At 42.8% G+C, this 144,179-nt stretch overlaps 3 protein-coding genes and 1 pseudogene across 3 annotated transcripts; 1 reads left to right on the forward strand and 3 right to left on the reverse strand.

Annotated features, from left to right (window-relative positions):
• Positions 1-2,239: 2,239 nt before the first annotated feature.
• LOC111964345 (alpha-1A adrenergic receptor-like) lies at positions 2,240-26,529 on the forward strand. The gene is made up of 2 exons (XM_023988212.2): positions 2,240-3,699; positions 24,616-26,529. The coding sequence occupies exons 1-2, from the start codon at positions 2,748-2,750 to the stop codon at positions 25,224-25,226; spliced, it is 1,563 nt and encodes a 520-aa protein (XP_023843980.1). The 5' UTR covers positions 2,240-2,747; the 3' UTR covers positions 25,227-26,529.
• A 14,698-nt stretch (positions 26,530-41,227) lies between these two features.
• On the reverse strand, positions 41,228-42,626 carry LOC111968050 (5-hydroxytryptamine receptor 4 pseudogene; annotated as a pseudogene).
• A 15,002-nt stretch (positions 42,627-57,628) lies between these two features.
• On the reverse strand, positions 57,629-85,597 carry LOC111973650 (atrial natriuretic peptide receptor 1). The gene is made up of 25 exons (XM_024001050.2): positions 85,360-85,597; positions 85,009-85,130; positions 84,814-84,903; positions 84,546-84,691; positions 84,279-84,409; positions 83,997-84,143; positions 83,722-83,876; positions 83,086-83,221; positions 82,438-82,535; positions 80,768-80,906; positions 78,862-78,940; positions 77,576-77,672; positions 76,646-76,740; positions 76,186-76,285; positions 75,253-75,324; positions 74,902-75,067; positions 74,456-74,608; positions 74,146-74,335; positions 70,170-70,313; positions 69,688-69,811; positions 61,195-61,263; positions 60,470-60,644; positions 60,126-60,224; positions 59,520-59,611; positions 57,629-58,827 (listed from the first exon to the last, which is right to left on the reverse strand). Exons 1-25 carry the CDS (start codon positions 85,544-85,546, stop codon positions 58,780-58,782), a joined length of 3,054 nt encoding a protein of 1,017 aa, XP_023856818.1. The 5' UTR covers positions 85,547-85,597; the 3' UTR covers positions 57,629-58,779.
• A 4,541-nt stretch (positions 85,598-90,138) lies between these two features.
• Positions 90,139-118,917, reverse strand: LOC111964352 (spermine oxidase). The gene is made up of 7 exons (XM_023988224.2): positions 118,834-118,917; positions 109,217-109,451; positions 107,893-108,119; positions 99,711-99,884; positions 97,591-98,341; positions 92,378-92,538; positions 90,139-90,717 (listed from the first exon to the last, which is right to left on the reverse strand). Exons 2-7 carry the CDS (start codon positions 109,422-109,424, stop codon positions 90,568-90,570), a joined length of 1,671 nt encoding a protein of 556 aa, XP_023843992.1. The 5' UTR covers positions 109,425-109,451; positions 118,834-118,917; the 3' UTR covers positions 90,139-90,567.
• Between the last annotated feature and the right edge of the window lie 25,262 nt (positions 118,918-144,179).

Below are 144,179 nucleotides of genomic sequence, written 5' to 3' on the forward strand. Positions count from 1 at the left end.
GGGTTGATGAGGTGGCGTGGCTATAACAGGTATTACTTAGTGAATAGTTACTGGCCATGCAATTGTCATATGGGTGAGAAGGGGGGTATAATCATGCACATTGTCATTTGCACACACAAAATATCACACCCCCTTCTCACCCATACGACACAATGAATCCGAAAGGAATGAAAAGGGAAATATTTGACGACTTGTTTTGAGGATTAACCCTGGATGTGCAGCCTAAGGAGTGATTATTTGGAATCAGATATTATTAAACTATGTCCAGTGATGATACAAATGAGATGTAGGCCTGTGCTCATTCAGCTCCTCTCTAAACTTCACATGCTTGTCATTACGTCCCATGCAATACGCATAGAAATATATCATTCAAACCTCTTTTTAAGGCAATATCACGGCTAGCCTATACTCCTCTGCCACTCATCCTGCTCTATGCTTTTGTGTGTTTTTCTCCATTTAGGTATCTTTTGAAATGCAACCGCAAAAAAAGAGGGAGTGCAGATTGAAGCGCAGCATGTGTGTTGCCCCTTGTGAGTCCGGCAGCGACTCCTCATTCTGCCTCGCACCATTTTCCCAGAGCTTGTGTCCCCTCCGCTGCTCCCCCCCTGAGCTCCCTGGTGACTCGTAACGACCAATCGCCCCCTCCGTTTCTCCTTGGGGGACGGCAGCAGCTGCACAGAGTCACTGGGGACTTAGAACTTTACAGCTAGGACCCATAAGGCCAATTTCACTCAAGCCAACAGCTCTGGGTTGGGGCCATGACTGACAGTGTTTTTGTTGCAGTGGTCATTTCAACTCACTTGTGGTTTTGATTTTGCTATGTTTCAAACATCTCTGGCAAAAAAATGAAATAATACAAACACATTTAGCATTATGTACCAGAGTTACAAAATGCACAATTAAGTGTCTATTCCATTCTATTATATTGTATACACTACAAGGCCAAAAGAATGTGGAACCCCCTTCAAATTAGTGGATTCAAATATTTCAGCCACACCCGTTGCTGACAGGTGTATGAAAAAAGGGGACACAGCCATGCAATCTCCAAAGAAAAACATTGGCAGTAGAATGGCCCGTACTGAAGAGCTCAGTGACTTTCAGCGTGGCACCATCATAGGATGCTACCTTTCCAACAAGTCAGTTCCTCAAATTTCTGCCCTGCTAGAGCTGCCCCGGTCAACTCTAAGCGCTGTTATTGTGAAGTGAAAACGTATAGCGTAGAAATCGTCTGTCCCAGGTTGCAACACTCACTACCGAGTTCCAAACTGCCTCTGGAAGCAACGTCAGCACAAGAACTGTTCGTCRGGAGCTTCATGAAATGGGTTTCCATGGCCGAGCAGCCTTAGATCACCATGCGCAATGCCAAGCGTCGGCTGGAGGGGTGTAAAGCTTGCAGCCATTGGACTCTAGAGCAGTGGAAACGCGTTCTCTGGAGTGATGAATCACGCTTCCCCATCTGGCAGTACGACGGACGAATCTGGGTTTGGCGGATGCCAGGGGAACGCTACCTGCCCCAATGTATAGTGCCAACTGTAAAGTTTGGTGGAAGAGGAATAGTGGTCTGGGGCTGTTTTTCATGGTTCAGGCTAGGCCTCTTAGTTCCAGTGAATGGAAATCTTAACGCTGCAGCATACAATGACATTCTAGACGATTATGTGCTTCTAACTTTGTGGCAACAGTTTGGGGAAGGCCCTTTCCTGTTTCAGCATGACAAAGACCCCGTGCACAAAGCAAGGTCCATACAGAAATGGTTTGTTGAAATCAGTGTGAAATAACTTGACTGTTCTGCACAGAGCCCTGACTTCAACCCCATCGAACACCTTTGGGATGAATTGGAATGCCGACTGCGAGCCAGGCCTAATCTCCCAACATCAGTGCCGACCTCGCTAATGCTCTGTGCCTGAATGGAAGCAAGTCCTAGCAGCAGAGTGGAGGCTGTTATAGCAGCAAAGGGCAGACCAACTCCATATTAATGCCCATGTTTTTGAATGAGATGTAGTGTATTATATTCTACTGAAGGGTTTAGTTTGCATGTAGTCTGGCTTCAGGTTGTATATGTCAGTGATGTAATACTGAAGTAGTCTAAACATCAACTGAATATTAGGCTATGGGTCAAATCTATACACTGTTGGCTACATTGGAATGCCTGTTGAGTGTGTAGAGACGGGCGCGACTCCCTCTTGTGGCGTCGCAGTTATTATGCGACGCCTCACTTAATCCACTTGCTAAGGAGGAGCGCAGGGCTCAGATGCTGGGGTCCTAGGCAGGCTGCGACTCTGTGGTTTGGTTTGGACTTCTCACTAAAAGAATGCCGCCAGTGGAATAGAATCGGACCATCCGGTGCTATTGAGCTACAAAAATATATTTACTGATACTTCATTTGAGATTTTCTGACATTTTTACTACCTCAAAGAACTCCAAGAAAATCCATGGCTGGAGCAGTCTTCAGTTTAAAAAAAAAGAAGGAATAGTTGATCCTGCATTTTCAGACAGAGGGATGGTGCTGTTATTGCGCATCAGTTTTATTTTTGTTGGGGGAAAAAATACGCATTTAATAGATGAACCAATCGAGATACCCCTGGAGCTTTTTATAAATTGAAGACAATTCACATGTGTGAGAAGAATGTTCCATTTCATCTCGTTTTCTTTTGATATTGGAAACAAACAACACTGAACAAAAACATTATGAACACCACTTTGTTTTGCCTTGGAATCCAACTATAAAGTTTTCTTTATGGAGTTTCAAAATGACATATTCTAATTTGATGAACGAAAGCAATGATGGAATATATTTTGAAAAAGCTCTCAACGAATCTTTCCTGGAGCAAATGTTATTCACAGACAACAGCACCAACTCCACCCGCTGCACCAACATCACACTGGACCCCCAGGTCATTGCAGTCGGGGTCTTTCTATCCATGTTCATATTGGTGGCTATCGTTGGGAACATTTTGGTTATCCTCTCGGTGCTGTGCAATAGACACTTACAGACCGTAACGAACTTCTTTATAGTCAACCTGGCCATAGCGGACTTGCTATTGAGCATTATTGTGCTTCCTTTCTCCGCGTCTTTGGAAGTGCTGGGATGCTGGGTGTTCGGCCGGGTCTTCTGCAACATCTGGGCAGCGGTGGATGTTCTCTGCTGCACCGCGTCCATCCTCAGCCTCTGTGTCATCTCCATAGACAGGTACATCGGGGTCAAACACTGCCTCAAATACCCCACCATCATGACGGAGAAGAAAGCCGCCGTCATTCTGGTGTTGGTCTGGGTCTCCTCCATGGTCATTTCCATAGGACCGCTGCTGGGATGGAAGGAACCGCCGCCGACGGACGAGAGCGTCTGCAGCATCACGGAAGAACCGGGCTATGCCCTCTTCTCCTCGCTCTTTTCCTTCTACCTCCCGCTTATGGTCATCCTAGTGATGTATTTCAGGGTCTACGTGGTGGCCAGGAGGACTACCAAGAGTTTAGAAGCGGGGGTCAAACGGGAAAGAAATAAGTCGATAGAAGTGGTGCTTAGGATACACTGTCGGAGCATGCTGGAGGATACTTCCAAGAGTAAAAACCACCCGTTCCGGAGTTCGCTGTCCGTGCGCTTGATGAAGTTCTCCCGGGAGAAGAAGGCTGCCAAAACGCTGGCGATTGTCGTCGGGATGTTCATCCTGTGTTGGCTACCGTTTTTCTTTGTTTTACCGCTGGGTAAGTGTTGGTTTGATTATCAACATTTCAATTGCAATTTATTGAGGCTATTGGTTCTGTGTTTTTTTTTTATACCATATGTAAAATATGTGTCCCAGAATTTGTAAATATGTGTTTGCGCTCGCGTGTGTATTCAGTAGGATTCTCTGTAATGATTGACGAGTGTGCACTTCACTGCGGTCAGGATGTAGCCTATCCAACGGTGTCCATATTACTCAAATACGATTCAATTACTTTAAAGTTATATCTTGTTCACTGTGATTATGTTTACATATTGGAGTGCACTATTTAGAATATGAAACGTTAAACAAGGATGTTTAAAATTCCTCCAAGTGCATAATTATTATGAGAAGGTTGCGGGCAGCGTGCAAACTGCCAATGCAATACACTCTTTTGATATCTGGAATTGTGAGGTTTTGGTTTTTATTTGTTGCCCCTATTGTAAATGTACGGACATGACCACTATTGTCTCTGGAAGATAAACGTAGCAGACTGAGCAAATTTACAATTACTCACAATTACGCACGACATATGCTCTGTAATACCGTACTTAAACCAATCATGAACAGTTCATCAAACATAACTACAAGTCCGAAATTCCATATGCCTATATACATGTGCAATTCATCGATTTATTGTTTGCAGTCCATAGACATAAAATATCCTTCAACGGCGTCATCAGTTGCGCCCTACTGTTTTGTAGCAGTATGTTGAAGAGCAAAAACAAGCCATTGTAATTCTGTCCTGACATAAAAGTGCACTCAAGAAAAACTATTTTATTTTTCATAGTGATTAAGGAGTCACATTAAAATATACAATATGCCTCACCAACATTAGACAACTATACAGAAAAAGTAAAATTGCTTAAATAAGTAAATGAAATCAATGATGATGAACTGATAGCTGACACAGACATGGTGGCGTGGCAGGAAGATTGGCATGTCATGAACCAAGCGGTTGTGAGGACACGTTGAATCATAATTACTGTATAAATGAACGTGCGCCATTTAATAAACTAAATTGAAAACATGTCATGTTAAAAGCAGTGTGTAATCAGTTGCACAGCCCTTGTTAGTTAAGATTCCCAAAGTAGTCTTTTCTAGTTGAATGAAGGTATGAGTTGAGCAAACGTCATTTTAAATTGACCGAATGTTTGACAAAGTTTTCTCAAGTTGGAGCTTGGTTTGGACCAACTACATTTTTTGTTGTTCAGGTAACACTTGAACAGAAAACTTGAGTAAACAGAAAAAAGGCTGTGTAACCAGTTACTTAATAATAATTAACAACAGCTCAATAGAAAAGGGAGTCGAAAGGGAGTAGAAGGTGTAAAAACACAACACATAGATACACAACACAATACATGATACAGATAATCAAACAGCAATAAAAAACAATGTGTAACAGTAAGTGCTAGAACCTTTGGCTGATGATGATTTGAGAAACAAACAGGTGACTGCTCACAGAGCAGCAGACGGTCAATAAAAGGCGAATGAATAGAAAGGTGCTTTAATGGTGAAATGGGGTCGGGTGTAGAGACTAGAGGGATAACAGGAGGGAATCAAATGCCACTAATTATGTCAGGTAATAGGTTTTAGAAGGAACGTCAATGGGAAAGACTGGGGCATAGCGGAGCCATTAAGGGTAACATCCCACTGGGCAAAAACTAGTTGAATCAACATTGTTTCCACGTAATTTCAACCCCACAAAATGATGTGATGACATTGAATCAACATGGAAAACTGATTGGATCAACTTAGGAGCATTTCATCTTTTTTTTCACCCAAATTTGTACCGAAATCCAATGACATGGTGACATTTTTTGTTGAATTCACATTAGTTGAGAACTGAGTGGCACAGTGGTATAAAGGCACTGCGTCTCAATGCAAGAGGTGTCACTACAGTCCCTGGTTCAAATCCAGGCTGTATCACATCTGGCCGCGATTAGGAGTCCCGGTCGAAGCTGCGCACAATTGGCCCAGAGTCGACTGGGGTAGGCCGTCATTGTAAATACAAATGTGTTCTTAACTGACTGGCCTAATTAAATGAAGGTACAAATTTAACAATTACATTTAAAAAAAATCTATACTAGATGTTGATCTGGCGTCTCTGCCCAGTGTGATGTCAAATAAGAAAGACACACACATTGTACACACCAATGGCGGTCAGTGCCATGTAAGATGAGGTAGGACACACCTTTCTTTTCATGAGCATGGCCTTATTTCTCTTACAGCATATTGGATGGCTGTCATTCACATTCCATTCACCCAGTTCAATGTAACATTGATAGGTTTAGGTTACTACATGATACTCAAATTTTCCCTATACCCATCATGAGGTTGCTCCAACCTAGCCTAGGAATGAAAGTTTACAACGTAGGTGCACACTGGTTGAGAGAACATTTTAAGGTGACAGAAAGTGACACATGGACAGACAGTGACACATTCAATACTGCGTTGCACACTTGCCTGCATCTAGCTGATCTAGGGTGTAATCATTAGTCCAACAGTTGCAAACATAGAGTTTCTATTGGACAAATTCAGGAAAGTTTGTCCTTGTTTCGTTCTGTTTGCTTCTGTTTAAGAAACGTTTTCAACTGAATTCTGCTGACTGAATACACCCCTGATCACACGTAAACACACTTCCCTTTCATAGCAGCCACGTTGTATTCCTTCTCGCATCTCTGCGCTCTCCTCTTCTTACCTTTTCACTTCGCGTGTGGACTTCAATCCACAACACACTGGCAAAGTCTAAGACATTAAAATGCCTAAAAGCATCTAGACATTATCTCACATATCTTTTAGACTAACATTTAGTTTTCAACGTCGGAAATTTGTATGAACCTTGCTGTCTGTCTATGACATTTGCAACATTGTTTCAATATTCTCGATCTCCAGCTGTCCCATAGTAATGAACGTGTCAGGAGTCAGGACGAGACAGACAGGCAGGCAGCGTTTCTCAGCCAGTCAAAATCATGAATCAGCCGGCATAGTTTTTATGGATATACAGTGCATTCGGAAAGTATTCAGACCACACTTTTTCCACATTTTGTAATGCCTTATTCTAAAATTGATTAAATAGTGTTTTCCCCTCATCAATCTACACACATGGGGAGCGTCGCTGCCCATCCAATAAAAGTAACAAGTAGTTAAAGAGCAGTTGTCGGTGATCAGGCCTACCGCTGTTGTGTCATCGGCAAACTTAATGATGGTGTTGGAGTCTTGCCTGGCCGTGCAGTCATGAGTGAACAGGGAGTACAGGAGGGGGCTGAGCATGCACCTCTGAGGGGCCCACGTGTTGAGGATCAGCGTGGCGGATGTGTTGTTACCTACCCTTATCAACTGGGGGCGGCCCGTCAGGAAGTCCAGGATCCAGTTGCAGAGGGAGGTGTTTAGTCCCAGGGTCCTTTGCTTATTGATGAGCTTTGAGCGCACTATGGTGTTGAACGCTGAGCTGTAGTCAATGAATAGAATTCTCACGTAGGTGTTCCTTTTGTCCATGTGGGAAAGGGCAGTGTAGAGTGCAATTCAATAGAGACTGCATCATCTGTGGATCTGTTGGGGCGGTATGCAAATTGGAGTGGGTCTAGGGTTTCTGGGATAATGGTGTTGATGTGAGCCATGTCCAGCCTTTCAAAGCACTTCATGGCTACAGACGTAGGTGCTACGGGTCGGAAGTCATTTAGGCAGGTTACCTTAGTGTTCTTTGGCACAGGCACTGTGGTGGTCTGCTTAAAACATGTTGGTATTACAGACTCGGACAGGGAGAGGTTGAAAATGTCAGTGAAGACACTTGCTAGTTGGTCAGCACATGCTCTGAGTACACATTCTGGTAATCCGTCTGGCCCTGCGGCCTTGTCTTAAGGTCTTACTCACAGCGGCTGCGGAGAGCGTTATCACACAGTCTTCCGGTACAGCTGGTGCTTTCATGCATGTTTCAGTGTTATTTGCCTCGAAGCGAGGATAGAAGTAGTTTAGCTTGTCCGGTAGGCTCGTGTCACTGGACAGCTCTCGGCTGTGCTTCCATTTGTAGTCTGTAATGGTTTGCAGGCCCTGCCACATCCGACGAGCGTCAGAGCCGATGGAGTACGACTCGATCTTAGCCCTGTATTGACGCTTTGCCTGTTTGATGGTTCGTCGGAGGGCATAGTGGGATTTCTTATAAGCTTCCGGGTTAGAGTCCCGCTCCTTTAAAGCGGAAGCTCTAGCCTTTATGTCATTCGTTCTCTGATCCTTTGATTGGGTGGAAAACATGTCAGTTCATGCTGCAAGAGCTCTGATAGGTTAGAGGATGTCCTCCGGAAGTTGTCATAATTACTGTGTAAGTCTATGGAAGGTGGTGAGAACCATGAGCCTCCTAGGTTTTGAATTGAAGTCAATGTACCCAGAAGAGGCCAGAAACTAGCTGTCCTCCGGCTACACCATGGTGCTACTGTACTGAGTGCAGTTGAGGCTACTGTACAGCTGCATTGCAAAACAGTGTATTTTCATAAATTATTTGATGTGTTCCACCCAGCGCTCAATTTTTTGGCCTCAGTTCTAAACTTTTAACAACTGAACAATAGAACAAACGGACTGTGCCCCCAAGACAGACAAAAGATTTTAGAGACGGGTCATTTTAATAGCAATATTCTGGCAAGCATTGCTTTTGGAACAATGGAGGAGTTTAGTCAGGCACCATATAGTTTAGAGAGGGAGGCATCTTTTAGAGGACAGCTACTAACTTTGCAATGGGGCTTTCTTTAATGGGAAATCCTTTTCGCACCACAGGTGTTAGGTTTAGCCAGAAAAGTGTGTTTAAAACCATTTGGAATTTCCGTGTCAATGGACCATTGTTTGTAACATTCTTCTCATGTAGAGCAAGCCACCACAGCCTTGTTTTGTATAAGCCTACACATAACATACTATGCCTACTAATCAACTTGAGTTCCTTAGATTTCAATTCCTCCAATCCCCGGAATGTTATTGTGCATACTTTGCTGTTGGTTGGCTGATAGCATCTGTTGGCTCGGCCCCCAGCCAGCACGCTCTGCTACTTGTGCCAGGCTAGCTGTGCCCCCCCCAGCACCAGCCTTCCAACCTCCCAGCCTCTCAGTCCTCTAGCCCTCCAACTTCCAGTCCCTCAGTCCCCAGCTCCCCAACCCTGATTCGATTACTTTTAAGTTATATATCTCTTTCCCTGTGCTTATGTTTACGTATTCCAAGAGCACTATTTAGAAAGTGAAATACTAAACAAGGATGTTTAAATTTCATCGGCACCAAAGAGAGTCTATTAAGAGAGATGGGTAACTCTAATTGCGGTATTCAGGCCGCTGACCCCAGGAACTAAACGGTCCACTGCCATTAGGACGGCTGTAATTGAGCTTCATTAGAGTGGGGGGTTTGCCCCCCCCCCCCTTCCTCACACACCCAACAGCCAGGATGGGGGGAAGAAAAAGGATGAGGGGGAAGGGAGGAGGTAAAGATGGCACCATTCCACACGTACAATACCCCTCTCGTTCTTTTGTTCTCGCCCCCCCTTCTCTCTCAAAACCTGCCTTTCCTCTCTGCCTTTCCTCTCCATGTCTCTGAGCTAGCCTTTGCATGCAATGGCTTGGTAGAATGAAGTGAGAAACAGGGCTTGGTAACCTCTTGATAGTGCACAGAGCGAGGAAGGCAACGACCAAGACAGGGCGCAACAATAAATCCACAATAAGCAACCACTGAAGGCATTGTCATYATCTTAGGCTAAAGAAATGTGGCTCTGATGATGCTCGTGACTCAATTTCTGTGGCTCCAGTCCCCATGACACATCTATTTGTGTTGGAACACAAGCTTTTAGCATTTGTCCGAACACACAAACGCACACGCAAACGCAAACGCAAACGCACACGTACACACRTACAAACACACACACACACACACAGCCTTAAATAGTTACCAAAATCTTTCAAATGTCATCATCTCACCACTCAAATGTAGAGCGACCCTCCAATTCTAGGAATGCAGAGCAGTTCAAAAGAGATAATGTTTAACACTTCTTCTACGAGCCTTATCGCTGTAGGAATGTCAGCGTTAATGTGGTGGAGAAACTGCGACAGACTGACAGCAAGAGAAAAAAATGTAATACAGTCAGCCCAACGTTTGACCTTTTCCTATAAACCAAATGTCAGTGCTGTCCATAGGTCTAATCTAAAACTGAGGAAATATCAACTGTGTGTGCTGTTAAAGTCGAGGAACAAAACAAACAAGACATTTTGAGGCCAAATGTTTCTACCTTAAGGAGATAAACTAGTCATATACTATATGCAGTATCCAATGTGTACAGTGGTCCAAAAACCTTGATAAAGGATACACATGACAAACATTAGTAATACAACTCTAACCATATTCTGTAGATATCCAAACTCAATACTTTTACAAACTGAACAGACACGTTGTACGTAATCTGAAACTGCGGTTACGTATCGGTTCTGATTGTTACAAAGGCATCTGATGATGGCCTCAGCACCACTATCAAAATGTTATTGAGGACACTGATGTTGTAAGGAAGGAGGCCTTTGACTCCAAGCAAAACGAGACTACTGTAGGGATTCGTCCCAAATGACACCGCATTTCCTACATAGTGCACTACTTTGACCAGAGACATATGGGTCAAACGTAGTACGCTATATAGGGAATAGGGTGCAATTTGGGACACACCCCATGACTAATATGTTGTTGTGCTTTTTCCCCATGATGCCACTGAGAATATCCCCATACCCGTGTTGGGGGAGAGGCGGGAGGGGGCAAGGGAAGCTCTGCTTTGCCAAAGRAAATAATTAGCTCAGGAAAAACAGGCCTGCCCGATATTATCTTTGAGGGGATTTATTTTATTTCACATTCTTGATAGGTCTTGAGAATACTTTGGCCAATAGCGAGAGGGGCTTTGCCATTTGTTTCTCTCATCATCTATTTGAAAGAAGACAGATTGTGAGGGCTTGTCCAATTTAGCAGGTTGTGTCCACCAATAGACTACCTCTGTAAGCATAGTTTTACCCTTCCCCCTTGGCTATATACTGTATATAGTGATCAATGTTGGTCTAATTTTCCATGGTTTTTCCTTTTCCCCAATGTTGGTCCAATTTTCAACCTGCTGTAGGCCTATCAGATACAAAAACAATTATTCTTACATACATTTTTTTTGTACAGCCAAATTTTTTGTACGGATACACTTAGAGGATATCTGTCCGTTTGTACAGAGAAGGATGCTTCCTAGCACTTCTAAACACTTTTGCAATCAAGTCCTTTCTCTGTTGCACCGATCCGTTCACTCTGATTCATAATGGGCCACTATTGCCAGAAACCATCCGAGTGAAAAGAGAATGTTGAATCAGGGTGTGTCCTACTATGTCCTCCTGTGCTTTTCTCAGCCACATCTCTATAGGACATCCAAAGTCATTAGTCTGGACCAGGCATCTTATAACTCACCTTTAACACAACCTAAGGCAGACTTAAAGGGATCCTTCATCCATATGACGAAATAACACGTTGGTTTCCGTACCCTATTTAAGCGGTCTATGGACATGGAGTGCTGTGTTACCTTGTTCATAGGCTACTTACAGGGGTAAGAAAAACAATGTCATGTTTTGGGGGGGTTGAACTATACCTGTAATGCTCTCTTGAAAACGTATACCCTATAAAGGCTTACAAGAAAGTGTAAGTAAATACAGGAAGTTAGTGAGATATACATGGCAGGAGGCTCAATCAAGCTAGTCGTCTTGACTACTTTCTTATGTCATTCTCGTTGGTACAAAAAGTTTTAAAAAGTGTTGATAGGGGATAGAATGCGGTTGGACCATCAGATAATTGGCATATATATTACTCTTACTGAGTTTCCACGTGGGTGAGGATGTTGGAAATGTAACCAAAGCCTATTGGATGATAACTTTTTACTTTTTACTAGGACAGAGAAAGGTATACCTGAATTTATTCGACTTAACATAGGTACAGCAAATACGCTTTGACTTTGAAAAGGCTTTTGATAAAGTGTAGACATTGTTATTGTTCTAAATGACTATTGTAGCTGGAAATGTACAATTCTTTATGGAATATCTACATAGGCGTACAAAGGCCCATTATCAGCAACCATCACTCCTGTGTTCCAATGGCACGTTCTGTTAGCTAATYCAAGTTTATCAATTTAAAAGGCTAATTGATCATTAGAAAACCCTTTTACAATTATGTTAGCACAGCTGAAAATAGTTGTCCTGATTAAAGAAGCAATAAAACTGGCCTTCTTTAGACTATTTGAGTATCTGGAGCATCAGCATTTGTGGGTTCGATTACAGGCTCAAAATGACCAGAAACAAATAACTTTCTTCTGAAACTCGTCAGTCTATTCTTGTTCTGAGAAATGAAGGCTTTTCCATGAGAGAAATTGCCAAGAAACTGAAAATCTTGTACAACACTGTGTACTACTCCCTTCCCAGAACAGCGCAAACTGGCTCTAACCAGAATAGAAAGAGGAGTGGGAGGCCCCGGTGCACAACTGAGCAAGAGGACAAGTACATTAGAGTGTCTAGTATGAGAAACAGACGCCTCACAAGTCCTCAACTGGCAGCTTCATTAAATAGTACCTGCAAAACACCAGTCACAACGTCAATAGTGAAGAGGTGACTTCGGGATGCTGGCCTTCTAGGCAGAGTTGCAAAGAAAAAGCCATATCTCAGACTGGCCAATAAAAAGAAAACGTTAAGMTTGGCAAAAGAATACACATACTGGACAGAGGTAGATTGGAAAAAAGTGTTATGGACAGACAAATCTAAGTTTGAGGTGTTCGGATCACAAAGAAGAACATTCATGAGACGCAGAAAAAATTAAGATGCTAAAGGAGTTTCTTGACACCATCTGTCAAGCATGGTGGAGGCAATGTGATGGTCTGGGTGTGCTTTGGTGGTGGTAAAGTGGGAGATGTGTACAGGGTAAAGGGGATCTTGAAGAAGGAAGGCTATCACTCCATTTTGCAACGCCATGCCATACCCTGTRGACGGTGCTTAATTGGAGCCAATTTCCACCTACAGKACAATGACCCAAAGCACAGCTCCAAACTATGCAATAACTATTTAGGGAAGATGCAGTCAGCTGGTATTCTGTCTATAATGGAGTGGCCAGCACAGTCACCGGATCTCAAACTATTGAGCTGTTGTGGGAGCAGCTTGACCTTATGGTATGTAAGAAGTGCCCATCAAGCCAATCTAACTTGTGGGAGGTGCTTCAGTAAGCATGGGGTGAAATCACTTCAGATTACCTCAACAAATTGACAACTAGAATGCCAAATGTCTGCAAGGCTGCAATTGCTGCAAATGGAGGATTATTTGACGAAARCAAAGTTTGAAGGACACAATTATTCTTTCAATTAAAAATCATTATTTATAATCTTGACAACATCTTGACGATATTTCCTATTAATTTTGTGCAACTCATTTCATGCATGTTTTCATGGAAAACAAGGACATTTCTAAGTGACCCCAAACTTTTGAATGGTGGTGTAAATGCCTGGAACATTTCAATTTCGGATAATCTCTTATAAAATGGGTTAAAATCATGTATAGTAACCCTAGGTGTAAAATTGTAAATAATGGCTATTTCTCATAAAGTTTAAAACTGTCAAGAGGAGTAAAACAAGGTTGTCCACTATTGGCATATTTATTTTTTATGGCCATCGAAATGTTAGCTATTACAATCAGATCCAACAATAATATCAACGGATTTAGAAATACAGGGCTTAAAAACAAAGGTATCATTGTATGCTGATGGTTCATGTACTCTTTTAAATACACAATTTGGATCCCTCCACAGCCTCATTGAGGATCTATTTAATTGTTCTAACTTCTCTGGATTACCAAATTATGAGAAGTGTTATGTATTATTATGTATTGGATCACAAAAAAATACAACTTTTACATTGCCATGTAGTTTACCAATAAAATGGTCTGATGGTGATGTGGATATACCCGGTATACATATCCCAAAATAAATAAATWATCTCACTCCAATACATTTTAATAGAAAGTTAGCAAAAATAGATAAGATATTGCTACCATGGAAAGGTAAATACCTTTATATGTGTGTAAAAATCACCCTGATTAACTTTTTAGTCATATCCCAGTTTACCTATTTGCTTATGGTCTTGCCTAAAACTAGCAGTTTTTTAAAATAATATGAGAAATAAATATTCAATTTTATTTGGAATGGCAAGCCAGACAAAATTATTTATATAATGAATATGAATTCGGAGGGCAGAAATGATAAAATATTACAGAATTAGACCTCTCACTAAAGGCTTCAGTCATACCAAAGTTATACTTAAAACCCAAACTGGTTCTCTAGCAAATTAGTAAGAATGTCTCACCCTATGTTCAAGAAAGGCCTTTTTCCCTTTATTCAGATTACAACCTCTCACTCTCAGTTATTTGGAAAGGAATTTATCTCCCAAATATTGCTATTTTTAAACAAGACATAGAAAGTTGGTTGCAATTTCAATTTAATCCACCAGAAAAGACAGAACAAATACTACAACAAATATTGTGGTTAAACTCAAATATACTAATTGAAAAAAAAGTTATAAAAAAAAAGATACATAATCTTCATAAATTCTATCATAAATAGGACTGGTGGAGTTATGTCCGGACGACTGTGTGATCATGCTCTTCGTAGCCGATGTGAGTAAGACCTTTAAAACCTCTACAGGATCGGTCCCCCTGCGGGATGGTTGAGCTAACGTAGGCTAATGTGATTAGCATGAGGTTGTAGATAACAAGAACATTTCCCAGGACATAGACCTATCTGATATGGGCAGAAAGCTTAAATTCTTGTTAATCTAACTGCACTGTCCAATTTACAGTAGCTATTACAGTGAAAGAATACCATGCTATTGTTTGAGGAGAGTGCACAGTTATGAACTTGAAAATGTATTAAACAGGTCAACATTCACAAGGCCGCAGGGCCAGACGCATTAACAGGATGTGTACTCCGAGCATGCGCTGACCAACTGGCAAGAGTCTTCACTGACATTTTCAACCTCTCCCTGTCTGAGTCTGGAATACCTACATGTTTCAAGCAGACCACCACAGTCCCTGTGCGCAAAAACACTAAGGTAACCTAGCTAAATGACTACCGACCCGTAGCACTCACATCTGTAGCCATGAAGTGCTTTGAAAGGCTGGTCATGGCCCACATCAACACCATTATCCCAGTAACCCTAGACCCACTCCAATTTGCATACCGCCCCAACAGATCCACAGATGAATTCATCTCTATTGCACTCCACACTGCCCTTTGCCACCTGGACAAAAGGAACACCTATGTGAGAATTCTATTCATTGACTACATCTCAGCGTTCAACACCATAGCTAAGGACCCTGGGACTAAACATCTCCCTCTGGCACATGGTGTATGAACTGATACACAAAACGACGCCGGATTCAAAACTTAGAATTGTTCAATTTAAATTATTGTACAAAATTCTTGCAACCAATAGAATGTTATTTATATGGGGATACAATCTTCCCAGCTCTGCAGATTTTGCTGCGAAGAGGCAGAATCATTAGATCATTTGTTTTAGTACTGTCCATACGTAGCTTGTTTTTTGGTCACAGGATGAGGAATGGCTGAAGAATTGCAACATTTACCTGGAGCTAACCCTGCAGATAGCACTACTGGGCTTTCTGAAAAGTCATAGTCAATCGATCAATAACATAGGAATACTTTTAACAAAATAAAATATTTTCAATTTACATTCTCTAGAGAAATGAGAATAGAAAGGTTCAGAACTTTTTGTGAAACATCACAGCACAGTTGAAAAATATATGGCAAATATAAATCCAATATGGATGGTGTTAAGAGATAGATGGTAGGGGTTGAATGGAGCTGAAGGTTGGGACAACTAATAACAACAAGATAACTAATATAAAACATACTGTGCCCGTAAAACGTATATAGGTTAAGAACTTTTTTGAAAGAGCACAGTTTGAAAGATATGGCAAATAGAAATCAAACCGGATGGACATCAGAMATAGAATGGGAGAGGTTGAGGGTAGAGGAAGGAAAGGTGTAAAAACAAACAAAGTAGAACTATTGTAAAATAGACTTTATCCATAAAATGTATATAGTATGTATAAGCTGGAAATACATGTCTAAGCGTTGTTGTTCACTAGGGGTGGTAGGGTTGGAAGGTAATAAAGGAAATATATATTTTTTTAAAGATGTAAATATATGTATGTACTGTATATGTATATATATGCATGAATGTATGTGTAAATGTATGTATGTATGTATGTATGTATATGTATTTATATGTATGTATGTATGTGTAAATGTATGTATGTATGTGTAAATGTATGTATGTATGTATGTATGTATGTATGTATGTATGTATGTATGTATGTATGTATGTATGTATGTATGTATGTATGTATGTATATTTGCAAAAAAATATATTGGGGATTGGAAGTGATGCAGACAATTACATTGATGGAAGCTACAATCTATCYGCAATATTAAAGCTGATCTACCCCCTAAAAAAAAAACAGCATTGTATTCAAAGTATCTAAGTATCATATGGCCCAGCCAGATCCATCAGCCAGACCTGTAGGTGACTCACCCCTAGTGAGTGGCGCCTGTCAAAGCTTGCACAACACTCACACAACACTCATTACACTGTTGCACAGTCCTTTGTAGCCCTCTCCACTCAAGGTTTCAATTACAAAGCATAGATTCATAGAAAAATGACCTTTACCTTGAGTGTCGTCTTCAATAAAGCAATCCTCTCCCCCAACACTACACCACAGTTGATTGACAGGTCAATAATTTGCATATTAGAACTGTCTGACATGCAGAATAGTATCCGGTAACACTTAACTTAAAGCCTGCCGTTATAATGATTTATAACTTTTTATAAGCATGTACTGTATGAGCCATTATAAGTCTTACAATGCATTATAACTGTATCATAATGCATTATATCTGCTGCTTCTAAGTATTACAGAGATTCTCCTGGAAGTAGGAATATTACAGTCAAAAGTTTGGACACACCTAGAAACCAGATATTGTCACGTTCGTTTGTTAAATGAGTGGACCAAGGCACAGCGTGCATAGAGTTCCACATGTTTATTAGATAAAACTCACAGAAAACAATAAAGCCCAAAACGAAACGTGAAACTAATGTAGTGCTCGCAGGCAACTAGACACAGACAAGATCCCACAAAARCCCAGTGGGAAAAGGCTGCCTAAATATGATCCCCAATCAGAGACAACGATAGACAGCTGCCTCTGATTGGGAACCATACCAGGCCAACATAGAAATGAAAAAACTAGACTACCCACCCTAGTCACACCCTGACCTAACCAAAATAGAGAATAAAAAGGATCTCTAAGGTCAGGGCGTGACAAATATTGTACAATCCAGGTGTGCAAAGCTCTACCAAAGCTGATTCTAATATGTATTGACTCAGGGGTGTGAATACTTATGTAAATGAGATATTTCTATATTTCATTTTGAATAAATGTGCTAAAATTTCKAAAAACTTGTTTTCACTTTGTCATTACGGGGTATTGTGTGTAGATGGGCAAAAAAATTATAATATTTAATCAATTTTGAATTCAGATTGTAAGACAAAATGTGCAATTAATCAAGGAGTATGACTACTTTCTGAAGGCACTGTAGGGCTGGGACTCTGTGAACTCTTTTAAACTGTCACGACTGAACTTTTCAAAACCATATCCTCACAAAAGACTAAAACAAAACATCCTATCGACAGAGAAGCTCCCCATAAAAGAGACTCCACGATCTCCTAAAAGCAGCTAAAGTACTATAAAGTAGTTCATCATCTCCCGCTGCTGATGTGGTCATGGCAACAGCGGCGATGTGTCAAGGCAACAAGCCAAATCAACCCAGGCACTTCCTAAGTAGCATATGACTTGTGACTACAATCGGAAGTCATCGCTCAAAGTTGTCATTTTGCCAATTAGAATCAATACACAACTACTTTTTCCATGATGCGTTGTGTCTGATAGTTCATTTTAATGCTGTGTTGATGTGTTGAACCAGTCACCAGTGAAGCCTTTAGGGAAGAACAGGAACAAAGGGACATAAAGCTCTCCTTCTGGCAGATGTAAATTGGCGTGACTCATTCTTGAAACACGATTCCTAGCTCCACACCAGATGAAAGTCAATCTCAAACTGGGCAGATGAGGGCAGACTAGGGGAAGGAGGGTATAGAGTTGTTTATATGATATACATACCCCCTGCGGCAAAGTTAGAAGTGTGTGCATGTGAGTGTGAATAATGCATCTGTGTGTGCCGTATACACAACAGACCTGGGTCTGAAATTGTTTCAAATACTTTTGAACGTTCTCTTGAATCTGCCTGGAGTGCCAGATGGGCACACTTTAGGGAMTATTTCATTGGTTCCGTTGCGCCAGGCAAGCTCAATAACAGCAAGTAATAGATTTGAAAGATTTGAAATAGTCTTCGAACTCTTGTATATTTCCCCAAAACGGCTGTACTGTATACAGCTGTACTGTATATTCCCCAAAACGGCTGTACTGTATACAACACACTGAGAGTTTTATCTTTGTTTCATCATCAGCCTTCTACATAAAGTACACAACACTAACAACGAGGAAAAACACAGCAAGCCTCAAACAATGAACCACCAGTTAGTTTCACATCTGTCTACATCACCCACCTAATGATACCGTGGCTTCCTGTGGGGCCCCTGTAGGGCCCTCTCTAACAACAGTACAGTAGTAGCCTAATGGGCCTCATACATCCAACAACAGTACAGTAGTCTATAATGGTGTCATCAGTCAGATCCCACACAGGGGGTCACAAGGGGTCTTCTGGTTCTTTCAAGGAATATTTATTGTACAGTAATGCCCCAAACATCCTGCTCGGTGGCGGTGGATTCCTCCTAGCAACAGTAGCACACCAATTACCCATTGCACACAAGCACATGCAAACACACCAATTACCCATTGCACACACACACACACACACACACACACCCATCTTGTCCAATGGAACGCGCTTTCATCTCAGAGACCTGATTACCCCCAAATTAGCGCCATACTGGCCAAGAGAGGGGGCCTGTTGTGACCCTATGTCAGGTTGTTAAAGCTACTCCAGTGGGTGACGATGGGTGATAATAACCTCTCCTCTCCTCCCTCACTGCGCTACCTCCCTTCCTCTCTACTTGCAAGTGTCCCTCTCTTTCGTTATTTATCGCTTTGCTACTGATATAGTGCCTGTGAAGCCGGAGCAACTCTGACAATTTCACACTTGCGTCTGAGGGTGTGTGTTTTCCTCACAAGGATAGTAAAACAAGGAACACTTGGACAACATTTCACCAGTCCCCACAAGTAAAAAGGCTATTTTAGGCTTAGGGGTTAGGTTTAGGGTTATATTTAGGGTTAGAGTCGGGGGTAAAAGTAACGCGGTATGGTCCGGTACAGCGTCCCGGCAAAATAAATAGTGTGGGTACGCCGTACTGGTAAAACACAATTTAACAATGGCGCCGGAGAAGAAGGCTGACGTTTTACGTGTCCCCGACCGATTGTGTTTTTTTGTTTGTTTATTTGCGTTGTTTGTAACTTCTTTTGTAACTTATTTTGTACATAATTTTGCTGCTACTTATAACCGAAAATAACTTCTGGACATCAGGACTGCGATAACTCACCATGGATTGGCAGAATCCTTTTTGTCCTTTAACGGGTCTGATGAGTAGGACGCGAATGATATACTGCTTTCTTGGRAACAGGCCCAGATCCCCGTGATTTACGTGAAGAGGAGGCGGAGAAAAAGGGGCCAGAGGGCGGGCTGCCTTCTGAGAATTTGTAGGCGATCGCTTAAACCCCCACTTCCTTCCATTCTGCTAGCAAACGCGCAATCTTTGGAGACTAAAATCGATGACCTACACGGAAGATTAAACTACCAAAGTGACATTCAAAACTGTAATATGTTATACTTCACGGAGTCGTGGCTGAACGAMAACAATATCAACATACCAGTGGGCTGATTATATGCTGTACCGGCAGGATAGAACAGYGGCTTCTGGTAAGACAAGGGGTGGCGGACTATGTATTTTTGTAAATAACAGCTTGTGCACGATATCTAAGGAAGTCTCAAGCTATTGCTCGCCTGAGGTAGAGTATCTCATGATAAGCTGTAGATCACACTATCTACCTAGAGAGTTTTCATCTTTATTTTTCGTAGCTGTTTACATACCACCACCAGTCAGAAGCTGGCACTAAGACAGCATTGAATGAGTTGTATTCCGCCMTAAGCAAACAAGAAAACGCTCACCCAGAGGCGGCACTCCTAGTAGCCAGGGACTTTAATGCAGGGAAATTGAAATCCGTTTTACCAAATTTCTATCAACATGTTAAATGTGCAACCAGAGAGGAAAAAAACTCTGGACTACCTTTACTCCACACACAGAGATGCATACAAAGCTCTCCCTCACCCTCCATTTGGCAAATTTGACTATAATTCAATACTCCTGATTCCTGCTTACAAGCTAAAATTTAAGCATGAAGCACCAGTGACAAGATCAATAAAAAAAAGTGGTCAGATGAAGCAGATGCTAAGCTACAGACTGTTTTGCTAGCACAGACTGGAATATGTTCCGGGATTCTTCCGATTGCATTGTGGAGTACACCACATCAGTCATTGGCTTCATCAATAAGTGCATTGATGACGTCGTCCCCACAGTGACCACACGTACATGTCCCAACCAAAAGCCATGGATTACAGGCAACATCTGCACTGAGCTAGAGGCTAGAGCTGTCACTTTCAAGGAGCGGGTCTCTATCCCAGAAGCTTATAAGAAATTCCGCTATGCCCTCGGACGAACCATCAAACAGGCAAAGCGTCTATACAGGACTAAGATCGAATTGTACTACACCGGCTCTGACGCTCGTCGAATGTGGCAGGGCTTGCAAACCATTACAGACTACAAAGGAATCACATCCGAGAGCTGCTCAGTGACACAAGACTACCAGACGAGCTAAACTACTTATATGCTCACTTCGAGGCAAATAACTCTGAAACATGCATGAAAGCACCAGCTGTTGCGGAAGGCTGTGTGATCACGCTCTTCGCAGCCGATGTCAGTAAGACCTTCAAACAGGTCAAAATTCACAAGGCCGCTGGGCCAGACGGATTACCAGGAAGTGTACTGCGAGCATGTGCTGACCAACTGGCAAGTGTCTTCACAGACATTTTCAGCCTCTCCCTGTCCGAGTCTGTAATACCTACATGTTTTAAGCAGACCACCATAGTGCCTGTGCACAAGAACACTAAGGTAACCTGCCTAAATGACTATGCTAACTGGTTGCATCACTGCCTGGTATGGCAACTGCTCGGCTTCCGACCGCAAGGCACTACAGAGGGACGTGCGAACATCTTACTACATCACTGGGGCCAAGCTTCCTGCCATCCAGAACCTATATACCAGGCGGTGTCAGAGGAAGGCCCTAAAAATTGTCAAAGACTCAAGCCATCCTAGTCATAGACTGTTCTCTCTGCTACTGCACGGCAAGTGGTACCGGAGCACCAAGTCTAGGTCCAAGAGGCTTCAAAACAGCATCTACCCCCAAGCCATAAGACTCCTGAACATCTAATTAAATGGCTACCCAGATATTTGCATTGACCCCCCCCCTCCCCCCTGTATTTTACGTCGCTGCTACACTCTGTTGTTATCATCTATGCAAAGTCACTTTAATAATTCTACCTACATGTACATAGTACCTCAACTAACCGGTGCCCCTGCACATTGACTCTGTACTTGTACCCTCCTGTATATAGTCTCGCTATTGTTATTTTACTGCTGCTCTTTAATTACTTGTTACTTTTATTTCTTATTCTTATCTGTATTTTTTTTTAACTGCATTGTTGGTTAGGGGCTCGTGAGTAAGCATTTCACTGTAAGGTCACAATAATGAAATCAAAATGACAAGAAAACCGTAGGCTATTACGCCAATGTACTTGGAACGTGGTTTGACGGGAACACTGAAATTTCGCCAAGGCAGGGACGAGTGGCCGAGACCAAGGCGAGCGCGGAGAGCAGTGGACTGTAAATTCTGGCCTAATGACAATCGCCAAATGTCATTACACYTCTTGGTGTTTTGTGTAGCCGATGTCTCTTTCCATTAACCACTGTTTATGAGGCTGGAAATATGTTGCGAGTGGATGATCGTGCATGGGTAGCCTAGTAAAGGAGCCATTTGAAGTGATTATTTGACAATCATATGAAACCACGACTGGTTGTGTTTATGCCACAATAAAAGGTAATACATGTTGACGAGGCCCACAGAGATCCTTTTGAATTAATAGGGATTCTATATGAAATTATATGATTCGGAGTATTAAAAAAAAAAMATGCAAGTGTGTGCACATATAGGAGGTCCCATTCCGCAAAGAAATAAATTCAACTTTCACCCCTGGTTAGGGTTAGAACTAGGGTTAGGGGTTAGGTTTAGAGTTAGGAGTTAAGGTTAGGGGTTTGGGGTTAAGGTTTAAAGGACATTTTAACCCCCGCAACATCAACATATGTTAAAATGGGGCGTTTCTATGTTTTGTAGTAAAAAAAGATAGAGGGAGACAAGTGTTTCCATATGTTGATGTTGGGGTGGTGCTGGAGATGACGAATAGGAAATAAAAAAAATTGAAATTTCCCTTTAAGGTTAAGCGTTAGAGTTTGGTTCAGGGTTAGGGGTTAGGGAAAATTGGACTTTGAATGGGAATCAATTGTTTGGTSCCCACAAGGATTGTAAAAACAAACGTGTGTGTGTGTGTGTGTGTCCGTGTGTGCGTGTGTGCCACGTCAGCTCCAATCTAAACTAAACTGCCCACAGGTCCCTAAGGAGAGGGCTCAAGCCAGGGCAAGGAGAGATGAGGGAAAGGAGGGCTGGTCAACACCGTGGCGGAGATGAGATGAGATTAGGGATGTGGGGGCTGTACAAAGCATTCCTCTCCACTGAAACATCACTACCAAGAGAGTTTTCATCTATATTCTTCGTAGCTGTCTATTTAACACCACAAACCGATGCTGGCACCAAGACMGCAGTCAACCAGCTGTATAAGGCCAAAAGTAAACAAGAAAATGCAGTTCCAGAAGCGGCGTTCCTAGTAGCCGGGGACTTTAATGCAGGAAAACTTTAATCTGTTTTACCTCATTTCTACCAGCATGTTACATGTGCAACCAGAGGGAAACAATCTAGACCACCTTGACTCCACACACAGAGATGCATACAAAGCTCCCCCCACCATTTGGCAAATCTGACCATAATTATATCCTCCTGATTCCTGCTTAGAAGGGAAAACTAAAGCAGGAAGTACCAGTGACCCGCCCAATACGGAAGTGGTCAGATGACACGGATCCTACAGGACTGTTTTGCTAGCACAGACTGGAATATGTTCCGAGATTTATCCAATGGTGAGATTTATCTGGCTTCATCAATAAGTGCATAGATAATGTCATCCCCACAGTGACCATATGTACGTATGCCAACCAGAAGCCATGGATTACAAGCAACATCTGCACCGAGCTAAAGGCTAGAATTGTCGCTTTCAAGGAGCAGGACACTAATCCGGACGCCTGTAAGAGMTCTTGCTATGCCCTCTGACAAACCATCAAACAGGCAAAGCGTCAATACAGGACTAAGATTGTATCCTACTACACCAGCTCTGATGCATGTCGGATGTGGCAGGTCTTGCAACCTATTACGGATTACAAAGGGAAACCCAGCCGCAAACTGCCCAGTGACACGAGCCTACCAGACGAGCTAAATGCCTTCTATGCTAGCTTCGAGGCAAGCAACATTGAAGCATGCATGACAGTACCAGCTGTTCCAGACAACTGTGTGATCACGCTCTCCGTAGCCATTGTGAGTAAGACCTTTAAACAGATCAAGGGGCGTGTACTCAGAGCATACCCGGACCAACTGGCAAGTGTCGTCACAGACATTTTCAACCTCTCCCTGACCTAGTCTGTAATACCAACATGTTTCAAGCAGACAATACGGATTAGTGTCCCGCTCCTTGAAAGTGGCAGCTCTAGCCTTTAGCTCAGTGTAGATTTTGCCTGTAAACCATGGCTTCTGTTTGGGATATGTACGTACGGTCACTATGGGGGACGACGTTGTCGATGCACTTATTAATGAAGTCAGTGATTTATGTGGTAAACTGTTTAATCMCGGAACATATTCCACTCTGTGCTAGCTAAACAGTCTTCCAGCTTAGCATCCACTTCATTGTAAGCAGAAATCAGGAGGATAGAGTTATGGTCAGCTTTGCCAAATGGAGGACGATGGAGAGCTTTGTATGCATTTCTGTGTGTGGAATAAAGGTAATCTAGAGCATTTCCCCTCWAGTAGCACAGGTGACATGCTGGGGAAAATTAGGTAAAACAGTTTTTCAGATTCCCTGCATTAAAATCACTGGCCCTATACAGCTGTTTATGGCCCTATACAGCTGTTTATGGCCCTATACAGCTTGTTGAGTGCAGTCCTTGTGCCAGTATTGGTTTGAGGTAGTAAATAGACAGCTACGACAAATATAGACGAAAACTCACAAGGTAAATCGTTTGGTCTGCAGCTTATTATGAAGTATTCTCACTCAAGTGAGCAAAACCTAGAGACTTTCTTAACATTAGAGATTGCGCACCAGCTGTTGTTAACAAAGAAACACACACCTCCCCCTTAACCTTACCCTAAGAAGCTGCCGTTCGGTCTTGACGATGCATAGAAAAACCAGCTAGATGTCTCATTTCAGGCCAATTCTTGTCTTACACACAAAAAGTCAAAGTTTAAAAATGAAGAGAGATGAAAATGTCTAGCACATAAGTTATCTTAAAGATTATCACAGATCCTAACGCCTCTCTCCTCTGTCCCCTCCCAGGTTCCTTCTTCCCGGCACTGAAGCCATCTGACATGGTCTTTAAGGTCATCTTCTGGCTGGGCTACTTCAACAGCTGCATTAACCCTGTCATCTACCCGTGCTCCAGCAAAGAGTTCCAGCGCGCCTTCACCCGCCTCCTCCGCTGCCAGTGCCACCGCCGCCGCCGGGTCCTGCGGCGCTTCTACAACCAGCGCTGGCGCACGGCCGTCAAGGGCCACCACCACCAGGGCATAGGTGGCAGGGAAATGGATACGATGGGTGTCGGCAATGCCAGGGTGACAGACTGCCGACCGGGTTACACCATCAACCACGAGTCGTGCGGGAGCTCGCACTACCACAAGGGTACTAAAGGACCTTCGCTGAGTTTTAAAGGGTGGAGCCTGTTCCCGCCGCTACAAAAGTCATCGTTCCAGCTCAAAGAGAAGATGAACAATCTGTCCAATAAGATTAAGGGAGGTCCGGGCGGGAAGGGAGGCGTCACGGCCCCCGCCCTGGCGAGGACTGAGATAGACACGGTTTCCATGGGGATTTACAACGAGGTCGCCGAGCAGAGCTGCTATCAGATCTATGACCTCACAGAGTGCTACGGCCTGAAGGAGACAGACATCTAGATTCTTGAGGGACAGACAAAGGGATTGGCTAATATGGATGGCTACTGTCATTCAATTGCTTAACCTTCTTCAATGACATTTGCAGTGACGCTGCAAGTGAAAGCGCTTGATGGTTGCCATTGGGGTGTCAACATGGGGAATAACCAATATAATTCGGCCTTAAAACACCTAGATGGGATTTGCCGTTGCAAACCAGAAAGAGGTAAAAGGAAAAGGAAAGTGCTCTTTTCCACTTGCGCCATGGAATGGAATGCGGAAATTCCACAAAATGTAAGATCGGAACATGGGGTTATCACGGGAACATTTGACCAGCAAACAAACAGGACTGAAAGAACATTTGTCTGCAGAGAGTTGTTTGGACATCGATCAAAGGGTTGAGTTCATTTTGTCTGGAAATGGCGCACTTTGATCCAAGCACAAATTGCTCCAAAATATGATACCAAACCTTAATGATTGTATCGTGTTTGTTTCATTTTGTTGGATGGAGATTGAAGTGAAGTGGAATGAAACATTATTTCTTGGAGCTGCGTTAAAAAGATAAACGCAGAACAATAAGTGGGTATGGAAAAGTCACTTTCTGGACAGGTGGCAAGATGTCAAACTGACTTCTCAATGACAGGCTGGGCTCATCAGCAGCCGGTCACTGTGTCCTTTGAGCATTCTCACTCTCAACTCCAAACAGCTCAACCCCTACAACCAGCAGCAACACGGAGACACTATGAACCTCCATTCTACCATATAACCTACAGACAAACACCCCTTTTCTAGGGTATCAGACCATCCAGCTCAACTTAACACAATGCAGCTGGGAACAGATGTGTGTTGTCTGAACAGAGCAAACACATAGAACAAAGTGAAAGCCACTGACTTGAATGACGAAACCATTGCACAGGACAATTTCGGGATGATATGGGTAAACATAGGGTAGTGTATTGGTAATTATAATTGCAGCTGATTATTTTGCTAAGTGAATGAGTGGAGTGAACTGTGATGAACTGACATGAGCAGACCTCTGTGAAACAGCATTATAAAAGTGATGGGTCACGTTCAGACTGAAAACAATGTTTGGACCAGTTGAGTAAGTATCGTGGTGTATGTACCTTAACTGCATTCAGAGCCAGAGAGAAGAGAGGTCATTTATCTTTTGAAAGGACAAGGGATTGACAGAATCAAAGCCTGGAACCCATTGATTACACTATCTGTCTGTTMTTTGCATTGCCAAAAAGACACTTTTGTTTGTATTTACTGATGGTTCAATGACGTCTGTCAATGTCAAGCAAAATAAAAATGGAAAAAAAGACCACTTTTTTTTATTTTATGTCAGTTCTGGAGGGTGGCCATGGTCGGTGCAGGGTTTTGTTCCAGCCTAACGATTCAACTGAGGAACTAGCGAAACCTTAAACCTTAACTGACTGTATCAGGTACATTGTACGGTAGCTAGGTTTGGACAAACTACACAAGACCAGTAGTGGCGAATCTTGGTGGGGCAAAAAAAACWATGTGGGATGCATGCCAGCCAAGCCACTAACAACACATCACAACACTAAACAATACATGAATTGCACTATAACAGTGACAAACGGTGCCCACAAACTGTTAGGGCCTACATAAAGCTGTCCCAACGGCAGAGTCCCAACACCTTACCACCTCTACACCTGGCTTTCAGCGGAGCCTTGTCTGGCAGCGAAACAGATCATTCAGCCTCATTTACTGCCTTTTAAAAAAACATATGATATGGCTGACTTGCTTAAACAAATGTGGTTTTTACTGACAATTGAGATGTGTAAACTATGGCATAAGGGGACGACAAGCGGATAAGAGGCAGTCAGTGATTTCCATTAAGACATTAATGAGCGAGCAACGACGGACGTAGTCAATATAACTATTTGTTCAGCACYTTTGAAATGTACAGCGACAGAATTCAGAACATGGGCCGTTCTTACTGTGTACTCCCTGTACAACAAGTCAGAACTGTAGGATAAATAAATGGGGCATATAAACAGACAATGAAAGCTCTTACAATATTTGATGATTACATTTCACTAAAAACAGGTTATGGCTACATGTGTACCACCAAGTTAGAACAGTAGGCAAAATTAAGAGGTGAAAATAAACCAAAATTATTAGGGCGAGGCACATTGAACGCCGTTTGGGTCTTTGCGTGTCAAAAAAGATACATGTCATAACACTATTTGACACATTAAATAAGCTTTAATTTGACACGTCAAACAACACAATTCTATTATAGAATGTTGTATGTGCTGAATTTGCATGTTCAAGCCAAACGCCACCACTACTATCAGTAGCACTGTCAAAGCTGTATAAAAAAAAGTACGATGTGTTTACAATACAGCGTTGGTGAAAATAGACCAAATTATTACTACTAACAGCTTACTACACATCATGCACTTAATATTACTTTCTTAGCTACAGTATACATATCTCCCTTGCATATTACATAATTTATGCAGCAGCATACAATACATTTTTGGACTCACCTTGTGAAGGTGGCGCGGCCGTCCTTTGTGGACAAATTTTGTAAACAAAGTCTGGCATTCTCTGGATTAATGGTGGGAACTCGGAGGGAAAAAACACACAACTACTACATTGAATAGCAGGCTAACGTTAGTGTTTGCTTTGCAATGCTTGCAGTTAGCCTCTGATTCCTTCCAAACGACCCATTGTTGAATTTGCGATTTCCAACTTGTAGGGTAATCTTTATGTCCAATGGCCGATGATACGTTTGATCTATAATTTCTCTTCATTTTTTTCTCTTCATATGACAAGGATTAAAAAGGATTTGCCAGTAGATTGTCGACTTGACTCATGATGATGACTGCTAACTAAGACATTAATAAAAGTAAGATGCTGACATGATCAGTACTATCAAAGCTATTGTACATATAACGTGAGTTGACGTAATTGTATCTGTGGCCAATGACCTTGAGCATTCTTGGAAGGACACTTGTAATGTAACTCTATGGCAGGACCCAAAGGGCTGAAATGTCGGATGTCTACACTTACTAAGGACTTAAACTTGCCGATGACGTACTGTCCCTGTGAGTGACAGAACACTGAGCCAATCACGGCGCAGGGCTCCTATTTTCTGCTGGCTTGCCCCACCACAAGCACTGAGCTAGGCTGAAGCCCCTGCATTCTGGAGCTGCCTTACTCCAGAAAACAAAAAGGAGACCATGTGTGTATGCAGCTTTATTAGCTGAATGATATATATATATTTTTTTTTATTATTTGCAAACTGATATGTGACACGTATGAATGCCAAAATAACATGCCTTAACAGGCAAGCCCCCAAAAATGTGGGGCTCAAAACATGTGGGGCTCTGCCCCACCTGTCCTGAATGACGGGTCGCCACTGTACATCAAATATGCATTTKATCTATTATTGTACTGTACCTGTCATTCCCAGCAGGTGTCACTATTGGCAGCTGCTATTTACCATTTACTGTAATGCCCTACCAGCTGCAATCCCTCACAATCACAATTCACTTCAAATTTCCATGATCACATCAAAGATGGCTTCTCTGACACCATTTGAGTAACAGTAGCACTACCAGAGTAGTATAGCTACCACAGATGAGGGCATAAAAGATGGTTCTATACATTAAGAACACCTTCCTAATACAGAGTTGGTTGTCTAGGTCTTAATTGAAAGGAAAAACCAAAAACCTGCAGACACTAGGACCTCCATGGAATGAGTTTGACAGCCCTGATCTACACTGATCGATGTAGATTTAATAAGTGACATCAATAAGGCATCATATCCTTCACCTGTATACACCTGGTCAGTSTCTGTGATGGATAGAGCAGGTGTTCATAATGTTTTGCACACTCAGTGTATTTTTTCCCCCATAAATATTAAGATAAACATAAATTATAGGTTTGTGTCCCAAACGGCACCCTATTCCTTATATAGTGCACTACTTTTGACCAGTGCCCCATGGGGCTTAATGGGGGATAGGGTGCCATTTGGGATGCCGCCTTAAGTACTGTATGAGTCAGCCGCTGTGTGAGGGGCCCAGCCAAAATCTCTGCCGAGCTGACAATAACAAAATGGCCATACAAGCAATTACTCCGGACAGAGACTTCATCTAAGAGGACGTAGAGAGGGAGAAAGAGAGACAGAGAGAGAGGCAGAAGAGAGCGAGAGAGAGTTTCAAGGTTCATTGTCATGTGCACAAGAACAGTGAAATGCCTTTCTTGCTTTCCCAACAATGAAGTAATCGATATCAGTAGTACTATTTAAAAAAGTAAAGCAGAACAAAAAAKAAGAACATGAGAAAGTAAGTGAGCTATATAAATGGTCAGTTCCAGGGTCAGTGCCAATACCATATATACAATGTGCAGGAATACTGGAGTCGTAGGGGCAGATAAGTATAAGGGTAAGGTATATGATAAACAGAGTAGCAGCAGCATACAGTATATGATGATTGTATGTGTGTGTGTGTAGAGTCAGTATGAATGTGTGACGTGTTATGTGTATGAGAGCAAATTAAATGTGTGTGTGTGTGTGGAACGTGTTGACACGGAGTGAGTGTAGTGAGTGAGTGAGTGAGTGAGTGGAGTGAGTGAGATGAAGTGAGTGAGTGAGTGAGTGAGTGAGTGAGTGAGAGAGAGTTGAGTGAGTGAGTGACGTGAGAGTGATGAGTGTAGTGATGAGTGAGTGAGTGAGTGAGTGAGTGAGTGAGTGAGTGAGTGAGTGAGTGAGTGAGTGAGTGAGTGAGTGAGTGAGTGAGTGAGTGAGTGAAAACTTAGGGATAGAAGCTGTTCAGGATCATTTGGTGTCAGACTTGTTACTCCAGTATCGCTCCGGTATCTCAATTCACTTTTTTATTTTATTATTTTGAGGGGAGGGAACTCAGTCGAGGTCTCGACTTACTGTTGCGAGTTAGAATAATAGAACAAGGTGCAATTTAGACATTTGGTCGTGCATCAGCAGTTTTTTTCTTGTTATGTCAGGCACCGATAGTCAGTCAATTAGCCCACGGCTATAGATGTAGGTACCCAGACCAGCAAGCAACTGCAGCCCCTCATTATGAGTTCCAATTGTTTGTGGCCCCCATCCCCTTCAAAGTTGCCCATCCCTGATCTATGGCTTCGGTGGCTGGAGTCTTTAACAATTAGCTTGGTGGCTAATGCTAGAGTTAGCTAGCTGGCTAATGTTAGCTTGGCTCAGGGTTAGGGGTTAAGATTAGGAGTAAGGTTAAAGGGTTAAATAAGTAACTTTCTGTCCATACCAAACGTAACATATCATAATCATTTGAGTGTCCCGGATTAACGTTAACTACGTTACGTCTAGTGTATGAGACCAGGTTGGATATTGAGGTCCTGGATTGCAGGAAACTCGGCCCCAGTGATGTACTGGGCAGTCCAAGGGTGATGCAGTTGCCATACCAACCAGTGATGCAGCCATTCAAGATTCTCTCAATGCTGCAGAGAGAGAGGGGGGCAGAGAGAGAGTGTGTTTGTGCGTGTGTGCGTACGCAGACTACTTGCTGCGCGTGGGGGGGAGTCAGTCGGCATCTCAACTTACTGTTGGTATAGCATACTGTGGGTATCATAAGTATTCACCCCCCTTGGATTGTTTCACATTGTTGCATGACCAAGATTGAAACAGATTTATCGTGATTTTCTTCATTGACATACACACAATACTCCTTAATGTGAAAGTGAAAAGATAATTATACGATGTTAACAAATTAATACAAATTAAATAACTAAAATATAGTTATTGCAGAAGTATTCTCCCCTTTTGTTTAGGCAAGCCTAAATTAGATCAGGAGTCAATTTGGCTTAACAAATCACAGAATAAGTTACATTGACTCACTCTGTGTGAAATAATAGAGTTTGACATGAGTTTTGAATGACTACCCCTTCCTCTGTCCCCCAAACATACATCATCTGTAAGGTCCCTCAGTCAGTATGGAATTTCAAGCACAGATTCAACTACAAAGACCAGGGAGCTTTTCGAAAGCCTCAAGAAGGGCAGTGATTGGTATATGGGTAACAATAACAAATCAGACATTGAATATCTCTTATCTCTTAGTTAATCTTAGTTAATAATTATGCTGTGGATAATGCATTAAACCACCCAGACACAATAAACAGCCGTCCTTCTGAACTGAGTTGCAGGATAGGAGGGAAACTGCTCAGGGATGTCACCATAAGGCCAATGGTGATGTTAAAACAGCTACAGAGTTCAATGGCTGTGAAGGGAGAAAACTGAGGATGTATCAACAACATTGTAGTTACACCACAAGAATGATCTAAATGACAGAGTGAAAATAACAATAAAAATACACCGAATATAAATATTCCAAAACATGCATCCTATATGCAAACAAGGCACTAAAGTAATACAGCAACAAACAAAAAAACATGGCAAAGAAATACACTTTTCAACCTAAATGTAAAGCCTTATGTTCTGGGCAGATTCAACACAACACATCACTGAGTAACTGCCTCCAAGCATGGTGGTAGGTGCATCATGGTATGGGTATTGTTATGATATGGGGAGGTTAGTGTTAGGACAAAGGCAAACACACTATCCAGGTTACACTTCCACACTCCATTCTCCCAGGGGGCAGCAGCAATCTTGTCTAAATGCTGAGCCTGCTTGATAAGCAYATCAGGTGCTTCCAATTAAGGTGATCTGTCAGAGTGTTTTTGAGTTTTGGCATACCTTTGGTATTTTTATTTTTTGTCATCATCTGAAAAAATAATCATACGCCTGAACTGTCTGACCAAGAGGTCAAGACGGAGCTGGCCCTAAACTCTGTAAATTGCAACACAGTCCTCAAATAGTGATTTCTCACATAAATGCACACATTCATTCAGGTTACAGACCATGCAACTAGGCCTAGGACCCCTAGACAAAGCGAGTGCAACAATATCCGTAGGCTAGTWATGGGTTTCGTAACAGTTTGGTTGACATCGACAAAGACTGGGGAGTGTAGGATGAAAAGAAACGGGATGGAGCTAAGCACAGGATAAATCCTAGCGGAAGACCTGCTTCAATCTGGTTTACACCAGACACTGGGAGAGGAATTCACCTTTCATCAGGACAATAACCTACAACACAAGGCCAAATCTACACTGGAGTTGCATATCACAAAGACAGTGAACGTTTTTAGGCCCCGATTCCGACCTGAGTTAAGCACGCGTAAATTGAACGTTAATTCCCTTTTTTTGCACTTTTCTCTATGTGTATTCTGACCTTGAACTTACTGTAAGCATGAGAATAACATGATATTCACCTGCTATTCGTTCTGGRTGGAGATCTAAGAAATGAAGGTGTGGTGGAGGTATGTCTACAGATATTCTCACCTTGACTTAAAATCATCATAATTCCACTACCTTTACGCGAGAGGAAACCATGAATAAGGTCCCATGAATCTACCGGTACCAAGTAGAAAAATCATCTACTTAATTTTTTCCTGATAGAAATAGCAGCATTCTCCATGCACTGTAATTTACAACTTGAGAACAACTATTGATAAGAGCTAGGTAAATGAGTTATCCATTTGGATAAGGGAATTGTAAATATCAATTATACTTGTTTTAGATCTATTTTACCTTAACATCTCTGGAGACAAATGTGAAACCAGTCATATGGCAGCACACTGAAGCATGTCAACATACTGTATCAACTTTCCCACAGTACGGTTTATGAAATGCTGTGCCATTAGGTCGAATTTAAATTGTACAGCCTTTGCCCATTCCTGCATGTTAAGTCTCGAATGTGTTAATTATAGGCTACCCCGACATTCTCAGTTTCCTATTTCTATCATGTTAAATATTAGCCACTATCTGTACTGACCGTCAGTAGGCCTAATAATCACACRTATTCAACTGCCAATTTACTGTTAATTCCCTTCAGTTGGTATAGCCTGCATTATCATTCCATTTAATGACATTGTTTCATTTACCTTCATTTGTTTCCTCTGTATACACTGTCACGGACATGTGGTTGTTGCTGAGGATCCTTAGTAACAGTTCTTAAAATAAAATAAAAAGAAATGTAGGCTAATTAAATTGTTATGGAGATGAGCGCAGACTAAACTGCAACAGTTTAAACCTGACACATGGCCCAATAATTGTCTGTCATCACACTGTTCCATGGTTAGTGCAGGCAATAGAGGAGAGTATAGCCTACTATTGTTCGCTATTCTCCATATTATAATTCTATGTACACTAATCTTCCTTCATTACCATGGGTTAATATATTTTCTGCGTAAAAAGCTTACCATACATACTTCTCTAACTCCAAAATGTGCCTAAATAATCTACATCGGAGTATTTTTTAATCTACCTGTTGGTGTTGAAACGGARACGAATATGCATATATTTAGATGTCTTACTTTCATTGAGCCCTATCGTCTGAGCCCGTTGTCTTGATGTATTCGAGTCTATCAACCAAATTCAAATTAAAGGTACACTGTTTTTAAAGGGATGGCTTAAGATAAATGTACTGAAAACCCTGTTGAATGAAAACTCCATGAGAAAATGTGTTGGCCAGCAAATGGGAGGGTTTTCAGTGGTTGAATTATATTTATTCAGAGCGAGCAAGGGAACCACACCTGCAAAGCCCGTTACGCACCTTCATAAGGTAAGTCTGAATACAAGGTTCTTCTATATGGAATTGTTTTAAGAAGGTCATACCAAGGATCATTTTGCTCTTTGATTTTGAAATGTAAGACCCCTTGAAGTATTAAAAAAAATATCAACAAATTATTTGATGAAAAAGTATTTTTGGCCTTACTGCTATTAGCCCATACAAACGCATTGAATAACAGATTCACTACATGGAACAACAGATAGTCCCAAAAAATATCAAAAGGAAGTGTGTTCTGAAGTGCCTCTCCTAAATCTGAGAGATGTAAGAAAGATCAGGAAACATATATATATATATATATATATATATATACAGTATATACACACTACCAGTCAAAAGTTTTAGAACACCTACTCATTCAAGGTTTTTTCTTTGTTTTTACTATTTTCTACATTGTGGAATAATAGTGAAGACATCAAAATAACCCATACGGAATCATGTAGTAACCAAAAAAAGTGTTTAACAAAGCAAAATATATTTGAAATTTGAGATTCTTCAAAGTAGCCACCCTTTGCCTTGATGACAGCTTTGCACACTCTTGGCATTCTCTCAACCAGCTTCACCTAAAATGCTTTTCCAACAGTCTTGAAGAAGTTCCCACATATGCTGAGCACTTGTTGGCTGCTTTTCCTTCACTTTTCTGTCCAACTCATCCCAAACCATCTCAATTGGGTTGAGGTCAGGTGATAGTGGAGGCCAGGTCATCTGATGCAACACTCCATCACTCTCCTTCTTGGTCAAATAGTCCTTACACAGTCTGCAGTTCTTTGGACCACTGCTTTGGAAAAAGTTGAACATCCACCTGAGTTAGCAAACATTTTGAACAAAGCAAAACAAAACCTAGCTCTGTCAAAGCTCTAGAGTTCCACTTTTAAACATCAAAACAAAAAGCTTATTAGTAGCAAGTAACATTAACACTTATTTGGGGTAGGGTGCAGTATTTTCACGTCCGGATTACAAAGTGTGCCCAGATTAAACTGCCTGCTACGCAGGCCCAGATGCTAGGATATGCATATTATTAGTAGATTTGGATAGAAAACACTCTGACGTTTCTAAAACTGTTTGAATGATGTCTGTGAGTATAACAGAACTCATATGGCAGGCAAAAACCTGAGAAAGAATCCAACCAGGAAGTGGTACATCTGAGGTTTGTAGTTTTTCAACTCTTTGCTTATCCAAGATACAGTGGAAATGGGGTCATATTGCACTTCCTAAGGCTTCCACTAGATGTCAACAGTCTTTAGAACCKTGTTTKAKGCTTCTACTGTGAAGTGGRGGCGAATGAGAKGGGAATGAGTCAGAMRTCTGYCAGAGAGCCACGAGCTGACCAGGCGCRTTCACGTSAGAGAGTTAGCTTGCGTTCCATTGCATTTCTGAARACAAAGGAATTCTCCGGTTGGAACATTATTGAAGATTTATGTTAAAAACATCCTAAAGATTGATTCTATACTTCGTTTGACATGTTTCTATGGACTGTAATATAACTTTTTGTACTTTTCGTCCGTACTTTCCGCTGGACTTGCACACGCGTCGTGAGTTTAGATTGTGTACTGAATGTGCGAACAACAAGGAGGAATTTGGACATAAATGATGGACATTATCGAACAAAACAAACATTTATTGTGGAACTGGGATTCCTGGGAGTGCATTCTGATGAAGATCATCAAAGGTAAGTGAATATTTATAATGCTATTTCTGACTTCTGTTGACTCCAACATGGCGGATATCTCTTTGGGTTGATTTGTCGTCTGAGCGCCCTACTCAGATTATTGCATGGTTTGCTTTTTCCGTAAAGTGTTTTTGAAATCTGACACAGCGGTTGCATTAAGGAGAAGTGGATCTAAAATTCCATGCATAACAGTTGTATCTTTTATCAATGTTTATTATGAGTATTTCTGCAAATTGATGTGGGTCTCTGCAAAATCACCGGATGTTTTGGAACTACTGAACATAACGCGCCAATGTAAACTCTGATTTTTGGATATAAATATGAACTTTACCGAACAAAACCTACATGTATTGTGTAACATGAAGTCCTATGAGTGTCATCTGATGAAGATCATCAAAGGTTAGCGATTCATTTTATCTATATTTCTGCTTTTTGTGACTCCTCTCTTTGGCTGGAAAAATGGCTGTGTTTTTCTGTGACTTGGCTCTGACCTAACATAATCGTTTGGTGTGCTTTCGTCGTAAAGCCTTTTTGAAATCGGACACTGTGCCTGGATTTACAACAAGTATATCTTTAAAATGGTGTAAAATACATGTCTGTTTGAGAAATTTTTATTATGAGATTTCTGTTGTTTTGAATTTGGCGCCCTGCAGTTTCACTGGCTGTTGACGAGGTGAGATGTACGATTTACACATGACTTTACTGACAAACTTAACTGGTGCAACACAGCTGTAGGATGGTAACCTACTGTTATAACATAAACTATTACCCAGTCTCTGAGGTTCATCCCCCATCAGAGCTTGTTTTGATGTTTCTTGCAGACTAAAACAGCCATAACAAATAATGCTCTCTGAGCTGTGAGAACACATCTGCCAGACTCATCAAACAGCCTATATAACCTTTTGCAGGGAGAGGTTTAATTTTCCTTTTCCTCTTCCAAATCACCAATCCCATGCAGGGAGAACTGTTGTTATCACAATAATCATCCAAGCAAGGGCAGTTTGGGAAGTCCAGGAGGACACGTGTTTTAACGCCTCTCAAAGGCTTCCCGCTGTGATGGAATAGGGTAGGGTCCTTTTTAGGGCAATTTATAGGAAGAAACGTTCGAATAATGGAACGGTTTGATCATTTTCTAGTGAGAAGGTAAACCATATGGATTCTGTATAGGTAAACATGGGAAATGTGTATTCCTCTTCTTCTCGTCTCCCTCACACAAGCCAGATCTCAAGACTCTTTGGCACAGATGAAGGATTGAGAAGCAAATCTGAAATATGTGTGTGTGGTGTGCCTGTGTGCGTGCATGTGTGTGTGCATGGGTTCTTCCCGTTGCACCTCCAGATGACTAATCCACCTGAGGTGTGTGTGAGATGTGAATCTCTCTGGGCGTAAACAGAAAGCACTCAGCATGACAAAGCTATGCTTCAAGTCACAATCTGTTATCCTATCTGTCTCTCCACTCCTCCTGGTTCTGCCATAAATATATATCTTGTCAAATTCAACTAAATGTTCCCAAAAGGATATCACTCAGTATTCTGCTTGAAGGATATATTTTTTCTTGGCTGTTTTCAATGTTGGGACGGATCTGATTTAGTTGTGATTCATCTGGTCTCAAAAATAAAGTGGAGACTCACTTTGTTAGAATAGAGAGTGGAGAGAACGTTTGGGAGATGTGTTTTTGGACAAAGTACATAGAAGTACACAGGTGGAATTTCCTTTCTCATCTYGTTCTATTCCCTCTTTTCATTCTTCACATAGTTTTTCACTTACACCCTCTCCTTCTCTTACTTGTTCTCTCCTTGTCCCCTGTCCTCTCTCTCTCCTCTTCTCCCACTCTCCTTCTCTCTCCTTGGCATGGACCTGAAAGCCACCCTCCCCCTTATTATTCTTATTTGGCACGGCCAGACTGGCTGGTGCCAGTGCTTGACCCTGTCTGTCCAGTCACAGGCAGTAATCATTTCATAAGCACCATTTAATCAAAACATAACCATATTTCAGATTCTATTTTCGCCCCGGCTATTGCCTCGAACAAATATGTCCTGAGAGGCAATCTAAACCCAAGTGTTTATACCATATGTGTGTGTGTGTGTGTGTGTGTGTGTGCGCATACTGCTTTATTAAGGCAATCAATTTGAAACTAGTTAGTAATGGGTCTCCACTTGGCAGGGGACACATCACACATTCATGGCCAAGTCATATAGAGACCATCCTCTTATTATAAACGAGTTGAGCCAAATTACTTCTGTGTGCTTCCCTCTTCTCTAATCAACACGATAGTCGGTAGTGAGAAGAACTCTCTGCAAACAGAGTGTGGACAGTATCCTCATTATAAGGTRACTATATAAGATTATAAAAACTTTCATCAGAGTTGTGTACAATGTTATTATAGTAAACGAAAACTGAAACGAAAACCAATCATGAAAAAAATATTTTGTAAACTGAAATAAAATAATTAACCGACGTGTTTGAAAAACTAAAACTATACTGAAACTATTATCTTTGACTCCAAAATAAACTTTTTTTATTTTATTTTTTATTTCACCTTTATTTAACCAGGTAAGCCAATTGAGAACAAGTTCTTATTTACAACTGCARCCTGCCCAAGATAAAGCAAAGCAGTGCGACAAAAACAACAACACAGAGTGACATGGAATAAACAAGCGTACAGTCAATAACACAATAGAAAAAAAGYCTATATACAGTGTGTGCAAATGGCGTAAGGAGGTAAGGCAATAAATACGCCATAGTAGCGAAGTAATTACAATTCAGAAAAGCAACACTGGAGTGATAGATGTGCAGATGATGATGTGCAAGTAGAAATACTGGTGTGCANCAACTTAAGCAATTTTTGCAATTCGTTCCAGTCATTGGCAGCAGAGAACTGGAAGGAAAGGTGGCCAAAGGGGATGTTGGCTTTGGGAATGACCTGTGAGATATACCTGCTGGAGCGCGTGCTACGGGTGGGTGTTGTTATCGTGACCAGTGAGCTGAGATAAGGCGGAGCTTTACCTAGCAAAGACTTATAGATGACCAAGAGCCAGTGGGTCTGGCGACGAATATGTAGCGAGGGCCAGCCGACGAGAGCATACAGGTCGCAGTGGTGGGTGGTATATGGGGCTTTGGTGACAAAATGGATGGCACTGTGATAGACTACATCCAGTTTACTGAGTAGAGTGTTGGAGGCTATTTTGTAAATGACATCGCAGAAGTCGAGGATCGGTAGGATAGTCAGTTTTACGAGGATATGTTTGGCTGTGTGAGTGAAGGAGGCTTTCTTGCGAAATAGGAAGCCGATTCTAGATTTCATTTTGGATTGGAGATGTTTAATATGAGTCTGGAAGGAGAGTTTACAGTCTAGCCAGACACCTAGGTATTTGTAGTTCTCCGCATATTCCAAGTCAGAACCGTCCAGAGTAGTGATGCTAGAAGGGCGGACGGGTGTGGGCAGCGATTGGTTGAAAAGCATGCATTTAGTTTTACTAGTGTTTAAGAGCAGTTGGAGGCCACGGAAGGAGTGTTGTATGGCATTGAAGCTCGTTTGGAGGTTTGTTAACTCAGTGTCCAAGGAAGGGCCAGATGTATACCGAATGGTGTCGTCTGCGTAGAGGTGGATCAGTGATTCACCCGCAGCAAGAGCAACATTGTTGATATATACAGAGAAAAGGGTCGGCCCGAGATTTGAACCCTGTGGTACCCCATAGAGACTGCCAGAGGTCCGGACAACAGGCCCTCCGATTTGACACGCTGAACTCTATTTGAGAAGTAGTTAGTGAACCAGGCGAGGCAGTAATTTGAGAAACCAAGGCTGTTGAGTCTGCCGATAAGAATACGGTGATTGACAGAGTCGAAAGCCTTTGCCAGGTCGATGAAGACGGCTGCACAGTACTGTCTGTTATCGATGGCGGTTATGATATCGTTTAATACCTTGAGCATGGCTGAGGTGCACCCGTGACCAGCTCGGAAACCGGATTGCACAGCGGAGAAGGTACGGTGGGATTYGAAATGGTCAGTGATCTGTTTATTAACTTGGCTTTCGAATACTTTAGAAAGGCAGGGCAGGATGTATATAGATCTGTAACAGTTTGGGTCTCGAGTGTCACCTCCTTTGAAGAGGGGGATAACCGYGGCAGCTTTCCAATCTTTAGGGATGTCAGACGATACAAAAGAGAGATTGAACAGACTGGTAATAGGGGTTGCAATAATGGCGGCGGATAATTTTTGAAAGAGAGGGTCCAGATTGTCTAGCCCATTTGATTTAAAATAAAATAAAACCCAGCATGAATTATGTTTARTTTTAGTTTCATTAAACTATGGCCAAAAATYGAATGGGGTTTTCAAGCTTTTGGGGAATTTTCAAGCAACTGAATCTGGCAGGTTAATGTGGCCAGGAGATGGCGATGTTTCAAAAAGGCCTAGCTTGTGCATCACTGTCACTAGCGATCACTTGCTAAAAGATCAAAAAACATCTAGGTGGCTAACTTTAATTATTCTTATATGAAAACCACCATATTYTTTTGCACCAGTCTCGGCGCTATTCCTTTCAAATCCAAGTCACATTAAGATGAATCCCAAATGTGCGAAGAGTCTGGTGAACCAACATGTCAAATTTGGCCTTCGTTAGCCAATATAGAAACTCCCGGCGCATTGGCTTAATCAGCTGAATCTGCCAACCAATCTTCTCCCACAACACTTTCCCCCTAGCCATCCCCGGTACGCTAGCACAAGCACAAAGCCATGCCTCACAGTCGTGTGATTTGATGATGACAAATACTTTACTCAAGGTCAATCCCATAGAATTCTATGGTCAKCCCCACTAAGGCTAACTTTGAATCGTTGATGTACCAGGCTTATATGCGCTGTGMGCAATAGCCTGGGGACAAGGTTACATTAAGATTGACTTTATAATTTAAACTTAGCCTAACCTTAGCACTCAAGAACCCAAGGACATACACCCATAGGGTTCTAATTTGAACAATGKACCACAGAGAGGCCTACATGTACAACTGTACAGACTCTGTGCCTACAAGTTGATAATCACTGCGTTCAATACGGAAACTTCAGAAATTCTWCTTTCATATCAGCCCAAAATTATTTTACAAATACATTTTAACACAGATTCCCACTGAGGTTTTTTGAGCTAATGGAAACTTGGGAGGGAACCAAAAAAACTGTCGGCCCAAAGCTGTGTTACACAAAAAAAACTACTGTGGAAATCTGTGGTAAAACTAAGTGTATCTTTTTAATTTGTAAAGTTATTTTGGGATGATAATCAAGTTGAGCGTTCAATCAAGGATCAATTGTTTCTAGATAGAGCATTTCACGCTTGACCAAATCACCTCAGCTAACTGAAACTAAACTGAATTAAAAATTAAAAATTAAAAAACAAATAGAAATAAAAKAAAAATATAAAAAACTACAATAACCTTGGTTGTGTACATCATTATACACCATATATTAATAATGACGTCAATCATCATAGAAATCACCCAAACACTTAATTGAGTGACCAATTCAGACAAGCAGACATGGCAATTTATTTTGGATTGTTAAGGTTTTCAGAAAGGCAAAAGAACAACCAGACATTGTATTTATTTACAAACTAGAACAACATTTGCTGAAGAGTATTCACTTCTTTCTTTCTTAAATGTATTTTCTTTCTCTCTTTTTTTATGTATAACTGCTACCAAAATACAATGTTTATTGGCCTGTCATTTGAGTGTTTTGCAGTTCAATCTTGTGTTTATTTCAGTTTTGTCCCTCAGAAATGCACAGATTGTTTTAAATGTCAATTCCTTCATCAGTCAGTGGCTTAATTCTCTCTAATATAACAATAACAACTTAATCCCTTAAATTGTCCTCTACCTGTACACAATTAGCTGTTAATGAAGTATTTTAAAAGTCTCCAGTCTCCTATTGGTTGTCTGTGTGTCCCGTTGCCCTCTTTCTTGGCGTGTGATAGGTCGATGCCACGTCCAGGTGTGTGTGTGTTGCAATTCTAGTCTCCTATTGGTTGACCTTGCGTTCGTTGCTCTCTTTTGATAAGTCCATACCCGGCGAGGAGCTCGACAGACATATCCGACATCCCATAATCATCATAAACGCCCTACGGAAGGATCTATTGAAGAACCCATACAAGAAYGGGTTAAGCGACGAGTTAACATACCCCAGCCACAGGAAAAACTCCCACACCTCCACCGCTGTGCTGTAGTCGATGAAGGGATCCACGATGTTGACGGTGAAGAAGGGAAGCCAGAAGAGKAGAAAGACCCCCATGATGATCCCCAGGGTCTTAGCTGCCTTCCTCTCCCTCCTCATGGCGTTGCGRTGCCTYTGCTTCTTGCTGGAGTCCTTGCCCACCCCGGCMGAAAACTGGCTCTCCATGGCGCTGATCTGCATGGCCTGCCGCTTGGCCGCCTTGTAGATCTTCCAGTAGGCYGCYAGCATGAYGCCCATGGGCAGGTAGAAGGCCACCAGGGAGGCCATGACGGCGTAGACGCGGTTGACCAGGAAGACGCAGGCGTCCTCGGGCGGCATGGGCACCATGTTCACCCCGGCCTTGTGGAGGCCCAGCATGATGGGGCCGAAGGAGATGAGTAACGGGACGGCCCAACAGACCACGATCAGGAAGGCTACCCGGCCCTGGGACATTTTCAGGTGGTAGACCAAGGGGTTACACACGGCATAGTAGCGGTCGAAGGCAATGCAGCTGAGGTGGAATATGGATGCGGTGCACAGCATGACGTCCAGGCTGGAGTGGACCCGGCAGAAGAGGGCGCCGAAGAKCCAGCAGCCCTCCACGGTGCGCACCATGCTGTAGGGCATGACCACCAACCCCACCAGGCAGTCGGCCACCGCCAAGGACATGACGAACGAGTTGGTGGGCGACTGCAGCTGCTTGTAGTAAGCGATGGCCAAGACCACCAGGAAGTTGCCCACCACTGTGCACAAGATGCCCGCCGTAAAGAAGGCGTACAGGATCACCCGAGATGCCTGGTGCCTCGACGACGTAGCGCAGAAGTCCTCCAGGTCGCCATGGAGAGAAGAAAGGTTGGCATCACCATCCAGATCCTCGGGCCATCCCAAACTGGTATTATCCATGGCTTGGTCTTGTTCTGTCAAAATACACACAACATCCATGATGTGAACGTTTTGGCATGATATAGCAGTAGGGTGAGACATTTCCAAAACAGAACATATTGCCCCTGTGAGCATTCTGTATGCTCAAACAATCTTACCAATACAAACAAACCACCCAGAATTATGTTGGTTCTGCTTAATCCATCCMTCTCCAAGGCACTTTATCGTTAGTTAAACCTTAAATGGTGTGTTTTTAGCCTGGCAGAAGAAGCTGATAGTTCTGGTGCCGGGTTCGGGTTCCTATCTAGACGGCAATCTCCTTGGTGGTTTATCTGAGGAAAACCAGATGCTCTCTCCTCCTCTCTCTCTCTCTCTCTCTCTCTCTCTCTCATCTCTCTCTCTCTCTCTCTCTCTCTCTCATCTTCTCTTCTCTCTCTCTCTCTCTCTCTCTCTCCTTCTCTTCTCTCTCCTCTGTCTCTCTGTCTCTCTCTCTCTCTCTCTCTCTCTCTCCTCTCTCTCTTCCCTTCTCTCTCTCTCTCTCCCTCTCTCTCTCTCGTTTATCTACAAGCCTCGGCCAGCACAAAGGAAATGACAAGTGAACAATGTTGCAAATCTTATCAGAAACGATCAAACAGCACAAGACACCTCCCCAGTAAACATGCTCCACACTGGCATGATTAGCCCCATGTATTGGCCAACATTTGGCCAATGCGCCCTTTGCTATTTAACAGGGATTTATTAGATTTTTTCATTTAAAAATTATACACTTAATTAAATGCATCAATTCAGTGGGTCATTTTCCGCAAAAACACTAGAGCGTCAAAGTGCGAGGCACATCGTCTCTTCTATGTTGGTGCCCTGGCTCCACGGTGTGAACAGAGTATGAGCGAGGCCATGCACATGGACAGATACTGTGTTGAACAGTCACACACAGAGCAGCGAAGTCTTGCATCTGCATGCATCTCAATATCTGCCAGTACCTGCTCATAGGCACAAGTCATTTGCTGAGCGTTACCTTTAAGTTTTCTATTATAAAGTAGCCTTAAGTTTTTTATAAGTGAGATTGACGATTCATCATTTTTTTATGTATCCATCACAACAACAGAACACTTAAAACTGGAAACAACACTCCAAAAAGGAACCTGTTGGCAAACAACAACCTAAAATTATTCTAAAGGACCCCTGCCTTTAGCTGGACGCTTTGAGTGTGGAGCTAGCCCCTGTTGGCTGGTGTGGGCTGGCCCCTGGCGTGGGGCTGGGGCCCGTTTGCGTGTGGGCTGGCCCCTGTGCTGTGTGGGCTGGTGTGGGCTGGTGGCCCTGTTGGCTGGTGATGGGCTGGCCCCATGTTCGGTCTGGTGCTGGGCTGGCCCCTGTCTGGCTGGATGTGGGCTAGGCCCTGTTGGGCCTGGTGTTGGCTGGCCCCTGTTTGGGGCTGTGGCTTGCCCTGTGGTGGTGTGCTGCCCCTGTTGGGCTGGTTGTGGGGCTCGGCACCTTGTTGGGCTGGTGTGGGCTGGCCCCTGTGGTGGTTGGGCTAGGCTGTTGGGCGGTGTGGGCGCCCTGTTGCTGGTGGCGCTGCCCCGTTGGCTGGTGGCCCTGGGCGTGCGCTCTCCTGTTGGGCTGGTCTGTGCGGCTAGCACCTCGTTGGCTCGGTCGTGCGGCATCCGTGGGCCCTTGTTGGGCTGTGTCGGCTGGCCCTCGATTGGGCTGTCGTGGGCTGCCCCTCGTCTGGCTGCGCTTGTGCGGTCGGCCCCCTGATCTCGGCGCTGGCTGTTGGGCTAGCCCCCTGTTGGGCTCGGTGTGACGGCTGGGCCCCCTGTTGCGATGTGTGGAGGCTTGCCAGTTGGGCTGTGTGGGCTGGACATGTCATGGCGCTGGTGTGCGGCCTGGCCCTAGTTGGGCTGGGTGCTGGAGTGCACCTGCGGGCTGGTGTGGGCTGGCCCCTGTTGGGCTGGTGTGGGCTGGCCCCTGTTGGGCTGGTGTGGGCTGGCCCCTGTTGGGCTGGTGTGGGCTTGGTGTGTGCTAGCCCGTGCTCACCTTGCTCAACTACCCACATGGGGCCAATGGGGTCATGTTTGCTGGGATGATGCCTATGTGGGACTCGGAGGCGGCAATTTTGGAAAACTGTCAAGCACAATGCAAAAGAAAGCACTTTGTTTGACCTTCCCTGGGCTCTCTTTTCCCCAGTGGAACCTTCAAGAATATTCCCCTGTGGATACAGCTGTCATCAGTTCTGTTGGAATGGAACTGTCCGCAGGAAACATAATCACACACTGTGACAGATAGTCAGGCATAACGTTTTACACCATTCAACTGAACCCTTTGGGTGACCCATTTAACCGTGGCACAAAGCAGTATACTCCTTTCTCTCCTGAACGTAACTGATGCTTGCAGGGTGTTCTGGTGATTTCCTATCTGGCAGGTTGGTAGAGTAGGTTGTTCGTKGTCAAGTACGGTGTCCATATTAGAATAGCATCTGTCCACAAACTGTCCTAACATGTCCACTATACTCCTGAGAAGGGCTGATTGAAAGCAGGGTTAGCACTGCTTTGCTGTTGCAGTGATAATGTCTAATCTGTTAGACATTATCATGCACAGTGAACGTAATATTACTCAGATGGGCGTTTGGTACGCAACTCATCGAGTGACTGCGGTAGGAAAGCAGCAGCAGGAGATGTTCATTGTTTGGGAGACTAAAGCAGAGCGAAACGGTTCTGGTTCAGTAAGAATTGCTTTTTAATTAACACCAAAGGGACTGTCGTGCTRTAGTGAGGGGAAAGGGAAGGGGGCCGAGTGAAGCAATATCCCCTGCTCCTGTCAGTCATACTGACATGCCAAAACAAAGGCCTTCGTCATCATCATCATCATCATCTTTATCACGGTCACGGTACTTGTGAATATTGTTGCCACTACTACCATCATTATCATCAACAGCGCTGTCATTCCTATTCTGGCCATCTTAGTCGTCATCGTTGTCATCGTTCTCAGGAGCAGAATTCACGCTTTTACCAGAGACCAAATAGCAAGAAGGAACACCATTCCTCTCATCTTATGACAGTTGACCTGATTCGATCAGATAGTTCTCACCTTTCCTTATTTATACTTAAACCAATACTGCATTTGTAAATCAAGCAACTCCACATAACCTACTTATATCGGCCCTGCAATGAAACAGAATCGAATCAAAGTTCTCGGCCTGACACAGAATGTCTCGTCTCAAATGTTACCATATTCCCTATATAGTGCACGAATTTTACTAGGGCCCCACACCACTATAAAGAGTACGCAGACAGAGAATGTCTGTGGGACAATTAATGGAACAAGCAGTTCGATTTGGATTGTCCCAGACTCCACATTTACAGAAAGTTCTATCTCAATCAGTAAATCAGTGGGTCAAATCAACTAGGCTTCTCTGAAAAGAATCTCCACTAAACTCGATATGTTGTCTCTTTCCAGTGCATGATGGTTTTGGGAGCTTTGGAAGTTGGTTCAATGGATCAAGGGCCACGATGGATCTCGGTCGATGTGATTACAGAAATATGTTATGTTCTCCCAACTTCACAGACAGACAGACTCCACACAGTGCGCACAAACACACACACACACACACGCACACACACACACACTCACACACACACATCACCCCACACACAAACACCTTCAAAAACAAAGTATGAGTACAAACTAAAATAATAACTCTACCCAGTGCACATAGGGTTGCTTGTTGCTTCTGGTCTTCTAAGAAGGGGGGCGTGTGAACTGACACAGACAGACAGAACACGGCGCCCACTACTGAGTGGTCAAGAGAGGGGGGCAGAACACATCAGAACAGTAGCAGGGAATGTGTGTGGGTGTTTGTGTTTGTGCAAGTCTTTCTGAGGTTGGAAGAACGTGTGTGTATGAGAGAGAGAGCCTGTCATCCTCAACTCGATCTCATCGTTTCGATGTATTATAGATGAACATCTATTTTTGACTCGTTCATTTTGTGTGGTTACAGGATAAGAACAGAAACTGAGTCATTGAACACTGGTCACTTTAATAATGTTTACCCACTGTTTTACCCACTTTATATGTATATACTGTATTCTAGTCATGGCTCATCCTATATAACTACTGCTGTACACCTTTTCTATTCATATACTGTCCATACTGTCCATACACACCATTATATACATATACACAAATAAATATATATATATATATTCTGCACTCTTACATTGCTCAATCTGACATGTCTTTCTTTTTTGGGGGGGGGGGTGATTTATGTGTATAGTTTTTTAATTGTTTTATTTTATTACTGAACTGTTGGAGCGAGAAACACGAGCATTTCACTGCACCTGCGACAACCTCTGCACATCTCTGCGCGCGGCCAATAAACTTAGATTTGTCTTGATTCTAAACAACTCAAAGAGTTAAGTTGACAGTAGGTATTAATTCTGAGTGGTTAAAAGGCTAGGGCTATTAGTAGCAAGTATTCTCGCGGCTTGCTAGAGCATTGTGAACTGCGGTGGTAACCAACGCTCTTCGGCTCCGAACATCACGAGTTGGTGCCCAGTGCTGGGTAATCTTTCTTTTTTTTGTGYTGAAGAAGGCATATATCGACGTTCTCAGGACCTTTCCAGACTCCAAAATCGCTGTCTATTTCTGGCGATCGGGCTGGTCTTCCTGTCTATCGAGTGTTGTGTCCCTATATCTGCATCATTTGAGAAACACTGCAGAGAGGATTTGATGCAATGTTGCTAACAACCACCAACATTAAACGTTTAATTTCCATGATCAGAGGAGTGCAACAGTTAGTCTATATAAAACCCATAATAGCCTGAAGCTCATTGAAATCCATTGGAGTGGACAGCACATAGCTCCCCACTCTAATCCCTCCGGGGTGAGAAGCCGACTTTGGATGTCCTCTATTTGTTTAGCTTCTACCTCTTATCTAATCATTACTAAGGACTGACACTGATCGTTTCCTGCTCATCGCTTTTAATCTCTCCACACATTCAAAAGCAGAGGGATTGTATGTTGGGATTGTTCATTAGGGTGCAGCGTTTCAAAAGATTGTGCAACGGAAAACGTATCTTCCCATTTCAGCCTATTATTGCACTTTTGAGTCATGTTATTTTTGTACGAGCACTCCTATGGCATTATCTAAAGTAAGCAGATTCACTTCACTTTCTATTGGAAGTGAGGGGCTGTTCCAAATTGTCTAGCGGTATATTTATCATTACTGTAAATCCATCATTTATCATTTTGAGAGTATCTCTTGATATCTTTGTCAGAAGGGTAGCATGTGAGTTTAGTAATAATTGCAAATGATTCATTCAAATGAATCATAATTTGACTCCTGGCCGGTTTTTATGAGTTTTATTACATTCAGTGCTGACAGATTCATCACAGATTAAAAATGATAGATGTTCACCAGGGGTCAATTCACATGGATGGCTGTGGATTGTGTAATTATTTGTGGAAATGTGGAAACTGATATTGATATAAACTGGGACTGGACTAAATTTACAATATAGAAAAAAATATTGTCACTGCTCAAAAACTGCATGTTATGCCACAGTGAGAAGAAGACAGTGAACCTAAGCAAGACAATGGCAAAGCACACATAACACAACATGTCTACCCAATGTGACATGGTTTAACCAATGTGAAAAATTGTGTACAAAAAAGCTAGTGATATTGTTATCGAATGTATAATAAAGCTGTCAACTATAACTTTGCACATTCATCCAAATTTGTTTGAATTTGCCTGATTTAACCAGCCGACTAATTTCCATCCGCACTCCTAATTGAGTAAAATTATTCAAGATACCATCTGTAGTCAATAGAGATGAATTCCAATTCATCCAACTCTTGATTTGAAAACATTTTATCCACAAAAGAATGCCTGGCACAAACACCTTTTTGGAAAAGCGTGAAAGCACATGAAGGAAAGAGAGTACTCACCTGTGATTGAAACGGTTGGTCGTCCGTCCTCATTTCACCATACTGCACATCACAGGACAACAGGAGTCTGGTTCCTTTCTTATCTCTCATCTCTCGTCATGATGAAGGGACGAGGAGATGCGGAGGTGTGTATCGCTCTAATGAAAGGCACCAATCAAGGTAAACTAAGACAGTCCCCTGTCATCATACACAAAAGGGTGGATGGGTAACAAAAGGGAGGTGGTCGGGGGGAAAGGCAGGGTTGGGCATTGTGATGCTAATACTGACACTTGTCTCTCACTTTCATCCCTCTGTTAAAGACACCTTTGCTACATCCCTGACTCTATCAGCTTGATTCTACCAGAGGATGGGAACGACTCACATACTGTGCAAGACTACTACCCACAAKACTATATTAGCCCGCAGAGATAAAGCCAAGGCATTAGCTCTGGGAGCCAATGCAAGGCTTCAGGTCTCAGGCAAGGTTACTCTTCACTTGAGTGTGGTTCCAAACCACCCTGTTACATGTGCATAAGTGCATAGTGGGTGACTACCTGAGTATCTGATAGGTACCTACCATCCCTGCTGTCCTCCCACCACTAGACAAGGGCTGTGTTCCAAAATAGCACCATAATACCTATATAGTGCACTACCTTTGACTATGGCCCGGGTCAAAAGCAGTGCACTATTTAGGCAACAGGGTGCCTTTGGTACGCAGCCTGGATCTCATGCTCTTCTTTCATCTCCCCAGTAACGCATTAAAGTGGAGCCAATTTCCCCACCCCTATTCAACATACCTGGGTTCTCTAGCTCAGCCAGGGATGGGGACCGCTTTCTGTCTCAAGTGTAGCATGGTGGATGTATTTGAATGAATTAACCATGCTGGGAGTTTTTTAATTAAGCTGGGATAAAAGGCCTTGTTCGCTTGCCCAACTAGTGTTTTTTCAGACCAGTCATTCATATGTGTAATGAGAGTGTTTCCCTCTGCAGCGGAGAGGAGAGGAAAGGTGAGGAAGAGAGGAGCAACGGTCGGCGGGCACATCTGTTGCTTTTGAAAAGGAAGGACGTGGTTGGATTCTTAGCCGATTTGTTATGTTCACTCAAGGGGGTTTAATTGGCCTGGCTGTTTAATCGAGAACATGATCACGCATATTATTACAGGAAGAGGCAGCATGAGGGTTATGGTGGGGAAGAATATGTTTTAATGTTGTCAATGTGCAACTGATGTAACAGAGGCGAGTCGGTGGAGTAAACCATGCTAAAGTAACCGTATCTTGCTTTGGCTAAAAGGCTTATATGCTCTACTGATTAGTTGTGTCCCTCAAGATGGGGCCTTTCTCACAACAATGGCACCTAATTGTTTCTGTGAGTCCCAGAAGAAACACTCACGGCCAATCACAAAATCCTCTCAACCCTTATCCCCAAAAAACTGCCCCAAAATGACCTCTAATTGTTAAAGGGCTATCAGTTGTCTGCCACAAGAGATTGATGGCTTACAGTGGAGTCGGATGGCTCGCTCCAGACCTGGGATCAAATAGTGTCTGTTTTCTTCCAAACACTTTGAATATTTGATTGAAACTGCAGGAAAACAAGGAAAACAAGTATGATTTGAATCCAGGTCTAATTGTCTCTGACTGTTACTCTGGGCAGGGCCAGGGCACCGTGACTCAGACTAACATATGGAATTGTTTTAAGATGGTCATACCAAGGATCATTTAGATATTTGATTTTGAATTAAGGTATCAAAAATATATTTAAAAATGATTGGATGAAAAATTTAATTTGGCATTTCTGTTATTCGCCAATAGAAACACAATGAATAACAGATTCACTATGTCATGACTCTCGCTCCTGGGTGAGGATCAAAGATAGCCCCCTCCCTCTCTCTCTCCCACCAGAGAGGAAGAGGGGGAGTGAGGCCGGTTCTTTGACTTCAACGACCGGTTGTAAACTTTCTCTCTCTTGCACTGCAGTATAGAGAAGTCAAAAATCATTTGTGTGTAGAGAGAGACTCTTGCCAAAACCTCAAACCTCAAAAGATTGGACATGGGAACATTAGTTTTCAAATCCAAACGTCTGGATCCCCAGCAGGATTCCAAACAATACATCCTGTCAAAAGTGTATTGTTTTGTGATATCATTACGACGGTATAACTAAATAACTGTAACTCTACAACTGTATACGTCCCAGATATATGATTCACATCTAAATGTTGTAAAACTTATGTGATTAAATATGAAACAATTTGTGTGAACATTAAATGTGATTTTAGCCTTCTAGAGGAGAATTGTTTTTCATGTAAGCTTTTGCAGAGTCAGTGACCACGCCCACGTGAGGCATTGTGACAACGTGATGGAACCGCCCTTCAAGGTGAGTGCATAAAATGACTGCTAACGAAATTTTCATTAGACCAGAAAGCATGGAGCGGTGGCTACACGTTGAAATTGTTTAAAACATCAAGACCAGTTATATGTGCAGCGTGAGCTGAATACATTGAAATGGTTTAAAACTACCAGACCAGAAAATGGTAAGACTCAAACTCTCGAGTGACGAAGATAAAGACTACATCAGAACCTTCAGTCTGCAGCTGTTTACCGCGTGTGTACCTTTGAAGGATCTAGTGTAATGAACTACTACAACTGAGGACATTGTGACCTCTGGTGGACAACCAGAGACTTACATCGAACTACTCACCATTGACGGACGAGTGGTTTCAACAGAGAGATGGCAAAGGAATACACGCGTAAATATGTGTTGCATTTCTTTTCGAATGAGCAGTCGTTCATGTTCATTTTTCATGAGCATAGCTTCCACATGTATTTACCAGCCCACTCTCTTTGTCTCTCCCACTCTCTTTATCTTACCCCTCCCCTTCCATTGTGTAAAAAGCCGTCATATCAAGGTAGTCCACTAGGGACTTTTCATTGCATTATGTTAGTAGTCAATTCAACGTATACCGTGTGTGTGTATGTGTGTGTGTGTGTTTATGCATTTCTGTCTGATTATTTACTTAGTTAGAAAATAAATAATTAAGCCAATTTGTGTATAGCTGAATCATCATTTAGACTAGGGTTCTTGCAGGTCTCGAAGAATTTTGCGACGTTCAGAATGAGACTGCTATGAGGTAATAACGATTAATGGATGACAGGTATGATAACGATATCGATATATTCTTGAGTTCATTCGAGAAACGGTAACTCATTAAACAAACTTTTTCTGCGGTGCCCCGAGTTAAGTGTTACATTATGAATTGATACATGTAATAATTATACATAGTTAATTGATTTGATAAAATAGCCATCGTCACATTAATCACATCACAACAACTACATGGAACAACAGATAATCCCCCCCAAAAATCGAAATGAAGTTTGTTCTGGAGTGTCTGTCCTATATCTGCGAGATATAAGAAATATCAGGATTATTTATCTCATTATTTTAGGCACTAAWCTATCTCCATGCATGCGTTCATATTTTTTTTTACTGGTATTGGGACCTTCAGACGTGTCTTGTGAGGGTTGTGGAGAACACCATCATGTTCGTGAGCGTCTCAGACTGACTCCGACAGAGGGGTCATATTAGTGTGTAGCCCAAACCGTTCGGACAGAAGTTGGCAGAAGAGGCTGCACCGACTTCATACGAGTCTTGTGAGGCTTGTCAAACCCATCTCAGCCCTGTGCATAATTATACTTTCATATCCTATTTCACTGCTATTGCTATGGAGACCCATTCAATATTCATGAGTTTGTATATTGAGGATCAATTCATCCTCATCTGCGTTCCTTTAATGAAGTCGGGATGCTTTCAAATAGACATTTGTGTGTATTAAAACGCAATCTTTTAATACAGTGCTGCATGCAGACTAAGCCGCAGTCGTTCCTTTGACACACTTCCATAATATCCAATCATATAAAATGTGACACATTTCCTAACTGCTAAACGTCTTCCATGTACTTAATTATTAATAGTTTTATTAGGACTGTGTCCCAAATGGCACCCTATTCACTACATGGTGCACTTTTGACCATAGCCCTATGGATATGTAGGGAATAATGTGCCATTTCGGAAGGACACTAGATGTACTGTACCACCCGACACCTAATGCGTATGAAATGTCAACTCCACAGACTAAAAACCTGTATTGAATCAAGGATAGCAGAAGACTGGTCCTCGTCTCTAAACAACAATAGTTGGTGCAATAATGTTCCCTATTAACATACTGTATATATTCTTAAGAACACACATCAAAGAACACACATTAAAGGGGGTAAATGTTTAATAAAGGTTCATGTTCAATAAAACATTTATCAAAAATATTTTTGGGGAACTGTTAAATAAAGGTTTGAGACCTGACCAGACCATAACAGAAAACTGTCCAAGTGAGCCACCTTTAAATAGTCACACTGAGTGTGAACGTATTGCTTTAAGAAATACAAAGCCTGGCATTTTAGATCAATAAAAGAACCTTAGACTATGACACACTAGGATCACCTTTTCAATGGACAATCTTCAAGCATGCAGAGCAACCTTTAAAGCCATCTGTTATGAGTCATTTTTGTAAGGGTTTTAACCTTTATCTGTCTCTCTTTGTCCCTCCTCCCTCACTAAAAGGTGCACCCTTTGGGGTACCCAGGACCGAGTTTGGGAAACGCTGACTTAGGAGTTTAGTTGCATCAGTAGGACTATGTCTGCGTTCCAAATGGCACTATATTCCCTATATAATGCACTACTTTTGATTCCTTATATAGTGCTTACAATTTATARGCTGAGGTAATAGGGTGCCATTTGGAAAGCGGCCCATTTCAGGGAAGGCAATCACAGGAAGGAGGACCAGGAAGTAAAAGTTTACGAGTCATTTTCCCTTTAGAAATGGTCTATGGACGTCACATAGCAGCTTTCATGATCTTAACTTGCCATATTAATCAATGTAGCATCCAGCTGCTATCCAAACGCAAGCCAAATCTAGTGTAAAACTGAACGTTTCACAGTGCATGCCATTTCTAATTGTTGTTTTCCCGGTATGCACTCTCTAACTATTGGCAAGCTCAAAACCTCCTGGCTGATCTGTTTACATTTCTCCTTGATCTTCTTTAATAAATTGACGAATTTTGTTGTCAGTCACTCGTTTCCTGGGAAATCACGAGTCTTGAAAGGTGATGCATGGTCAGATGAAACCACGTTGACAGAAACCAAAATAACATGGGACAGGACCAAAGTCCTTTATTTTGTTTTGCCGCATAGAAACCAGCAGCGAAGGCCAAGAGAGAAGAATGCTGCATCAAAAGAAGTTCATTTCAATACCTGTAATTGGAAACAACATTAAGATCCAATCTTTGAAGCCATTTCAAGGCGATAATTAAGAGACTGCACTCTCCAGAGCTTTTAGTTGTGGCCCTAATGACCAAGCTGGTCCTAGGTAGATACTTGATAGAAGAGTAGGGGAGTGAGCGTGTGTGGTGAGCGTGTGTGTGTGTGTGTGTGTGTGTGTGTGTGTGTGTGTGTGTGTGTGTGTTGTGTGTGTGTGGTGTGTGTGTGTGTGTGTGTGTGTTGTGTGTGTGTGTGTGTGTGTGTGTGTGTGTGTGTGGTGTGTGTGGTGTGTGTGTGTGTGTGGGACGTGTTTAACTATTCTTGTGGGGACCAGAATTCCCTACAAGAATAGTAAACGAACAAAAAGTTGACCAGCTGGGGACATTTTGTTAGTCCCCACAAGGTCAAATGCTATTTCTAGGGGGTTAGGGTTAAGGTTAAGAATTAGTGTTAGGGTTAGAATTAAGTTAAATATTAAGGTTAGGAGCTAGGGTTAGTTGTAGGGTTAGGGTTAGGAGCTAGGGTTAGGTTTAGGTTAGGATAAAGTTTAGGTTTTTGGGTTAGGTTAGGGTTAGGGTTAGGGGTTAGGGAAAATAGGATTTTGAATGGGACTGAAATGTTATGTCCCCACAAGGTTAGCTGTACAAGACTGTTGTGTGTGGGTGTGTGTGTTTGTGTGTGTGTGTGTGTGTGTGTGTGTGTGTGTGTGTGTGGTGTGTGTGTGTGTGCGTGCGTGCGTGCGTGCGTGCGTGCGTGCGTGCGTGCGTGCGTGCGCGCTTCGGTCAATGGCCTGAATGGCCTGTTATTGTCAAGTCTAATTTAGTACTAACGATTGATCTCTCCTTAACGATCTGCCACTGAGTCAAAACAATGATAAACAATGTTTTCCGTTAAAACTCTTGGAACTATAGGGGGTGCTGTTCCGCATTAGCATATTTGTGTCTCCAAATTAAACTGCCTCGTGCTAAATTCTTGATCGTACAATATGCATATTATTGTTATTAATGATAGAAAACACCTTCTAGTTTCTATAGAAGTTGGAATTTGTCTCTGAGTGGTACAGAACAATTTCTACAGCACTTTTCATGACAGGGTTCAGATTTCAGAAAATTTTACCTCTGATCTGGAGTCTGTTTTTAAGGCGACAGTGAATGCTATGAAGAAACCGACACTGCCTACGTCTTCCTCTGGTGGTCTGTACGTCATCACGTTTTCAATGGAATCGATGGGACATTCACAGCCATTATAAAAGACCAAAATGTATAGAGACCGTCCTTTCTCGTCGTGCGCCTGAAGCGTGAAGGCCATCGGACTTGCTCGTTCCAAATCGTTGTCTAACCAGCATATTTTCTCCGGTCATGTTTTCAGTCGTTATAGTTGTTAAAAACATCATAATGTAGTTAATTTGAACCGTTTTATAGCAATTTATATCCGTTTAGTGCGATTTTGAGGAATTTATTGTTGTGCACTCTGAAACTTTGGACACGTTTTGGGGTGTCGGTCGTTGGTGGTGGACATTTCGAAGGACAGAGGACATCTATCGACCAAAAGACGTTTATAACATAGAAAGGATACATTGCCCAAGAATCTGATGGAAGAACAGCTCAAAGTAAGCAATATTTAATATGATAAATCGTGTTTCTGTCGAAATATTTTAAACGCATATTTCGCCATTTTGTTTGGTATAGCTTCACTTGGCCAACCCTGTATTGAAAAGTAAGGATAATTTTAAAAATGTAAATCAGCGTGTTGCATTAAGAACTAATTTGTCTTTCGATTGCTGTCAACCCTGTATTTTTTAGTCAAGTATTGATTAGCTTTCAATAAACTAGATCACTCTGATAGATGACGTCAGACATATTGAGGCTTGATTTCCTAGTATTTTTATTGTGTAACCACGGTTTTGTATGGCTAAATATGCACCTTTTCGAACAAACTGTATATGTATATTGTAAAATGATGTTACAGGAGTGTCATCGGAAGAATTCTGAGAAGGTTAGTGAAAAAATTAATATATTTTGCGGTGATTACGTTATAGCGCTCTTTGGCTGGAATCGATGCTCTGGTAACGTTTGCACATGTGGTATGCTAACTTATCGATTTATTGTGTTTTCGCTGAAAAACGCTTAGAAAATCTGAAATATGGTCTGAAATCACAAGAACTGGGTCTTCCATTGCTATGCTTTGTCTATTTTTATGAAATGTTTTATGATGAGTAAATTGGTCATACACGTTGCTCTATCTAGTAATTCTAGTCGATTTGCGATGGTCGGTGCAATTGTAAACTGTGATTTCTACCTGAAATATGCACTTTTTTCTAACAAAAACTATCCTATACCATGAATATGTTATCAGACTGTCATCTGAAGAGGTTTTTCTTGGTTAGTGGATATCAATATCTTAGTTGAGCCGAATTGGTGATAGCACCTGAAGGAGTAAGAAACTGATGGAGTTAGAATAGTGGTGTATTTTGCTAACGTGTTAGCTAATAGATTTACATATTTTGTCTTCCCTGTAAAACATTTTAAAAATCTGAAATGGTGGCTTTATTCACAAGATCTGTATCTTTCATCTGGTGTCTTGGACTTGTGATTTAATGATATTTAGATGCTACTATCTACTTGTGAAGCTATGCTAGCTATGCAATCAAGTGTGTGTGGGATGGGGGGTGCTCCCGGACCCGGGGTAGAGCTCGTTAGAGGTTAAAATGTGCTGACACAGGCTGCACCCGTTTAGAAATGTTGTGAGAAATGTATGGATCACATAATATAACAGATATGTTCCACTCTACTAGAGTCTCACACATCAATCATTTGTGAAACAATATAATATATATATATATATATATATATACAGTATATTTAAATTAATGATCATGCCCTTGGAAAGTATTGTGAACACACAAAGCAATGAGCGTGATTGTTTTTTTTTGTGTATTACATAAGATTTAAAAAAGATATACTGTTATCTAAAAAAAATGTAGAAATATATAACACCTCTAGTGAATAGAGCTGGCTCTTTAAAGGTGAACCAATAAATAAGAAGCCATAAAAAAAAACTAAATGTAGAGAAAATGCTGTACATTACACAACATCCAAGAATCAGAATGGTGATAGCTTTGATATTTTGATATTACATCGTTTTTCAAAGAATAAGCATTTGCTCAGTGATCCTTGACATTGCACTCAAACTAAAATTGCAACCACACAAAAATTATGGAAATAAGTACAGTACATACAAATACAGTTGAAGTCGGAAGTTTACATACACCTTAGCCAAATACATTTAAACTCAGTTTTTCACAATTCCTGACATTTAATCTAGTAAAAATCCCTGTTTAGGATCACCATTTTATTTTTAAGAATGTGAAATGTCAGAATAATAGTAGAGAGAATGATTATTTCAGCTTTCATTTCTTTCATCACATTCCCAGTGGGTCAGAAGTTTACATACACTCAATTCGTATTTGGTAGCATTGCCTTTAAATTGTTTAACTTGGGTCAAATGTTTTGGGTAGCCTTCCACAAGTTTCCCACAATAAGTTAGGTGAATTTCGTCCCATTCCTCCTAACAGAGCTGGTGTAACTGAGTCAGGTTTGTAGGCCTCCTTGCTCGCACACGCTTTTTCAGTTCTACCCACACATTTTCTATAGGATTAAGGTCAGGGCTTTGTGATGGCCACTCCAATACCTTGACTTTGTTGTCCTTAAGCCATTTTGCCACAACTTTGGAAGTATGCATGGGGTCATTGTCCATTTGGAGACCCATTTGCGACCAAGCTTTAACTTCCCTGACTGATGTCTTGAGATGTTGCTTCAATATATCCACATAATTTTCCTTCGTCATATGCCATCTATTTTGTGAACTGCACCAGTCCCTCCTGCAGCAAAGCACCCCCACAACATGATGCTGCCACCCCCGTGCTTCACGGTTGGGATGGTGTTCTTCGGCTTGCAAGCCTCCCTCTTTTTCCTCCAAACATGACAATGCTCATTATGGCCAAACAATTTGATTTTTGTTTCATCAGACCAGAGGACATTTCTCCAAAAAGTGCAATCTTTGTCCCCATGTGCAGTTGCAAACCGTAGTCTGGCTTTTTTATGGTGGTTTTGGAGCATAGGCTTCATCCTTGCTGAGCGGCCTTTCAGGTTAGGTCGATATAGGACTTGTTTAACTGTGGAAATAGATACTTTTGTACCTGTTTCCTCCGGCATCATCACAAGGTCCTTTGCTGTTGTTCTGGGATTGATTTGCACTTTTCGCATCAAAGTACGTTCATTTCTAGGAGACAGAACACGTCTCCTTCCTGATCAGTATGATGGCTGCTTGGTCCCATGGTGTTTATACTTGAGTACTATTGTTTGTACAGATGAACGTGGTACCTTCAGGCGTTTGGAAATTGCTCCCAAGGATGAACCAGACTTGTGGAGGTCTACAATTTTTCTCTGAGGTCTTGGCTGATTTCTTTTGGTTTTACCATGATGTCAAGCAGAGGCACTGAGTTTGAAGGAAGGCCTTGAAATACATCCACAAGTACACCTCCAATTGACTCAAATTATGTCAATTAGCCTATCCGAAGCTTCTAAAGCCATGACATCATTTTCTTGAATTTTCCAAGCTGTTTAAAGGCACAGTCAACTTAGTGTATGTAAACTTCTGACCCACTGGAATTGCGATACAGTGAATTATAAGTGAAATAATCTGTCTGTGAACAATTGTTGGAAAAATGACTTGTGTCATGCACAAAGTAGATGTCCTAACCAACTTGCCAAAACTATAGTTTGTTAACAAGACCTTTGTGGAGTGGTTGAAAAACAAGTTTTAATGACTCCAACCTAAGTGTATGTAAACTTCCGACATCAACTGTATATCAGATTTTCTTTTTTAAGATTTGRTCTTTACTTCTGAGAGACGGACTAAATCAAATTACAGAAAACATAACATTTTCATTGGTCTTCTCCCAAAAGCCAGAATGTCCTCACAAGCCCCTTCCCCTGCAATAAAACAAAGAGAGGGAACATTTTTAGTGGACAAACTTAGAAATTGCCTTCAATATAAAAAGCTGTCAAAAGCAGCCAAACGTATTTTTATCCCATGCCCCAGCTGTGGCCAATCAACTAAAATGGCCGCAACTTTACAAAAATGTTGCATACTTGGTATGCTTTTGTGTATCCTCCTTAATAGATACAAATGAGTGGAGATAGGGGTCATACAAAAAGCAGTAACCCATTTGTTTCATTTTGATTTATCTTCTTCTCCATCTACAGAATGATCTGCAAAGTCCTGGCGGAATTGGTCTACTTGTATATGCTTTGTTAGCCTGAACCAGTGCACATACCTAAAGCCATCTCACCAAGCTATAAGGGAAACATATTTGCATCAGGTTACTACATCAGAGTTTTTAGAATTGTCTCCTCTCACTTGGACACATCCCCAGGTTATATCACTAATGATATAAGATAAGGTATGATAAGATGTACTTTAATGTCCATTAACTCACAGGAAATGTGTCTTTATGCTCACAAGTCACAACCTAAAAAGACAACCCCTTCTTTTTGAAACCATGATTTCATTTAGCTGATGTCAGAGATGGTGGTTTAGAGGTAGGCCTAAGTGCAGGATGCTGTGGGTGTGTAAGTGAAGAGTGTCCCTCTATGATATTTATGTGTGTAAAGAGCTCCTGTACCTTCATGTGGATGTCTCCTCTCAGCTCACAGCGGAACGTCCTAAATGTGTCCAGGAGAGCTTTAGTGGAGCTGCTCACATGGATCTTCAATGCTGAAGAGGACAGTAAACACTTTCACAAACACTGACGATGACCTTACAGCCATAATGTTTCTTTTACTCTTGTTGCCTCTGAAATTAATAAATAGCATCAAATATCCACTCTCTTTTTGGAGTGCCGACCCTCTACACGGAATCTTAGGTTTTGATTTTGGTAAACGCACCGATTCGGAATGCAGTGGTTTCAAGAACCTTTGAGAACCGCAGAGCCATAATGAATACTGAAGAGAATGGTTGGTGGTAGGAGGAGTGCTACTTACTGTAGCATGGAGGGTTCATTATCAGAGTATTAGGAAGGGTGCACTTTGGATGAAAGGCAATAAAATAAAAATGATATTCCTTTTTGGCAATAAAATATACAGTATATATTTCATTCGAGGCAGTGAAGGCACTCCAGCTTTAACTCCTAAAAGCCTTTATTTGTATGTGATTTGCATATTGTCCTTGTAGACATTTTGAATGAAGGGAGACATTTTGGACGGTATAGAAAGTAGTGACGTGAGCTTACGTGAGCCGTGCGACTCCATCCGCGAGGCCGTGTTAACCGTGTCTCCGAACAAACAGAACCGGGGCATCTTCAGTCCCACTACACCAGCCACACATGGACCTGAGAGACAGATTTTAAAGGCCAAAACAGGGTGTGCTGACGACRAACAGTTAGAAGCGGTTGGCCGTCCTATCGCCTCTGACCACAAGACATCAGCCGCCGTTTCCTGTTCATTTCCTAACGATTCTACATGACGAATCGGCACACTTCATCGAAACCCAGCAGATGATCTACTGCGGATGGCCGTTAAGGTSTTTCTTGTCCTTAAGACTACAGTTTATCTTAGTTTAGGATGAGCTTTGTACCTGAGTGGAGTCCAATGCGGACTTTGAGTTGCTGCTGGGGCACGTGTGGACTGTTGTACTGTCTCATGCCCCGCACCACTGCCAGAGACATGCGGGCGATCTCCTTCGCATGGTCGTCCCCGTTTCTAATGGGCAGGCCAGATACCACCATGTACGCGTCGCCAATGGTCTCCACCTGAAAAAGGGGATGGTAAAGGTCATCCATTTTGTTGGTACAGTAGTCCATGTTGATCCCACTCAGATCAAGGAGATAAGATCATTTTATTGTCACAAAATGACAATTAGACATCARCGCTCTGGCGTACAGGGTAAAAGGGTTAAAACAGACATATTACATGCATACAACATTACACACATTGAACAGTACATTTACAATCTATACAGCACAGGAGGCTGATGAGGGGAGAACGGCTCCCAATAATGGCCGGAACGGAGCTATGGAATGGCATCAAACACATGGAAACCATATAACAAGCAATATAGATGTAGGATCTTAATTTGAGCAAATGTGAATTAATATGTGGATTATAATTMATGGACATTTTTGTAGGGGTTGATACATTTTTCATTAGGGGAAATCAAGTCTGAAATTTCAAAGTGGAAATGCAAACTTTAGAAGCCCTTTCAAATACACAACAAGTTTGCATTTCCTGCTTTGCTGGAACATTCTCAGCAACAAAATAGTGATCAAATTAAGATCCTACATCTGTAGATTGTTGGTCTACCTTGTAAACATCGTGGTGGTCGATGATATTGTCAAAGTAYGTGTACAGGTCATTCAGCACATTCACCACCTAAAGGGAAAGAAACAGCATTGAGGAATTTTTTTTCTTTCAGCATTGAGGAATTTTTCGGTCTCATCCCACATGCATGGACACAGACGTAAGATCTTAATTTGAGCCAGTTCGCTACAGCAGGAAAATAATCCCACAGCAACCAGAAATGTGAATTATTATGCGTATTATAATTAATAGACATAATTGTAGGGGTTGATTACATACTTCAGTAGCCTTTTTTAACCTCAAATACACTACAAGTTTTACATTTCCTGTTCTTCCGCAACAGGGTGATCAAATTAAGATCCTATATATGCATACACACACACACACACACACACAGCGGCATGTATTCATGGTTGCCAAGGGAAGCAATGCTTCCTCAACATGTATCAATAAAAATGTATTAATAATAATTTCTCTTTCATCTCTCTGTGTTTTCATAATTTTCATTTGGCCTCCCTTGAGAAAAAAATATATAAAATAATTAGCCAATCAGCATTGAGCTGAGCTCAACTGTGGGTTGTCCTGGCGCAGCAAATCGCCCCCCAAGAGAGGTCAGTTTGGATTTGGCTTCACACCAATCAAATCACATCCGAAGCAAAACATCATAATTGTCAAAAAAACTTGTCTGTTTCTGGTCTGCTTGTGTTGATGTCCTGCAGTAGCTAGCTCGCTAAATCGGCCTATTCCTAARCCATGGATTGAGATGTGGATTTGGCCTTGTGGTTTTGACTTCATTCTCTGTCCAGGCCAATGATTATGACAGAGATTCTGATCTAACCATAAATTCATATATTGTGCCACTGGCCTGAGATTATTGAAGTTAAATATGTACAGTGGCAAGAAAAAGTATGTGAACCCTTTGAAATTACCTGTATTTCTGTATACATTGGTCATCATATTTGATCTGATCTTCATCTAAGTCACAACAAAAGACAAACATAGTGTGTTTAAACTAATAACACACAAATTATTGTATTTTTCTTTTCTATATTGAATACATCATTTAAACATTCACAGTGTAGGTTGGGAAAAGTATGTGAAAACCTAGGCTAAGGACTTCTCCAAAAGCTAATTGGAGTCAGGAGTCAGCTAACCTGGAGTCCAATCAATGAGACGAGATTGGAGATGTTGGTTAGRRCTACCTTGCTCCATAAAAAACTCAMAAAWTTTKAGTTTGCTATTCWCAAGAAGCATTGCCTGATGTGAATCATGCCTCGAACAAAAGAGATCTTAGAAGACCTAAGATTAAGAATTGTTGACTTGCATAAAGCTGAAAAGGGTTACAAAATTATCTTTAAAAGCCTTGATGTTCATCAGTCCACGGTAAGACGAATTGTCTATAAATGGAGAAAGTTCAGCACTGTTGCTACCCTCCCTAGGAGTGGCCGTCCTGCAAAGATGACTGCAAGAGCACAGCGCAGAATGTTAAGAAGAATCCTAGAGTGTCAGCTAAAGACTTACAGAAATCTCTGGAACATGCTAACATCTCTGTTGATGAGTCCACGATACGTAAAACATTAAAAAAGAACGGGGTTCATGGGAGGACACCATGGAAGAAGCCACTGCTGTCCAAAAGAAACATTGCTACTGGCAACATATTCTGTGGACAGATGAAACTACAGTTGAGTTGTTTAGAAGGAACACACAACACTGTGTGGASAGAAAAAAAGGCACAGCACACCAACATCAAAACCTCATCCCAACTGTAAAGTATGGTGGAGGGAKCATCATGGTTTGGGGCTGCTTTACTGCCTCAGGGCCTGGACAGCTTGCTATCATCGACGGAAAAATGAATTCCCAAGTTTATCAAGACGTTTTGCAGGAGGATGTTAGGCTATCTGTCCGCCAATTAAAGCCCAACAGAAGTTGGGTGATGCAACAAGACAACGTCCCAAAACACAGAAGTAAATCAACAACAGAATGGCTTCAATAGAAGAAAATACACCTTCTGGAGTGGCCCAGTCAGAGTCCTCAACCCGATTGAGATTCTGTGTCATGACCTCAAGAGAGCAGTTCACACCAGACATCCCAAGAATATTGCTGAACTGAAACAGTTTTGTAAAGAGGAATGGTCCAAAATTCCTTCTGACCGTTGTGCAGGTCTGATCCGCAACTACAGAAAACGTTTGGTTGAGGTTAACCAGTTATTAAATCCAAGGGTTCACATACTTTTTCCACACTGCACTGTGAATGTTTACACCTTGTGTTCAATAAAGACAAAAAAAAACTATTGTTTGTGTGTTATTAGTTCAAGCAGACTGCCTAGTAGGGTCACGTTAACTAGCTAGTTAACTTAGCTGGTTGATTGTTGCCCATGCGAGTAAGTTAGGCTAGCAGGCATTTTAACTAGGTAGCCTATGARAACTAAAAGTAAAATCATACTGTACGACAGAACCATAGACCGTTTTGCCAACATTAAAGAAAGGAGGATGGCATTGGCGTTCAACTAGTCTACAGCTAGGTGAGTCAATAAAAATGGTTTTACTTGCGCACGCACGCAAGCACACACACACACACACACAGAGAGAGAGAGAGAAATCAGTACCATGGACAGCCAAGTGATATTTAGCAACACTAATTGGACTAAATTGTTTTTGGGATCATTAAGTTTTGTTTTCAACGTATTAAACTAAGCATATATAGCCTTGTCGATTTGATGATGTTTAAATGTTTAAGTGTGAATAGTGCTGGAATAGCAGAGGCAGTGCTCCTGTTGTCTTTGTGCTGACTTGCGGTAACTCCAGCAGGCATACAGTGCCTTTCAGAAAGTATTCAGACCCCTAGACTTTTCTACATTTTGTTATGTTATAGCCTTATTCTAAAATAGATTGAATAGTTTTTTCCCATCATCAATCTACACATAACACCCCATTATGAAAAAAAAAGCAAACAGGTTTTTAGAAATGTTTGCTAATTTATCATTCAAACTCTTTCCTCAGCACTTTGAAGCACCTTTGGCAGCGACTACAGCCTCGAGTCTTCTTGGGTATGATGCKACAAGCTTGGCACACCTGTATTTGTGGAGTTTCTCCCATTCTTCTCTATGGATCCTCTCAAGCTCTGTCAGGTTGGATTGGGAGAGTTGCTGCACAGCTATTTCCAGGTCTCTCCAGAGATGTTCGATCGGGTTCAAGTCCGGGCTCTGKCTGGGCCACTCAAGGACATTCAGAGACTTGTCCCGAAGCCACTCCTGCGTTGTCTTGGCTGTGTGCTTAGGGTCGTTTTCCTGTTGGAAGGTGAACCTTCGCCCCAGTCTGAGGTCCTGAGCACTCAGGAACAGGTTTTCATCAATGATCTCTCTGTACTTTGCTCCATACATCTTTCCCTCGATCCTGACTAGTCTCCCAGTCCCTGCCGCTGAAAAATATCCACATAGCATGATGCTGCCACCACCATGCTTCACCGTAGTAACAGACTTGATGCTTGGCATTCAGGCCAAAGAGTTCAATCTTGGTTTCATCAGACCAGAGAATCATGTTTTTAGGTGCCTTTTGGCAAACTCCAAGTGGGCTGTCAGGTGCCTTTTACTGAGGAGTGGCTTCCGTCTGGCCACTCTACCATAAAGGCCTGATTGGTGGAATGGTGCAGAGATGGTTGTCCTTCTGGAAGGTTTTCCCATCTCCACAGAGGAACTCTAGAGCTCCATCGGGTTCTTAGTCACCTCCCTGACCAAAGCCCTTCTTCCCCGATTGTTCATAGGGAAGCTCCTGTCTCGGAGCTCCTGTCTCGGAGCTCTACCCACAATTCCTTCGACTTCATGGCTTGGTTTTTGCTGTGATATGCACTGACAACTGTGGTACCTTTTATAGACAGTTGTGCTCCTTTCCAAATCATGTCTAATTGAATTTAACACAGGTGGACTCCAATCAACTTGTAGGAACATCTCAAGGATGATCGATGGAAACAGGTTGCACCTGAGCTCAATTTCGAGTCGCATAGCAAAGGCTCTTAATATTTATGTAAATAATGTATTTCTGTTAAAAAATAAATTTAAAAAATTGCTTTGTCATTATGGGGTATTGTGTGTAGATTGCTGACATGTATATATTTTTTTTATCCATTCTAGAATACGCCTGTAACATAACAAAGGCACTGTAAATCAGTRGTTGTTTAGTAAACTGTCGAAAACATGAACTTGCTTGGCCATGTTACAGGTCATATAACTGTTCGTTACATGCAATATTTGCTTGGTGGACTTCACCGGACAGATGTTGCTCTCCAGTTTTGTGACCTATCTGCAGTTGAATTTATTCCTCCACTGTGTGACCGTTCTCTTTTTGTTGTCACGGCCTTATTGTATATCACGGTGGCATATGAACTAATGGGTTATAGAGCAAACGGCACAAATACCACAACATAGGTTGTAATATGGCTTTTTTTTACTGGCTTGGCTTCCCCATAGATTTGACCTCAGCACCGCTACTGCACACACACACACACACACAAATATACACGGAGGTGACAAACATTTTCCGCTGAGATGCAGCTGTGTGTGTTACATCCAGAAATAGCATGCGTCTACGCGTCAGTTCCACTCTGTGTTTGAGTCGGACACCTTAGGTTACAAGTGACTGACCCAGTAATAGCACCAGCCCCCAGGGGACATATCAATACACTGTCTGTCTGTATCCCTTTTACCATAGTATGCTACAGTATCGTTTAACTACAGCCAATGCCTGCGTCCCAAATGGCACCATATTCTCTAGTGAGTGTACTACTTTTGACGAGTGTCCATAGGGTTCTGGTCAAAAGTATGGCAATAGATGGGATGTTTGAGATGCAGACAGTATGTGCATCTATGCAGACACTACTGAGAAGAGCTAAGCATAGATGCCGGATTCGGAACTGTGTGGGAAAGGACATTGTGAGAAGAAAATGTCCCAGTCAGCACAGTACCATTCGGGTCGGTCAATAGTGTGAAAAGGGTACTAATCTTTCATGCAGAAAGCTACAGAAAAACTAGCTTAATGTGAGGAAGGATGTATCCTGTTCCAGCTGCTGTTCAAATAAAAGAGAACAGTGTTTCTGCAATGTCTTCGATGTGTTACGAATCTCTTTTGATGTCGTATAAATGTGTTACGAATGCATTTTAATGTTATGAACGTCTTACAATGTGCTATGAATGCCCTATGAATGTGTTTTTAATGTATTATGAATGTCTTATGATGTGTTTTGATGTCCGTTTCAGAATACGCTCCCTCCCAGACCTCTCTCCAATGCGAAAGACACACGCTTGCCACAAAAACTGCAGCTCCACTTTTGAGTACTTGGACTTTGGGTTGAACACTTACTGACACTTAACTTCTTATGACTGGGGGCAGTATTGAGTAGCTTGGATGAATAAGGTGCCCAGAGGTGCCCAGAGTAAACTGCCTGCTCCTCAGTCCCAGTTGCTAATATATGCATATTATTASTATATTTGGATAGAAAACACTCTGAAGTTTCTAAACTGTTTGAATGATGTCTGTGAGTATAACAGAACTCATATGGCAGGCAAAAACCTGAGAAAAAATCCAACCAGGAAGTGGGAAATCTGAGGTTGGTCGATTTTCAACTCAGTCCTTATTGAAGATACAGTGGGATATTGGTCATGTTGCACTTCCTAAGGCTTCCACTAGATGTCAACCATCTTTAGAAACTTGTTTGAGGCTTCTACTGTAAAGGGGGGCTGAATGAGAGGGGTTTGAGTCAGAGGTCTGGCAGAGTKCCAGGAGCTGGTCACGCGCATTCACATGAGAGGTAGCTCCCGTTCCATTTGCTTTTTCTGAAGACAAAGGAATTCTCCGGTTGGAACATTATTGAAGATTTATGTTAAAAACATCCTAAAGATTGATTCTATACATCGTTTGACATGTTTCTAGGGACTGTAACGGAACTTTTTGACATTTCGTCTGCAACTAGTGAACGCGCTTCGTGAGTTTTGATTTGTTTACCAAACGCGCTAACAAAAGTAGCTATTTGGACATAAATGATGGACATTATCGAACAAATCAAACATTTATTGTGGAACTGGGATTCCTGGGAGTGCATTCTGATGAAGATCATCAAAGGTAAGTGAATATTTATAATGTTATTTCTGACTTCTGTTGACTGCACAATATGGCGGATATCTTTTTGTCTTGATTGGGCTCTGAGCGCCGTCCTCAGATTATTGCATGGTTTGCTTTTTCCGTAAAGCTTTTTTGAAATCTGACACAACGGTTGCATTAACCTTTCTGGACCACCCATTCCGGATCCGGGATAAATGTCATCAGAAACGCTGACTAGCATAGCCTAGCCTAGCACGAACGGTACATAATAAAATATAATTTCATGAAATCACAAGTGCAATATTGCAAAACACAGCTTAGCCTTTTGTTAATCCATCTGTCGTCTCAGATTTTGAAATTATGCTTTACAGCGCAAGCAATACTTGCATTTGTGTAAATTTATCGATCGCTCGACAAAACAATAAGAACACCTAGCGTCAGGTAACTTGGTCACGAAAATCAGAAAAGCAATCAAATTAATCGTTTACCTTTGATGATCTTCGGATGGTTTCACTCACGAGACTCCCAGTTAGACAGCAAATGTTCCTTTTGTTCCATAAAGATATTTTTTATATACAAATACCTCCGTTTGTTTGCTGCGTTATGCCCAGGAATCCACCGGAAAGAGCGTTCGCAACAACGCAGGAAAAATTTCCAAATTATATCCATAATGTCCACAGAAACATGTCCAACGTTGTTTATAATCCATCTTCAGGGTGTTTTTCAAATATCTATTCGATAATATATCAACCGGGACAGTTGGCTTTTCACTAGGACCGAGAGAAACAATGGCTGCCTTTCACTTTTGCGCAAAAATCACTCGGAGAGCCCCCACCTATCCACTTACGCAATGTGGTCGTTCACGCTCATCCTTCAAAATAAAAGCCTGAAACTATGTCTAAAGGCTGTTGACACCTTAGGGAAGACATAGAAAAAGAAGTCTGGTTGATATCCCTTTATATGGGCAATAGGGATGCATGGGAACAGAGAGGTCTCAAAAACAGGGCCACTTCCTGGTTGGATTTTCCTCAGGTTTTAGCCTGCAATATCAGTTCTGTTTAACTCACAGACAAAAAATTTACAGTTTTCGAAACTTCAGAGTGTTTTCTATCCTAATCCGACTATTACATGCATATTCTAGTTTCGGGGGCTGAGAAATAGGCAGTTTCAAATGGGTACGCCTTTTTAGCCAAAAGCGAAAACTGCGCCCCCTAGTCTTAAGAAGTTTTAAGGAGAAGTGGATCTAAAATTCCATGTATAACACTTGTATCTTTGATCAATGTTTATTATGAGTATTTCTGGAAATTGATGTGCCTCTCTGCAAAATCACCGGATGTTTTTGGAACTACTGAACATAACGTGCCAATGTATACTGAGATTTTTTTATATAAATATGAACTTTACCGAACAAAACATACATGTATTGTGTAACATGAAGTCCTATGAGTGTCATCTGATGAAGATCATCAAAGGTTAGTGATACATTTTTTCTCTATTTCTGCTTTTTGTGACTCCTGTCTTTGGCTGGGAAAATGGCTGTGTTTTTATGTGATTTGGCGGTGACCTAACATAATCGTTTGTGGTGCTTTCGCTGTAAAGCCTTTTTGAAATCGGACACTGTGGTGGGATGAACAACAAGATTACCTTTAAAATGGTATAAGATACTTGTATGTTTGAGGAATTTTAATTATGAGATTTCTGTTGTTTGAATTTGGCGCCCTGCACTTTCACTGGCTGTTGTCATATCGATCCCGTTAACGGGATCGCAGCCATAAGACGTTTCTTTAAGACATTTCAGCTTTTAATTTAGAATTTATTTGTAAACATTTCAAAAAACATAATTCTACTTAGTAACGATGGGGTACTGTGTGTAGATTAGTGACACAAAATCTCAATTTAATCAATTTAAAATTCAGGTTGTAACACAACAAAATGTGGAAAAGTCAAGGGGTATGAATACTTTCTGAAGCCATTGTAGTTCTTCTCATCTTTCCATATTAATTCATAAAAATTCATAAAGTCTGTGTCCCAAATGGCACCTTAAGTTGGGGTCCCCTCATGGGGTCGCGGGAGAACTGCAGTGCGGTCGCCAAATAAAAAATATATAATTTAGGGGGAAAGTAACAAGAGTACATATTATTGTACGGGGCAATATACAAAAATGTTTGAGAATGCATTGAATTGAAGGTTATTTGTTGATGTAAAAATCAAAATGTATCGATTTGAAGGTTGTGTCATGAGATCTGGGTTCCCAGGTCTCCGCTATTCGAATAGTTTGAATACCACTGCCCTATATAGTGCACTACATTGACCAGAGCCCTATAACCCCATTTTAGACACATGCACCCTCAAAATCGAGTTCCCCTTTCAGTGTGCGGAGACAGGAAGTTCAAGGTCATCTGACTACCTGCATTGGCGTGAGACTGGCCGACATGGCGGTGAATCCTTCGATGTCACTGAAATAGATGGTGACAGAGTCGTAGGTTTCCGCCCGCACCGTCTTCCCAGCAATCAGCTGGACAGCCACCGATCTATAAATACAGACACCAAATATAAACAGACACACACAGACAGACAGAAGCACTCACACACACACACACACACAAACATGGAGGGATCGCATGAACTTTGCACTGCTTCTAAAAATGGACAGTGATACTCTGGTGTTCCATATACACAAGGTCATGTTGTCATCCACCCCCACCCAGGTGTCCACAAGACAGGCTGCTAGCCAAATGAGAGGCAGACATGAACACGGCAAAAAAGAAAGACAGACACAAAGAGAGAAATATAGACAGGAGATATAAAAAAAGGTTGCTCGTCAACAAACCTTCTTTCCTCATCTGCATCGAAACCGAAAGGAGACAAGTGTGTGTGGGAGTGTGTTACCGTGGCAACATCTGAGTGAGGAGGCCCTCGGCCCTCCTCTTCTCCTCCAGGAGCTGGGCGGTGCGCTCGCTGACCACCTCCTCCAGGTTGGTGGCATACTGCTCCATGCGGGACAGCAGGTCATCCAGAATGTTCTCGCCGACGCTGGTGGGTGACACACATATACATGAGCAGATAACACAGACATGTGCAGCACAAACGTATACAGTGCATTCGGAAAGTATTCAGACCCCTTGACTTTTTCCACATTTTGTTACATTACAGCCTTATTCTTTTCAATCAATCTACACACAATACCCCAAATGACAAAGCAAAAACAGGTTTGTATAATTTATTTCTAGTTTCTAAAGAATAAAAAATATCACATTAAATATCACATTAACATAAGTATTCAGACCCTTTACTCAGCACTTTGTTGAAGCACCTTTGGCAGTGATTACAGCTTCGAGTCTTCTTGGGTATGACGCTACAAGCTTGGCACACCTGTATTTGGGGAGTTTTTCCCATTCTTCTCTGCAGATCCTCTCAAGCTCTGTCAGGTTGGATGGGGAACGTCGCTGAACAGCTATTTTCAGGTATCTCCAGAGATGTTCGATCGGGTTCAAGTCCGGGTTCTGGCTAGGCCACTCAAGGACATTCAGAGACTCATCCCGAAGCCACTCCTGCGTTGTCTTGGCTGTGTACAGTTGGTCATTGTCCTGTTGGAAGGTGAACTTTCGCACCAGTCTGAGGTCCTGAGTGCTCTGGAGCAGGTTTTCATCAAGGATCTCTCTGTACTTTGCTCCGTTAATCTTTCCCTCGGTCCTGACTAGTCTCCCAGTCGCTGCCTCTGAAAACCATCCCCACAGCATGATTCTGCCACCACCACACTTCACCGTAGGGATGGTGCAAGGTTTCCTCCAGACGTGACGCTTGGCCTTCARGCCAAAGAGTTCAATCTTGGTTCATCAGATCATAGAGGCTTGTTTCCACCGATTGCTCAGTTTGGCCGGGTGGCCAGCTCTAGCAAGAGTCTTGGTGGTTAAAACTTCTTTCATTTAAGAATGATGGAGGCCGCTGTGTTCTTGGGGACCTTCAATGCTGCATAATTTTTTTGGTACCCTTCCCCAGATCTGTGCCTCGACACCATCCTGTCTCGGAGCTTTATGGACAATTCCTTCGACCTCATGTCTTGGTTTTTGCTCTGACATGCACAGTCAACTGTGGGACCTTATAGACAGGTGTGTGCCTTTCCAAATCATGTCCAATCAATTGAATTTACCACAGGTGGACTCCAATCAAGTTTAAGAAACATCTCAAAGATGATCAATGGAAACAGGATGCACCTGAGTTCAATTTCGAGTCTCATAGCAAAGGGTCTTAATACTTATGGAAATAAGGTATTTCTGTTTCTGTTATGTTTAATACATTTGCATAAAAATCTAAAAACCTGTGTTCACTTTGTCATTATGGGGTATTGTTTGTAGATTGATGAGATGTTTATTTATTTGATCCATTTTAGAACAAGGCTGTAACGTAACAAAATGTAGGAAAAGGGAACGGGTCTGAATACTTCCTTAATGCACTGTACATGCATGCACACACAAAAACATACACACATACAGTATGCACTCAGAAACACACACACACAAACAAACACAGACAATGGCACATGCACACATGCACAGATGAAGGCGCACACACTACGGGAAAGGGTATTAGTTGGATGCTCAAAGGAAGTTTGGTTGGTTGTCACATGGATATGCGTGTGTACTTCCTCTGCACCTCTCCTCTCCTTATCTGTTGCTCCCCATGCTACCTTCTCCTCCTTTCTTTTTCTCTCCCTCCCTCTATCTCTGAGCAGGATTAATGTCGTGATGCATGCTGACAGTGCCTGTCCCTAGAGACTGTGTGTGTGTGTGTGTGTGTGTGTGTGTGTGTGTGTGTGTGGTGTGTGTGTGTGTGTGTGTGCCTGTGTGCTGCACTGTTGCTCGTGGTTGGTGTGTGTGTGTGTGTGTGTGTGTGTGTGTGTGTGTGTGTGCTGCACTGCATGTCTCTCTCTCTCTTCCCCTCTCTCTTTCCCAGGAATCTGCCCTGTTTTATCCCTAACCTGTATAATGGAGCCTCCGCCACTCCGCAACTCTCTGTTGTTCTTTCCTAGTGCAGCACCTGGGTTCAAGTAGTATTTGTTTACTATTCAAATACGCTGAGCGTTTGCTTCAGCCTGCCTGCAGCACCAGTTGGGCATGGTTGAACATTTTGGGACAATTGTATTGGTTCTATTGTGCCAGGCATGCACGGATAAAGTGTCTGAAAGAAAACAAATATTATTTGAACCCAGTCTGTGTGTAACGTGCCCAACGGCCCTCTCAGAGATCTTTAGTCCCAACAGAGCCTTTATTGCCCTTAACACTACAACATTTAGAGGTAGCACAGGGTACTTAACACACAAGTAGAGTTGTCAAACTGAACTGGAACTGCAACAATAAAAAAGAAACATCCTATCTTACGGTCGGAGTGGTGGGGTTGAACCGACAAGATCTTCAGACATCTTGTGACAATACTGTATCAATGTGTTCTTGTTCGGACATCTTTGATATACACTGAGTGTACAAAACATTAGGAACACCTGCTCATTCCGTGACAGGCTCACCAGGTGAATCAACTCAACTTGTTAAATTCACTTCAACCAGTGTAGATGAAAAGGGAGGAGACAGGTTAAAGAAGGATTTTTAAGCCTTGAGACATTTGAGACATGGATTGTGTGTGCCATTAAGAGGGTGAATGGGCAAGACAAAAGATTTGAAGATGCACTACGCAGAAATCGCTCTGCCATTTCCTGGTTGCTAAAATTCAAGTAGTTCGCCTTATTTCAATTTATGTGACAAAACAAGCAAGTATATATAGTGTAGAGAATCATTGTACCATCTAAACCGCTGTGAAATACTGTATCTTTCCTATAATCAAAATGATTGTATTTTCAGCTGTTTAAAGCTGATATACAAAACCGAAAGTAAAAGACGCAAAAACGAAACTCAAGAATGGGAACCATAGACATAGCGCACATAGAATAGATCTACCGCTTCTTAGACTTGCTTTAAATGAGAATGACAGATCTATGACTAGCATTTCTATGTGAATTTGGTCAGGTCGCTCAAAAAGTCACATATTGCAGCTTTAAGTGCCTTTGAACGGTGTACGGTTGTACAGTAGGTGCCAGGCACACCGGTTTGAGTGTGTCAGAACTGCAGCACTGCCCACCACCCAATGGACATCCAGCCAACTTGACACAACTGTGGGACTAACATGGGCCAAGCACACCAAGACAAGAGGGAACGACAAAACCTATTACCCTCAGGAGACTGAAAAGATTTCTGCATGGGTCCTCAGATCCTCAAAAGATTTTACAGCTGCACCATCGAGAGCATCCTGACGGGTTGCATCACTGCCTGGTATGGCAATTGCTCGGCCTCCAACCGCAAGGCACTACAAAGGGTGGTGTGTACGGCCCAGTACATGACCGGGGCCAGCTTCCTGCCATCCAGGACCTCTATACCAGGCGGTGTCAGAGAAAAGCCCTAAAAATCGTCAAAGACTCCAGCCACCCTAGTCATGAACTGTTCTCTCTGCTACCGCACGGCAAGCGGTACCGGAGCGCCAAGTCTAGGTACAAGAGGCTTCTAAACAGCTTCTACCACCAAGCCATAAGACTCCTGAACATCTAATCAAGTGGCTACCCAGACTATTTGCATTGACCCCCCCCCCCCTCTCTTTTACACCGCTGCTACTCTCTGTTGTTATCATCTATGCATTGGAGTCAACATTGGCCTGCATCCCTGTGGAATCCCTGTGGAACGCTTTCGACACTTTGTAGAGTCCATGCCCCAACAAATTGAGACTTTCCTGAGGGCAAAGGGGGGTGCAACTCAATATTAGGAAGGTGTTCGTAATCTTCTGTAACTCAGTGTATATGTGATTGTGCACTGTGGTGTCTCACCCGCTGGGGCAGAGTCTCTTTACGGTCACTCTGAGGGAGGAGAAGTCTGGTCGGTCACTGGGCCTCTCACTCCAGCACGCCCCCAGCAGAGCCTCCACACCTTCTGGACACTCTGAACTGTCCGTGTGGGGCCTGAGGGGGCTACCTCCGCCCCCCACACACACCCCGGCCTGACCCCCTCCACATATGGCTGGGGGGGGGGGGGGGGGGCGCAGGGGGGAGGACGAGAGAGCGACTGGTTGAAATAAGACAGCGAAGGAGGGAGAACACACCCCAGATCAGCAAGGTATGGGGGTCTCTCTCTACGTACCTCTTGCCTCGAGGTTGTTGTTGGGGATATGGAAAGGGCCCCTGCGGTACACCACCTCCTGAACAATAATGCCAAAACTGTAGACATCCCCCTTCTGGGTGCCAGAGGAGGGCATGCTGTCCCTCAGCAGTTCCGGGGCCCTCCACAGCAAGGCTGGGAAGAGAGAGGGGCTTAATGTATGAGAAGCTCATGTTGTTAGTTATACTGTTTACAGCTGTGTATCTGTAATCTCTTTCTCTCTGTCTCTCTTTCTCCCTCTTCTCATTTCTTCTTTCTCGCCCCTTTCGCTTTATTGTAACTTTACAAAATTCCAAGGTCTTCCAGAAATCCTGGTTGTAAGATTCTGGATATGCTGCTTATTCCTTCCTGATTCAGAGAAACTGGGATTTCTGGGAAAGCTGAGAATTTGGGGAATGTTACCCGGAATGTTGCGACCCTACACTCACATGTCCAGTGTTCTTTAGACCAGCCCTCCTCGTCCTGGCCGGGGGGTCTTCTGAGACTGAGGCCATGGTCGGTCACCTTTAGGACGAAGCGACTATCCACCACGCAGTTAGATGACGACAGGTGACCATGGGAGCGCAGGGGGCTGCGGTGCAGGTAGTCCATCCCCTGAAGCAGACACGCGCACACACACTTTTCAGATTGATAGGACCAATTCCCCCACAGACTGGAATTACACAGATATCAACTTCCACCTCAGTTTTATCTGCCTTGTATCACGCCCATTGAGACAGCCATATACATTATGTAACTCATACGGCATGAAAACAATCGAGAGTTTGGAGAAAATGTACCTTGACAATGTCCAGCATCAGGGAGAACTTGAAGCTCCAGTGAAGCTTAATGGAACCATTCTTCAAAATGTCCTGGAGTTTGGGAGGTGCAATTGGACTTTATGCTCTTGTGATGTATCGAAGAAGCAGTGAAGGGAGGGTTATGTGCATTTAAAGCAGTGGTGTTGTGTTGTTCGTGCTTGTATTTGTTGTGTGTGTGTGCGTTGGTGTGTGTTGTGGTGTGGTGTGTTGTGTGTGTGCTGTTGGGCGTGCGTGGGTGCGTGCCGGTGGTGTCGTTGCGTGCGTGCTGCGTGCCGTGCGTTGGCGTGTTTACCTGCAGGCTCCCTTTAGGAACCAGTTTACGTCAGCACAGAAAGACTGTGGACGGTTCCCAGACAAGCCAACCTAATTGAAGCTGCATAGAGGTTTGGGTGGGCCATCCAACATGCCCTCACTGATGCACACATGCGCACCACTGTTGCTTGAGGCGGTGGTAAGAGAGCAGAGAGAGAGAGGGAGCGAAAGAGAGGAGAGAGAGAGGAGTAGAGAGAGAGAGAGAGAGAGAGAGAAGAGAGAACGAGAGAAGGAGAGAGAGAGAGGAGAAGAGAGAGAGGAGAAGAGAGAGAGATGAGAGAGAAGAGAGGAAGAGAGAGAGAGGAGAGAGAGGAAGAAAGTGGGAGTTCCATAATCGAACATATAACATTAATCTAATCATGCGTAGTGAGTGTGTCCACTTTAATCGAGTATAACTGGACCTCCAAATAGACGGCATGTATCACTGGCACCTGCACGTTGACATCAAGTCCACTCCTCTATCCTTCCAAGCTTCCACCTAGTAGATACAGTCTCCTGAGCCTTACCGAGCCGTCTCGATGAACCTCATAGAGCGAGGCAGTCCTAGAACTCCCATGAAAATACACACTACATATACAACCTCACCCATCTCCTCCATACCGATACATCTCCAACTCCGTCTGCTCGCTCGTTCAGTGAGCATCTCTCTTTCTGACACACACTCTTCACATTCAGCAGTCGCACTGAAACAGATGTTCTCCTGAAAGCACAGGGGGAACGAAAAGCCAAAATGGCAGACTAAAAATAAACCCAAATCCCACGTTGATGATGATGAAAAATAGTAGTATAGTGTAGTTATTCCCTTCTGGGGCATGGTGGGGATGGAATATAATAACGCCTAGCCCGGAAAAACTCTGGCCAAGTTATATTCCCCCCCCACCTCTCCTCTACCTCTCTTCCCCCTCCAGTACAGTAAGTTATGAGAAAAACTCATTCCAAATGCACATTGTATAAGTAAAGTTGCCAATATGGACAAGCAATTGATTCGCACTTATAGAAAAAACACAAGGCCCTAAATGCAACATTGTAAAAGTTAGCATGAGGACAAGCAATTTCTCACTTATAGACCGCGCGTTCTGTGGAGGATGGACTGTCCTTCATATTTCCGGATGACTCCAGAGAAGCATGGATGGACTCGGAGTTGAGGTACGGTACCTGTAAACACACACAGAATCCACTTTATCATGTACTTTATTTATTATTTATTATTGAACGTGTGTGTGTGTGTGTGTGTGGTGTGTGTGTGTGTGTGTGTGTGTGTGTGTGTGTTGGTTGTGTTGTGTGTGTGTGTGTGTGTGTGTGTGTGGTGTGTGTGTGTGTGGTGTAGTGTGTGTGTGTTGTGTGGTGTGCGCCGGTGCGTGTGTGCGGCTGTGGAGTGTAGATTTCTCTTCTCCTTAAGTTGGTAGTGCATGGTGTTTGCAATTCCAGGACAGCTGGTTTGACCCCTGGGACCACCCATACTTAAAATGTATGCATCCATGACTGTAAGTTCCTCTGGATAAAAGTGTCTGATAAATGACATATGTTAGTGGAAAACCTGCATTAATTAGTTGATCCTTGTCAAAGTCATGACACTGAATCATTTGTTGTTTCTCCTTAGTTGTGGTTTTCATTAAACAACAAAACAGGGCATAGTAACCGAGAGGAGTAGTTAATTGGGCAAAGTTGAGTACCAATTCATAATAGTAAAGGTACTGTAGTATGGTCATTGAAAAAATGATAATGCTCTAAAAGAAAGTAGAGGAATAGAAAAAAGTGCTTGCTTCAGTACGGTCGTAACGCTGCAGTACTCGGGAAAGGAGAGTAAGGTGGTACTGTAGGGAATACAGGCTTTGGGGGGGTTTGGCATCAACCAAAGATAATGTGCAACATCATCAACTGTGCAGTCAGGCATCCGATGTTCGCTGATACGTTGAAACACCTATCCAGGCTTGAGAGATCTGGCAGGCGTCTGCAGCGTAGTCAGCCTGGAACGTGGCCAGTGACTCACCTTTCCTGCCGAGGACGAGCTGTGCCCCATCATGGTGACATCGCCGGGGCTAATCCTCCATAGGACCACAGACACCTTCTTCTGGATGACGTGCTTCCTGTGTCACAAGAGAAGTACTTCCTGGGTCAAAAAACATCACGATGGCCTACTGCACTTAACACTACATGGGCAACGACGTCGAATTGTGTTTCTCCTGAGAAACTGTGCAGGTTTTCTATTGTATGTAAAACCCCCGTATAACAGTCCCAAGCAACGTCAAAGCCTGTTCCATTGGGGGTGCAGTGCATATGCAACTGTTGGGATTTCCACATGCATGTGTTTGTGCCTGGGTCACAACACTGGCACCTGTTCAACGGGCTTTTTATACACAATGTCAAATATATTTCATCTACTTAATTTACAGGTAGGGGAACACAATTGTCAAATTCTTGTTTCATGCATTTAGATCATTTTAGTGTCCGCAACAATACTGCATACCTATTATATGGAACTTGCACACAATTTAAAATCGACTAACTTGCTCGACCTAATAAACAATGGCAGAACGTGTTTCATGTGTCGTGAACACAATGCCTCCACGTCGGCTGCAGATAGGGCCTTCACAGTAGTACAGTGTACCATTCTCTCTCTCTCTCTCTCTCTCTCTCTCTCTCTCTCTCTCTCGCATCTCCCTCTCGCTCCTCTCTCCTCTCTCTCTCTCTCTTCTCTCTCTTCTCTCTCTCCTCTCCTCTCTCTCTCTCTCTCTCCTCTCTCTCTCTCTCTCTTCTCCATTATTAAATAATAATAGTAATAATTTGGAAAGGAAAATGCATCACATGAAAGGGTCATGTAGTTTAAACTAGAGGCTGAGCCACCGAGATATTCGAGCTAATGACTTATTCCTAAGGTTGGAGTGGGTTCACACACACCGCAATCACACACACACACACACACACAAATTACATGCACACACACATGGGGCTTTGGGTGAGTTCATGACGAGAAAAAGGTACGCAAGTGGGTACAGATTCATTCTTCATTAATCCATCTTTTGTGTGAAAGCAATGAGAGCCTTATGATGCCCTCTCCCCACTTTCCTGAATAATGCTGGGATATTCAAAAATGAATCCCTGCATTGGCTGCCAAACTCCTTTAATTACGTGGGAGACAGAGAGCGATAAAGCGAGAGAGAGCTCCACATTATGGACTATCCACATGACTTACCGGGAAACAGCGCTGTACGTTGTACATTTGCACGGCTGGACTACCGCTAGATGGAAAAAGGACAATACTGTGTGTGTGTGTACCTGTAGAGAAGACAAACGATAAGTGTCCCGGTGGCCAGGAAAACAGCAATGGTCCCCACAGCTATGGCAAACCTCTTCTCTGCAACACAAATACACACATACACTGTAGCATAASCTTCGATGACAGGTCAACAATGCCAAATGGTCACGCCCGAAATATGTGGTAGCATAGACTGTTTTCAAACAAACCTTTTATTAAACATTGATTTTATTGCTTTTCATGACTCGTGTGGAAAATAGATTTTCTCATCTCCATATAAACTCCTGAATAAATAAAGGGGAAATAAATCAATAATGCGTAGTGTGTCTAATTGTATTAGATTACAAATTACAAAATACAAATTTATCATCTATCATCAAAATACAAATTACAAATTATCATCAAAATACAAATTTATCATCGTTTTAAGGGGATTAACTTATCAATAAATGCACAAAAGTCTTATTTTCATAAACAGGTGGTCAAATAAAACTTCCTCACTTGCATTCTTGCATCTCTCCCACATTAATCCCTTCTTAACACTAATTTTAAATAAATATATATATAATAAAGCCCAAACATCAATAAGTTCCACACATTCTTCTAGGGGCCATATGTACAAGTCCCAGTCTGCCAAAGCAAGCTGGAAGCAACGGCAAAGAAAACATTTTCGGACCATATCACATCCAGATAGAGAATTCCAGATAGAAAACAAATTGACAACAAAGAATAAAACCCTGGTTACTTCTCAAGCAGCACCCTATTCCCTTCACAGTGCACTACTTTTGACCAGGACTGTGTAGGGAATAGGGTGTCATTTGTAACGCAACCCCTGTTCCATAACCCTGGCTAGACCGTTATGAGGTAGACTACCTAGGTAGCTGAGGGGACTTTCATTAAAGGGTATTAAAATAAGTCCATATTTCAGTGGAAAATCAAATAAAGATTTCCTTTCGTCCAGCAGGCATAAGTGAATAATTTAATGTGTAACTATTTTTGGGAGTCAATTCTCATTCTCTCTGGATCTTTAGAGGATATATGGGGCTCTGGCCCCCCCATTTGGTGTGGTAGCACACTGCAAGTACTGTCAAGTGACAATACTTACATGACATATTAGGACGTACAAGCCTGSAGAGGACAGACCACAATGCCTGCTGCCTGCTGTTTTTCATCAAGTAAACAAATGAACTAATCAAACGAATGTACTTTGATAAATTAATAAAGATCGGAAATAAATGATGACTAAATAAATGATACATTTATATCATGAGACCAGTGGTTTATATATACACCAGATGGCTAACAGGAAGCGCTGGGTTGAAGTCACTTTGCCTCCATTTTGGCACATCTTGGCACCAAATATTTTTGGAAGCTATAGAAACGCATTTATGTCTACATTCGTTTTTGCAAAATGTATTATATTACAGACACCTTAATGCATACTTTTAAATGATATTACGTGAGCTAAACATAAAAATAGAAACATATGTACAACATTTTCCTTATTTAAAGTTTTTTTTTTTTATTACTAATGGTACTGTCCCCACTTCATCATCAAAATACTAATATACATTTTGTCCTTGAAACATTTAATTAAAACACTGTAGAATTCCATTCATTCCTATGGATGACTGTACCTACTGGGGCGTGCCAATATGGCCGACCGATGGCTTCAAAGCCTCTCAATGGCGCAAATCATCAGCAATTCAGGGTATATCTACCTCATTGCATTAGACTTATAATGAGTATTACCAGAAAGCATGGGRCAACATTTCACCAGCAGCTGCATTATTTTTGRTCATATCTACCTAACCCAAGCAGGTCTGTTAAGGGTCAGCTATCAACTCAACACAAAATGATCATGTGAGTACTGCAGAGACTAGAGAAGACTAGARAAGGTCCACTGATGTAACAAACACACAGTACCGATATTGATGAAGAGCTCATCTTTGAAGCCAAAGTGGGGTGTGTCCTTCGGTGGAGTCTTCCTCCCTCCTGGCCAGTAGACTTGGACCCCCTCCACTGGCTCATAAGCCTTATTYGTACCAAAGTAATTGGCGATTACCTACCAGGGGAGAAGATAGCATGACCTATGATTACTTAACATTTTTTGGCACRTTAAAGGCTGTGTGTTGAATGCAGCCCATTTCAAGGATGTCAATCACAGGAAGGAGGGACAGGAAGTTAAAGTTTACGAGTCATTTTCCTTTTAGAAATGATCTATGGATGTCACATACCAGTAGATGCTGGCATGATCTTAACTTGCCATAGTAATCAATATAGCATCCAAATGCTATCCAAAATACAAGCCAGATCTACTGTAATRCTGAATGTCTCACAGTGCATGCAAATGATCATTATTGTTTTCCCGGTATGCATGCTCCCACTATTGTGAAGCTCAAAACCTACCGGCTGATCGGTTTACATTTCCCTTCAATCTTTTTTTATATGTACTCATTATGTTGCCAACATCACTCATTTGCTGAGAAGACATGAGACTTGAAAGGTGATGAGATGCATGGTCAGATGAAACCACGTTGACAGAAACCAAAATAACATTTCGTTTTGTTTTGAAACCAGCAGCGAGGGGCCAACAGAGAAGAATGTTGCAACAAAATACGTTTATGATAAATAACTGTCATTTGAAACAACATTAAGATCCAATCTTCGAAGCCATTTCAAGGCGATAATTAAGAGACTGCACTCTCCAGAGCTTTTAGTTGTGGCCCTAATGACCAAGCTGGTCCTAGGTAGGTACTTGATAGAAGGGTTAGTGGTGTGTGTGTGTTGTGTGTGTGTGTGTGTGTGTGTGTGTGTGTGTGTGTGTGTGTGTGTGTGTGTGTGTGTGTGTGTGTTGTGTGTGTGTGTGTGGTGTGTGTGTGTGTGTGTTGTGTGTGTGTGTGTGTGTGGTGTGCGTGTGCGTGTGCGTGTGGTTGTGCGTGTGTGTGTTGCATGTTCAGAAATTCACTGAAATCAGACATCTGAAATTGTGGGCCGAGGAGATAGATTCAGGTTGAAAGGCAAAACGACAATAAATTCAGTGGCAAAGAACTAAATCAGCACTGTAAATGTTCGGAAGAGTGTCAACATGGGTGTTTTACTTTTTGACAGCGGGTGATAAAAGTGCTTAAGATGTGATGGCTTAAGATGTGAAAACTGTAGACGTTAGCAGAAAATAAGGGGAAAACAGAGGGTTGGAAAGAGAGAGAGAGCAACAGAAAAAAATATATATATACTGTATATATATATATATTATATATATATATAAATCTATATATATATATATATATATATATAGAGAGAGAGAGAGGAGAGAGAGAGAGAGAGAGAGAGGAGAAAGAGGAGAGAGAGAGAGGTGTACTCTTTTTTCAATACGGACAAAAGAGAGACAGAGAGACAGTGGTAGGGCAAGTTAAAGATGAAGAAATAGAGAGTGACAGAGAGACAGAGAGTGCGATGCAGGAGATAGAAGGACTGAAAGACAGAGAGTGACAAAGTGATAGAAATAGACAGAAAGGAAGTGTTGGAGTGATAGAAAGAAAAGAGAGCGAGTGGCAGAGGTAAAGAGAAAATGTGATAGGGTATTAGCGTCTAACTTTGAACTCCCTGTCGTTCTCTCCGCCCTGGATGTGCTTCATCATATAGGCAGACTCCCTGTCTCCATTGGCATCCATGGTAACGTCACCCTGGATACCTAACGGATAGAGTCCAGAAAACAAACATATGGGCTATCCACACCTCATGTGTCATTATGTTGTAAACACAGTCATATACAGGTAACTGCCAAAATAAAGGAAACACCAACAWMGTGTCTTAATAAGGCATTGGGCCAAATTAATGGGCTACTGGTTATTTTTTATACAAGACCCAAAGCATGATCGGATGTAAATTGCTTAATTAACTCCTGTGTTGAAGCACCTCCGTTCAATATACTTTGTATTCCTCATTTACTCTTTGTTTTTGCAGTTACCTGTACATCTCTCTGTGAGGCAATGAAGCTGCCTTCTTGGCCAGGTCTCCCTTGAAAAATAGGTATTTTGACCTCAATGGGTCTGCTGTGCAAAACATAAAAAATAAAATGAAATAATTGTATGATATAAATGAAATATAATTACTCTTGGAAATAACTGTAAATAATATCTGTAAATAATATCAATGACCTTTAACTGGAACCATTAAAGATTAAAGTTATACCTACCTACCTGATAGCATGCAGGTGAAATGAATAATACAAAAGGGCTGACCTGTGATGGTTCGGTTCCACATCTTGTGGGTTATGGTGAAGCCGTCGTATGGGTCCCCGCGTTCCGCCAGGGTTTCATTCAGWGCCTGAGCATACAGCCATACAGAGTCATGGGCTATGGCTGCCAGCACCGACACCTGCCATTGGACAAACAGTCAGAAACAGAGAGTTACATATACTGTATATACACTCTTAGAAAAAAGGGTTCCAAAAGGATTCTTCGGCTGTCCCAATAGGAGAAACCCATTTTGGTTCCAGGTAGAAACCTTTTAGGTTCCAGGTAGAACGCTCTGTAGAAAGGGTTCTACATGGAACCCAAAAGAATTCTAACTGGAACCAAAAAAGGTTATTCAAAGGGAAAGGTTCTAGGTTGTTCAAACTCTTTTAAGTTCTAGATTGCACCTTTTTTTCTAAGAGTGTACAGTATATATACAGTTACATACATAGTAGCTAAGTACCAGACCCGGGATCAAAATAATATTTGGAAATCGGTCAAATCTTTTAGCTGCGCTCAATTGAGCTATCCTGGCGCAATGGAACCAATGAAATAGTCCCAAAAGAACAAAGCCACCCCATCTGACACTCCAGACAGGGTCAAGCGACAGGTGTATGTGTGTGTGTGTGTTTCATAGCACACCTTTTCGTTGGGTGCGTAGACATAGCCAAAGTCCTCTCTGGATCTGCGGATGACGTCATTGGAGAAGTTCCAGTACCTCTGGTCGTTGGGTTTGTACAGGGAGAGTAGAAACAGAGCCTGGTAGGCCTGCTTAGCCACGGAGTCATCCACATCCCCTGCAGCACATCAACACAATTCATTGATTCGTCCTGAGGTTATAAAATTCCAGTAGCATTCCCATAATTCCCATGTAGTATTGTATTGTATCGTAGGGTGCCAATTGGGACACACCCTACCTCTTTTCCAGTCAAAGTTGCCAAACATCTCCTCCAGCCTGTAGGGCTCGAAGCAGAAGAAGACGTAGTCCCCTGTGGTGAGGCCTCTCCTGTGGGCCTCGACCAGGAAGTCCCTGACCACCTCCCCATGCGCTGAGATCACTATGACTACAGGGCAAGACACAAACACCAAACATAGGCTACATTAAAATAACCCTATTAGCATACCAGTTAGCACGCATGGCCAATTACTTCCAATGTAAATAGTATGCTGGTGTGGACATTGGAACGCAGAAAACTTACTGCGAGACACCTCGGCAACCTCCTGTAGCATACGCGCTTGTGTGAGGGCTGTGTGAGTGCTGTCTTGCCCGAGAGGTGTTTGAAATGCCAGGTATTTAGCCACAGTGATGTTATTGACCTCAGCTTGGTACCTTATAGAAATAGAAATGGTCGGTCATTTCATCAGGTTCCTCCCTATGTAGAAGTACATCACATTCCCGTGTCTATTTGAAGTGTATCTATTGTATTGTACCCTAATGTGTTGTATCGTGCTGCGTCGTACCGTACCTGATTCCCTCAGCAGGGATGATCCAGGCAGGTGTGTGTTCGTAGATAATGCTTACACGTCTCCAGCCAAACTTCTCACAGATCTTCACAAAGAACGAGCCCATCTTGGTGAAGGGGCCAAACACTCTGGTAAGAGTGGGGTAAGCCTGTCACCGCCACGGAACATAGCATGTGACAATGTTGCAACGGTGCACTCCAGATTCTGAGGGACGTTAATTTAGCTACAGATAGTTGTTGGCATATGAGTTATATTAAAGTGATTTTGGACCTTTTTGAKGAGAAATTGCTGATCTGCGCAGGTGGGACTGACCACGGGAATGTTCCAGAAAGCTGCCAGCTTGGCAGTGATCGCACACACCTAAAGAGGGCGTTCTATCATCATTGGATTGTAACGCAGGTAATGTAGTCAGTGCAATATGGGGTGCGATTTGTTTATTCGTGCAGGTGAAGGCGGGGGCCTTACCTCGGAGCAGGCGGGGCCGATGAAAGCGCTGTAGTTCCGTCTGTGCAGTAGCTCCACTATCTTCCCCGGGCCGTTCACATCGCTACACTCATCATCCACGTATTCATGCTCCAGCCAATGACCTGAGGACACACGACACAGTAGCTTACAGTGGCTATCGAATGAGTACGACTTCGGATGTCCTCGCGGCCAGTGTTTCTGTGCTTCAGGGACTCACAGCAGTTGCATGCAATACGACACGTTGCAATACTACAATACAACTTCCTTGTCCATTTGTTATAGCAAACAACGGAGCTGTGTTATAAATATTATATATCACATATATACTATACAATGTCTCTGTGTACTGACCTGCCAACAGATCGGGACTCCGGTTCACGGCGTCGATGGCGATGAGGGCGCCCGCCCCGATCCTGCCAACACTGAAGGGCTTGGAGGTGTTGGGCAAGGACAGCAGCAGGGTGAACGTTGACCCTGCCACCCAGGGCACCGAGGACAGGAAGACAGGTAGCACTAGAGCCCTAAGCAGGAACGCCATCACTTTGGGAGATAAAGGTAAAGGAAGAATGGACCCTGGTTAATAACTCGCTGTGGAGGAGGCTCCGTAAAAGGACAAAGCCTTCAGTGAAGCCTGTATGGTTTGTGTCTGGATGTGCTCTGAATATGCATTAGCTAAGGCATATGATAGGCTCATTATACAGTAATATGTTTCCAAAACTCACTTTTTTTGACTCAGAATCCAAAATGTGTAAGATTTGGAAAACCATTCAAAGAAATGCTGTTGAATGTAGACTGTTTGAGTGTAGCGATGTAAATGGCCCCGGGGTTGAATGTGCAGCATTCAACAACGTTGTTTAGAAGAATCTCGACATGACACCTTACACAAAATAAAGTAATATAGGCCTATTCACACRAAAAAATGCAGACATAGACAGTACAAACATGGTTTGTAACAGTTCAATATACATTTCAATATGAAATTCACTTACCAGTCATTCAGTTAAATATAAAAACGTGGCATATTTCGAAATGATGTTCTCCGAGGCCCCACTACAGTAAATTACAATTTAGCTCCACCTGTTGTCCATCAGTTAGCCTGGTTAGTATATCAAAGCCTCCGTGATGAGCATGCATCCGTGAAACGTATTCAAATACATATCCCTCGCAAGTGCATCAACTACTGGCCAGAGAATACAAGCATGCTCCCTAATTGCCTATGATACATCTTGTGGTTCTCAAATTAATCTTACAACATGTTCGCTAAACCCTGGGAAGATACAACCCACCATGAATTTGTTTAACTTAACGACTGCACAAGTAAACAGTTGACGTGGACAATTATGGAAGCACTTGAGTGCTGGATTGTTTATATTGGTAGTAATACTTCCTGTTGTCATGGAATAAATACATGGGAATTTAGTAGATATCAATTGTCAATGATAATTAGGATTGGGGAGTAATTAGTTACATGTAATCTGATTACAAAAAAAAATGTAATTAGTTAAAATATTGTAATCAGATTACAGATACTTTGAAAAACTACATGATTATTGGTTTGGGAAAAAAAATACATTGACACTTTTCTGTTTCATCAATGACATTCAATTCAGAATTGAAAAAAAGGTGCAAGTTTAAGTTTGTTCCACCTGAGTGAGTCTGACTATAAATCAGAGACCACTATGATGACACACCAAATGTGTTTAATAGATCATTTTTGTTTTCTTCTAATGCCTTTTAAGTGGAAAGCAATCCAAAAGTAACAGAATGTAATCGAATTATGTTACAGAGTTTCGGGTAATCCAAAAGTTACGTAATTGATTACATTTTTGGCCAGGTAACTAGTAACTGTAATGGATTACATTTAGAAAGTAACCTACCCAACCCTGAGATTGTTAAGTGTTTAATAAATTAAGTTGTTCAGGTTCACTTCCTACTTGGGGCTACAGTGTAGCAGTCCCAACTGGGATTTTAAATTGAATTTAATAGATTTCTCCAAGTGCAGTTCCAAACAATTCCCTTTTTAGGAATGGTTGTTTTCATTTGTCTTATTTTACAGGGGATTGGGGAAGTAAAATAGCCAAAAGGTTGATATAAAACAACAACGTCATTTTTAAATTGGATTAAAATTGAYAAAAGTCCCCGTATCTATGAACTGTGAGAAAACAGGATCGTGGGAAATGGCTTGAAGCTCCAACCAGGCTGAGAGCCAAAGGAGGCCAATCACTACTGCAAATAGACTCAACACCACCAGTCCGTATGACAAATAAAGACAAACGATATCTGCTCAGCCGGAAGATGGATGGTTTAAGAAAAGAGTAGCCTCCTCTTCGAAAAACAGTTATGTTTATATTGAGGACTGGGCCCAAGTCAGTGTCGTAGCAATTATTCAGAAGTCAATGTTAAAACACAGGATAGCACTTTCTGACTTTGTGCACGTAATTCATGGTGGCGAAATTCCAGTGAGAAACGGTGGATTAATCAACGTCAAAATATTGAATTGTCACATTGAGTAGATAAAATTAAAGTATAAGAGTCAGCGTCCCTGACCCGGATTAAACCTAGTCCTGGACCAAAAAGCACCGAGCACACAATCTGGGTCAGTTAAACCCAGATTGGGTTTAAAGTGGGGTTATACTTAAAGTTGGGTTATACTTGAATCTTATCCATAAAAATAATGATCACACAATAAGGCCCTGTGGGAAGTTTCCCCTTCTATCCCACACACACACACTTGAGTTTTCTCCCATCCAAAAGTTCCATCTGTCACCACAGTAGGTTCGGTTAGACTCCAACCTTCCATCCCCTTTCAGTCTCACCTTTGACCTCTGACTCATTAATGACCATCTCCCCCCCTGACCCCTGGCACTAGTTGGTCATTAGTCAGATGTCGGTCAGCCATTTACTCTCCGTTCCTGTTGATGTTGCATTTGTGCCTGCGACTGCGTGAGTGAGGGCGAAAGCGAGAGAGAAAACGTGAGAGAGAGTCATGTGTCAGCAGGACTGCCATAGAGAGGTGTTGATGAGGTTCTCGGCGACCTTCCATTACTATCAGGTCATGGACTGTTGCTTTGCGGCAGTGATTTATTGTCAACAAGATGATGATACGCATTAGTGCCGGTTGCTGCTGAGCTAAATGGTGGAGATGGATTGAATTTTTTTTTACCAATGTCATAGCATAGCATGACATAACATGTCCTGACTTGTTAGGTTCATATTCGGCATTCCAGGGGGAACCTGGTTCCATGTCAATCGTTTTGACATGGAAAATGTGCATTTTTACATTGAATTCAAGGATTTTACATTTGGGGGTTCCCTTTCCCATTTCTACCACTGGTCATAGTCTACGCTGGTGATTAACTGTTACATGGAGTATATCAAGTAACTAGAGACAACAGATGGAAAAACTGCTGGGACCACCATACACTAGAGTCCCATATACAGTACATCATATTATCCTGTAGATGGCAGTCATATCCTTTGTAAACTCTATAGACAAATACAATCAAACACTGGGCCTGTATTCATAAAGTGTCTCACAGTAGGAGTGCTGATCTAGGATCATCAGGTCGCTCTGTCCGTGTAATATTGTTTGTGATCTTAAAGGCAAAACTGATCCTAAATCAGCAGCCCTATCCTCGTCACCAAGCTTAGGACTCTGGGTCTGAACATCTCCCTCTGCAACTGGAACCTGGACTTCCTGACAGGCCGACCCCAGGTGGTGAGGGTAGGCAACATCCCCTCCAACACACTGACCCTTAACACAGGGGCACCACAAAGGTGTGTGCTTAGTCCCCTCATGTATTCCCTGTTCACCCCACGACTGTGTGGCCACGCACGGCTCCAACACCATTACCAAGTTCGCTGACGACATAACGGTGGTAGGCCTGATCACCGGCGACGATGAATCAGCCTACAGGGAGGAGGTCAGTGACCTGGCAGTGTGGTGCCGGAGCAACAACCTCTCCCTCAACGTCAGCAAGGCCAAGGTGCTGATCGTGCACTACAGGAAACAGGGACGCGAGCACCCTCCCATCCACATCGACGGGGCGGCAGTGAAGCAGGTAGCCAGCTTCAAGTCCAAATCACTTAAAATTGTCCAAACACACACGCACAGTCGTGAAGTCCCGGCAGCGCCTCTTCCCCCTCAGGAGGTTGAAAAAATGTGTCATGGGCACTCAAATCCTGAAAAGGTTCTACAGCTGTACCAGTGAGAGCATATTGACTGGCTGCATCACTGCTTGGTATGGCAACAGCACCGCCCTCGATCACATGGCGTTACAGAGGGTGCTGCGGACAGCCCAGTACATCACTGGGGCCGAGCTGCCTGCCATCCAGGTCCTCTATATCAGGCGGTGTGAAAAGAAGGCCCAGAAAATCATCAAAGACCACAACCACCCAAGCCATAGACTATTTTCTCTGTTGCCGCATAGCAAGAGGTACCGGTGCATTATGTCTAACACCAACAGGCTCTTGAACAGCTTCTATCCCCAAACAATACGACTGATAAATARCTAACAAAATAGCTACACAGACCTTTTATTTCAGTATTTTCACTGTCTCTATGCACACTCACAGGGCCCTACACACTCACACTGTCACCCCAACACACACACACAAACACTCACTCCATCATTTGCTCACTCACACATAATATGCACATACATTTATACTGACTCTACACACCCACTCACATGTAAGCTGCTGCTACTCTGGTTGATCTAATATCCTGTTGCCTATACATATCTACCTCCATCACTCCAGTATCCCTGCACATTGTAAATATGCTATTGGAACTGAAGCAGTTTTGTTGCATTGCATCCCTCAGATCTAGTTCTGCTAACTGAGCCAATATTTCTTTGCAACGGTAAATACCTGATGTAGCCCGCACAAGGAAAGAATTTCGCACACAAGGAAAGAACAAACACACATATTAACACATCTGAGAGGTGTGAAGACTTGACTGAGGCTCCACTGCCATCTGCTACCTTGGCACAGTTACACAGTGTGCGTCAGTGTCTTCGTCTATGATTGGTCGAGTTAAGGAACACAGTGTCAGCGTCTGCCAATGTCTGTCCTCGACTGGAACCGTCTGGGACACATTCAAATGGTATTACAATTAAAACATGACCGTTTCTCACATTAATATACAAGTTTATTAATTCTTGCCATCATTTTTTGTTTGTTTTCAATAACATGACATTAAATAAAGAAGGCACTTACAAAAAAACAAACAGTTAAATTATAGACGTGTTATTATATAAACATTAACTTATCCATATTTTATTTTTTTAAACAACAGATTGATGAACAAGAGATGACGGCACCCTTTGCAGCCTTTTTACAGTACATCTCATATAAGTGGTCAAATCTACCACGCTCTCCCTCTATATATATCTACAATACAGTAAAAACTGTATTCATCATTATCATCATTATAATTGTTAATGCCCCTACTATGCTTTTACATGCATGACTTAATCTAAAAAAACTTGAAATATAGAAAGCATAAAACACAAGTTGTTTATTTTTTGTCACTAGTCAGTGGTTCATKAGTCAGTTTTACATGTTAGGCTTTGTGGTTTCTTTGTGCAAGTCCTGGTACAGCTCTGTAAGACGAGTGGCCTCTCGCTGTCCCGACAGCAATGCACCATGGGTAGTGGAATAGTATTTCCGGTGGGTGGCTTCCCCGGCGAATAACACCTGTAGAGGCTGAGAGGGTAAAGAGGAGAGGAGGGGAAGGGCGAGGAGAGAGGTTGGAAAAAGGAGAGGATAAAAGAGACATACAGAAGAATACAATAGAGAAGGAGATCGGTGGATAGAGGAGGGGGCAGAGATAGAGAAGAGGGGCGAGAGAAAAAAAGACAAGACCTTAACAAACCAGTGAATGTCGGCATGACCCAACGTGKGTTATGCAAACTCTATTACTGCCTCCGAGCCATGGGGCTGCATCCCAAATGGCCCCCTATACTCTACATGGGGCTCTAGTCAAAGGAAGTGCACTATGGTCCCTGGGCAAAAGTAGTGCACTATATAGGGAATAGTGAGCCATTTAGATGCAGCCATGGGGAGCTATTCTAGGCTCTGTCTATATGTAAGAAGGCTGCTTGTGACGATCTGTCACTCTTTTGACGAGAGGGGGATTTCTCGAAGGTCACGCTGCTTAGCAGTCTTTAAGTGGCCACACACACACACAGTAGACACGCACACGCACACATATAGACAGAACCACACACACACACACACACACTAAGATAAGGACGCATGCGTCAGGTGCTGGCCAAGACCCAAGATTCATAATCGATCCAACACTGTGACTGTCACATCCCTTACTGCCTTATTAGGTGGCATAGTGATGACACAGGCACATTGACAACATGCTACTAGTTCCTCTCGTGGCTGGAAACAAGCATCACGCCTACAGAGACCATTGAAAGTAAATACATTCTCATTACGCTGTCATTAACATACTATACCACAAACACCACTTAGTCATTGGGGAAGGCTTTTCACGGCCCAGCTGATACACTACATTCAGTCTGGGTTGAAATACATGCATATTTAAGTACGTGTTATTTAAATACTTATTTTCTGTTGGAGTGTTTTCAAATAATGTGGCCAAATTTTTAAGTATTTGCAAATAACTTCATATAAATATACACAACAATTTTTCAAATAGCCCTAGGACCAAACAGGCCTGGGTTAAAATCCATGTGTCACGACTTCCGCCGAAGTCGGCTCCTCTCCTTGTYCGGGCGGCGWTCGGCGGTCGACGTCACCGGCTTTCTAGCCATCATTTTTWATTTATCCATTTGTTTTGTCTTGTTCCCTGCACACCTGGTTTTCATTMCCCAATCACACTACATGTATTTATTCCTCTATTCCCCTCATGTCCTTGTGTGTGATTGTGTCATTTTTGACGCGCTATTTCTAGTGTTTCTAGCTATTATTCCGTGTTGTATATTCACGCGGTATGTTTATTTGTTTGTACTTTATTTTTGTGACTGTTTGTGCGTTTTTGCACTTTGGCGTATTGGATGGAGGTTTCGATGCAGTGGCRTCCGTCTGTTGGTTTCCCCTGCCTAAATAAAGTGTGCGCCTGTTCACAACTCTCTGCTCTCCTGCACCTGACTCCGCTCCCAGTACGCACGCCATTGACAGCATGGAGTATTTAAATATTTGTATACTTAAAGAGTATTTTCAAATACAAGCCAATACTTCCCAAGTGTATTTCCAAATGCATTCCAATATTCAACTTCTTGCATTTCGAAAGAAAAAATGTCAAAATAATTACTTTGACATTTCTTTCAAAGTAATTGAAATACCCTAAATAGTATTTGAACCCAAGACTGCATCCAGATGCAGTTCTTACCGGTGCCTTGGTGCTCTTGGTGTAAGGCAGGGGCATGGCTAGCTTCTCCACGTCACCCCCACTGGAGCCCACCCGGGTGAAGGAGTAGGAGCCCCGGATGTAAGGGTTACTGCCCCACGACGAGCGCAGGATCCGCCTCGGCTTAGGAATGTTGGGGTTTCCTGAACGAGGGAGAGAAGGAGGAAGAGGGAGGACCAGTGAGGTGGATGGTGATGACGGTCAGTCCAATATAAACCCTTTGGATGGACACTGAAACATCAACACACACCAGCACACTCTCTCTCTCACACACACAGACACGCGTGCGCAAATACACACACACAACTCTTCCGCAGGTGGAAATAAGCCATTGAAAGTTTCCTAAGGTAATGGCGATGCATGGTGAGTGATCCTCTACCCATCTCCCAAAAGTGATCCTCCAACMCATCCAATCCAATCTTCTGTATCGGTTCTAATCAGCTAAGGTCCCTCTTAGAGGCCATACACACTCTAGTCCTTCTGTAATGAATCTGCTTCGTAGGGGATTAAATCGAAGTGACCTACATCAGGGGAGTGTGTCAGTGTGCGGGTTAATGAGTTTCCGTCAGGGGGTACTCCCTATCGAAGTAAACAATGTGAGGGCAGGCAGCGAATATTGCTCAGAGCGGAAGACAGGGTTTATTGTGTCCGTTGGCTTGGCTGTATAGGGAGGAGTAACTGTAAAGCCCTAGTGAGGTGTGCGTGTGTGTGTCCAGGAAAGCCTATGACGTCATCATCAAGTGATGGCAACCCGGGTCGGTGACATATGCTAAGCTTAGACTTGACTCTCCTATGACCTGTTTGTCAGCTAACTGGCTTGACCAGAGGATAACTTGGTCCTTGAAGGAGGACAACAGTCACTTACTGTCAGCCACAATACTGAGCTTTGTCCACCCATGAGACGGGTTGCATCCCAAATGGCAACCTATTCCCTATATAGTGCACTACTTTTGAACAAGGCCCATAGGACTCTGATCCCCCAAAAAAGTGTACTCTGTAGGGACTAGGGTGCCATTTGGGACGCAGCCATAGATGAGTTAGCTGACAGCGTCACGAAAGCAATGTGCATGCTTTAATTGGAGTTGTTGTGATTCTAGATGGCAACAATGACAAGAAACTCCCATGTGGGGAATRGAAAGTGGCTAATTTCAGCTAGTTTTATCTTGTTCTTGATACCTTGTCTTGTTTTGAGACTGATTACATGTCAACGCTAATGTGGCTCAAATTCGCTTGCTGGCTAACCAGCAACTGTAACAATGTATTTAAGAGACAACAAGTGCTCATTGTGAAAATGTATTTATGTTTTCAATAAACATTGGAGACAAAATATAGATGACATGTTGTCAACATTCAAAGCCAACCCTGTCCGTTTTGCTCCATAGTTGCACGCGAGTCGGTTTTGCTGCTAAACAACCAACCCGTCTATAGCGTGATGGTGACCCTGTCAAAAGTCTTTCATGTTCATTCCACACACACCTTTATCTAAACCAGGACAGCGTTCTTATATCCCTTAAAAACTGTTATGGCTAGCGGAACCTCTCGACAACATCCGGTGAAATGGCAGAGCGCCAAATTCAAATTAAATTACTATAAATATTAAACTTTCATGAAATCACACATGCAATACACCAAATTCCACACACACCTTTATCTAAACCAGGACAGAGTTCTTATATCCATTAACCTATTTTCTCTGTCAATATGAAAAAGACTGAAGCTATACAGAGCCACAAGGCTAATCTCGATTAGAGGTCGACCGATTAAATCGGAATGGCCGATTAACAAGTTTCCATAATCGGTAATCGGCATTTTTAGACACCGATCATGGCCGATTACATTGCACTCCACGAGGAGACTGCGTGGCAGGCTGACCACCTGTTATGCGAGTGCAGCAAGGAGCCAAGGTAAGTTGCTAGCTAGCATTAAACGTATCTTATAAAAAACAATCAATCTTAACATAATCACTAGTTAACTACACATGGTTGATGATATTACTAGTTTATCTAGCTTGTCCTGCGTTGCATATAATTGATGCGGTGCCTGTTAATTTATCATTGAATCATAGGCTACTTCGTCAAACGGGTGATTTAACAAGAGCATTCGCGAAAAAAGCACTGTCTATGCACCAATGTGTACCGAAACAAAAACATCAACGCCTTTCTTAAAATCAATACACAGAAGTATATATTTTTAAACCTGCATATTTAGTTAAAAGAAATTCATGTTAGCAGGCAATATTAAACTAGGGAAATTGTGTCACTTCTCTTGCGTTCATTGCACGTAGAGTCAGGGTATATGCCTGGCTTGTTGCGAACTAATTTGCCAGAATTTTACGTAATTATGACATAACATTGAAGGTTGTGAAATGTAACAGGAATATTTAGACTTATGGATGCCACCCGTTAGATAAAATACGGAACGGTTCCGTATTTCACTGAAAGAATAAATATTTTATTGTCGAAATGATAGTTTCCGAATTTGACCATATTAATGACCTAAGGCTCATATTTCTGTGTGTTATTATGTTATAATTAAGTCTATGATTTGATATTTGATAGAGCAGTTTGACTGAGCGGTGGTTCAAACAGCACTTTAGTGCGTTTGCCAGCAGCTCTACGCAATGCTTCAAGCATTGCGCTGTTTATGACTTCAAGCCTATCAACTCCCGAGATTAGGCTGGTGTAACCGATGTGAAATGGCTAGCTAGTTAGCGGGGTGCGCGCTAATAACGTTTCAAACGTCACTCGCTCTGAGACTTGGAGTAGTTGTTCCCCTTGCTCTGCTTTTGTGGAGCGATGGGTAACGATGCTTCGAGGGCCAAGGTAGGGGAGAGGAGAGGGACGGAAGCTATACTGTTACACTGGCAATACTAAAGTGCCTATAAGAACATCCAATAGTCAAAGGTATATGAAATACAAATTGTGTAGAGACAAATAGTCCTATAAATCCTATATTAACTACAACCTAAAACATCTTACCTTGGAATATTGAAGACTCATGTTAAAAGGAACCACCAGCTTTCRTATGTTCTCATGTTCTGAGCAAGGAACTTAAACATTAGCTTTTGTACATGGCACATATTGCACTTTTACTCTCTTCTCCAACACTTTGTTTTTGCCTTATTTAAACCAAATTGAACATGTTTCATTATTTATTTGAGGCTAAATTGATTTGATTGATGTATTATATTAAGTATAAATAAAAGTGTTCATTCAGTATTGTTGTAATTGTCATTATTACAAATAAATGAATAAATATATATATTTTTTAAAATATATATATATTTATTAATTTTTTATATTTTATTTTTTAAATCGGCTGATTAATCAGTATCGGCTTTTTTTGGTCCTCCAATAATCGGTATCGGCGTTGAAAAATCATAAATCGGTCGACCTCTAATCTCTATCAATAGTAATTATTTGCTTCACGGTGTAGGGCAGCCCAAAGACAACTGTGTGTGTCTTGTCTACACTATCATTTACAGTGTTTTCCAGGGAGCGGGAACCTTAATATGGCCTTAAAGTAAGAGAGCAATTTTTCCCGTCTCATGTCGAATCAAACAATTGATTTTCTGTCAGGTTCTCTCTTAAAAAAGACCCCTGAGTCTCGACCACAGTTGCAGCCATTTTCAATTTGCTGTGTTTCTTTTCGTCACCATTACTCTTAATAGGGGGCTGTTCATGGGTGAAAGACAACTTGATACAGTCGAGCAGCTATGGCAGTGACTCACTCATCTCTTCTGTGAGAATATTGCCTGTATGTCTGGGATGCAGACACACAGGCAACTCCTTTAACAACTTTGTGGGATCAGCATTTCTTCATCCAATCCTTACTCCACCTATTAAGAGCACAGTGACTAAAACTGACCCTGGGCCAGTTGTTATGGGATGCACATGTATTCAACACCACCACTCTGCCAGACATCTATGTGAGTCATTCAGCATCAGCCCCCCAAACCCCCTTCTGGGAAAGGCCATACACCTCAAGGCTCGGAATGATGATGTCACATGATGATGTCATTTCCTGTATCTAATGTATACCTAGAGGCCCACTAGGGCTGAATAAGTGGAATGACTCTTCAATGAGTCACCGTGACTCACTGGGAGCACAGTATTGTTGCACTCATTCAGCCCTCAAGGTTACAGTGTGCTCATAACAGTGTGTGTGGTGTGTGTGTAAAAGTATTCCTGCCCTATACTGATGAGTGTTAYGTTCCCCAGTTTCTGTGTTGTGGTTTGTTAGGTGTGTGTTTCGGGATGGCTTCCTGAAATTCCCCCCAAGCAGCTGATTGGTCGACTCCATGGATAATTGGAGAGCTGACCCCGCCCCCTCGTCAGGACGCAGCTGTCTCCAATTACCAATGCCTTCTGAAGCTATATAAAAACCAGTGTTCTATTGTTCAGAAGAGAGATCATTGCTGAGAGAGAAGGTTGATGGCTGAGGGTCATTATGTTGGTTGTTGCTAACAGCGATGGTTATGGTCTGTGGTTGTTGCTGAGAGAGAGCTGATTTGATGTCCTGTCTTGGTTGTGGCTCAGAGACAGGTTTTGTTAAGTATTTTTGTAGCCGCTGATTTGAGGTATGTGTGTGCTAATAGAACTGTGTTTTTGATTCTTGAAATTGTTTAATTACATTTGGATATTTCTGTTTCATTTGTTCCCAGGGCGGGAAGGGGAAGGCACCTAGGGAGTGCTTAGGCAAGAGGCCCGCGGGCATACATATACCCGTAGTATATTCACTGTCTAGGCCCACTAGGAAAGACCTGGGCAGACCACCCCCTGTATTTTGGTTAGCGCACCAGGTGGTGCTAAGTTAGGTAAGTAGTGGGTAGGCAGGTAAGGTAGGAGAGGGGGCTTTGATATTTACCTTGGTTCCGTCCAGCCCCTTTTCCCCCAAATTACTGTGTGACGGAATAAATTCCTTGTAAATGGTACAGTTCTGATGATGGGAATGCTGATGATGGCCTATCTCAGTGAGTTATTTAGGTCAGTGGTCCTCCCTCCATCAAGAACACATGATTTGATTCATCAACGGAGACCTTGAGTAGCTGAAATCTAGTGTTTGCGCTAGAATGTATAAAAGCTGCGGGTCGGTTCAGAAAACTCCCATTGTTACTGTATATCACTCACTCACAGACACACTGTCAACGGACGCATGTCAACGTCACAATGACAAACACAGACATGCACACTGACCTGTGAAGCGTCGCAGCAGCTTGGTGCAGGTCTCGGCCACCGTCTCGTCGTCGCAGCGCTCCATGAGCAGCGCCTCCTGGCCACAGATCCAGCCGCTCAGCATGTGGCCGTAGCGCTCGGGCGGGTACAGCACGTCAAATGAGCAGATCTTACGGTACCACAGCTCCTCGGGGTAGACCGGCTGCTCCAGCTGCGCCTCGTCCTCCCACACAAACTGGATGCTGTTGCACTCGGCGCTCCAGAAGGGATCGGAGAACTCCAGGAAAATCTTGTCAGTGGTGCTGATGCCGAGCTTCTCGATGGCGAGGACTTTGTCCTCGGGCAGCGAGGGTGAGAAGAGCGCCTCATGGCGGTTCTTGAGGACGCCGAGCGAGGCGGTTACGATCACGTGGTCGGCGGGGAGCGACTCGAGGTCCTCGCACTCTACRCTGAYGGGGTACGCGTGACCMGGATTGGGGTTGGGCTCACCATGGCAACGYYGGTCGTCGTTATGGTCGCCGTCGTCGTGCCGATTGTTGTTGTCGCCRTGGGCGATCTCCTCCTGTTGCTGGGCGGAGTAGTTCCAGTGGACGCRGCGGACGGGTTTCCCCAGGCGCATCATGCGGGACGGAATGTCCTGCGCCAAGAGGTCCACGATCTTCATGAAGCCTCCCGGGATGACGTGGTGGGCCCCTGGGATCTCCGTCCACTCGCCGAACTCACTCAGCGAGACCTCGTCCATGCTGGGGGACGAGCTCTCACAACTCTCCACCTGAAGGACAACACACATACAAACAAACAAAGTCAGTTTGACTCAGATCAAATTGAGCTCCTTTATCAGCTGATCTCACAACTCTCCACCTCTTTCCAATCAATCAACTCATCAATCAATCAGTCAAATGTATTTAAGCTCTTTTTAATAACCCAGCCTAGAAGCCCAGAGAGCAAGTAAGTAACGGAACAGTGGATGGAAGAAACCTAAAGAGGAACCAGACGATGGCTGTATCGTATAGAAACACAGACAAATAAGTCTGTTCAATTCTGGTCAAATGTATCTACTTTGTTTCAAGTGATCAACACTCATTTGAATCCAATGAGTTATTGGGTATAATTACAAGGAGCAAGGATCACCGATGGAGCAATAACATTACCACGCTAAATTAAGCTATTGCTAACATAAACAAGATAATGTAGTTGTACAACTGAATGCATTCAACTGAAATGTCTCTTCCGCATTTAAGGTGCGGGGGACTGCCATAATCGACAGTGCTCACGCCATAATCGACAGTGCTCACGCCAACTCACGCCATTTGCAGACACTGTATATAGACTTTCTTTTTTTTCTCCATCGTGTTATTGACTGTAAGCTTGTTTATTCTATGTGTAACTCTGTGTTGTGGTTGTGTCGCACTGCTTTGCTTTATCTTGGCCAGGTCGCAGTTGTAAATGAGAACTTGTTCTCAACTAGCTTACCTGGTTAAATAAAGGTGAAATAAAAAAATATATTTTAAAAAACTGCCTTGTTCAGGGGCAGAATGACAGATTTGTACCTTGTCAGGTCGGGGATTCGATCCAGCAACCTTTCGATTACTGGCCCAAAGCTGTAACCACTAGGCCACCTGCCGCCAATATTTACACTTGATTTCCTGACCTGCTGGTTCAGTTGAGTCATAAAGCATGCCATAAACTCTTGTATTGTGTGAGACTTGCGTGAGAGTGCAAGTCTAAACCTAGCAGGAGCATCACATGCGCTACTTCAGTCATTTATCTGCRTATAAAGAACTGGCTTGAACCAGAACTGTGCGCGAGGCCATAGAGGTGCACCAATCCTCTCCAGAGATGAGTGATTCAGAACACAGCACTGTCGACTTAATATGGAAAAATAGAAAGTAATGCCTTCCGCAACGACTTTTAAAACTGGTTTTCTTGGAACACATAGAGCAATCTTACATACCTAGAAGGAAACGTTATTTGATTTGCATAATGTTTGCGTAGTTAATGTATTCCAATCATTAACTAGAGCTCTAGCATCTTTTATAGTCTCTCAGAAGGACCCCCTCCCCCTTACACATTCACACACACACACCCATCTCTACCCACCTTCCACACACACACACACACACACACACACACACACACACCTTGAGGTACTGCTGGAGCATGGACAGCTTGAGTCTCTTGGTGCTCTCCGAGTCGTCGGGGTCCAGCGTGATCTTCTTGCGCACCACGTCCCTCGTGAACACCCCAACGCTGTTCTGGCTTTCAGCACACACAGGCTTCCCATTCTGGAAAAACTCCTGAGTCAGCTCGTATACCTGGGGAGGAGAGGAGAGGGGTRGAGCGGATGGCAAGAGGGGAGAGAAATGTGAGTTTGACGGCCATKGTATAASCAGTAATGAAATGTGCAGAGGGKYTGCATCCCAAATGSCACCATTKTCCCTTTATAGTGCACTACTTTTGACCATGGCAATTAGGGCACTGGTCAAAAGTAGTGCACTATATAGGGAATAGGGTGCCATTTGGGACGTAGCCAGGGTTTGACTGGGTACCAGTCTGTTTTCATTCTGGTTCTACACTGGACAACCCAGAGTTTCATTGGTATAGATAGGCAGTATTTTGCTACTACCTTATCCAACAGCCAAGCAATCCAAAATAGCATAGAGTGTTCCTGCTACTGTGGCTATAACAGAGTCTGAACATTCAGAATCTACTGGGGTGCTTCTAAAACTTTAGGGGCAATCTGTAAGGTGGTCACTTTGTTGTTGTTTGAATGCCAAATTTGCCCTCTAAAGGGTGCAGCCAGGTGAGAATGTATGACATCCTTTAACACCGTGGCATGGCTGCATGAGAGGGTGGAACTTAGTACATTATTCAACAACGGATTGTTTTACATTTTTCCACACTTTCTTCTGAGGCCTGTGACTTCTCCAATACAGGATATATAGCAACATGCATGACAGAACTCTTTATCCAAAGCACACACCTCTTTTAGAAGGAACTGCCCACTCATTGTACAGGTCACACAGTGAAGGTTGGTAGCACTATTTCCATTGGTATTTACATGGAATTTACTAGGAAACTATGTTGTTTTAATTCAGACTTTCTGGTACTTAGTTACAACAATTTAACACAATTGGTAATGGCCTGGTACCAAATGGGGCCTGTTTTAAAAACAAACAAGTAATTCATCGATTATTACTGCGCACCATTTCACATATCATTTCTCAGTAAATACCTGGGATGACGCCAAATGGCACCCTATTCCCTATTTAGTGCACTGCTTTTGACCCATAGGGCTCTGGTCAAAAGCMCTACAGTATAGGCAATATGGTTCCATTTGGCATGTCTGTGCCGTCAAAAACGATGCAACCGTGAAGGTGTCTTATCTAATGAAGTGAGACGGTGAGCTGAACAAAGAGGGTGGAGGGAACTGGAGCTGAGCCGTTAGTCACGAGACTGGTGATTGCCCGGGGACCATTCCAAGGGAGTGCCGGGTTACAACAGGTAAACACCACTGGCACTGGGAAATAAGATCTATGGTAGGCAACCAGTAAAGTAGCCGAAAGGAGTCCGCCTATTCATTCAATAGCCTGGGGGTTTTCTGCCCATGTATGAGGGTGACGGGGGTAGGCTACCACAGAATATCTTTGGTTGATACAGGACCAAACATATGTGACATGAGTCATGCCATGTCTTGAAGCCAAAGCCATCCACCTATTCCGTAGTCTGTGTGGGCGATGAGATTCTACCAAGGTATGAGAGTGTTGTAACCACAAAACTGTGTGCAATAATAATAATAATRATAGTGTTTTTCGAGGTCGCTTTTCAAGGACGCAAAGTCACGGTTGATACAGTATAAATACATATGTGTCATGTAGGGGGGTGAATGTTTAAATATATATATATATACATACACAGTCGTGTCCAAAAGTTTTGAGAATGACACAAATATTAATTTCCACAATGTTTGCTGCTTCAGTGTCTTTAGATATTTTTGTCAGATGTTACTATGGAATACTGAAGTATAATTACAAGCATTTCATACGTGCCAAAGGCTTTTATTGACAATTACATGAAGTTGATGCAAAGAGTCAATATTTGCAGTGTTGACCCTTCTTTTTCAAGACCTCTGCAATCCGCCCTGGCATACTGTCAATTAACTTCTGGGCCACATCCTGACTGATGGCAGACCATTCTTGCATAATCAATACTTGGAATGTTTGTTCAGAATTTGTGGGGTTTTTGTTTTGTCCACCCGCCTCTTGAGGTTGACCACAAGTTCTCAATGGGATAAGGTGTGTTTGACCAGGTCTCTTCTTGGAAAAGAGATATTATCTCAATGAGAAATAAACTGTAATAAATAAAAGTTACATTTAAATTTAAAAAAGGTCTGGGGAGTTTCCGTGGCCATGGACCCAAATATATCTGTTTTTGTCCGCCAGCCACTTAGTTATCATTTTGCCTTATGCAAGTGCTCCATCATGCTGGGAAAAGGCATTCGTTCGCACCAAACTGTTCCTGGATGGTTGGAGAAGTTGCCTCTCGGAGGATGTGTTGGTTACCATTTCTTATTCATGGCTGTGTTCTTAGGCAAAAATTGTGAGTGAGGCCCACTCCCTTGGCTGAGAAGCAACCCCACAACAATGAATGGTCTCAGAATGCTTTTACTGTTGGCATGACACAGGACTGATGGTAGTGCTCACCTTGTCTTCTCAGGGACAAGCTTTTTTTCCGGATGCCCAAACAATAGGAAAGGGATTCATCAGAGAAAATGACTTACCCTAGTCCTCAGCAGTCCAATCCCTATACCTTTTGCAGAATATCAGTCTGTCCCTGATGTTTTTCCTGGAGAGAAAGTGGCTTCTTGCTGCTCTTTCTTGACACCAGGCCATCCTCCAAAAGTCTTCGCCTCACTGTGCCATGAGATGCACTCACACCTGCCTGCTGCCATTCCTGAGCAAGCTCTGTACTGTGGTGCCCACCCGACCCACAGCTGAATCAACTTTAGGAGACAGTCCTGGCGCTTGCTGGACTTTCTTGGGCACCCTGAAGCCTTCTTCACAACAATTGAACCGCTCTCCTTGAAGTTCTTGATGATCCGATAAATGGTTGATTTAGGTGCAATCTTACTGGCAGCAAATATCCTTGCCTGTGAAGCCCTTTTTGTGCAAAGCAATGATGATGGCACGTGTTTCCTTGCAGGTAACCTGTAACAATCTTCGTTGGGAGAAAGAGAGGAGGACCAATGCGCACCGTGGTAAGTGTTCATGATGAATATTTAATGGATCAAACTGAACACTGAAATACCGAAACAGTTCCGTGTGGAACACACAGACACAGAAAATAACCACCCACAAAACACAATAGAAAACAGGCTCCCTAAATATGGTTCCCAATCAGAGACAAYGACTAACACCTGCCTCTGATTGAGAACCATATCAGGCCAAATCAAAAACCCAACATAGAAAAACAAACATAGATAACCCACCCAACTCACGCCCTGACCATACTAAAACAAAGAAATAACAAAAGAACTAAGGTCAGAACGTGACATAGCCAAGGAAGAACAATGATTCCAAGCACCACCCTCCTTTTGAAGCTTCCAGTCTGTTATTCGAACTCAATCAACATGACAGAGTGATATCCAGCCTTGTCCTCGTCAACACTCACACCTGTGTTAATGAGAGAGTCACTGACATGATGTCAGCTGGTCCTTTTGTGGCAGGGCTGAAATGCAGTGGAAATGTTTTKKGGGGATTCAGTTCATTTGCATGGCAAAGAGGGACTTTGCAATTAATTGCAATTCATCTGATCACTCTTCATAACATTCTAGAGTATATGCAAATTGCCATCATACAAACTGAGGCAGCAGACTTTGTGAAAATTAATATTTGTGTCATTCTCAAAACTTTTGGCCACGACTGTACACACCTGTTCTGAAAGGCCCCAGAGTCTGCAACAAAATTAAGCAATGAGCACCACCAAGCAAACGGCACCATGAAGACCCAGGAGCTCTCCAAACAGGTCAGGGACAAAGTTGTGGAGAAGTATAGATCAGGGTTGGGTTATAAAAMCTATCAGAAATKTTGAACATCAAGGAGCACCAATAAATCCATTATTAAAAATGGAAAGAATATGGCACCCCAACAAACCTGCCAAGAGAGGGCCACCCACCAAAACTCATGGACCAGGCAAGGAGGGCATTAATCAGAGAGGCAACAAAGAGACCAAAGATAACCCTGAAGGAGCTGCAAAGCTCCACAGCGGAGATTGGAGAATCTGTCCATAGGACCACTTTAAGCCGTACACTGCACAGAGCTTGGCTTTACGGAAGAGTGGCAAGAAAAAAGCCATTGCTTATAGAACAAAATAAGCAAACACGTTTGGAGTTCGCCAAAAGGCATGTGGGAGATATATGGAAGAAGGTACTCTGGTCAGATGAGACTAAAATTGAGCTTTTTGGCCATCAAGGAAAATGCTATGTCTGGCGCAAACCCAACACCTCTCATCACCCCGAGAACACCATCCCACAGTGAAGCATGGTGGTGGCAGCATTGAAGGAACGATGGATATTTTTTTGTATTAGTTCTTGTTTGTTTCACAAGAAAAAATATTTTGCATCTTCAAAGTGGTAGGCATGTTGTGTAAATCAAATGATACAAACCCCCCAAAAAAATCTATTTTAAATTCCAGGTTGTAAGGCAACAAAATAGGAAAAATGTCAAGGGGCTGAATACTTTCGCAAACCACTGTATGTTAGTGGTATTAAGATTCTAACAACGACAGTGTGTTATATAGACTTATTTAGGAAAAGTCAAGGAAGGAGGGGGGCATGACTTTAAAAATATATATATTTATTCATGAGCAGTTCAAATGACTGTTTTAGCTGTCCCAGAGTGAAGCTCACATTCTTTTTCCATGGAATCAGAATGTTTATGTTTACCATTGCTGCACTAAGTTACATTGTAACCACAAAGGTCATGTGATAATATGACATGATATTCAATTACATAACCTTATCATCTCGTCTTACCTCCCTGGTGGAACGTTGTTGCATACAAAGACCAGGCGTGTGTTCATTAGGCAGCAAACGGAAGAAAACACTGAAACAGGGAGGGCCAATCTGAAAACTACATTTTAAAATTCCTTCGCAAAACTTGAAAAGACATTTCCGTTGCGTGCCCTAATGAAAGCGACCCAGGATGCACCACACCTTTGTTGACAATATAAAATAGCCTCCGGTTGAAATGGGATCCTCAAGAAACACATTTTCAAAGACACATAATTGTAAAGCGATTTCTTGTCCATGAAACATTAGATCTAAACAGAGAGGATTTCTATGTACCTCAAATCCTGATGTGAAACAAAACAACCAAGTCAGCTTCGRAATGCTAATCCTACTGCTTAGTTAATTATGCTGCTTTCCAGGCAGAGGCACGGTGGCGATTAGTGCTTAGCGCAGATGTAATGATACATGGGAAGGGATAAGCGTTTCGTGCTGCTGTAATGATGCACGGTGGGGGTTAGCCTAATGCATAGCGTACCTCTGCTGTGTTGATGCTGCTGCTACACTGCAAAGTGATTGGCATCTTGGAAATTGATTATACAAGAGTTTACGACATAGAGGTATGCAGACTGACACACATGAAATCAGGATAAAAGCGTTGTTCACACTGTATGTTGCAGCTCCCTAATTATTACCAAAGATGGTTTAGTATGAAGATACACTACCGGTCAAAAGTTTTAGAACACCTACTCATTCAAGGGTTTTTCTTTATTTTTTACTATTTTCTACATTGTAGAATAATAGTGAAGACATCTAAACTACGAAATAACACATATGGAATCATGTAGTAACCAAAAAAAAGTGTTAAACAAATCAAATKATATTTTATATTTGAGATTCTTCAAAGTAGCCACCCTTTGCATTGATGACAGCTTTGCACACTCTTGGCATTCTCTCAACCAGCTTCACCMRGAATGCTTTTCCAACAGTCTTGAAAGAGTTCCCACATATGCTGAGCAGTTGTTGGCTCCTTTTCCTTCAATCCGCGRTCCAACTCATCCCAAACCATCTCAATTTGGTTCAGGTTGGGGGATTGTGGAGGCCAGGTCATCTGATGCAGCACTCCATCACTCACCTTCTTGGTAAAATAGCCCTTAAAGAGCCTGGAGGTGTGTTGGGTCATTGTCCTGTTGAAAAACAAATGAGTCCCACTAAGCCCAGACCAGATGGGATGTGGTAGCCATGCTGGTTAAGTGTGCCTTGAATCCTAAATAAATCACAGACAGTGTCACCAGCAAAGMACSCCSACACCATMWCACCTCCTCCTCYATGCTTTATGGTGGGAAATACACATGCGGAGATCATCCGTTTACCCACACCCCGTCTCACAAAGACATGCCGGTTGGCACCAAAAATCTCAAATTTGGACTCCAGACCAAAGGACAAAATTCCACTGGTCTATTGTCCATTGCTAATGTTTCTTGGCCCAAGCAAATCTCTTCTTCTTATTGGTGTCCTTTAGTAGTGGTTTCTTTGCAACAATTAGATCTTGAAGGCCTGATTCACACAGTCTCCTCTGAACCGTTGATGTTGAGATGTGTCTGTTACTTGAACTCTGTGAAGTATTTATTTGGGCTGCAATTTCTGAGGCTGGTAACTCTAATGAACTTATCCTCTGTAACAGAGGTAACTCTGGGTCTTCCATTCCTGTGGAGGTCCTCGTGAGAGCCAGTTTCATCATAGCGCTTGATGGTTTTTGCGACTGCACTTGAAGAAATCTTCAAAGTTCTTGACATTTTCAGGATTGACTGACCTTCATGTCTTAAAGTAATGATGGACTGTCGTCTCTCTTTGCTTATTTGAGCGGTTCTTGCCATAATATAGACTTGGTCTTTTACCAAATAGGGCTATCTTCTGTATACCCCCTTACTTTGTCACAACACAACTGATTGGCTCAAACGCATTAAGAAGGAAAGAAATTACAGAAATTTACTTTTAAGAAGGCACACCTGTTAATTGAAATGCATTCCAGGTGACTACCTCATGAAGCTGATTGAGAGAATACCAAGAGTGTGCAAAGCGGTCATCAAGGCAAAGGGTGGCTATTTGAAGAATCTCAAATATACTACATGATTCCATATGTGTTATGTCATAGTTTTGATGTCTTCACTATTATTCTACAATGTTGAAAATTGTAAAAAAGAAAGAAAAATCCTTGAATGAGTAGGTGTTCTAAAACTTTTGACCGGTAGTGTATGTAGAAACTGCTTCTCCAATAGAAATGTCATGGAGACTTTGGCTAGCTAAGCTCATGCGCAGAAACACGTTATCGGGTCTAACGGTCGTCTCGCGCCGAACTCTGCATGTGCAGGCCGTCAAATCAAAGGCACCCCTCAGACATGAAGTTGTTTTTGACGAAAATCAAAATGTGACAGTTTGTCACTTTCACCATGTTGGAGTGTGTAACATGTTCAGTTACTTATTGGCTCGAATCTAAGTTGTTCCTTCAGATTACAAGAAAATTAACAACTACGGAAGAATATTTTACTTTTTTTTAAACAATTTTCACAATTTCTCAGTAACTTCTCAAACCCCAAACCCTGGTCTGCYGAGTGCTTCGCAAGCGTTCTCGGACGTCTCGCAATGTTGCGCCTCTGGGTTTAGAAACTCTGTTWTTACTGTGTAGTTATTCCTGTTCGTACAGTGTGTTCTTAAAGGAATGGGTGCTGCTGTGGAGAATGCTGTGTTATTAAGGTGGATAATAGAGAAAGTTCTTCTGTATTCAAGTGCCTTGAAATAGTTCCAGTTCCGTAAGCGTTGCGAACAATCCACCACAAGCTTGATACACCGCTTTCTGGCCCACCCTATGTGAATCCTATAAAAATTKACTCTGGTATGTGTGTTCTTTATTGGTAACTTTGCTGCTTGCAACACTTATGGAACATAACTATTGTGAGAATTACTCAGGGACATAGAGAAAGGGAAGTGTGTAGAAAGCGTCCCCCTTTCCTCTGCACAGTGTCTATTTACTCGGATCTGAAGGGTAGTGGGGGCAAGCCAATGTTGTGTGAATAAYAACGCTCTGAAGTAGCTGAACAGGGCATGACACGCTTCACTGGACCACTGTAAACAGATTGTGTGTGTGTGCGCATGAGTTTCCCGGCACACCTGTACTATACACACCTGTACTATACACAACTGTGCATACGTGCCCCTGTGTATGTACAATATCTACATTCAGTCATGGGTGGCTCCCTGTGCACACATCAGTGGTAATCTGGACACACACAAACACACACCTCCCACACACCCCTCACCTCATTGTAGAGGTCACTGAACTCCTCGACCAGGTCCTTGGGGATCCTGGTACCACTGTTGGTCTGGTAGTGGGCCACGCCGTTCTTGGTGTACAGGCTGATGCGGCCCACGCTGCGCTCGCCGTCCGTGGTGTGCTCCAGCAGCCCGTTGTCCTCCGCCAGGTGGTACACCGGGTTCCCGTTAGCGCCATGGATCCAGGTGGCTCCGAGCTCCAAAGTCGTTTGTCCTGGAATAGATGGAGGAGGAGAAGATGAAGAAGAATGTAGTCCTCACTGTAGCTCAGTTGGCGCTTGCAATGCTAGGATAGTGGGTTCGATTCCCGGGACCATATATACAAAATGTAAGTTTTGGATAAAAGCATCTCCTAAATGGCATATAAATACGTAATACACTCAGTCTCTGTCCCAATATGAAGTAATGTTTTGGCCATGCAAGTAGTGAGGATATTGGGACAGGTTTAGGCTCCGGTCAAAAGTAGTGCAATATATAGGGAATAATGTGTCATATCAGATGCACCTCTGGGGTCACACTTACAAACGTTGTTTACCCACCCCAAGAACTTGATTGTTTGTGTCCGTTTATTTGGGAATAAGTGGAATGGAATGGAACTTGAATTCAATTAAATAAGCAGAGAAATGAGAACAGGAAGTTGTTTTAATTGAATGGGCGTGAAAGGAACTACAGTTAGAGGGTGTCAACTCAATGAATGTGACTGCAGCCTACTGGACATTTTGAGGAGGCCACAACCGCCTACTCGAGAGATACTTGTTATTGAAAGGGCTTCATAGAGAATTAGGAATAGGGATAAATATGTGGGGGGTTTTTTATCTTGAATTGAAGCCATGTGTGGCAACGGGAGTAATCGAACTTGTTCAGCTCAAAGGGGATTCCGCAGGACTAACCGCACATCCATCCGAGAGACAAATTCCCCAATCGCATTTCACATTTTGAATTGAGAAAGCTTAATTGGGCTTTGCAAAGCACACATTCTGATCCAGTGTTATTTCGGGAAGGCTTTTAGCATTAGCACTGATAGCGTAGCCCCATGGAGAATAGACGGGGGCACCTTTTGACAGCTAGATGTGAGTGCGGGGGAAACAACCTGATGATTACACACTCACACAGACATGTCGAATGTCTCAGTGAGTGAGGTTCGGACCTTTCAGCTTACCGAAAATGTGAACTATTTAAGAAACAMAACACCCACAGAGTCATAACCCATGAAATTCCAGGGTCTGGTTTAACGTCATTTCCTCCATGTATTGTTTCTTACTCGCGCTTCGTGTGTTTGTACTGCATGAAGTTCATAGCATCATTTCTTACCGTGCTGAATGCTTTGAACTCTCCCTCCGACGCGGTCTGACGCCTCTAGGACTGTGACATCCGTGAAGCCGCTTTCCAGGAGGCTCTTGGTAGCTGCGAGACCGGCCAAGCCCGCGCCGATCACTACTATTCGAGGCTGTCGACGAGTGCGTAGGTCTCTACTAAGGGGGTCATCAGTGCTGTCTGAAGATATTTCACAACTTTGCATGCCGTCCAAGCTCCTCTTCTAGGGGGTCTGAGGGGGAAACAGAAACAGAGAAACAAGCCATTAGTTAACAACAAGGCGAGCCTTGTGTGGTCCAGCGGTCTAAAGCGCTGACTTTGGAACCCATACCGCCGCCAGCACGGGTTCAAATCCGACTCCTTGCTCTCTCATTCTTCCTCACTATCCTGTCTAATAAACATGAATGGAACTACACACAAAAAACAAAGCAAGTCAATTTCCCTCAGGCAAGATGAGGACAGAAAGTATCTTTACACACAGGGGGAGATTGCATCAGCATCAGCATCAGGTACTCCATTGAGTACTCAGTTCAAAGTAAAGTCCTCTGTACACAGTACTGTACACAAACCCTCTTTCAGATCAAATACCCGTTATGACATCAAATCTATTCTGGAAATAGAATTTCATCGCGCTTTCCTAAGTATGCATACTTTGAGTGTGAAAGGGGAACGGGTTCATCGTGTTATTAAAACAGTCACTATTTCAAAGAGGTCTTGCTATTTTGTGGCCTAGTGTGGTCTAGCTGTCTAAGCCACTGTCTCTGGATAACATACCTATCCTTGTTAAAACACCTTACCGTTGCATGGCTAAGAAGTAGCTGTGCTGTGTAGTGGGGGCTTATTATATTTAAGCAATAATGCCCGAGGAGGTGTGGTACATGGCCAATATACCACGGCTAAGGGCTGTTCTTATGCACAACTGTCACGCCCTGACCACAGAGAGCCCTTGTTTCTCTATGGTGTAGTAGGTCAGGGCGTGACTTGGGGGTATTCTAGTTTATAATTTCTATGTTGTGTTCTAGTTTATATTTTCTATGTTGGTGTTGTGTATGATTCCCAATTAGAGGCAGCTGGTAATCGTTGTCTCTAATTGGGGATCATATTTAAGTTGTTATTTTCCCCACCTGTGTTTGTGGGATATTGTTTTGTGTTTGTGCATGTGCACCATGTAGTCACTTTTAGTTGTTCGTTTATTGGTATATTTTTGTTTTGCTGAAGTTTCACTTGGAAATAAATATGTGGAACTCAACATCCGCTGCGCCTGCGTTCTTACGACAACCGTGACAGAATATCCCACCAAACAAGAACCAAGCAGCGTGCAACGATGGGAAAAATAAGTTGGACCTGGGAAGAAATCATGGAAGGACAGGAGACCCTTCCCAGTCCGGTACGTCCTGTGCCTCCTCCTCGCACTCGCCCTGAAGTGCGTGTCACCAGTCCGATGCCACCTGTGCCGGATCCACGCACCAGGCCTCCAGTGCGCCTCCCCAGCCCGGTACGTCCGGTGCCGGCTCCCCGCACCCGCCCTGAAGTGCGTGTCACCAGTCCGGTGCCACCTGTGCCGGCACCACGCACCAGGCCTCCGGTGCGCCTCCCCAGTCCGGTGCGTCCTGTGCCTGCTCCCCGCACTCGCCCTGAAGTGTGTGTCACCAGTCTGGTGCCACCTGTACCGGCTCCACGCACTAGGCCTCCAGTGCGCATTCACAGTCCAGAGCTTCCGGCGACGGTTCACAGTCCAGAGCTTCCGGCGACGGTTCACAGTCCAGAACTTCCGGCGACGGTCCACAGTCCGGAACCTCCTGCGACTGTCCACAGTCCGGAACCTCCTGCGACTGTCCACAGTCCGGAACCTCCTGCGACTGTCCACAGTCCGGAACCTCCTGCGACGTTCCACAGTGCGGAACCTCCAGCAACGGTCCGGAACCTCCAGCGACGGTCCACGGTCCGGAACCTCCAGCGAGGGTCAACGGTCCTGAGAGTCCAGGCACGGCATCCAGTCCCGCTCCAGGAGCCTTCCTCTGCGCCGGGGCCCGGTCCAGGCACGGTGTCCAGTCCCGCTCCAAGGCCGGAGCCTTCCTCTGCGCCGGTGCCCAGTCCAAGCATGGCGTTCAGTCCCGCTCCAAGGCCGGAGCCTTCCTCTGTGCCAGTACCCAGTTCAGGCACGGCGGCCAGTCCTGCTCCATGGCCGGAGCCTTCTACTGCGCCGGTGCCCTGTCCAGGCACGGCGTCCAACTCAGCTCCATGGCCGAAGTCCTCCTTTGCGCCGGTGCCCAGTCCAGGCACGGCGTCCAACCCAGCTCCATGGCCGGAGTCCTCCCTTGTGACGATGCCCAGTCCAGGCACGGCGTTCAGCCCGGCGTGATGGCAGGATCCGGGGTCTGGGCGGGGGCTACGACCTACACCGGAGCCGACACCGACACTACTCACCCCCCCTACCCTCCCCATTTGGTTTCAGGTTTTGCGGCCAGAGTCCGCACCTTTGGGGGGGGGGTACTGTCACGCCCTGACCATAGAGAGCCCTTGTTTCTCTATGGTGTAGTAGGTCAGGGCGTGACTAGGGGATATTCTAGTGTATAATTTCTATGTTGTGGTCTAGTTTATATTTTCTATGTTGGTGTTGTGTATGATTCCCAATTAGAGGCAGCTGGTAATCGTTGTCTCTAATTGGGGATCATATTTAAGTAGCTATTTTCTCCACCTGTGTTTGTGGGATATTGTTTTGTGTTTGTGCATGTGCACCACGTAGTCACGTTTAGTTGTTCGTTTATTGGTATATTTTTGTTTTGCTGAAGTTTCACTTGGAAATAAATATGTGGAACTCAACATCCGCTGCGCCTTGGTCCCGTTCTTACGACAACCGTGACAACAACGTAACGCGGAGTGCCTGGACAGAGCCCTTAGCCTTGGTATAATGGCCATACCACAAGCCCCCGAGGTGCCTTATTGCCTTTATAATAAACTGGTTACGTAATTATAGCAGTAAAAATAAATGTTTTGTCATACCCATTTTTTTACCTTTAACTGGGCAAGTCAGTTAAGAACAAATTCTTATTTACAATGACGGCTGTCAGCCAATCAGCATCCAGGGCTCGACCACTCAGTTTATAATAACATGTAGACAACTGTGTCTGAGGAAACAAATGCAAAAGGGAGCGTATTTAAAGCGCATCTCCCTGATCCCATTATACTAATCTAATGTAGTCTCAAAACAAAACACCAAGCAACACCAAATGAACGAGACTCATGCGGGTCCTTAATTGGCTGTTGTGGGGCGACGGCATCGTCAATTGTTGAGGTGAAAGACGCTTTATTTTATTCTTTTCTCACGGACTTCCTTCCACCACTCTCACTGGAGTAGCGTGTGTGTACGCAAGTGAGCTGAAGTGCTGTACCACGGGGGCCTTGCCAAATGGAAAATAGGCCCATTTGACAGAAAGCAGGCAGTGGAAGAAAGGACACAGGAGAAGAGAGAGAAAGAAAGAGGGGGAGACGGTAAGAAAAAAACAGGAAAAGCAAGAGAGACAAAAGAGAAAAAAGTACGTCTGTGTGTGAAAGATGAAGAGGGGATGGAAGGATCAAGGAGGAAAATGCATTAGGAAGCAGACTAAACAGAGCAGTAACGTGTTCCATTATCCTCATTTTTCAATTTTTTTCATCCCTGAGCGCACCCCCCCCACCCCTCCTCTTCCTCTGAGAGGTGAGACCATATGCTACCTCCAGTTCCTACATGTGACGCACTCCACTCCCCTCTCCCCCACAAAACCTCCCYGCTCTGTCACCACGGCAACGCTGCTGCACATGGCAATGCTGCGGTACCATACTGAGAAACCGTCTCGCGCACACAAGAAAAAGGCGGTTTCTCCCGAACCAGGGTCACGCGGTCAAACCGGTTCAGTGAATCCATTACCGTCTATTTAGAACTGCAGCTGCGTCTGGGGTATGCTGCTCATCTGAGCTTCCCGAAGGTTTGCTGTTTACTGTTTCAGACGACACCAAATTGGTACACAAAGTGCAAGAGGACGGAGCCAAAACAAACCAATTTGAGTACACTTACTACCACCCAGACCAAAATGTGGATTATAAACTGGGTGGTTTCAGCCCTGAATGCTGATTGGCTGAAAGACGTAGTATGTCAGACCGTATACAACGGGTATGACAACAAACAAAAAAATGTACTGCTCTAATTACGTTGGTAACCAGTTTATAATAGCAATAAGGCACGTCGGGTGTTTGTGGTATATTGCCAATATACCACGGCTAATGGCTTTATCCAGGCACTCCGCGTTGCCATGGTATAATGGCCATATACCACACCCCCTCGGTCCTTATTGCTTAATTATATCACTTAATTATATCACATGCTGTTTAGAGACTATGGGAACTAACTCTCTTCACACTATGTACCGTGGGAAAGATGTCTCTTCGAAACTGGTTTTAAACTAGTTGTGTTTCATAAGGCTCGAATACAGTACACAGTGGCTGTGTTTACACAGGCAGCCCAGTTCTGATCTGTTTTTCACTAATTGGTCTTTGACTAATCAGATCAGCTCTGAAAATGATCTGCTGAAAAAGATCTGATGGGATTGGTGAAAAGACCAATTAGTGGAAAAAAGATCAGAATCGGGCTGCCTGTGTAAACGCAGCCTAGATAGCTCAGGAAAGTTAGACACCAACATTTCAGGCACCAACTGAAAATGCTGTACAGACTATGGGAACTAATATAGTTCACAGTATATTGCAGAAAGGTTAGATACATTTCAAGCACAAACAGCAGTGATTGCAACACTTGAAGTTCAGAACCTTCTTCCCAGCTGTGTTCACCTTTGACCTCACAGCTGTCTGCATCACAAGACTAAGAGTGTTGAGTAGTGGGAAATTATAATAGTAGCGGGCTGAGAAGGAAGCAAAACATGTCTGGACAAGTCCTAGCTGGCTAGACCGTTCAATGAGTCTGAATAGGGTTTCATTTGGGATGTTTCCTCTTTCTGCATCCGTTTCATAGCCCTCAATGGTCAAAAGTAGTACAAATCTCTGTCTGCATCTATTTCTTCACATTCATTTGTCGGTGATGCCTTGACTGGAATGTTCACACGATCCTGAAAAGTGCTAATCATACCTCAATAAACTATCAACAGAGTTGTGGTATTCGTCACAGATGCCGAACGTCTAATATTTAAAAAAACATAATCCTGTGAAATGACTTATTATTTCAGAATGGATTCCCATTTGAAATAGCAATGACGGTTTGTACGTATATAGACCATGTTTATTGCCTGATTTTATCCAGCGAACAGGACCAGCGTTGTGGACAGAATACCGAGGCCAGGGACCTAGTCATACACAGTGGTACACTAACAAGGCCACTACACAGTCTCCAAATTAATGAGATTCTAGGAACAGAAGAATAGCCTTGTGGCCTTGAGGCATAGAACTGAGCAGCAAGGGGAGAAAACCCTCATCAGCAAGAATAGAGTGGCTACACACACATACTGTAACATCCCTCTGTTTGAGCAGGCAAAACTAGCTAGCTAAGTAAGTGAATCTCTCTCTCCCCCTCTCTCCTTACCTCCCTCTACCCTCCCTCCCCCCTACCCTCCCTTTCCATTTTGGAATAAATKAATTGTCTTTCTCTCTCTTTGAGTCAACTACTCACCACATTGTATGCACTGCAGTGCTAGCTAGATGTAGCTTATGCTTTCAGTAGTAGATTCATTATTTGATCCTTTGATTGGGTGGACATGTCAGTTCATGCTGCAAGAGCTCTGATAGGTTGGAGGACGTCCTCCCCGGAAGTTGTCATAAATACTGTTTAAGTCTATTGGAGAGGGTGAAAACCATGAGSCTCCTAGGTTTTGTATTGAAGGTAATGTACCCAGAGGAGGACAGAAGCTAGCTGTCCTCCGGCTACACCATGGTGCTACCCTACAGAGTGCTGTTGAGCCTACTATAGACCTTCATTGCAAAACAGTTTTTTAATAAATTACTTGGTGACGTGTTAATGTTTAGTTTAGTTTTATCTAAAAAGGATAACGTTTTAAATGTTTCACTATTTTTATTTTATGAATTCACTGAGGAGGATGGTCCTCCCTTCCTCCTCTGAGAAGCCTCCACTGGTGCATACACACAATCAATCACTCTCTCTCACACACACACACACACACACACACACACACACACACACACACACACACACACACACACACACACACACACACACACACATACACACACACACACACACAGCAATAATACTCCCGATAATGACGATCCTAATTATGACAACATTCATACATTTTTGGGGGCTAATAGGCATCCCCGGGTCACCTCACAACTGAAACGATGGTGGAGTTAAGAGTCGGCTGACTAAGTGCCTGCGGGCTGAGGAACAATTCAAATGTATTTTTACTGTTCATGATTTGGTATTTTTCAAATCCTTCCTTCTGTCACATATTAACCTATTAATTGTGTGTTATATTAATAATAATTTATGGGTTTTATACAGAGCTTTAGAGGTGAAATGTTAACACACACCAACACACACACTTATGCTTTTCTCATTTGTGGTGCAGCTTGTTTCATGGACCAAAAGGAAAAAAAACGAAAGTTGTTTTAATGTAATTGAATTGAGAGGTAATGGGGGATGAATTGGACCTCTTGCTAAGTTCAGGCAGACACATGTAAGATAAGCCACGAGCACACTGAGCATCCGTGAGGATACACAGCGGGGTGTGATGTCAGCACATCCTTTTTGTAGGTCACCGAGACATTTCCTGTTGAAGGACCCACAGTGGAGCTCGCTCAAGGAGCCCATGGGGCCCACAGCAGAGCAGCACCACAGTTACAGGCCGATAAAGTAAAGGCGTCCCAGCCGAAACAGTTCGGAAGAGTTTGTATCTTTTTTGTTATTAGTGTTCCAAGGCAGAGTCCTCAATCTGTGTTAGGGATGCTTCTCATCAAGTGGAAATCCAGGGAAAAAGATAAAGCAAACACGTTTCCCTTTGTTCCTTCCCCATCCCCACAACGCAAGGTGACACATCTAAACTGGAAAAATACCCCTTCTCATCCGTAAGACCACAGTCACTCTATGGAGGCATCTAGCCTACCGGTTAAGAGTGTTGGGCCAGCACCCCGCACCTCTCTGAGTCAGAGGTTGGGTTAAATATGGAAGACACATTTCGGTTGAACGCATTCAGTGTGCAACTGGCTAGGTATCCCCTTTCCCAGAGGCTAGAAGGGCCTGTAACTATGTAATACATGTGGCACAGAGGGTTCCAAATAGTGCACTACTTAGGGCCCTGGTCAAAAGTAGTGCAGTGTATTGGAAATTGGGTGCCATTTGGGACAAACTGTTAGTGGGCCCTGGATTCCTTCAGGGATTCTGAAGGAAGACGGCCTTCCTTTCTGATTGTAATAACAGAAAAGCCTGCTCGTGATACATGCTTCTCCAAAGCTTTAATCCTGCATCCACATTTACTTGTGAAGCAATATGGGATTTGTATGCAAGCACTACTATAAATCACTGGGTAAAATGACATAATACGCACATTCAGCCTTACTTTCTGAATCACAGGAGTAAAAAGGTATTGAATGTCCCAGGATGGTGTATTTAGTGTATTGCATATACAGTAAAGCTGCCTAGTACTATTACAGTAATACTATGGTTTTACTACAAAACAGCAATAAGATTTGCAGAGAAAGGATCACAGAATTGGGCTGCTGTTTCCCAGGTCACATACACTCTCTGTCACACACACGTGTGCATGTACACACACACACACACACACCTCTCTCTCCCTGGACCAAGACATAGAGCCACTGTGATTCCATTATCCCTGGCTGGTTAACGCACTCGCCACATGTCACCACTCCTCTCTCCCCAGTCATGCCACAGCATGCAGATTAACGGGGGCTGGACCCGGGATGGGGAACTCTACAGCGTGTGACCTAGAAACGAGCAACCTAGCCTACATTTGACTGACATTGCTTGAGGTTGCTCTTTCCAGGGGCAGGCCAGGGCATAAAAAAGGACTGTAAGGTTAAAAAGAAGTCTGCCTGTTATTTATTGAGTTGTAAGGCCACCCCCTCTCATTTCCTTCCAAATACCGGCCTTCCTAAAACACACACACACCCTTCCTCCATCCAACTCCTCACCGTCTGCACTTCCGTCCACTCCACAGCTGCTTTCATGCCATATCCGACAACCCTGGAACATCTCTGGTCTGGATCAAACCCCTAGTGCGCACTGCAGTGCTTGCTAGTGTGGCAACATGACGTCTCGCTTCCTCAAGACCGCAAACATCAAAAAGGACAGGAGCGCTCTAGCCTTGGGGGCCCGGGCCCTGTGCCAGACAGGCCCCAGAAATTCCACACCTCTCTCCAAGCTCCGGTGTTCCAGAGCTGGGATGCTAGTGCTAGGGGAGGGCCTCTGGCTGGCAGTGCTAGAACTGATGCTTGGGTGTCATCCATCCTGGAGCTGTATAAACATGAGTCCGGGGCCCCTAGGACTAGAGTGGTAATGCCAAAGGTAAGCCGCAGTTAAAATGGTACTGCCAGCAAGGGGAACAGGTTGGAATGCGGTCGGGTGGTGCACAATGAACAGTAGTGCCTTTTGAAAAGGTTGAAAACAAAGAGCGATGATTATGAATGGTGAAGATATGTGGATACCCCCTGACAGCATTGAGTCCAGACAGATCATATTCTTTACTTTACGTAACGATAAACCTTGACTTATTTTGTAGAACAAGGGTATTACACCTTCAGGCAATGTGCATATGCTTGTAATTATTCATGCATAAACTAGTGGAATTTCGCAAGAACAGCTGTAATGATTTTTTTCCATCAATTTTCTTATTCATTGGGTTACAGATAAGGGACTGAATCAATTACAATAACATCGCAAAACAAGTTAATTGAATAAAATTATATTCCATCCCATTCATATCCTATTCATATAATATGAAATTAAGAGAGGGATGAATGAATACAGGCAAGATAGAGACGGAAAGAGGGAGAAAATGTAATTGAGGTTCTCAAGTTTATTTTGCTGACCACAGAGAAAGTAGCTTTGAGTTCCAGACAGGCTACGCACGGCTGTGTGTATCTCATCCTCTGCCACGTAATAGTCAAAGTAGCAACACAGACCACCAGACCACAGTTTGAAACAAAGAACGACTAGTTCTTCTTCTGTGAGATATCCTGATTCACTGAAACCATTCAATGGGGAGAAATATCTAGTCAAAACGGAATAGAAAATACAACAGAATACACATTTTACACAGAATTAAACTTAGGCTATTACAATAATGTTTTGAACATCCAACAGCATAATTTTACAAAGCGAGGTAAACAATCGAATGAGGATCATTTGCTTTATATTTTATTTCTTACCTATTTTTTGTAGCCTAATACGGCACATAATTCAACACTAGGCATAAATACACTTGCCTACAACAAGTACACACCGTGCCCTACTGTGACAGCTGCAGCTCAGCTGTTTACTTCTTTGCTATCCACAATGTTGATGAATATTATAACCAAGACTGGACTGCGACGAATGGCGTTTTACATGTTTTACCTTCTAGGAAACAAGCTTGATTTCAGGAGGCGCTCATTACCTGACTCCGTTAGTCTTCAGTTTTAAACGTGAGAATTCTCCTCTTCTCCTTTGTGTTTTTCCTCGTACCCGGCTCCGCTTTGTATTTATATGTGCCTTGAAACCAGAAGCAGCCAGTTCCCTGTTGCCGCYGCCTCCCCGCTTAAAGGAGCAGTACAATCAAAAACGTGATTTACCCAATATTTCCACGATATGAGATCGAAATAACATTCTGAAATTGGSGAAATTATGAAAATGCACTTTTAGTTTAAGAGCTTTTGGAGAGAAAAAAACGCCTAGAATTTCAGTCTGTTCATGTGGGATGGAGTTTTGGTTCTTACTATTCGGGATCCTTGGGACTTCGCTTCCCCAATGGTTACTGTAAGGGTTAAGATTAGGGTTGGGTAAGGGTTATGGTTAAGGTATGGGTTAAGGTTAAGGTTAGGGTACGGATGTCCCAAGGATTCAGAATAGCACTGATCATGTTTTTTTTTTTGCCTACACCATGACGTCACAATCTGATTATTCTGACCAATCGCCAGTCATCTGTTATTTGCATAATATGTATCCTCTTACTTTGAAGTGGTATGCGGGTATGCTCTAGTCTAGACAGTCTAGACAATCCTGTCCACCAATCAGGGCTGTGTATGTTAATATATTTGCAACTGTATTTTACATTTTTGTTTGTTTAACATTTMTTTAACTAGGCGAGTCAGTTAAGAACAAATTCTTATTTACAATGACGGCCTAGGAACAGTGGGTTATCTGCCTTGTTCAGGGGCAGARCGACAGACTTTTACCTGGTCAGCTCGGGGATWCAATCTAGCAACCTTTCGGGTTACTGGCCCACCCCAAAACAACCACACGATCAGACTGAGCATTTCAACAGCAATTGAAATATATTTGGAGTTATTTTTCATTCAAATAAACACACACAGTGATTTATTAGACATACAGTGATGATTTAAAAAATCGAATAAAAAAAGACTGCATTGGGGCTTAATTAATATGAGCAACCCTGACTTGTCCATAGAAGACCAGCCCAACCAGCACTGCCTGAGGTGATTGCCCATAATGGCTAACCRAGAAAGGATCATTTGTAGACACCACAAACTGTAAATGTATATTGGCCAACAGCGGAGCTATTCATGTGTCAGACTCTAGGAAAAAGTGTTCGAGAGAAAATGAGAAAAAAGACAGGAGAAATTATAGTTTTATAGAAGGACGACAGTAAATTAACCGTGCAGGTGATGGTTTTACGATGTGAAGATGCTCAACTGAAGTGTGTCACTCAAACAGCAAGGGCTGGAGTTCCAAGATTCTAAACGTCCCTAAAATTMCCCRTTTTTAAATMCCGGTTGGAAGAATCCTGGAATAAGGAAGGAATCAAATCARAATCAAATCACATTTTATTAGTCGCATACAGATATTTGCAGATGTTGGCGCAGCGAAATGCTTGTGTTTCTAGCTCCAACAGTGCAGTTATACCTAGCATTACGAAACAACACAAAAATCCCCCCCCATTTTTTTTTTTAAGGACACCTCTTTTCTTGACATAGACTGACCAGGTGAATCTAGGTGAAAGCTAGGATTCCTTATTAATGTTAAATCCACTTCAATCAGTGTAGACGAAGGGAAGGAGATAGGTTAAAGAAAGATTGTTATGCCTTGGGGGGTGCAACACAATATTAGGAAGGTGTTCCTAATGTTTGGTATACTCAGTGTATATATACCTGCCAGTTTATTAGGAACTGGGTCGGACCCCCCTTTGTCTCCAGAAAAGCCTGAATTCGACAAATAATTTCTGTATGAACCTCGCTTTGTGCATGGGGTCATTGTCATGCTGAAAATGGAAAGGACATTCCCCAAACTGTTACCACAAAGTTGGAAGCACAGAATCGTCTAGAAAGTCATTGTATATTGTAATGTTAAGATTTCCCTTCACTGGAACTAAGGGGCCTAGCCCGAACCATGAAAAACAGCCCCAGACCATTATTCCTCCTCCACCAAAATGTATTTAACTAGGCAAGTCAGTTAAGAAAAGATTCCTATTTACAATGACGGCCTAGGAGTTAACTGCTTGTTCAGGGGCAGAACGACAGATTTTTACCTTGTCAGCTCATGGATTTGATCTAGCAACCTTTCGGTTACTGGCCCAATGCACCAGTAATGCGCTGGCCCAATGCGCTAATGTTGTTGCTCATAGATGTTTCCACTTCACAAAAACAGCACTTACAGTTGACCAGGGAAGCTCTAGCAAGGCAGAAATTTGACGAACTGACTTGTTGGAAAAGTAATATCCTATGACGGTGCCTGGTTGAAAGTCACTGAGCTCTTTAGTACGGGCCATTCTACTGCCACTGTTTGTCTATGGAGATTGCATGGCTGTCTGCTCGATTTTATACACCTGTCAGCAACGTGTGTAGCTGAAATAGACAAATCCACTAATTTGAAGGCGGGTCCACATACTTTTGGCCATGTCGAGTTTATATACAGTTGAAGTCAGAAGTTTACATGCACTTAGGTTGGAGTCATTAAAACTCATTTTTCAACCACTCCACAAATTTCTTGATAACAAACTATAGTTTTGGCAAGTCGGTTAGGACATCTACCTTGTGCATGACACAAGTAATTTTTCCAACAATTGTTTACAGACAGATTATTTCACTTATCATTCACTGTATCACAATTTCAGTGGGTCAGAAGTTTACATACACTAAGTTGATTGTGCCTTAAACAGCTTGGAAAATTCCAGAAAATTATGTCATGGCTTTAGAAGCTTCTGATAGGCGAATTGACAATAGTTGAGTCAATTGGAGGTGTACCTGTGGATGTATTTCAAGGCCTACCTTCAAACTGAGTGCCTCTCTGCTTGACATCATGGTAAAACCAAAAGAAATCAACCAAGACCTCAGGTCTCAAAATTGTCTGGTTCGTCCTTGGGAGCAATTTCGAAACGCCTGAAGGTACCACATTCATCTGTACAAACAATAGAAAGTAAGTATAAACACCATGGGACCACGCATACCGCACAGGAAGGAGAGGCATTCTGTCTCCTAGAGATAAATGTACTTTGGTGCGAAAAGTGCAAATCAATCCCAGAAAAACAGCAAAGGACCTTGTGAAGATACTGGAGGAAACAGGAACAAAAGTATCTATAGCCACAGTAAAACGAGTCCTATATCGACATAACCTGAAAGGCCGCTCAGCAAGGAAGAAGCCACTGCTCCAAAACCGCCATAAAAAAGCCAGACTACGGTTTGCAACTGCACATGGGGACAAAGATCACACTTTTTGGAGAAATGTCCTCTGGTCTGATGAAACAAAAATAGAACTGTTTGGCCATAACAACCATCGTTATGTTTGGAGGACAAAGACGGACGTATTGAAGCACGAAGAACACCATCCCAACGTGAAGCACGGGGTGGCAGCATCATGTTGTGGGGTGCTTTGCTGCAGGAATGACTGGTGTACTTCACAAAATAGATGGCATCATGAGGAGGGAAATTATGTGGAAGAAACATCTCCAGACATCAGTCAGGAAGTTAAAGTTTTGTCGCAACTGGCTTCCAATGGACAATGACCCCAAGCATACTTCCAAAGTTGTGGCAAAAAGCTTAAGGACAACAAAGTCAAGGTATTGGAGTGGCCATCACAAAGCCCTGACCTCAATCCTACAGAGAATTTTGGGCAGAACTGAAAAAGCGTGTGCGAGAGAAGGCCTAAAACCTGACTCAGTTACACCAGCTCTGTCAGGAGGAATGGGCCAAAATTCACCCAACTTATTGTGGGAAGCTTGTGGAAGGCTACCCGAAACGTTTGACCCAAGTTAAGAAATTTAAAGGCAATGCTACCAAATACTAATTGAGTGTATGTAAACTTCTGACCCACTGGGAATGTGATAAAATAAATAAAAGCTGAAATAAATCATTCGCTCTACTATTCTTCTGACATTTCACATTCTTAAAATAAAGTGGTGATCCTATTTGACCTAAGACAGGGAATTTTAACTAGGATTAAATGTCAGGAATTGTGAAAAACTGGGTTTAAATGTATTTGGCTAAGGTGTATGTAAACTTCCGACTTCAACTGTATATATATGTAATGGTGTGTATAGTCAGTATGGACAGTATATGAATAGAACCATTTTGTATAGCAGTAGTTACAGTCAAGTCAGTTCAAGTTAAGTCACGATCCAAGCTGTATCACAACTGGTCGTGACTGGGAGTCCCATAGGGGGGCGCTCAATTGGCCCAGCGTCGTCCGGGTTTGGCCGGTGTAGGCCGTCATTGTAAAATAAGAATTCGTTCTTAACTGACTTACCTAGTTAAATAAAGGTTCAATATTTTTTTACTTTTAAAAATAATTATATAGGATGAGCCATGACTAGAATACAKTATATACATGTGAAGTGGGTAAAACAGTATGTAAACATTATTAATGTGACCAGTGTTCAATGACTATGTGCATATGGCAGCAGTCTCTAAGGTGAAGTGTCGAGTACTGGATGGTACCCAGCTAGTAACAGTGACTAAGTTTCAAGGAAGGGTGTAGAAGGTTAATGTTAACTAGCTAACGCTGCCCATGAAAGGAAGTTAGGCTAGCGAGCAAGAATGTTAGCCAGGTAGCCTAGGACAACAAAAAATAAAAGTGTCTACTGTATGATAGTCATATACCATTCCKTCAACATGAAAGAGAGGAGGATGACAGTTGGCGTTTCTCTGCTCGACTCCTCTGACGTCAAAATTATAGAACGGTATCCCTTCTTTTTTTTCTTGAGCATGCTGTCTCTGACCAACGCTCTCRCTATCTCTCTCAAAACAATCTTCTTGACCCTAAACAGGGTCAAGACGGGTCACTCAACCGAGACTGCTTTCTCTGTGTCACAGAGGCACTCTGACTGCCAAAGCTGACTCTCTTTCCACTGTTCTCATTCTTCTAGATATATCCGCTGCCTTCGACACCGTGAACCATCAGATCCTCCTCTCCACCCTCTCAGGGCTGGGCATTCTCTTCGATTGCATSCTACCTGGCAGGCCGCTCCTACCAGGTGATGTGGAGAGGAATGTGTCTGCACCACGTAATCTTACTACTGGTGTCCCCCTGGGCTCGGTTCTAGGCCCTCTCCTCTTCTCTCTATAGACCAATCACCCGACTCCGTCATTACTTCACATGGTCTCTCCTATCATTTCTATGTGGATGATACCTTTTCTCCATCCCCCTTCTGACACCCAGGTGGCGACACACATCTCTACGTGCCTGGCAGATATCTCAGCTTGGATGTCGGCCCACTACCTCAAGCTCATCCTCCTGGGAAAGGCCTGCCCACTCCAAGACCTCTCCATCACGGTTGACAACTCCAAAGTGTCCCCTCCCAGAGTGTAAWGAACCTTGGTGTGACCCTGGACAACACCCGGTCATTTTCTACAAACATCAAAGCAGTGACTCACTCCTGCAGGTTCATGCTCTACAACATCCGTAGAGTATGACCCTATCTCACACAGGAAGCGCCTCAGGTCCTAATCTAGGCCCTTGTCATCTCCCGTCTGGACTACTGCAACTCGCTGTTGGCTGGGCTACCCACTTGGGCTACCCACTTGACCATCAAACAGGCCACCTGTTGTTCAATTTCTCCCATGTCAWCCCACTCCTCCACACACTCCACTGGCTTCCARTTGAAGCTTGCATTCCCTACAAGACCATGGTAATTGCCTACGGAGCAACAAGAGGAACTGCCCCTCCTTACTTTCAGGCTATGCTCAAACCCTACACCRAAACCCTCCCACTCCATTCTGCCACCTCTGGCCCTCCCACTTCTTTTTTAGATCCCCCGGAATGCACATRCTCTGAAGACATGGATTGGGAAACCGTCTGGGCAAGCAGCCTTGTGAGAGTTAACATGCTTGAACGACCACGGAGAATGAGAGCTCACAGTCCTTGTGAGCGTTGGTGGCCCACGTCAGCGGCTCTGTGTTTTTCTCAAAGCGGGTGAAGAGGGTGTTTAGCTTGTCCAGGAACGAGGCATTTGTGTCCGCAACGTGGCTGGGTTTCCCTTTATAATCTGTGATCGTCTGGAATCCCTGCYACATACATCTTCTGTCTGAGCCGTTGAATTGTGACTCCACTTTGTCCCTGTACTGTAGTTTTGCCTCTTGTATTGCCTTACGGAGCTCATAGCTGGTCTGTTTGTACACTTCCATGTTCMCAGTCACCTTGCTGTGGGTAAATACAGTGGTTGGCACGAATGCTGCTATCTATTCATAGTTTTTGGTTTGAGTAAGTTATAATCGCCACAGTGGGAACAACATCCTCTATGCACTTCTTGATGAACTCAGTCACCATGTCAGTGTATACGTCAATGTTTTTCTCAGAGGCAACCCAGAACATTTCGCAGTCTGTGTGATCAAAACAATCTTGAAGCATAGATTCCAATTGGTCAGACCAAGGTTGAACAGTCCTTACCACTTCCTGTTTAAGAGTGGAGGAGCAAAATGGAAGCGTGATCTGATTTGCCGAGGGGTTGGCGGGGGAGGGCCTTGTAGTCATCCCGGAAGGGGGAGTAGCAATGATCCAATGAGTGTTCGATGCGCGAGTAGCACAGATGAGATGTGTTGACAGAATTTCAGAAGCGTTTTCCTCAGATTTCCTTTATTAACGTCCCGAGCTACAATAAATGTGGTCTCAGGATATGCAATTTCCAGTTTGCACAAAGTCCAGTGTAGTTCCTTGAGAGCTGGCACGGTGTCAGCTTAGGAGGGAATATACACAGCAGTGACCGAAGAAAATCCTCTCGGGAGGTAATGCGGTCAGCATTTGATGGTGAGGTATTCCAGATTGGTAGAACAAAAGGACTTGAGTTTCTGTGTGTTACCAAAATCACACCGYGTGTAGTTAATCATGAAACAGACACCTCCAACTTTCTTTTCCTAGAGAGTTCTTTCTTCCTGTCCRTGCGATGGACGGAGTACACCGCTGGCTGAATTGAAGGGGACAATATATCCGGAGAGAGCCATGATTCCATAAAACAAAGTGTGTCACAGTCCCTGATGTCTCGCTGGAAGGAGATCTTYGCCCCGAGCGTCTGCTTTTTGGTTCAGGCYCYGGGATGAATGGAACTGCCTTGGAGTTCAAACAAATTTCTGGTCGAAATGCTGGTGAGTGACCGCCGATCTAATATCCAAAAGTTTTTTTCGGCTGTAGGTAATAATGCAAGAAACATTCTGAGCAAATAATGTAAGAAATAACACAAAAAATAAACAATTTCATAATAAATAATGCAAAGTTGGCTAGGAGCTAGAAACAGGRTGGCCATGTCTGCCGACGCCATCCTGTGTGTGTAAACAGGAAATCCAGAATCCAACCAGGATTTCAGGAAACCTGGGAATTTTGGGAAAGTTACTGGAATTTTTCAACCCTAGTTGTAATTCATTTTCAATTCAGTCAATTCAGGAGGAAAACTGAAATTCCTATTCCATGTTTTTCTTATAGAGAAGCATTGTGAAATATTGGAATTGGATTTTTAGTTTACTTCTTGAACTGCATTGAAAAGGAATTGATAATAACCAAATGCCTTTGTAGATATCCAAAAACGACAACCATTGTAACACGGTGTTCTGTTGAAATATGTGTTCTCAGTGTGTTCAGCATTCATCATGGCCAAACTATAAACAGTCTGTCCCTACAAAGAGGTCTTTGTCAGAGTTTGTCTGAGGATAAGAGTGTGCAGTTGGCAAAAGCAAAGCCCTTTCAGTGCCTATCCATCATTGTGTGTTCCAGGGGGCCGGGAACTAATCTGCCTTTTGTTTCCAGAGGGACAATAATAGCCCATGGACAGTCCTGCAATCAGTTAAACCTTTTAGTATTAGTTGATTAAAGAGTATCTTCAACCCTCCCATCAGAGAGTACTAGACTAAAAGATAGAGGGGGTGTGAGGACAGCTTCACTMCCCTACGTATCTATTTGGTGAAGCAAAAATGTGTAGATTTGGCTCTAAAATCCAGCATTTTGGATTTTAGATTGAATGTTTCAYATGAATGTTTCAATGTCACCTTTTATTTGAGGGTTTTTTCACACATATCTGTTTTACCATTTAAAGAAATGAAAGCACTTTATGTATCTAGTCCTCCCATTTGAAGGACTCATTTTTTCCATAACTATTTGGACAAATTCATGAAGTAGTATGGGTCCCATACTCCTAGTACGCAATGATTACATCAAGCGTATGGACTATATGATGCATTTGTAGTTTGTTTTGGTTGTGTTTCAAATTATGTTTTKYCCAGTAGTAACTGAATGGTGAAAAATGTACTGTGTCATTTTGGAGTCACTTTTATTGTAAATAAGAGTAGATTATTTTTCTGAACACTTCTACATTAATTATGGATAATCATGAATTAATCCTGAATAAGAGTGAGAAAGTTACAGAGGAACAAAGATCATACCCCCCCAAAAAATGCTTACCTCCCCCATGTTTTGGGGGTATGGTCTTTGTTCCTCTGTAACTTTCTCACTCATCATTATTCACGATTCATTCATGATTACACTACATGTAATTATGTTAGCCTTCWCMTTCAGGTAAAAGTGTTCMGAAACATATTCTATTCATATTTACAATAAAAATGACTYCAAAATACTTATGACACATTCAATTGGGAGKACAAAGTGCTTTCATTTCTAAACGGTAAAACAGATATGTATGAAAATACTCTAAAATAAAGGGTATCCTCAAATACCCTCGAATAAAGGGGACATTCTGTAYTGTCGCCTCATATAAAGCATTTTCTCTCAAATCCAAAACGTTCTCGSCTCATTGTCCAAATAAATACRGTACATAGGGGGAGTGTACATATCTGCCTGCTTTTTTAGTGGTCCAACACCTGTTTAAAATGAGMGGCCTATGTGTTACAGGGTCTTCTACATGAGCATCACTGGAAACCAGTCATTTTGTGTACACAACTTTCCACGGAAACCCCTCAGGCAGTAGGGGGAGATGTTTGTTTTGGTGTGCCCTGTGCATACTGACCCTTTAACATCTCTAAAGACCAGTTGTTTTCTCTGTAGGTTCCTGGAAACAGCCCTTAGCTGTGGTATATTGGCCACATACCACAAACCCTCAAGGTGCCGTGTTGCTTTTATAAAACGGATTACCAACATATTAAACCAATGAATTACATATTTTGATTTCAATATAGTCAATTCGGGATTAAACCTGACATTCCTATTCCACTGTTTTGTTATAGAGAAGCATTGTATAAAATGTGGAATTAGATTTTCTGATTACTTCTTGAATTTACTTAATTAAAAAGGAATTGTCCACAACGCTAATCCCTGATAATAATAACCCAATGCTTTTGAAGATTTCCTAAAACGACAACTATTGCAGCATAGTGTACTGTGTGTACTGTGTGTGTACTGTGTGTGTGTGTGTACTGTGTGTGTGTGTGTGTGTGTGTGTGTGTACTGTGTGTACTGTGTGTACTGTGTGTGTGTGTGTGTGTGTGTGTGTGTGTGTGTGTGTGTGTGTGTGTGTGTGTGTGTGTGTGTGTGTGTGTGTGTGAACCAGAAGTCCCCACATCAATAGTAAACCGATTGTTTTTCTTTTTTATCATAGAATGGAGCCATTTTTATTTAAAGGAGTAGTATTCATCACAGGTATGACAGTTGAGCTCCTTTGTGTTCATATTGAAAAGAAGCACATGCCAGAGGTTTAAAAAAAAAAAAAAAATTCGTTCTGGAAAAAAGATTTTGAACATTGAAAACTATAACGTGACTTGGAAAGTGTCACAGTCGTTCACGTGCCATATCACTCTCTTTTTCTCTTTCTTGCTGTCTTTTCCTCTTTCTTCCTTTCTTTTCCTCTTTCTTCCTCTTCTTCAATMTTTTTCCCACTGTTGACTTCTCTCTCATCATGCCTCTGATTATGAAGATGTTTCAGCCTCAGAGCAGAAGCTAACTACTCATCTCCTACAGCTTTTTGTCTTGTTACTTGTGATCTATTGTCATTCTGTGTTCATCTGTTTGTCTGCCTGCGCAAACAGCAGAGATCMGAACGTTGGCGTTGAAACAGTCAACCATCACCCACAGAAATAGCTCTTATGAGCCAAATAAACAGACCTAGAAGATCCACAATATGCAATTGTGTTTGTTGAAGTCAATTTGTACAGCTTGTAACAAACAGGGATCACTATTAGACAAGAACATTGAAATGTCTGGGATGAAAATKAATGATTTGAACCTGTTCTGTTCTTCTCAGATGACATTCGTCAGAACGCTGGATGCATTCAGAGGGACAATTTCATTTCAAAAGGGTACAATCTGTGACAATTTAATACTTCTTCAAATGTAATGTGACAGCCAAGTGTGCTATTATCAAACGAACCGATTCGTTTCTGAAGAAAGAAAGCAATTGGATTGATGACATTTTCTTTAACAAAGGCTTCAATAAAAAATTATATTATTGAAAATTGGCACAATGTTGGTTGGCGGATGCCATTTTATTTCTATTGGTGTGTCTAAGGGGCTGAAGGTGGACTGTACTATCCCCTTGTCTGTGTACCAATAGACCAAAAGAAATTAACGAGAAATCACATTCACACAATGTGGTCAGAAATGACAGATGCTGTTTCTTGAACAAAGTCTGCACAGGTATTGTAGGTTCACTCTGTCCTCAAAGCCCCTGTGTCGAACACTTAGCCCCATATATGGCTCCACTTGAGTGGTCCGCCACTGAGTTTCCTTAAAGAGTGTGTACATGCACTGGGTTTTGTAAAGGTCAGTGTGTTTCATGGGTAGTATAAGAGGAAAGGTAACAACATGACGACCACATGACAAGTCTCCTGTAGATCTGGAGGAAGAAAGAGGAAGTGGGCAGTGGTAACAGGGGGCCCAGATTGTCAAACAAGGCTGACAGAGGAGAGTGCAAAAGCTTGCGGTTTTAACACGCACACACACACACCAACACACACACACACACACACACACACCACACACACACACACACACACACACACACACACACACACAACACACACACACACACACACACACACAAAGATAAAGGGGAAATCTAAATGATTTGGTTTATTCAAGGTCAGGTGATGAAAGCAGACTCTCTGGTCAGGCTTTAGGAGGAAAGACAAGAGGATTTACTTGGATATTCCAGACATCGAGGACATTCACACAGCTTTCATTTTCATGCCTGTACTTCTGCCCCAAACATAGTGTCATATTTATAGCCATAAACCATGCCAGTTTTAAAATATTCTTGTTTCACATCAGCAAAACTAGACCGATTTCTATATTACCCACCCTTGTGCTATAATGTTGCTAAAATTAGTAGTTAGGAACTTAACCACACTTAAGTTGCCATTCCTTTAACCAGTATAATTGACTTAAATGCCATTTTAGGAGCCAAAGATATCCTGAAATAAGTGTTTCATTCCACTGAAATTATTGAAATCCTCACAGCATCTAAGTAAAAATATAATATATGCCACTTAGCAGACGCTTTTATCCAAAAGCAACCATACATTTTACGTATGGGTGGGTCGAACATACTACCCTGGTGTTACAAGCACCATGCTCTACCAACTGAGCTACAAAGGACCATTGAAACTCTTCCCTTTTCTGTGGTAAAACTTTCTGTTAAGGAGTCAATCTGCGATTGCAAGTCCATATTTTTTTTAATATTAATGTTACAGTATATAACAGGGACTCTTGAAGAATATAACTTACGAATGCTTCATGAGCTTAGTCCAACTGTCATACCCCATCAGAACCTAAAATAGAAGCTTTTTTACTCCAATGTTTATAAGCAATTGTAAACAAACCCTGTGTAGCCTCAAAACATGGTTAAAATTATACATTTCATCTCATGGATGGTCAGTCCTTGCATCCATAGCTCCATGAATTTGAGCGAGGTTACATTTCCACTCATATGTTCACCAAATCAGTGGTGGGGTGGCTRCTTTGTTATTGTTTGAACTAAAAAAGGCCACTTTAAGTGAAACGCCAGATAGTCTTTTGACTCTAATGTTCCAAGTCTAGGAAAAAGACATATGGAGCTCTTGCTTATCTCTTGTAGATACAGTTCTTGTAGATTATGGCAGAATAGGAAGATATGAGGATAACGGCGTGTGAGTAACCAGGACATCATGTTCCTGCWTTCAAATAGTGAAGCACAGCGAAGGAAAACGTTGCTGTTCCATCACGCCACATCAGCAAGAGAGCACATTGTCATATCGACATTTTTCCATGGTCTGTTTAAAGGGACACTTCATCACTTTTTAACCTCATTACCTCCAGCACCAAACCAGTGGCCTATTTATATACAGTCTATAGTTCACGTTTTATTTGTCACTGCACAAGTACAGTGAAATGTTTAAATTGCAAGTCCTACCCAACAATTCAGTATTCAATATCTAAAAAGTATAACTAATAAGAAAAAATAAATAAGAAAACACGAGTAATAAGAAATAAGAAAGGAAGCTACAGTATATACAGGGTCAGTACCAGCACCAAATGTACAATGTGCAGGGATACTGGAGTATTGAGGTAGATATGTAGGCATAGATTAGGAGAAAGTGACTGGTAGCAGGATAAATAATAATAGTAATAACAATAATAATACTAGTAAATAGTATGGCAGCAGCGTAAGTGGTGGGTGGGTGTGTGCATGGTGGTGAGTGGGTGTATGTGTGTGTGTGTGTGTTAAATCAAATCAAATGTTATTTACCACATACACGTGTTTAGCAGATGTTATTGCAGGTGTAGCGAAATGCTTGTGTTTCTAGCTCCAACAGTGCAGTAATATCTAACAAGTAATATCTAACAATTTCACAACAATACACACAATACACACAAATCTAAAGTAAAGGAATGGGATTAAGAATATATAAATATTTGGACAAGCAATGTCGGAGAGGCATAGACTAAGATATAGTAGAATGTTATAGAATACAGTATATACATATGAGATGAGTAATGCAAAATATGTAAATATTATTAAAGTGACTAGTGTTCCATTATTAAAATGGCCAGTGATTTCAAGTCTACGTATATAGGGCAGTAGCCTCTAATGTGCTAGTGATGTCTATTTAACAGTCTGATGGCCTTGAGATAGAAGCTTGTGTGTGTGTGTGTGTGTGTGTGTGTGTGTGTGTGTGTGTGGTGTGTGGTGTGTGTGTGTGTGTGTGTGTGTGTGTGTGTGTGTGTGTGTGTGTGTGTGTGTGTGTGTGTGTGTGTGTGTGTGTGTGTGTGTGTGTGTGTGTGTGTGTGTGTGTGTGCGGTGTCGTGTGTGCGTGCGTGTGTGCAATAGTCTCAGTGTCAATGAACAGCAGCATAGTGGTAGAAATAAATCTAATCAATAATAATTTTAGCAGCAGAGTAGGTGTGAGGGGGAGCAGTAGTTGTTCGCCATTCAACAGTCTTATGGCCAGGGGATAGAAGCTGTTTAGGAGTCTGTTGATCTGAGCCTTGATGCACCGGTACCACCTGCCGACATAGAGAACAGTCCATGTCTCGGTGGCTGGAGTCCAATTTTTGGGGCTTTTCTCAGACACTGCCTGGCGTGTTCATCCTGGATGGCTGGGAGCTCACACCCAGTGATGTGCTGCGCCGTCCGCACCACCCTCTGTAGGGTCTTCCAGTCGAAAGTGGTGCAGTTGCCATAACAGACAGTGATGCAACCAGTCAGGATGCTCTCGATGGTGCAGCTGTAAAAGTTCTGAAGGATGAGGGGCCATGCCAATTCGTTTCAGCCTCCTGAGGGAGAAGATGCACTGCCGTGCCTTCTTCACTACTGTGCTGGTTGAGAGGACCGTGTGGACACTGAGGAACTTGAAGATCTTGACCCTCTCCACTGCAGCCCTGTCTATGTGGATAGGGGTTTGCACTCACCCCTGTTTCCTGTAGACCATGATCAACTCCTTGGTATTGCTGATGTTGAGGGAGAGGTTGTTGTCTTGGCACCACACTGCCAGGTCTCTGATCTCCTCCCTGTAGGCTCATCGCCGTTGGTGATCAGGCCTACCACTGTTGTGTCGTCAGCAAAATTGATGATGGAGTTGGCGTCGTGCGTGGCCACACAGTCGTGGAAGTACAGGGAGTACAGGGAGGGGCAGAGTACACACCCCTGGGGGGCTCCCGTGTTGGCGGATGTGTTGTTGCATACTCTTACCACCTGGGGCAGTCAGGAAGTCCAGAATCCAATTACAGAGGGAGGTGTTCAGTCCCAGGGTCCCAAGCTTGGTGACGAGCTTGATTACCAACAACGACGAGAAGGCCTACAGGGAGGAGGTGAGGGCCCTCGGAGTGTGGTGTCAGGAAAATAACCTCACACTCAACGTCAACAAAACAAAGGAGATGATCGTGTACTTCAGGAAACAGCAGAGGGAGCACCCCCTTATCCACATCGACGGGACAGTAGTGGAGAGGGTAGAAAGTTTTAAGTTCCTCGGCTTACACATCACGGACAAACTGAAATGGTCCAACCACACAGACAGCGTGGTGAAGAAGGCGCAACAGCGCCTCTTCAACCTCAGGAGGCTGAAGAAATTCGGCTTGTCACCAAAAACACCAAAAACAACTTTTACAGATGCACAATCGAGAGCATCCTGTCGGGCTGTATCACCGCCTGGTACGGCAACTGCTCCGCCCATAACTGTAAGGTTCTCCAGAGGGTAGTGAGGTCTGCACAACACGTCACCGGGGGCAAACTACCTGCCCTCCAGGACACCCACACCACCCTACGTCACAGGAAGGCCAAAAAGATCATCAAGGACAACAACCACCCGAGCCACTGCCTGTTCACCCCGCTATCATCCAGAAGGCGAGGTCAGTACAGGTGCATCAAAGCAGGGACCGAGAGACTGAAAAACAGCTTCTATCTCAAGGCCATCAGACTGTTAAACAGCCATCACTAACATTGAGTGGCTGCTGCCAACATACTGACTCGACTCCAGCCACTGGAAAAATTGATGTAATAAATGTATCACTTGCCACTTTAAACAATGCCACTTCATATAATGTTTACATACCCTACGTTACTCATCTCATATGTATATGCTGTACTCTATACCATCCACTGCATCTCGCCATCTTGATGTAATGTTTCACTAGCCACTTTAAATAATGCCACTTTATATAATGTTTACATACCCTACATTACTCATCTCATATGTATATACTGTACTCTATACCATCCACTGCATCTTGCCTATGCCGTTCTATACCATTACTCATTCATATATTTTTTTATGTACATATTCTTATTCATTCCTTTACACGTGTGTGTTTAAGGAAATTGTTGTGGAATTGTTAGGTTAGATTACTCGTTGGATATTACTGCATTGTCGGAACTAGAAGCACAAGCATTTCGCTACACTTGCATTAGCATCTGCTAACCATGTGTATGTGACAAATACCATTTGATTTGATTTGATTTGAAATCGACATCATTTTACCTCATGGCAAATGTCTGAAATTGCATTGGAATTCCAAGGAGATATATATTGGGAAACATAATGCCAACAACATTATACTGTAGTATGATTGAAAGATAAGGTTTTAATGAAGGCTCTATCACGCTATAATACCCGAGCTCTGTAGTACACTGTCGTAATGTCCAGTCATGAGTGTTACAACTATTTGATTGCTGAGGGGGACTGGCTGTTCTACACTTGATCCATCATATAATGCCATGGTGTGTGGATGGTCTTATTTTGTCAGACATGTCAGCTTGAAGCCTGTCTTCTAACTGCTTGGACAACCATTTGCATGACTGACACAGCCTTTGAGTTAATCAAAGGGGCCTTGGGGCAGGATGTAATACACAGTAATACATAAGTAGAGAAGCACTATTAATGTAATCAGCTGTTTGACATGAGATGGAGCCTGGGTATCCTAGTCTCATTTAAGATCAGCTAAAATAGGAAGGGACCCAGTGCAGAGCCTTGGGGGATTCCCAGCTAAAATAGTGAGGGACTTCGTATAGAGCTTTGTACTATTCCCACAGCAATATTCACACCATTAGAAACAACCTGTGCCTATTATTTTATTGAAGCAGTTATGCAATCAACTGGCGACACATCTCCTTCGTCTTTTCTCTTTCCTATTTCCATCCTCTTGCACCAAATGCTTCCTTGTTATCTTCATTATTGTACACAGGATGCAGGTCCGGTCCATGGAAGCGGGGCTAGCCGGTGTTACGTGATTGGCACTTGAATTTGCATGCGTTCACTGAATAAATAGGAACAGAGAGAGTGGATTGTTAGCTTGGGATTGGTCGAGCCGTTGATTCAGTATAATGGCCTCTCTGTTTGTGTCTCCAGTGGGGTATATAGACGACACATTGTGAGTCTGGCCCGGTTTGGATACACACACTGTATTCTCTCCATCCCTCCCTCTCCCCTTTTCAAATGCTCATGCAACACACAAAAGAGTGAAAAAAGTGCCTTTTCATGGATGGGGTGGACGGAGGGGGGGTTGGTGGGACCATGCACAGGAACTTGGTGGAAGACGAGTTWGTCAGCCGGCTGCAACTGGCTTTTGCACGCCCCATCGAGCGATTCTCCAGCACCAACCGATGTGAATCCTGGGCATTTTACCAGCTCCATCAGGGCGCATGGAAGGATGGAAATGGACCGGACGACGGGCCRGTGTTTGATGGCTGTTTGCTATTGTGTAATCAACATTGGTTTACATGCAGGGAGGACCTTTTTAGAGTGCCAGGGAGTCTCAATGTATGTCCCAAATGRCACTCTATTCACTCCATAGTGCACTACTTTTGACCATACGGGTCCTTTATACTGCAAAATAACGTTTTTATTATGRTTTATCGTTGATGAACAATTCAATATAAACAAAAAAAATATGTATGATGTGTAACTATTTGTCATTATAAAGTGTTTTTCATGGTCGCAAAGGTGAAGCACACAAAAGTCACCGCTATTCAAAAATGATCCAGACACTGGTGAGGGCAGTCATCATTGACTATTCTATAGGCCTTGATGGAAAGCAATCAAAAGGYAGTAGAATACAGTAAGAACACCAAAAGTAGGTCAACATGAATGACAGATAATAACAGAGGAACAAAGACTTACTTTGGATCTGCTTGCGTAATACAATTTGTTGCGCAAATCTCCCATTGACGACGAACAAGCAGGCTGACATATCTCAAAATTCCAACTCGAGTAGAAAAGTGCAAACCAAAGCTATTCTATTTCAGTCTCAAATTCAATTGTCTCTTAAATGCAGTGAGCAAAGCTGGTTGAAATGACATTACAACCAGTTGTATAACCAGTTGTAATATGGTTATAATAATGTAATTTCAACTGTTCTGCCCACTGGAATTGTTCTAACAAACATGAGGAGGTTTAAACATTCTAGTATTTCCCTTTTATGGAGAATAATTTAGTTTGTGTTACATTATGTTATGAGGAAGAGGATAAGGTTAATATTCTCCATTCTCTATTACAACAACTTGGATATAAGATTTCATTCCACTGAATTCCAAGCCATCATTTGCTGAAGTTGGCTGAGTTTTCGCACCAAAGTACATTCATCTCTAGGAGACAGAAATGCAACGGCCACAAATTGACACTGTCTGCATCCCAAATGGCACACTATTTCCCAGTAGTGCACTTCTTTTGACCAGGACCCTATTGACCCTGGTCAAACGTATTACACTACATAGGGAATAGTGCCATTTGGGACACAAAACCCTGTGATGTCGACGGTCAACATAAGACAGACCGAGGTAAAGTTCACTTCCATGTAAACAAATTGTGTGTGTGTGTGTGTGTGTGTGTGTGTGTGTGTGTGTGTGTGTGTGTGTGTGTGTGTGTGTGTGTGTGTGTGTGTGTGTGTGTGTGTGTGTGTGTGTGTGTGTGTGTGTGTGTGTGTGTGTGTGTGTGTGTGTGTGTGTGTGTGTGGTGTGTGTGTTGTGTGTGTGTGTTTGTGCGTGTGTCACATAACAGAAGGACCAAACCGAAACAATGTCTGATAAACAAGTGTTCCTCACAATAAAATGTCAGCTTTTAACAAAGATTGTTTAAAAAAATTAAAAATACGTTTTTTGTAATAATCATTGTTTTATTATTAGTAATTTTTCAGATGTTAAATGAATTACTAAAATGTCATCAAAGAAGAGGACAAAACAGAGAAAACCCAGCCAACTTTACATTTCTATTGTGGTAAGATGTGGTAAATTCTCACTTCTCAAACCATCCACAWCATCGCTAACCATCCACTGTAGAGTTCTAACAATACATTTTTGTAAGTCATTTAATGTATGTACCCCTAATTGCACCGAATACTTATGTTAATCCTACAGCTATTGTATGCAGTAATCATGAGCCTATGAACCAGAGTTCCAGAGCCCTAGTAGGAAGACCACTTTGTGCAGCTCACCCTGCATTATCAGCTCCAATGTAAATAACATGAGTAAGTCTACTTCCGATAAGCTTCCCAGTAAAGGATTAAAAACAATCAAGCATCCCAGAAAAGTGCTAAAAATAGCCCATATGAACATACGTAGCCTAAGAAACAAGGACCTTGACGGCTGTTACCAACCCTTTGTAATCTTCTGGAAAAAATGGTGTTTGACCAGATACAATGCTATTTCACAGTAAACAAACTGACAACAGACTTTCAGCACGCTTATAAGGAAGGACACTTAACAAGCACAGCACTTACCAAACGACTGATGATTGGCTGAGAGAAATTGATGATCAAATGATTGTGGGTGCTGTCTTGTTAGACTTCAGTGCAGCTTTTGACGTTATCGATCATAGTCTGCTGCTGCAAAAACATATGTGTTATGGCTTTACACCCCCTGCTATAATGTGGATAAAGAGTTACTTGTCTAACAGAACGCAGAGGGTGTTATTTAATGGAAGCATCTCAAACATAATCCAGGTAGAATCAGGAATTCCCCCGAGTAGCTGTTAAAGCCCCTTGCTTTTTTCAATTTTTACTAACGACATGCAACTGGCTTTGAGTAAGGCCAGTGTGTCTATGTATGCGGATGACTCGACACTATACACATCAGCTACTACAGCGACTGAAATGACTGCAACACTTAACAAAGAGCTGCAGTTAGTTTCAGAGTGGTGGCAAGGAATAAGTTAGCCCTAAATATTTCTAAAACTAAAAGCATTGTATTTGGGACAAAACATTCACTTAACCCTAAACCTCAACTCAATCTTGTAATAAATGATGTGGAAATTGAGTTGAGATGACTAAACTGCTTGGATTAACCCTAGATTGTAAACTGTCATGTTCAAAACATATTGTTACAGTAGTAGCTAATACGGGGAGAAGTCTGTCCATAATAAAGCGATGCTCTGCCTTCCTAACAACACTATCAACAAGGCAGGTCTTACAGGCCTTAGTTTTGTCTCACTTGGACTACTGTTCAGTCGTGTGGTCAGGTGCCACAAAGAGGGACTTAGAAAAATTACAATTGGCTCAGAACAGGGCAGCACAGCTGGCCCTTGGATGTACACAGAGAGCAAATATTAATAATTTGCATGTCAATCTCTCCTGGCTCAAAGTGGAGGAGAGATTGACTTCATCACTACTCGTATTTATGAGAGGTATTGGCATGTTGAATGCACGAGCTGTCTGTCTTAACTACTGGCACACAGCTCGGACACCCATGCATACCCCACAAGTGTAACGTCTGCTTCCAACTCACACCCTCAAACACCAAGATCCCCTGAACGCAGCTCACTCTCCAGATCCCAATCACCTGAATTCTAATCACCTGTTTACACACCTGTATGTCATTATCACACACTATTTAGTTCAGTTCTTTGCATCCCATCACTGTGAGGTATTGTTTGGTTTGTGACACACGCCTTTCAGAGCGCTGGTTTTCCCGTGATTTACTCCTTCTGTGTATGATAGTTGTGCCTGCCTCACTAACGACACCTTTTTGCCTATTCCCTGTCTGTACTTTAGCCTATCGGATTTCCTGTTATCTGCCTGATCTTCCGGACTACGTTACTAGCCTTTTCCCTGCCTGTACTGTTGCCCTTTTGGACCCCCTGTGTATGACCTGCCTGCCCCTGGACCCAGCTACCTGCCTCCTCCTGTGGTCCTTTGCAGTAAACACCTGTTGCACCCTGCGCTTGAAACCAGCTCTCTGTCTCCCCTGTTCATTACAACATGACATGCCACAAGAAGTCTCTTCACAGTCCCCAAGTCCAGAACAGACTATGGGAGGTGCACAGTACTACATTGAGCCATGACTACATGGAACTCTATTCCACATCAAGTAACTGATGCAAGCAGTAAAATTCTATTTAAAAAATAGATTTAAAAAACATCTTATGGAACAGCAGGGACTGTGAAGCAAAACAAACATAGGCACAGACACAGACACACACACACACACATGGATTTAGTATTGTAGATATGTTGTAGTGGTGGAGTAGGGGCCTGASGGCACACAATATGTTGTGAAATCTGTGAATGTATTGTAATGTTTTTGAAATTATATAAACAGCCTTAATTTCGCTGGACCCCAGGAAGAGTAGCTGCTGCCTTGGCAACAGCTAATGGGGATCCATAATAAATACAAATACAAATTCAAAACCATCCACTGTGTGTGTGTGTGTGTGTGTGTGTGTGTGTGTGTGGTTGGCTTTAACTTGGATTAAAACGAGAACAAATAAAGGAAGCCCAGACAATTCAGGCACAGCTGTAACACACACACAGCTGTGCCAAGCTGCTACAGATTGGTGAGGCAAGAGACAATCACTTCAAATAGACCTACAGTAGTTCAGCAGTAAGGTACTATACATTATTTGTAATGAGGGATAACTGGAGAAAATCTGACCCCTCTGAAATGAAAATGGCGGGACCTCGCTTCAGTAAAATATACAGTACCAGTCAAAAGTTTGGACACATCTACATTGTAGAATAATGGTGAAGACATCAAAACTATGAAATAAAACATATTGAATCATGTAGTAACTCCAAAAAGTGTTAAACAAATCAAAATACATTTTATAATTGAGATTCTTCAAAGTAGCATTCTYTCATCCAGCTTCATGAGGTCGTCACCTGGACTGCATTTCAATTAACAGGTGTGCCTTGATAAAAGTTAATTTATGTATTTTATTTCCTTCTTAATGCGTTTGAGCCAATCAGTTGTGTTGTGACAGGGTAGGGGTGGTATACAGAAGATAGTGTAACGGTGTTCCTCTTCCTCCGAAGAGGAGGAGCAGGGATTGAACCAAAACGCAGCGTTTCTAGTAGACATGATTTATTTACTAAACAAGGAACGAAAATKAACTTCACTTGAATAACTAACAAAACAATAAACGACGTAGACTGACCTGAACGTAAGAACTTACATGTAACACGAAGAACGCACGAACAGGAAAAACAGACTACACAAAACCGAACGAACAAACAAACCGAAACAGYCCCGTGTGGCRTAACATACACTGACACAGGAGACAACCACCCACAACAAACCATGTGAAAACACCTACCTTAATATGATTCTCAATYAGAGGAGATGAAAACCACCTGCCTCTAATTGAGAACCATATCAGRTACCCATAAACCAACATAGAAACAGAAAACATAGACTGCCCACCCACACTCACGTCCTGACCAACTAACACATACAAAAACTAACAGAAAAYAGGTCAGGAACGTGACAGATAGCCTTATTTGGTAAAAGACCAAGTCCATATTATGGCAATAACAGCTCAAATGAGCAAAGAGAAATGACAGTCCATCATTAACATTACTTTAAAGCAAATGTCAAGAACTTCTAAAGTTTCTTCAAGTGCAGTCGCAAAAACCATCAAGCGCTATGATGACCTCTGCTGCAGAGGATAAGCCCAAATAAATGCTTCACAAAGTTCATGTAACAGACACATCACAACATCAACTGTTCAGAGGRGACTGCATGAATTAGGCCTTAACGGTCGAATTGCTGCAAARAAACCACGACWAAAGGACAACAATAAGAAGAAGAGACTCGCTTGGGCCAAAAAACACAGGCAATGGACAATAGACCAGTGGAAGTCTGTCCTTTGGTCTGATGAGTCCAAACTTGAGATTTTTGGTTCCAACCGCCGTGTCTTTGTGAGACGCAGAGTAGGTGAACGGATGATCTCCGCATGTGTGGTTCCCACCGTGAAGCATAGAGGAGGAGGTGTGATGGTGTGGGGGTGCTTTATGGTGACACTTTTAGTGATGTATTTAGAATTCAAGGCACACTTAACCAGCATGGCTACCACAGCATTCTGCAGCTATACGCCATCCCATCTGGTTGCGCTTAGTGGTACTATCATATTTTTTCAATAGGACAATKACCCAAAACACACCTCCAGGCTGTGTAAGATCTATTTGACCAAGGAGAGTGATGGAGTGTTGCGTCAGATTACCTGGCCTCCACAATCACTCGATCTCAACCCAATTGAGATGGTTTGGGATGAGTTTGACCGCAGAGTGAAGGAAAAGCAGCCAAGAAGTGCTCAGCATATGTGGGAACTACTTCAAGACATGTGAAAATGCATTCCTCATGAAGCTGGGTGAGAGAATACCAAGAGTGTGCAAGGCTGTCATCAAGGCAAAGGGTGGCTACTTTGAAGAATCTAAAATCTAAAATATATTTAGATTTTTTTAACACTTTTTTGGTTACTACATGATTCAATATGTGTTATTTCATAGTTATGATGTCTTCACTACTATTCTACAATGTAGAAAATAGTACAAAAAAAATAAAAACGATGAATGAGTAGGTGTGTCCAAACTTTGACTGGTACTGTGTATATATATATATATATATATTTTTTAACCCCCTTTTTCTACCCAATTTCCTTATTACGATCTTGTCTCATCGCGGCAACTCCACAACGGGCTCAGGAGAGGCGAAGGTCAAGTCATGCGTCCTCCAAAACATGACCCGCCAAACCGCACTCTTATCCCTCACTTGCTTAACCCGGAAGCCAGCCTGGACAACACTGAGCCAGCCAATTGTCCGCCACCCTATGGCGGGAWCAAACCCCAGGCTGTAGTGACGCCATAACACCACCATGAAGGGCCTTAGACCGCTGCGCCACTCAGGAGGCAACAAAATATATTTTTACCCGACCCTCCCTGAACACTTGAAAAAAAACTATTGAACCTCTCCTATACCCAAAATAATAATTAAAACATAAAMATGGATAGCAGAGAACATGCCTACGTTTACCTTCACTCCTAGGACAGACCAGAGCTTTAGATATGCAGTTTTAGAAACTGTTCTTCGTTTTGTAAGCAAGGTAGCCAGAAGGCTGCGGATTCGCAGACCACCGCAGACAATGGTAGGGGTGAATGATGGCAGGCCCGTGTGGCAAATGGCATGTTTGTATAAAGGTATAAAGGTCTACTGTAGCTCTGATTGTGTCACGTTCCTGACCTTATTTCCTTTGTTTAGTCTTGTTTAGTTGGTCAGGACGTGAGCTGGGTGGGCATTCTATGTTATGTGTTTCTATGTTGGGTTCATTCAACTAGCCTGATATGGTTCTCAATCAGGGGCAGGTGTTTTACGTTTCCTCTGATTGAGAACCATATTAAGGTAGACTGTTTCTCACTGTTTGTTTGTGGGTGATTGTTGCTGTGTCTGTGTTTGTTCACCACACGGTACTGTTTCGTTTCGTTCGTTCGTTTGTTCCTGTGTTCATGTTTTATGTTCTCATGTTCAGGTCTGTTCACGTTGTTTTGTAGTTTATCAAGTGTTTTTTCGTCTTCGTTGATATTATTAAAAGTATGTATTCAAACCACGCTGCATTTTGGTCCGATCCTTGCTCATCCTCAGACGAGGAGGAAGACGAGCGTTACAGACCGGAGCCTTGCTCTCCTCAATGCCTCCAGCTGTCCCATGGGAGGCGATCCCTTCCAGCCCGGATCTCCTCCCATGTGTAGCAACCCTTTCCGTTTAAATACGTCCTCCCAAGTCCACGAGTCCTGTTACTCGGACGCTGCTCGAACTTACGCTGCTTGGTTCTGTTGGGTGGGTGGTTCGTAACGGTGTTCCTCTTCCTCCAGAAGAGGAGAGAGGGGATTGAACCAAAACCAGCGTTTCTAGTAACATGATTTATTTACTAAAAAAGGAACGAAAAACGAACTTCACTTGAATAACTAACAAAACAATAAACGACGTAGACTGACCTGAACGTAAGAACTTACATGTAACACGAAGAACGCACGAACAGGAAAAACAGACTACACAAAACCGAACGAACAAACAAACCGAAACAGCCCGTGTGGCGTAACATACCACTGACACAGGAGACAACCACCCACAACAAACCATGTGAAAACACCCTACCTTAATATGATTCTCAATCAGAGGAGATGAAAACCACTGCCTCTAATGAGAACCATATCAGGTACCCATAAACCAACATAGAAACAAAGAAAACATAGACTGCCCACCCACACTCACGTCCTGACCAACTAACACATACAAAAAAAACTAACAGAAAAAAGGTCAGGGAACGTGACAGATAGCCTTATTTGGTAAAAGACCAAGTCCATATTATGGCAATAACAAGCTCAAATAGCAAAGAGAAATGACAGTCCATCATAACATTACTTTAACAAATGTCAAGAACTTCTAAAGTTTCTTCAAGTGCAGTCGCAAAAACCATCAAGCGCTATGATGACACTCTGCTGCAGAGGATAAGCCCAAATAAATGCTTCACAAAGTTCATGTAAACAGACACATACAACATCAACTGTCAGAGGGGATGCATGAATTAGGCCTTAACGTCGAATTGCTGCAAAAAACCACGACAAAAGGACAACAATAAGAAAGAAGAGACTCGCTGGGCCAAAAACACAGGCAATGGACCAATAGACCCAGGTGGAAGTCTGTCCTTGGTCTGATGAGTCCCAAACTTTAGATTTTTGGTTCCAACCGCCGTGTCTTTGTGAGACGCAGAGTAGGTGAACGGATGATCCTCCGCATGTGTGGTTCCCACCGTGAAGCATAGAGGAGGAGGTGTGATGGTGTGGGGGTGCTTTATGGTGACACTTTTAGTGATGTATTTAGAATTCAAGGCACACTTAAACCAGCATGGCTACCACAGCATTCTGCAGCTATACGCCATCCATCTGGTTGCGCTTAGTGGTACTATCATATTTTTTCAATAGGACAATTACCCAAAACACACCTCCAGGCTGTGTAAGATCTATTTGACCAAGGAGAGTGATGGAGTGTTGCGTCAGATTACCTGCCTCCACAATCACTCGATCTCAACCCAATTGAGATGGTTTGGATGAGTTTGACCGCAGAGTGAAGGAAAAGCAGCCAAGAAGTGCTCACATATGTGGGAACTACTTCAAGACATGTGAAAA

Source organism: Salvelinus sp. IW2-2015, linkage group LG1 (assembly GCF_002910315.2).
Source record: "Salvelinus sp. IW2-2015 linkage group LG1, ASM291031v2, whole genome shotgun sequence".
Classification (NCBI taxonomy): domain Eukaryota; kingdom Metazoa; phylum Chordata; class Actinopteri; order Salmoniformes; family Salmonidae; genus Salvelinus; species Salvelinus sp. IW2-2015.

Bases quoted from the DNA above. Each gene is read 5' to 3' on its own strand.
- LOC111964345 (XM_023988212.2), top strand. From the start codon at position 2,748: ATGACATATTCTAATTTGATGAACGAAAGCAATGATGGAATATATTTT. The intron at 3,700-24,615 runs GTAAGTGTTGGT...GTCCCCTCCCAG, and splicing joins TTTCTTTGTTTTACCGCTGG to GTTCCTTCTTCCCGGCACTG.